Source organism: Mya arenaria, chromosome 9 (assembly GCF_026914265.1).
Source record: "Mya arenaria isolate MELC-2E11 chromosome 9, ASM2691426v1".
In the NCBI taxonomy this organism is placed as follows: Eukaryota; Metazoa; Mollusca; class Bivalvia; order Myida; family Myidae; genus Mya; species Mya arenaria.
Genome location: NC_069130.1, coordinates 56,173,677 through 56,301,176, shown reverse-complemented (window position 1 = coordinate 56,301,176; position 127,500 = coordinate 56,173,677). Strand labels below are relative to the sequence as shown.

The window sequence follows — 127,500 nt, the reverse complement described above, 5'->3', positions numbered from 1 at the left end:
ACCAAAATGGAAGGATCAATAAGCACTTTGTCAAAGTACTTATTGTTGCTGTTCTGATTTCGTGATCAAGTCGCACCGTTTGTCAAAAAACAAAAACAACAGTTTACACCATGTTTCAGCTGCAAGACATACTTTTTTCTTGGTGCGTCTTATTTTGAATTAAATGTTAAACATAATGAAGCAATTGATTGACGGAAATAATCAGCCTCGTAGCATGAATAATAGATAGTATAGTTCTCGAAACAGTATGATGAAGCCATTCCGTTCTAAAGACGGCATTTGTTTCTTCTTCAGCCTGGCCCAAATAGCGTGGATATAGAGGATATGGAGGATATGGAGGTGGTTGGGGATTAGGAGGTCTATATGGAGGCGGCTGGGGCTGGGGCGGTTACGGAGGTGGTTATGGAGGTGGCTGGGGATTAGGAGGTGGCTGGGGATTAGAAGAAGGCTGGGGATGGGGCGGATATGGCGGTGGATATGGAGGTGGCTGGGGTGGATACGGACGTGGATACGGTAAGAAACATGACTTTAAGTATCAAACCAAACGCCGAATGTTTTGATATAACTATGTTATTTTAACTGAAACACATGCATGCATTAAGACAATTTACCGATGGTTTCTTGTTGGAATTATTAAGAAATAAGAAGACACACAAAATTGGCTTTATCTGATCACAGTTTCGATCGGTTTTTACTATGTACGGATTTACAATCGACAACATTAAACTTAATCGTGGTAACGATGTCCATTTGTTCAATTTACTATAACCATCTCTGTAGTATAATGTGGAAAAGAGCCCGATCAGTATCAAACTGGCTGGCCGGTTTTCTGATCTGACCATTTTGAAGAAAACGCCTCCTCATAGCTTTCTGTACAGAACGTTTGTACTTTTTCTATCAACATCAGTATTTCGATATGATGAACCGACCATCTGGTAAAGGAAGGAACCTTTATGAATTGAAATATTCCCGTCCCCTTGCAGGGTGGGGAAAGAAGGGCGGTTATGGTGGTTACGGTTATGGCGGAGGGTACGGTTATCTCGGAGGGTACGGCGGTTATGGCGGCGGCTATGGATGGGGCAAGAAATATTAAACCATCTCGGCATAAGTAAGTAAATGACAAAAAAGTGTGATCTATGTTTTCCTGAAAGCCAATGCTGCTATGGTAACAAAGCTATTATGCGATCTATATAGAATAAGGGTATTCTAGAACATGGGAACCTCTGTTCAAATGTAAGTGAATATAACATCGACTGTGTAATATAAGCATTCCTTAATATCTACAGGTGGTTTGTTAACGAAACTCATGCGAGTTGTTTAAGTAAGGGTAAGGAGGCTATGTTTATGAAGATGCTTTTAAACGTGAACGCCTTAAAGTGGTGAAACTTTATCACCACATACTTTGAAAAGCTCAATTGTCATTTAAAAGTACTTCAGAAAGTACATATGTTTTATATATAAACAAGGATTTCGAATACTGATGTACTAGCGCTGTTAAATTGATTGTGCTGAGGTCATCTTTTAATTTAATGATAATGTTTCTTAGTTATTCTGTTGTTTTTTATTATTCATGCTTGTAGTTTGATGTAAACTGTAATTTATTCCATCTATTCCAGACTGCAATTTCGGACCTTTTACTGGAACGTTTTAACGGACAGAGAATCTTTGCTCAATTTACTTTTCTGTTATCTCAGTAAAAATAAATATATCTAAACTCGCATATTTATATATTGTTTTCATTCTCAATATATTGTTCGATAATACTTCTAGGGTACAGTACTCGTATTGTTTATGACGCCATGCAGCAATCTCTAAGTTTCCTTATCAGTCATTTCGGGACGTGTTCTCTGTACTGGGGACCTCTTGACCAAGATGAACACGTTTTGATTTCCCGTGGGGATATATTACCAAAATAGGAACGTTTGTATTAGGGACGTTTTGACATTGGAATATTTGACCTCCTACTTAACATAACACTTTGTTATAGCCAGTGACTGTAACATCTGCTGAAATGTCGGATTTGGACAATATTACCAGCAATGAAAATGATTTTAACATAATACCGACTCAAACGATAACGTTATTACGTTGTATACTTTTGATTCTACCAAGCGTAAAAACCAGGTAATCACTGGCAAGCTCCGAGATAGACCTCGTAAATATAAGTAGGGATACTCGAAAATGTGACACAAGATTACACATACAACATACACGAGGAAGCACTTATAACTAGCACAAAATGGCAAATATAGTTCACAAAACGTAACACACAAGTTAGCATAATATGACACGCATAATTATTATTAAATACGTGTGTAACTTTGTGTTAACACAAGTTTTATTTTCATTCAGGAAGATAATTAGCATCATTAAAAACACCATCAAATCATATTCGTTTAAATTGAAACCGTTTCGAAAACATAATGGCAGCACTTTTTCGGTTGTAATCAATTAATATGACCGGTTTTTACTGTTGTCCCTGCATACAAATGGCTGATGACATCAACAAAAACGGCACTTGTACCTTTCAATGATTAAATCACAATTGCTTAATACATAAACTTTACATAGACATTAGTTTCAAAATCACAGATAGGGCGCAGTTTTGCTTATTGATAACTTGTCTAGCTTTAAGATAAAAGAGCGGCAACAAAAAAAATAAGAGGGTTGCAATAAATTAAAATGGGAAGAGACAAAGAGTACGGTCTTATATCCATTGTATCATATGTAGCACTCTCATACTTTTCGGCAGGCCGGAAGTTAGTTCGACTTAATCGCGATGCGCCTGTATGTAAGCCGCAAAGTAACAACAGAAGAAACCTTCGGAAACCTTGCGACACCCTACCTTTCATACCGATTTTTAAACATCGGATGCTCAAAGGGGCGGTTCCATGTTTTGTTTTGTCGTAAGAGGGGGAGTGACTTAAGGGCGTAACCTGTTGACTTACGCCTCACTTCAGAACCGAAATTTATTTAGTTTAAAGCGTTGGCAGAGTGATTTGGGGGGTACTACGGGGTACTCCCCGAAGACACTTTTTTAACAAGTTATAGTCCTAAATGTGGCACTCAAGGCATAATTGATTACTTGAACTTCTCCTTTTGAAAATAAAAAAGTAAACTTAGACAATTTAAAGATCGGCTAGTGACTCTAGGGAACATGGTGGGTGTATGGCCAGAAAAAGTGGGAAATGTTATAAGAGACGATAAATCACATACATGTTATGGAAGGCGACACCGTCCCGTTTCTCAGTTGAATGTTCAATGGCCTTTCCAGCGCTCTTATGCCACCATTTCTTACTAACGGTACTGTAGTGTTAAAGGGACCAGACACCAGATAGACCCAAAATCAGCAAATACAGTATTTCCCCAAAACAAGCCAAGAAAGTTAATATGAGCTAGTATGAGACCGATAATACAACACTTAACTTCAAATAATTCAAATAATAGTAGGTCGCTGTCTCAGCTGAGTTTATCTGTTTAAAAAAAGCGCATAATGGTTTACCAGTTAAAAATTCGTACATTTAGCATGTGAAAGTCACGTGATTAGTACAGATACATATACCGAACCAATTTAAGATTTACAGGTATTAAAGATGTAGACAAACCCAGTAAATTTCGAATTGGAAAAATGTGCCAAAACGGCGAAAGATACATGTGCCGTAAGCGATGTGATACATCATTAAGTAAAATGGAATGCGTTGTACACATCAATTTTATGTAAGTTTTTGAAAATTTTCTTTTTTTAATGCAATTATATCATCTGGTGTCTATTCCTTTAATGTAAGATGTTTTGTGACGTTGTTTGTACCTCGCTTTATGTAAATGTTTGCTATATATTTGGTATTCTTGAGAAGCCTTAATCTCCAAATGTAATACTTAAGAGAGTCAGGATCAGACTGGTGTACATTCCATAATAAAACCTTTTGTTTATGCATACAGAATAGGTTCTAATAAGTGATTGAAATAAGCGACAATTTAGGAAAAATGTGAAAAATATACCACCATATATAAGGTCGATGTTCAGGTACGTACTCGGCTTATTTGTGTCCGTTTCAAAACATTTATCATTGCCCTGTTATGCAGAAATATGCAGTGTATATGATAACAAAGGGAGTAACTATACAAATGCATATAAGAATGGCTTACTAGAGTTGTCTAAACTATAACTAACGCTTAGCGCGATACTTATACTCTGTGGTTCTTATCGTTTAAACTTACAACAGGTATACGCGAGGATATGTAGCGATTTTCTCGCAGAGTCATTTGACTTTTTAACGGGATTAACCACTGCGTCAGACCGGCGACCGGTCAAACTGAAAATGGAGTGATTAATTGTTATGATGCCTTTCTAAGATTTGACCTTTTGCCCCATGTGATCCATTGTTACAAGCAGTTTGAGACTTGATCAAAGGCATATTCTGACCAAGTTTGAACGTTATCTAACCAATCCCTACGAATATTTATTTTTCACTGTATAAATAGAGGATCTGACATGAGTTGTCATTTAATACCAATTTTTATTATACGAGTTCAGGAAAACTGTTAGTTAGCGAGCCTTTGGCGAGCTTACTAACAGTTTTTCTGGACGAGTTTAATAAAAATTGGTATTAAATGACAACGAGTGTCAGATTCTTTTTATCACATGCTTTTTCCGGTATAAAATGGCAAAAAAAACCTACCTGTTTCACCTGCGAGGCTGATGAGCCGAATATCACCAAGTGTTGTCATTTCCCGCGCTACATGCATTGCAGGAATGTAGTACCAGGATTTATTTAAAACAGCATATATATATACCCGATCGTTTTAATTCCGTTTATTTAAGAATGCATTCTCAGATGATATCCAGTAAAAATTACACTGTAAACACTTTAATTTTAACGAAATCTTTCTTTCTGTTATACCGGAAGTGAACATAAACATCATGACGTCATCTAGTAGATGTGACGTCATAATGTTTATGTTCATTTTCGGTTAAAATAAACTAAATTTTGGACGCTTTTAAATTTGCTTTTTCAAGATATCAAGACGACATACTTTGTTATCCTCTTAATATTTAGAAAGAAATTCAACTACTCTAACAAAACAAATATTTATTATAGAAATAAAATAAGAATTGAAGGTTTCGTATACAGGAATATTACCAATTAGCAGTTCCTTTTTGCCAATTAACTTTTTATAGAAATGCGGAGCGATATATTTTCTGACCAATAGATGAAGATCAATGTTATATTACACATGTGTAATATAAAAAAATACGTGATGGTTATATTAAACCGGAAACAAGGTGTAGCATGTGATAAATATATATTCCAGGGACGCCCGTATGAGACCCTCGCCCATTGTGTTTGCGGAAAGGTAAATTACCTTTTCTCACCTCGGTAAAAATGAAGTTAAAATGTATTTTTTCGTTTGTTCGCGAATAGATAAAAATAACGTGATAATTTGTGGTTGTCAAAGATATGCGCGCAGTGATTCAAAATATTTAAAAAGTCAAATCGTCCTTTAAATAGTTCTAAAGAGAGTGAGGCATAATTTCTTGAATTAAGCGTATACATTTTTTGAAGCCATTTGAGCGAGATTTTTTTATATTTATTTTAAATATTTCAACAACACAAGGTTTCCATGGTGCTACAGACGACGGTCATCAACAAGAAAGGCAATTGCATGATGACAAAAAAAACAGTAGTTCTATGCGGGTACTTTTTATCTTTGCCCGTGGGCACGAAAAGGACTTCCAGCATTGCTAAGCATTTGATTCTACTTATATTGGGTGAAATAGTTCGTCCACGCCAACGAGATAATAAAGTCCACGTTCTTTATCGAACAGAGTTCGTATATCACACTTAGAACTAAGAATACGAAGAACTTTAAGGACAATGCATAACTCCCCAAGTTTAAGCATGCGGAGTGTCACGGGCGCTGCCTTTTGGTCCAGACAGGTAAATTAGACGTTAATATCACGTTCATCGTTGTAATAAATGGTTGATCGTAAATCGAATGGCGTTTTGATGGCGCTCAACTTCGTTTTGAAATCCGTGCTGCTGCGCGTTTTTGAAATGTATTTTGGTTTTCTTATTAAAAAATTAAATATGTTTGATATGGATTTTTCGAAGGGTTTGAAAATGACTGCAAGAAGCGAGAATGGTCTTAAACTCGATGGATCGATTTGTTTTTCGCCTTTCTCATGATACAATACGCACAGTCCATCGGAATAATCTAAACAGTTGGGTAATTTCATCTTGTGACTATATTCATAAAAACGTAGCCAGAACTGTCTATTAACTCATAATTATATAATAAAAACGATCACTGCTTAGAATGCATGATGAATTACTATTATAATCTGTGGCGATAACAAGACTTAGTATATATACTCGAAGTGATGATTTATTTTTATAATTATGCAAATAAAAATATCTATCCTTGTTTTTATTTCTCTCATTGTTCAAATTGCCTTTTTACTTAACATAGCTAGACCATACATAAAGATACGTATCTTACATTATTGAAACAACATCATTTTTTCCCACTTACAATTTACTTTTAAAGGTTCGAAAATTGAATATGGCAGAGCCTGACTCTATTGAAGAAGCAACCTCTGTTGCTTGTTTTTGTTTTTCCTTACGCCTTTTTTACAGGTGCGCACTGCTATATCCAAGCATCATTGAATTAAATAAAATGTGTGTGTTTTACAGCTCTCAACACCAAAACCGAAATAAGGAAAGTTTAGATTCTCCCATTTTCTGAACCTTATTTTTTTCTCAGAATTATATATATATTAATCATAAACCAAATGAGCACCTCGAATAACTGGTATAGTTGCTTGTCATTTTCTTAATAAGTGCGATTTAACAAAACTATTTTACTTATCTTCTTTGCTGCTTTCAGATGTATTTTTCAATAGTTGTATATATGTTTATTCCTACAATTGTTAAATCACTTTCGGGTGGAAATAAAGAGTATAATAGCATTGACGTAAGTACCCATTCCGCTGATATGATGAACTCATTAAGAACTTCGTAAAACGATAATTCGGATGTTACGTATTAAGATCTCAGATTAAATGTTCATTTCAAAAAGGTGTATTTACCCAAATCCTCACCAGATCCCACTGCAACGTTGGTCGTCAACGTACGGCGTCTGGTATCATACGTGCGGCGGATCTATCATCGCCGACACCTGGATTAATACTGCCGCTTACTACGTCGACACTGCAACGTTACAAATATTCTACTGAACCATTAAAGCGATAGTCAATCGTTGTAACCGAGGGTAACTGAAACCTTTGTAATTTGGAATTTTAAAATACTGCTTTATCATTTATTTAAAGGCTTGTATAACTTAATCAACAATTAACTACAATGTTTGCCACCGAAATTCTTCAATTAGATTGTATAACAACTGCAAAAAATAAAATGTAGTGATACGTTTTCAGATCAAGCAAATTTCAGTAGACTATGTGAAAAAGAAAACACAAATTCACGTTTGTCATCATCAAAGAAAAATACCAAAACCGGTTCATGAAAGATCGTTGTCAAGTACTTCTTGACCTTTGTACTTAAAGACATTGCGCCTATCATAACGTATTATTACCATCTTAAAGTACTTATTAACAGGTTGTTCTCAATGACAGACGACTTAATGATTCCAGTGCAAAGGCCTATGGAGTCGGCAAAATTGTCTTGGTAAAAGTTTCTTAATATAAAGACGATTTTCTGTTAAATATATAATAATGTTAAAATCGCTAATAGTTATAAAATGTTCAAATCTGTAACGCTTTGCAAGTCTCGTTAATAGTTGAATTTAAACAGAATGTTACGTGGGAATATACAGCTGTTTGAATTATTCGGAGTATGATGTGTAGTTCCTTCAATACCGCTTCTACCATTTTCAGCTAACATTTCGTTTTTAGCAAACAGCTGAATTCGAATACAGCAAAATAGCTTACAACTGAAATATTTCATGTACCACTACACGAGTAACACCATCAAATAACCTTTCAGCACCCCAACTACAACAAAGGTTCCTCTGCCTACCCTAACGACATCGCCTTGCTCCAGCTGAGTAACACCATCAAATAACCTTTCAGCACCCCTACTACAACAAAGGTTCCTCTGCCTACCCTAACGACATCGCCTTGCTCCAGCTGAGTAATACCATCAAATAACCTTTCAGCACCCCTACTACAACAAAGGTTCCTCTGCCTACCCTAACGACATCGCCTTGCTCCAGCTGAGTAACACCATCAAATAACCTTTCAGCACCCCAACTACAACAAAGGTTCCTCTGCCTACCCTAACGACATCACCTTGCTCCAGCTGAGTAATACCATCAAATAACCTTTCAGCACCCCAACTACAACAAAGGTTCCTCTGCCTACCCTAACGACATCGCCTTGCTCCAGCTGAGTAATACCATCAAATAACCTTTCAACACCCCAACTACAACAAAGGTCCCTCTGCCTACCCTAACGACATGGGATCATCTCTCTGGCCAACAACGGAGAAAATTTGACGGACAGACGTGTAAGCCCAGCGGATGGGGACATATCGAGACAGGCAAGTGAATAACTGCATTTATTTTTAAATTGTTTACAGCCTTACGCATAAAAAGAGAACGAAAATGGTTAATTTTGGGAATAATAAGGAAAAATAAATTGACATGTTAATTAATAAACAGAAGAAACGTGTTATATAATGTCTTTGTAAAGTTAATATTTATGAAAATCAATATTGAAATATCATAATTATGCTTACAAAGTGTCTGATAAAAGAAATAAAAAAGTATTGCGTCATGGTGCGTGACTCATCTAGCATGGGGGTGCCAGCTACAGTTTTCCAGCACGACTAAATTCACCAGAACTACCTATCCGGTTCAACTCCCGTTCTTGCTGGAGTGACCTCCTGGGGTGCGTCAGGATGCGGCACCAACTATCTTTGCGTGTACGCACGGGTGTCGACCTACAGAGCCTGGCTGGACGAGGAGATGACAGCGCTGTGAATGATCGTGCTAAAACGGAACGCCTTTCACAAGATAATCCACTCAACAACATCGGATTTGGATTATGTGACCTGCTTTGTATTATTTTGAAAAAGTAAAAGTACATGTATACGAAAAAACTTTTTTTTCATTTTTTTGATTATCCATTACAATCTAAAACAATCATTAGCTATTTCACTTTACGTTGTGTTGCAAAAACACACCCCTTCACGTCAACAGTGTAGTGTACGTTTTCTTCTCAACTTTTCGAACATGATCATGCAACTTAAACATATTATACACAACTCAAAATACACTGCAACGATATCAACAAGTATGCAATATTTATTGTATACAGGGGCGGATCCAGGACTTTCTAAATGGGGGGGGGCACAACTAATAATAAACATATCAAACTTTTTTTGAATGCATTATCTTAATCATATAATGACATGGAATTAACATTTGTCTTCACTGTCAATAATGTTTGGCAAATAATTTGAATGAAAAGGGATATTATTTACTAAGATAACCCTTTCAAAAAACAACAAAGATAACTAGCCGTTTTGGGGAATCGAACTAGGGTCGACGGATTAACATTCCAAGTCGTTAATCGCTCGTCCACCTCAAACACACATGTGCTTTTAAATTAGTGCTATATAAAGCTACACTACAGTATATTGATTGCACTCAACGATACTGTACGTACTTCGGATGTCATTGTTATAAATTTAAGTTAACTGAAGTAAAAACAACTTGACAACAAATTCCAAAAAGGGTTTCAAATAAATTATTATGTATTAATTGGGGGGTAGTGTCGTATACATATGTATGTTACATGTTCAAAACGGCTTATGACAGTTTCATTTCTCAAAAAACAATATTTTTAAAAAAGTTAACTTCAAAACATAGTCCAACCGTTGATTCGCACATACTAGCCCGTGAAAGTATTTAAACCCATTAACAATATATATAACAATTACGACAGTATGACATAATCAACCTTCTTATTTACAAAAAAATGGACTGTGATCTTCGTAAAAAGAGATACGTTGTCCATTTTATTGGTTAACACAGGAAATACATCAAAATGAAAAAAAAACAAAAACCTTTTGTGGATTTAGCTGTTTTTGGCTTTATTCCAATACTCAATCAAAACAAACCACATATTCAGATAACTCAATTGAGCCTTTGAGCAGTAATGCCAAGTTGACACAAAGTTGACTAAAGGTGGCCTTGTTGATGAGTACATGGATCATTTGAAGTTACTCGACCCTCCCTAGAAAGGAACGCCGTGGCGAACGAGTTCCATTAAAATGTAATGGTTCGAAGAAAGTACATTTGCTATCCATTTTTAAAAACCTCCTTTAGGACAGTGCTTATTTACAACGATTAAATATCCACACAATAATACTAAATATATTACAGATATAGACACGTGCACGTTCACGGGTATGTGTACACTAATCATAATGGGTACGAAACGTTTTCTATTTGAGCGCACAGTAAATTTATACAATAATGATTGTGAGTGCGAAACGTTTTACTTGCAACCCACAGCAATTTTGTACATAAATAATTGTTGTACGAAAAGTTCTCTTGCAGGTCACAGTAATTTTGTATATTTATAGTTGTGGGCACGAAATAACGACAGAATGACAATTTCATCCTTCTAATTTACAAAACCTGGACTGTTATCTTCGTAAGAAGAGATGCCTGCAGTATTTTAATAAATTATGGCAGGCAATCCTTTAAAGTTAAACATAATATCTTATCACATTACAATATCTTATATGAGAATTTAGCTTACGTTTCTGGCTTCAGTCCAATTATCAATTCGAAACTAAAAATGTTTTCATTACTTCCTCAAAGAAGTAACAACGGCATAGTGTTAGCTTAGAGATGTTAGGAGAAGTCATCAAATTATCGAGGTAAACACTTGATTGATTTTATACCATTGTATTTTGTGTAAGGGAAAAATATTTAATTCTGGAAGAACTTGTCAGATAATCTGTACCAGAAATGTTTTGTAAGTGAAAGCTGGTTTTTAGAATAATATTTTAACGAATGTAAATCATGACATACATATATATATGTATATATAAGTGACGTCAATAGGTAACATGCGAAATCCCGTTTTACACCCTTAAAGCATACCATTAGCTATAGCATGACCTATTACCACAGTGCTAATTATTAATTAACGAGCAATGAGTCAGTTTCAATGTGCACTTCTGCATGAGGAATTCATCATTCCGAATGTAGAACAGTTATTGAAAAAGAAATTAGATAAAGATTGGGTGAGTAATTTACAACCGAATTTTTGAAATATATATAAGCGTATTTTACATCCTATTTAGGACTCATTTTTACTAAAGCCCGTAGAAGTTTGGTTAACGTATATATGTCAGGGCACTTTTCAGTGTTCTAATTCTAAGAAAAGAACAATGAGTTTTATTGCGAACGTTTCCTCAGAAATCCTACCGACCGCAACATTATTTCCGTATATAAAATTCAAGGGTTTTAAACAATGCTCATTTTTAAATCAGAACCGGATGAGACATTCAGCTGTGAATGAAACTACTACTCTATAAATATAAATTCTATATCAACAGTATTAGGGTGTCAAAGACACATTTTTGTGATTATACTTTCGTTTTCGTCCTCTGATCTTAAAAGGACACAATATGGCATGCAAAACAATAGCTTTTATTTAAATGCATAGCTTTGTTTAACTCATTTGACTTTAATGATCAAACTGACAAAAAACAACAACATATGCATCGTGTAAAGATGAAAAAAATATTTTGGCGATTTTTTAACTGGAGGATTTATAGTCCAAATCCTGTGTAACAAAACTATCTTCAGAACCTGCATATCGAATGGTGATTTTTGTTTCAAATGTCTATGCACAGCGTACCATTCTCATGAGTCACATAAAGGAGACAAAGTCGACCTTCCTTCCCTTTTCACTATTCGTAAGTGTAAGTAATAATTGTGTACCTCTTAAAGCTCAAGTGTCTGCAATTTGACGATGTTGTATCGTGGCATTGTTGAACATTAACAATAAAATAAATGGATTTAATGATATGTCAAGTCAGGGCATTGTCTATTTACTGTCGGGTTCAGTTCACATGTATGTATAGCTATTCAAACAATCAAGTACGTGTAATGATTTTGCTCGTAGTGAATATATTCTAAACACAGCAGTGGCGTAGCTAGACCTTTGTAACGAATAAGCAAGCATGCAAAAACAAATTAGATATAAAGTAAAGTAATATTTATGTGTTTACATGTACATATTTCAACCAAAAACAAAAGGTCTGTACTGTGCGGTTTCAGAGAAGATTTTCATTTTTAATGTACTTGGGAATACATATGTATTCATTTTTGCTTTGTTATTATATAAATTAGGTTAAAAATTGCATAAGAATATATCACATACATTAAAGCAATAAGGTTTTTAGATAAAAAATCAACATAATTTAAGTGTATCTTCATATTAAAATTAACTCAGAAAAAGACTCGTTTTTAATGCTTTTCATATCTTATGAAGATGTTGAATTGTTTATAACTGATTATATGCGACAAAGAAATAATTAAAGCAAATGATTGAAAACATCCGACGGAGATCAACATGTTTTTATCACCCATAATGTAAGGCTTATCAATGATTTATTGATTTTATAGCAAAATATAAACAGACTTGATCGAAATAAAATTTATACATGTAAAATAACTTGTTAAAACATTTTTGTGAATACAACGGTAAACGAAGTGTTTCATTCTCTGTATGTTAAATAAAACAAAAACATGCGGGACAAACTTAGGGGCAGTGTTATTTAACGCTCATAGACCTTTTGGACTGCGCTGTGGGCACTTAATGTATAGCTAAACTTAAAACAGGGTTGTTCGCGGTACCTTTTCAACTGCCCCCAAATGCACACAGACCGCACCGCACAAGAAAATATTAGTCTAAAGACCAAACAGCTTTTTACGCTACAATATTATTAAACAAATTGACAGTATATTTCTAGATTTATACATTTTTAAATGAAATAGTTGGTATTCACTTTATTTAAAAGTCTCTTCGTAACCTCTTCGTTACTGAGACAAAGCACCGTATAAAGAGCCTTTCTATTCACTTCTAAACATGTAACTATAAAACGACCGTTTTCATTTGATTTTGGTTTCCAATTACGAGTGATATGATTTATTAAAACAATATGTGCATTTGTCTTCTAAAATAATACCTACCTTAAGGGTTTGCATTAATGTTCAACCAGAGAATCGTCTTTTATAGACAAACTATGGCAGCCTTATGTGCATTCTCTAATGTCAAAGTTTGTATTCGAGTTGTGTTGGTTAACCCGTATGTCGGCAGGCTATAAAATAATAAGTATTAGAGGCGTAAGAGTTCAGACAAGTTTAGACAACATATATTTTTCTGTAAACATGTCTTTCAAGCAATTTATTTACGAAAACATCACACAAGTGAACTTGAACAAAGACCAGTATGCCAACAGTTGGATGGCCCCTATGTGTCCATTGTATGAACACAAAATGCATTTTACAAAGGTACATTCAGACTCAGACATTCAGAGAATTTTTTATTAATATTGAATTTACATATCTAGAAAGCCCTTCTGAAATAATGGATGTGTCTGTTAGCCATGATTTATTGCAATACATTAAAAGACACTGACCATAAATGTACATGCCCACGCCACGTTTGTTATTGATTTGTTTGTAAAAAAATGACTAACTGTTTCGTGTACACGTAAACATTAGTGGAGAAAATTCGCTTCCCCGGGAACATTCTTTGGATATGATACTATTGAGTTTTTATGTTCTACCGTAGAAATACGATTTCTGTTTATCTTTCTATCTTTGTTTATCTTAATTCACAATATAAGTCCTGCAAGTGATGCGTAAACTATGAATTTGTGATATCAATTGTCAGCGTCATCCTTTATAATAAAAGTGTTATTGAGCATGCTCTACTTCTTCTCGAACAGTTATATGTGCATCTAGGTATTTTCTAATGCTGTCGCAAAAGTACGTGTAGTAAAACTCCTTAAATTTTCTTGTGTGGCGTTTTTAAAATGTTAGTCTTTAGATTGACAATATTGTTTAAGAAAACCTATTTTAAAACACCGACCTACAAGTATCTGTTTGATACTGTCAAAGCCTTACTGCATGTATAATAAAAATAATATTTTATATGTACATAATACTTCTGACATCACGAGTTAATACTGAAATTCACTTCCTCGTTCATATATGAGTAACTACCAGTTTCATGTATACAAAAGAAGATTCCCAAACCGTAGTGGCGGGGATCTTCACATGAATGAAGCAGAATGTTTTTTTATAAATAAAACTAATGTTTCAAATATAAGACCACCAAACGTCTTTTTCTGAGTTGTGTGTTTTCCTGATTAAGCTAGATATTTTATTGTCAGATAAGTTGACACTTGAAAGCACTTGTATGGCCACTTCAAATACTCTAGTGTAAATCTGGAATATTTTTGGTCAAATGATTTGCATAATTATACTTTTGTTATAATATCGGTCTTAATTTGACTTGCCTTTTATTGTGGTTTTATTCAATATCGCAAACAATAAAAGCGTATCGTTATGAATAAGTGTTAGTTGGAAGACTACGTTTCGTGCCCACAACTATTAATATACATATTTACTGTCAGCTGCAAGATAACTTTTACTACCAGCAATAAATTTTGGACAAAACTACTGTGGGTTGCAAGTAAAACGTTTTGTACCCACAATCATTATTGTACAAATTTACTGTGAGCTCAATAGAAAACGTTTCGTACCCAATTGGATTAGTGTCCACATACCTGTGTACGTGCACGTGTCTATGTCTGTAACCGTCCTAAAACAGGTTTTAAAAAATGGATAGCAAATGTACTTTCTTCCAACCATTACATTTTAAGGGAACTCGTTCGCCTCGGCGTCCCTTTCTAGAGTAACTTTAAATGATCCATGTACCTGCAGTGTGAACGGAATTTTTAACATTGTTGCAATGAGACTAAAACAACCCAATGAATTACACTACAACATACTCAAACATATCAGATATAATACACATTGTGTTTATTATAAAGTATATACAAGTAATAGTCGCCGCGTGCTTTGTGTGTGTTTGGGTTTCATCAACGAACATTGCCGTCTGTGCAGATCATTTTGTCGAGCACTTTTATTTCCCTGTAGGGCCATCTTAAGTAAATATTGCCGTACGTTTCATACAGATTTTTTTCTATGATATAGTCTGTATTGGTAAAGTTCGGTTATGCTTAACCGTGGCAGTCAAACTATAGATAATACTTCTGAACGAGTAAATGACAATTTTTAACTTCTAGCTTAAGGGGCAATCTCATGATTAAAACGCAGCTTTAAAGATCATGTGACAATGGTGAAGAATTGTCCTGTCCTTTGGTATTTCAAAACGCCTCCACACCAATTCGGCCTGCAGTTGACGATGTTTCCGCCCATGTGTCAGATCATGAGGGGTGAGTTTGACAACTTGGCATTACTGCTCATAGGCTCAATAGAGCTATCGGAATTTGTAAGTGGCTCGTCCCTTTTTGTTTCTGCGCACGATCGTCTTAAAACAAGGCAAAACACTGTAGAGATAAAAAGTCCAGACGGTCGAAAAATGGACTGATGCGTTTATTATTTTCATTTCCGTTTAGATGACCGAGGAGAAAAACAAGAGCAAAACGCAGGAACCGTTACAGTATGTGTGGAATGTTCGCGAAAGTGCCTTTCGTCAAGGCGGAACAGCGTGGCGTACTTACGACGAGCAATTTAGGCTTATGCAATCTATTGCTCCGTCATCATGGGTCACCATCGAAAACGATCTTTGATGGAGCTGCATTTAATTCAGACCCGTAGGTGACGGGCAACGAGCCCCGAACCATTCAATGCCTTCCTGCATTTTTTTTACAATACGGGATCATGCAATTGGACCAATTGTAAGTTTGCTCATGTTTGCTCGAAGTGTCGGCAAAACCATCCGGAGGTAAAAAGTAACTTTACTTTATTTTGATACTATTACCCAAATTTGAAATAAATTTGAATACCAACTTCAGATAAATTTATGATCAACACTAATTTGTCATTGCGCATATTCTGATAGTGTTTGTCATATACCGTACCTGGTAGGCTAGTTGAAATATATCAACCAAAGTGAATGAATTAATGCCGCACTCTTTTGTCATGCTTAAATCCTTTATAAAATATAAAAACAATCCAGAATGTGAGAATGTTAGGAGAGAAAATGATAATAACAGGGAGTGGGGGGGGGGGGTAGATGAGGCTTGTTGCATACCAGCAGTACATGTAAATTGATATTGTCATTCAAATGTTCCTTTATAACTCTTGAAATATAAAAAGTAAAATCATTTTGTTATCAGTTTTGAAAAACAGTAACTTATCCGTGTGCCCCGTTTTTGATCAACATTGTCTTTCAAAAGAAGCGTAATTCTTCTCCTCAACTTGAATCATGCGAACCCGCTTATTTATTTCCGCAAAAATATATAATGTTTCTATTATATTTTGTTTTTATTCAAAACGTATTTAAAGAGAATATTTGAGATAGGAGTTTATTAGAATAATGGAATTTCCTGCAATTTTTAATAAATTCTTTAATTGGATAGGCGTATCAGATTTAACTTAATCGTTTTGAATGCTTTTCACATGTTATGAAGATGTTGATTTATTTATAATTGACAAGAATATGCGACGAATAAATACTTAAAACAAATGAGCGAAAACATCTGAGCTCAGCATCTTTTTATTGCCCATACTCTAATAAAACTGTAAATGCAGTAAGGGGGAAATGTTAAGAAAATCATGAGCTTATTATTTGTATTAACTCATATTTCGAGTATTAAAAAATTGTTGTCGCAATATATATAATGATCGAAGACCCATAACTGTATATAAAGGTAGATACGCATATACAGACAGAGAATTATCAAATGTGTTAGCTTAAAAAGTGCGAGGAGTAGACATCAAATTATAGATGTAAAAACTTGATTACCTTGAACACCATTGTATTGTTATGGTTGTTAGAATTTACAATTATACAAATAAAACAATGGTAGCTACAGGAACAAGTCCTGGAGTAGCCTAAGTTCTAACCAAATATTATTTCAATATTTTGTAATGTGCAACTGAAATGCATTATTAGTTAAATATTTCCATTCGATTTAAATAGCACTTGGAATGTTCTTCCTAATTTTTGCATGTTTTTTTAACGCATTAAATGAACAAAAAAGCGCTGACGTAGACTCCCAGCTCAATAAGTGTCTCTTGTCTTTTAAAAGGAAAAATGTAGCATTTACAAGCAATCACGAAACCATTACTTCTTTCTTATTGTAAAATATAACAATTAAACATGCTTGACCATAGCTATAATGTATTATTATTATTATTTACAGTATACCAGTCTGTGCTTCATTCAGTTTAAAAGGTATACCTCAATGCATATTTATCAAATCGAAATAATGTACGTACAAGTGTACGGGAATTTGAATTAAATTTAGGTATACATACTTATATCAGAATAGAATACATCATAATCGGATAATAGATGTAACAGTGTGTATAGGTTTACCGAAACTAATGCTGATCTAACGTATTTCATTTTGTATAAGATAAATCGGGTAAACAATATACTGTCGACAGGCAAGTTTCATCTACAGCCATTCAACCAAAGATACGCTCGGTTACACGTTTTTAAATCAGGACAGTATTTCAGTTGTCTCAAAAAATTAACAATCAGACAGCGAAATTTAATTCTGTAAACACCAATAATTTACCGTAAAGCGGTAAGCTGTTTAGCTGTAAATTAGACATTAGTATTTGATAAATATATCAATATACCAATATCAATATATTGAATACATATAAGATCTATAAAACACGAATTTCAAGCCTCATGTGTGTATGCCGATAATTGAACGATTTGTAGTTCTCATGTATGACAGATCAAGTATATGTGAAACAACTAATAGTGCCCGTCAAGAACTCTTCACACATGGCAACCAGTGTGGTTAACACTCTTACCAGCAGCAAAGTCATGTATGGAGCTTCTGAAGTGTGGATGTGACAGGGACAAGGGCTGTCGTGGGCGATGCAAATGTGTGAAGGCTAATCTTCCATGTACAGCCTTGTGTAAATGCACTCGGCTTTGTGATAGACTGTAAATTTATTTTAAATGTGTAATTTCACAAGTAGAGTTTTACAGTAAACTATAGTGTAGCTATTGCATAACTTTGTGTATCATATTATGTCTTTATTGTGTAAGCTTGGTTTACCATACCCATAATTTTTAAAAACTTGTCCTCTGTAGTAAATGCAACCAGTGTGGCTGCTTTACACGATCTACTTATGGTATTGCTTATGATATTTATTAATAAAAGTTATATAAGTATATATATATAAATATTGATTGTATACATTGTTTACAGCAGAAACATAGTTTGTAATATATTATGCAAAACAAACTTATAGTACAAGATTATGACATTAACATACTTCGATTTATTATGTTATATTGTATATTTTTCAATTTTTTTATTGATTGACCTTAATATGACCTTGACCCTGACCTTGAATTGTCCTTAAGTGTTTTATTCTAAAGCCTACTTCTACTAACAACAGATTACTGTTTATTGGATTTGTGTATAGCTGATACTTACCTAGAAATAAGCTTATCTATCTAATTAACTATAAATGGCGGCCATCTTGGCGGCCATCTTGGATTTTGGGGGACCCCTTGATCTGTCGCTTGGGGTCTGGCTTGAAAAATATTCGCGATATCTCATAGCATCACCATGCAAAGCAGCTAAATTCTAGAATTAATAGTGCAATTATTTCCAAAAAGACCCTCACTATATATATTGCTGCTTAACTTTTATCATTCATACAGCATTGAACGTTTAGATTAACTGTACAGATACCACATTCTATAATATGCTTTTCAAAACTCTATTTATCCGATGTCAAAACCCGTTGCTAAAAAGGTTTAATGGAGTGGTAAATGCTACCTGACTGTTCGCATCAAGTAGACAATGAATTAGGTACACTGTCACTTCAACAGGAAATCTAACGCGACTGAACATGTCGCTGAATGCTTCGGCAACTACTCATGGCAATTTAAATGACCTCTCAATGCAAAGGGAATAACCATTAGTATTGATCTCTTTGGCTTGTCTGGCAATAGAATATCAGTCGGAAAAAGTCAACTAAAACTCTCTGAAAAAGTATGTCCGTTATCGATATCTCTCCTGATTTACAGTTTTGAAAACGTTGTCTTCAAAGAGTACAGTCCTGAAATCATTGCTTTCACACAGCTCATCCCTAAATACAGGAGAACCGATTTCCCATTGGGCAGCTTCAAATGTTCTCTTCAAATGAGACATACACAAGTGTGACAGGGAACTTCTCATCCCTATTCGGGTGAAAAGTGCTATTCTCCTTGTTGCCGCTTGCTTTGCTATCCCGAGCTAAAACTTTTCCTACGCTGGTGTCCTCTTGTGGAAATGACGAAGACTATAGTCTTTATTTAAATAGTTTGCTGGCGTGTACGTAAACTCATCAGGCTCACGCCTTGGAACTTCTGCGAGTTGTATCAGGACAGCTTTCCACAAGACTGTAAAGTCAATAGCGTGTTTTAATGGCATTCTTGTATACAACTGAAAGTCCTATTCTAGTCAGCAGCAAACTAATGCTAAGAGCTCAGGTGTCGTCTCGCTACTTTTTAAATTAGACTTCTAGCACAATCGAACCATTCGATGTAGGTGCCCATGATGAAAAGTCATAGTATTTGCCGTAACATCTTTGGTTACATGATTTTACTTCAAGTTTCTTTTTGGAATTGCATGTGATCAAACTCCAACTCGTGTTTCAGCTTGGCCTATTTAGCCTCTGTACGCCGTAGATGAGCATTTTCAAGTCGAAAGTTTGCCTTTTTCTATAGCTCTTCAATCACGCATTGACGACTACCCCTTTGTCCCTTTGTTGCCATGCCCACACGCCTGTTTACTAATTATCTATTTTGTAAACACGCTGTGAAAGCTCAGCAGTCCCATACGTTCTTATATCGCAACTCATTACTAGTAGGAGATGTCTCTATTCTACTGATGGAGACACGATGGTAAGGTATCGGACACCACGAACGTCTTCTATCCTACCGCTGAAATCTTCCTACTGAAAGTTTGTATTTGGCCGAAAGCTGTTTTTGAATTTGCTGTGTAACTGTTACTTCTCTGAATATAGACTCTTCTCGTCTGCCTTTCTCTCCCCTAGTCCGCACCCTTCACCAGCCCTAACCCTCGACACCTTTGATATGATACATGCTGCTTAAGCCTTAACGTGGTATCAAATGCCTCTACCTTAGTTTTAGTCTAAACACACGATTGCACGTTTCGCAATAACCTGAAATCATCTACAGCTAGCAGTTCGAAAGCTGAGGTTAGAGGTTTCAATGGGTTGCAACATTGCGTTCATAAGAGATATTTATCTATATATCTATTAAATTAGAATTAAAATAAGGTATTTAAAATATTTACTTATATTTGATACAACTACACCAAAAAAGGAGAATGGGAAGTAACTTTAAGTCGTAAAATTCGTATCAGTGATTGGCAATCGGCATTCTGAGACAACCCTTATATGTATTTCAGATACGGACAAGACTTGAACGTGACTACAGTATGGGAAACACCTGTAGTACGACTGAAGGTACGCAACCTCCATAAATTGTAGCGACTGTTACTTTCTTGAGTTATATAACTCAAACATAATTCAGTTCTATAATGAAGCTGTATCTGTATGGTTAACCTATAAACGTGTACATTAAGTTATTGTAGTTCTACACCTGCTGGTAGAAAATTACATTAATAAATCTAACAAAACTATGATAACTATGATATTGATTATTAAACGTGAAAGATTTTGTTCAATTTCTTTTTAATAATACAGGTTTGATAATTTCTATTCCTTTCATTTGCTTTGCTGCCATCATGTGAAACTATAGAATAATAAATGGCAAAAACTCATATACATATATGCATACGTATATCGTATTGTGATATTTTGGAAATAAAAAAAATGCTAGTGTAGCATGATGTGACGAATTTCCCGTTATAAGCTATGATAACTGAAATATTCCGAGATTTAATCTATGTCAGTGGAGTAACCTTTAATTTCATTGCATTGATCATCACAAGACTTCGACAATTTGTGCATGGGCGTAGTATATCGGCCAAGTTCACTATTCAGCCATGTCGCCCCAGTTACTTTCGAGTCATGGCCCTTAAATATGTGTGATCCGCTGTATCTTGAAACGTTTGACCACCGAACTTGGACGATAATTGAAGGGGCAGGATATCTCAACAAAAATTCGATAACCTGTTTAGAGTCAGTCAGATTTATTATGGCCAATAAATTTCTAGAATAACAAAAAATATATGCTGTACGTGCTGTAACTCGAGGAAATTTTGACCAATCTTTACCAAACTTTGACAAGGTGTGTTTGTGCAGAATATACCAATTAAGATAACACTCAATATAGCCTAGGTCACTTAAGAGCAATGGCCATTGACTTGCTTAATTTACACCAACCTAAAGGTACGAACTGAAAAAGAACACAATCTAAAAAATCAATACTCAGTGGTAAGATCGCTTGCATTTTTTGTTTCAGTTGGCTTTGGCGTGTCTGGATTTTCTTCTCGCTTTCATGAGCCGTTACAAAATAGAAAATGTTTATCAAAAACTGTTGTTTTTTTATTTCAGTTTTGGGTAGTTATGAACTCGATGTATGCATATAAATACATTAGTTAAATGTCTACAAATTCGCTTATCATTTCTTTCCTTCTCTTTCGGCAGTGACAAGTTAACCTTTCTTTCATGTTTCAGACCAATGTGCAATCAAAAATAAAGATTCTTTCAGCGGGAACGATTTGGGTACGTACAATTTGCTTGTTAAAATCATATACCAGTCGATGAAAACATACTAGGTAACTTAATCGTACGTTTAAGTGAAACTGTTACAAATGGACTTGGAAAATACTCACGAAAGTCAAAAATTGGAAAACCTGTGTAAATGTTGTATTCCATGTATACATGTTTTTAGTAAAAACAAATTTAAATAACAGGAAAAGAAACTTTGTTTTTATATTGTTTAGAAAAGTCGCTTTTGATCCCTTCAAGTCACTTTTAATGACATCGGAAGTTGTCTATATAAATTTCATTATTATGAAGAATAAACTTCTATAATAATGTACTTCAATAACAAGTGTTAAATAATCTACATCTTTTTACGAATATGATCTTATAATCAGTAGCAGCAATTCATATTGGCCGAGGAGCAGCTGCTCCGATATTCAATGGCAGAAATTAATATCGGCCGAGGAGCATCTGCTCCGATATTCAATGGCAGAAATGCATATTAGCCGAGGAGCAGCTGCTCCGATATTCAATGGCAGAAATTCATATTAGCCGAGGAGCAGCTGCTCCGATATTCAATGGCAGAAATGCATATTAGCCGAGGAGCAGCTGCTCCGATATTCAATGGCAGAAATGCATATTAGCCGAGGAGCAGCTGCTCCGATATTCAATGGCAGAAATTCATATTAGCCGAGGAGTAGCTGCTCCGATATTCAATGGCAGAAATTCATATTAGCCGAGGAGCAGCTGCTCCGATATTCAATGGCAGAAATGCATATTAGCCGAGGAGCAGCTGCTCCGATATTCAATGGCAGAAATTCATATTAGCCGAGGAGCAGCTGCTCCGATATTCAATGGCAGAAATTCATATTAGCCGAGGAGCAGCTGCTCCGATTTTTAATGGCAGAAATCAATATTTGCCGAGGAGCAACAATGATTTCGGTATCATTGCTTAACGGAATCAGAAGTTGCGCATTCTCCTTCTTAATTGATCTTTGTTACCACTTTTGAACCTATATTGTCTTTCTATACAGAGACATATAAGATCATACATGTTACCAGGTTGATATTTAATGAATGTCTTGTGTTTATAATAGGATACATGATGAATTTTTATAGACACAAAATGACTCAAGACAGCAGATATGCTAAATTTTGATAAAACTATCATTTATCATACATTTGCTTTGTGTAGGATCTGTCACAATACACAATTCTCGTCCAGGCACCCGTTGAACAAAATTGTGTATCAAAAATAAATCATGTCTTTTTATATATAACAAGAGTAAGAACAAAATACACACTACTTTATAGTTTAAAGTTCTAATATTAAAGGTCAATGCCACATTTTGCAAGATTTATATTAGTAGCTTTTTATTTTAAATTATAAACCTGTTTAATAGGTTTTAGGCATATTGCTCAGTTGAAATACACCGATAAACTTGCCATGCTAAATAACGGTTTTGTTCACAATCAAACTTGAATTAGTTTTTCACATAACTATTGAGTATACTTTTAACATAATATACTATATCCAAACAATCCACTCAAACATTTATTATGTAAAATGTATTATCAAAATGGCTTTATGTTTATATTCACAGCTGGAAGTTGTAGGTCAGAGTCACCTGGTGGGATTTTTTTATGTTACTTTTGTAGCATGGCAGATATATGACGATCACGTTGTCCGGCGTCGTCTGATCTTTAAGTGGAATATTTATTATTAAATATTTATCAAACTATGTAAAACAATGTTTATTTTTATGTTTATCAGCATTTAATCTTGACTGAATCCGATCAACAGTCAATATCGTTTTATTGCCTACAGAGTTATTGCCCTTAAATGGTTTGACCATATTCAATTAGCCTGCTCTCTAACTGCATCTTTTTTTATCCAACTTTTACCAATCTTCGTCATACTGTTTAGAGCCTACTAACTCAGTTGAATCTGATATACAGCCCGATCACGCACTTACCTCGGAAGTTAAGGAAACTGTGCAAATTTAGCGTATTCACTTATCGAATTTTTATTAAATTAACTAAATTTAATAAAAAAAAATTGTAATGACATTTTCCGAACTGACCAGTAAATCTTATTCAAAAGACTACATGTATTGTGCAATCTAAATATTGAACCTAAACTTTTTTTGCCTTTCAAACCCAGTTTTGCAAGCGACCGCTTATTTAGGTTTATCACTTGTATTGTAGTCTTTATATAAGTATGTATTGAAGCCATTTATTGGTCAACTGGTTGACATAAGTTGCGTTATGAAGGCTTGAGGTGTTGTAGACTTTATAATTGACTATACCTGGTACTGAAGCAGTATTCTATAGAAAATAAAAGTCGTTCCAATATTTGTCACTGTTTATTTATAAATAAATAAAATAAGGTATTTTCAATCTGTTTTTATTTTATCTATTATTCGTTTGTTACCTGGGTAATATTGAATTAATTGTTTACGGGGATCATTTATGTTGATATACATTGTGTTGATATTTAATCTGCTAGCATGTATATTTTACGACAATAAATGAAAGGTAGGAAATTTGAGAATAAATGTACTCCCAAATCTGTACTAATAACACAAACAATCTATGCATAATTACGTTTTTGATACTTGCTTTCAGGTTTTATTGCAATATCGTTGACCATAACATCCCGAGGTACGTAACATTTATGAGTTATATTTTCATAGAAAACATACTTAACGAAATAGTATTGCATAAAAATGAGGTTAACCATTAAAGCAATTAAGTGCATTCGTAAGTTAGTTAATTCGAAACAATATGCCATATACTTGTACAGAAAAACAATAAAGGAGCTTCAAAGCAAAAAAGTGCATTCGTAAGTTAGTAGGCTAGAAAAAATAACCATATAATTGTACAGAAATTATAAGAGGATAATAGAAAGTAGATTGTTGTTCAATTGACATTGCTGCCCCAACATACATACATACATGCGCATATCACATGAGTGCCGCTCTGACAGTATTTTCTGACCCACAACATGTTTTCACTATGCTCACATTTACTGATAAAAGAAAAAAACAACACAAAGTCATAACTCCGGTCGCAGCACAACATCTTTCATTGCTTGTCATCTGTACATGTTGCCTTATCAGCTGGAAAAGTTTGAAGGTGCTGAAAGCGTGAAAAGTCTGATGTTACTTTGTTTACAATTTCAAATAGTTGAGCGTACCATTCCTGATTTCGATTTGTGGTATTTAAGTATGTAAAGGTCTTCGGATTTTGCCTCAAAATTCAAAAGGGTCATAACACTTGTCAAAATGTACGTAGCTTTATGATACAAACCATAACTAATACAAATGTGATCGGCATGAGAATATAAATTATATGATTCAACACATAGGAAAAAGTATCGTGGAAGTACGCTTGCTTAAAAGTAAATATAATATTGAATTATTTCCAGAATGTTTGGCGTCTTCAGCCTCCAGCTCCTCTACAGGAAGTTTTGTGTCTGTCGAAAGTATGTATTTGTAGATATACCATGAATTTATTACTCACATTATAAGTAAATGAGAACTCCCTCAATCATGTATACTTGTATCGTCAGTATAATCTCTACATTAACAATCTTACGGTGACGCTAACGATGTGAATGCTTTAGTCATTAATTCACAGCATTATATCCAGTTTGATAATATTAAATGAAGACAATGTCCATTACCTGTCTAATAGACAATGTGATTCAGAAATCCGTTCAGTTATTGAAGGAAAACCTTCGGCCAGTCTGTTGTTTACAAATGTGGAAGGCGAGATTTTGATACTTTGTAAGACGATGGTTGAACTATTTTCAGCACACATTTAGGTGGTTAAACCAAAATAAAATTACCATGAAGGCTCTTGAACAGCAAAGGAACTGTCAGGAAATTAAAATACCACATTTAAATAATGTTAAAGCAGAAACCATTGCAAAAATATGTGTTTTTGGAACTTAAACGTCATAAAGAGTATCAAATTCTAGCTTCCCACATTTGTAAACAACAGACTGGCCGAAGGTTTTTATTCAATATCTTTTTTATTCCGTAACCTAGACGCATGAAATAAAAAGCCGAGTGAGGCATGGTAATTGTAGAGCCGAATGCGCGTCATGATATTTTGAAATATATACTTTATACCACTAACCAGGCGAAAACAGGTTCCAAAAATCCTATTTCGTCATGGTTTTGCCGCCATTTTGCATATCAAGCTCCAAAACCTCACTTAAACCCTTGCAGATTCGGAATACGTGTACCCCTCTAATATTGCCTTTTTCTGTCATCGTCAATATACCAATGGTACCAATTCCGTCAACGCTTCAAATGATTAAACATTCAGCGTTAAAGATTTTCGGGATATGGTAAGATTTGTTATATACTTTATACGGCATCGTTTGTTTTATAGTTGGACACGAAGAAATTGGATGTATCACACCTCTCGTTAGAAAAGAAGAGCAAATGCACCCAGAGCAACAACCGCACATTTGCAATCACGTATCGGCAATAAAGCAGAACTTTATTTTTCTGCTTGAGGAATTGTCAAATGAAGAAATTAAAAATATTCTTGACATTTTGTATCAAGAGCATGAGATTACAGAAGATTTCATGGAAAGGGTCAACATATTAAGCACGAGAAGAGAAAAAGCGAGAATGCTTCTTCGGCAATTGTTGCGTTTAAAAGAATCTGCGTATGATGTATTTTTGGATGGCCTAGCAACATCCGATGATTGCAACGACTACGTCATGAAAACACTGCGTGAATCAACGCATTCAATTGGTGAGTAGTTAATTGTTTTTTTTAATAAATACTTAAAAACGACAATACGTTCGTAATTGTATGCTCTGATGTCATCCCTATTAAAATGACTATACCAAGTTTTCACATTATGGCAAGACAATATAAAAATATATGCAAAATACATCTATTTAAAATATTCTGTTGACTGAAGGTTTCATGCTTTTCGGCGTCATTTTTTATATTCATCGAATCTTATTTTAGCTGTATGTGCCTGTGCGTTATCAAAAGAGCAAATGGTAGACCTTTTGGAAAAGAACAGAAAAGTCCTAATGGGAGCAATTGACGAACCAGAAATGATCAGTGATTACTTCACTGTTTTTGATGATAAATCCGAAACTCTTCAGGAAGATATTGCTTCCGAGAAACGCAAAAGAGACAAGGTGAAAGAAATAATCAAATTTGTAAAGAAAAGACTTCCAGAAAGATTTTGCATTTTTCTAACAGCTTTAAAGGAAATGGACTACGATGACGTCTTTGAGATTATGAACAAGCCTTGCACAAACCGTCAACAAGGAAGAGGTATTTTTGTCAGACTGAAATGTTGATGTACACCAAGTCTGATATATATATATATATATATATATATATATATATATATATATATATATATATATATATATATATATATATATTAGTTCTATTTCAATAAAATGTTTTATCTATACGTGAACTATTTTCACTACGCACAAAAGAGTTCCAGCGATAAAAAACCTTTAAACTTAATTTTGTTTTACTGAGTTTGGAGAAAAAGCATCTACAATGGCCGCTCGTGTAAAATAGGTTCATTCAAACCCTCGCGTAGGGTGTTCTGCGGAAACTTGCCAAAACACCCTCTGCTCGGGTTTGGATGAACCTATCTTACACGAGCGGCCATTGAAGATACTTATAATGTTACAGACTACTTGTGTTTCTACCAGTTGAATAGCTCGATTATCTTTCCATCAGAAATAAAATCTTAATCTTTCGTGAAATGCCCAGTTTATTCATACACACTTTGTTCATATTTCCTTTTTCAACTAGAACGTGCGGATACAGTTGAACAACTCAATCGGCCAAGCGTTGTCTGCAGTTCGCGTGGGATAGACCCGTGCCAGTTAACCAACGTACTTAAAGGTAGTTGATTCCCGTGTTGTTAAATCTCAAAAGCTATCATATCGTTTACTGTAATACTCAAACATTGAATCACTGTCATGCTTAGGCAAGATAAAACTAGTGTTAACCTTGTGCTTTATTTAAGAGTTAAAAGAAGATGTTTCAAATATCCACGTACTATCTTTCACCCCTTGTTGGTAGGAAAATCGAGCATAAAAAAGATCTTAGACCAATTGACCATACCAAACCATATCTACTTTAACAGTGATAAGCTTTATTATTCCATGATTTCATTGCAATTGTGTATATTTTTTCCTAGAGCAAGCATGACGCTTCATTCTATGTGTACTACAGGCGATGAGTTTATCTGATTAATGCTTGGAACGATTATGTTAAGTTCTTAGTTATAGAAATTGGGTTATTATACCTACTATATTGTTTTCATCCTACCATTGTTAAAAAGGTTCAGAAGCAACGGACGTACACATCACGTTTGCGAACGAAAGACTACACAAAATTATCGTGCAAAACCAACAGAAAAACAAATGTGCCATTAACGTAAAGCTAATGGAGAAAGGTGTTTTACTGTTGGACATCAAAGAAGGGTCAATCATTTTACGCTTAAAGCGGACCGGTCAACTACCTAGTTCCATATATCAGCATATAACAGGCTGGTTACAAACTGTTCTTTGCGACGAAGCACTGCACCCAGAATATTGTTCTTCAGGCGAGAGATTTGATGCAAAGATAATTCCGGTTGAAATTAGAGGTAAACAATTGTATCCAATTAGTCGGTATGGAAATGATAATTAATTGTAAATCAATGTTTATGTTTTGATTGACGTATTTTGACAAATCTATTTTATCCAGGTTTTTTATTTGATGTATATATTATCTCGTTTTAAGGGATATTAGAACAAAACAAAAAATGAAAGTTTGTTGCAAACAATTTCAACTGTGTATTTGTTAGGATAGATATATGCAACGAGAGACGGGTTCGCCACAACGTTTAATGTACAAGGGTTGGTTTTACATTAATAAGTTTCTCAATAAATTTGAAACGTAGCCTAAAAACTAAATTTTTGACAAAAGTCTGTTCTGGAATCCTTATTTAAAACAATGAATAGGTGGTTCCTGTTTGGCAAGTCATGACAGACAACAGTCCCCGAAATTGATATATACATGTTAAAAAAAGTTAGACTATGAATAATTATATCACATTTATTCTTTAACTGATATGTGATTGAACTTAGGCATATGCCTATCATTATCGAAGATACGCTGTGCGACGCTTCTGTTTCAAATGATCAAATAAATTGAGATAAAAATATGACAAAGATGCATATGTTTTGCAGATTCATTATCGGATACGCATGATGCTAATGATATAATTAGATACAACAAGAGTTTCCTGGCGGAAGAACTAGATGCAAATGTGTATATCGAATATCTCTACAAGAAAGGACATATCTCAGATGAAGAAAAGATGAGCATTGTGCGTGTCGAAAACAGGAAAGGAAAAATGATGCAATTACTGACTGTCATGCTACGCAAGCCTCTAATTGTAGCAGAGGATTTTCTATGTGAAGTTGAACGTAGCTCCGACAACTGTGTTAGACGTCGTCTAAGGCCAGATAAAATAGCAAGTACGATCCATTGAATACCACATTGTTTGCAATCAATTTCTTTTTACATTATCTCTAAACATGATTACTAGTACATAACAACTACTCAAATTATTATATGATATAAACGAAGTTGAACATAGCTCTGACAACTATGTAAGACGTCGTCTAAGACCAGATAAAATAGCAAGTAGGATTCTTTGAATACCACATTGCTTGCAATTTGATTTTTAAATTATCTATGAACATGTTTTAGAAGTAAATAACAACCACTTTCATTATTATATAATACCTAAAATATGTAATGATTTTTAGCAATTACTCAATACATTACAATTTTTGTTTTCTGTTTAGGTACAATATATATTGCGAATAACCTGATGGATGTCTTTCCTGGGGTCATCGAAATTCTCCCCCTTCGTGTTATGACTCATGAGTTGAAAGACTGGCCAATGCCAGATGATGTTCAACAGGTTTTGCAAATGGAAGTACCAAGACGAACAAAGGCTATGGCCATTGTTCAGTATGTTTTGGCATCGGATGAGACCATTCGATGCCGATTTGTCCAGATATTGCGAGAAAAAGATCTTGTACCAAACAAAGCCCTTCAACACGCAGAAAACCCTTTACCGAGAGGTTTGTACATTAAAGTCCCTTTAACAATTTCTGATACTATTGTGTAACCTACAAGCATTTAGCGGAGGCAACTTTGCATTGTATAAAGAAGAACAATTTGTGTTTTGTGCAAAGACAGCCTCTTCATTTTAACGTTCTTTTAAATGATTTCTGTCATTGCTTTTTAATTTTTAATACAATTCTTTGCGAATAACACCAGTATTGCGCTACTTTATACAGATTATACTTTACCTGGGAAATATCGAGTCATCGAACAAAACTGCTTTTCACTCGGTGAATTTCACGTACACCGTTCCTTGAGCCATTCCAAAACACGACGTAAGACATTACTTGTATACTAGCTTAATCTGTATTTCTATTACAGTTGTAACTTTCACTTTTGTTGCAATGCAGTTATATATAGCACATGTATATTAGATTTATACTGAATCAAGTAGTATATGTTGGTGAATAGGAGAAGAGGAAATGAAAATATCCAATTGAAAAACTTATCCTAAAGCTCATCAAATATTTAAAACGTACCTAGAAGTTCATACAAACACATTGTTTCATTCCTATATAAGGAAAAGACATTATCACGACAACCCTAAACACCACCAACAATAAAACTTGCATAAATCGGCAAACAAACCTACGTTTTATACGGTTTATGACTTTCCTAATAACTTGACAAATAATAATAATAATAATAATAATAATAATAATAATAATAATAATAATAATAATAATAATAATAAAATCTTTACTTTTTTTATTATTTTGATACAGTATGACATAACTACAGATAACACTGTAAAAACATGCTATTTTCAATATGGCCGTCTGCTAACAAAAACATTCCTGTATTTTAATAGCTGTTAAACACCTCTGTACTATGCAATCACATTAATATACAGAAGAATTATACATTGTTATTCTCACTACAGAATACCAATTCAATTCAATTTATTTCATGTATTCACAGGCAGACATTCAATAAATTACTATTAATTGTGTTTATATATTTGATAGAAGTTAGAATGTTGTTAAACTCTTCGTTATCCGAAATTTTATTCAATTATTTCATACAGTTATAAGAAAATGAATTTTCAAATTAAATAGTTCGCGTTTTTTTCTTTAAACAAAATTCGTCTTTTGAAGCCGACCGAAGTAAAAGTGTTCATTGTTTGCCAACTAAGTAACTTTATCATATACAATATTACCTTTTATCGTTCTGTATACAAGAGCAGCGCATTGTTATATACATCTGTCGGTAAAAGCGACCTTTTCTCAATTGGACAAATATCAGGGAATCGAACATTATACTTTTTTCTGTTGAAAGTGCTTGGAGCAACGTCAAAAGATCGTTATCTTATATTGACGTAGATAATTCGACAGATATATTGATATAAAGTTCTGATAAAAGTGCTGGTGACAGAGACGTCAGCTTTAAATTTATGACAATATAATTGCATTACATAATTGTGTCCAATGTTTACCTAGCATATTTGTTCAATGGGACACTGTTGCTGTACAATACATCTTTTTGTTCAAAATTAACATTGTCAATTTTACTACGTCCGTGTCAACATGCATTTTCAAAAAGTCATTAAAATTATTCCAAGCAAACAAATTGGTGTGGATTTGACATATGATATGAGCCGCATCGCGCGATTTTGGGCCTTCGGACATTAATATTACAAATGAAATAATCATTAATAAAAATGCCAAAAATAATGTTTTTTTTCTATGTAAATCAATTTCTACCAAACTTCTTTCTTTTTAAAGTTTGTTATTGGTGCATCATTTTCTCGACAATTTATGACCATTGGTTTATTCATGTTTCCATAGCAACCATGGATTTCGTCCCGTCATATTTTGACTGGATTAATAGTCTGTGTTTAAAATGGCCAAATGTATTAAAAATACAAAAATGATTCATCATTTTTATCTTAGTTTATGGTCCTTGAAGATTATGTGATAAGATAAATTATAGGCTAGTTGATATATTGATAAGTTAATTTTTACGTCGTTTAAATAATGTGCTTTCGTAACGACGTTATTTGAATGTCATCAAATTTAGTAATCAAAATGCGCAATACATGGTCTTACTTGTAAACACGCATCTTAAATATTTTCCTGAAATATCATTTCATTCAAATACCTTAAAACATTGTAATATCAATTATATGTCCGAAGGCCCAAAATCGCGCTACGCGGCTCATATGTAAGACTTGGAAATCTTGTGTGAGAAAATTAATACGATACGTCCAAGACATGATTAACGAATGTTTTGGTAATATTGGCTTAAGAGTGTTCCGATTTAAGCTTCATGTTTACATACATGAGATTAATTTGTGCAACAATCTACTTCAGGCACACTACAAGAAAACATTGAAAACGATTCTGACGCCGTACAAGGTCGATGGTTCGAGTGTTTGACAACATTTTTCAAAAGATTTTTTTCGAAAAACCAGCATGAAGTCCATCAAATGAAGAAATCGTTGATCCAAGAAAGCACATTAAGTGTTAATTCAGGATACAAATCGTTTCCAAATCATCCAATGCTATAACTGGATAGAAATACAAGCGCTTCTGGTGGCGCATCCAACTTTTCAGAAAGACGCACAGACACTCATATGATGTCAGGAATAAGAAAGTTAAATTGCGATTCAGATGATTGATAATGGTGGTGTATAGATGGTGTATACCCACTGAGTATGTTTTGTTGATAAAGCTATTCGGATGCATATGTAGTCTGTTTGTGTTGTTTGAAATTTATGTGTCTCTCGCACAGTGGCCCTTGCCTTCTGCCTATGAACCGGGTTTATACTAAATTGTACGTATACTATTTGGTGTATCCCTGAAATTTAATATTGTTAAAAATAAGAAGTCTTAGGTCGGAGACCAATAACAAGTTAATTAATTTAATTGAATGGAAGTAAATAATAACCACTGTAATTTTGAATAAAACATAATTTAGTAAATTAGTACACAATTTTAATATGGGGTTAACATTAACAAATTATATTTTTTGAAACCAGGTTTGTAATTCGTTCATGATCATCTAAGGACATGATGTTTAAACCAATTTTTGCTGTCAAATAGCTCTATATACCTCACTTTTTTGGTTTATAACCAAACATAGAAAATTTAAACCACTATAACCCCACCTATAATTCCAATGGAACACGATGTCAACCGTATATATGCAAATAATTGTTTCTTGTTTTGCGTAATTGTTTCTAAAATCATTTTCATCAATGCCCAGATACCCAAGTCAACTTTATTTGAGAATCATTTTCGTGCAGTGCCCAGATACCCAAGTCAAATTTATTTTATGATCATGTTCGTCCAATGTCCAGATACACAAGTCAACTTTATTTTATAATCATGTTCGTCCAATGTCCAGATACACATGTCAACTTTATTTGAGAATCATGTTCGTCCAATGCACAGATTCCCAAGTCAAATTTATTTTATAATAATGTTCGTCCAAAGTACAGATGCCCAAGTCAATTGTATTTGAGAACCATGTTCGTCTAATGGCTAGACACCCATGTCCAATTTATTTGAGAATTATGTTTATCTTTTGTCCACATACCTAAATCGCTTTTTACTAAACATCTTTATCACATATAGTTGTGTAAATGTATATAAGGTATTGTTCTAACTGTTTTGTATCTAGCGTAGGTAAAGCTTTGTAATGACAATCAGAAAAAGTTATTGTATTTAAATTAAAGATGGTTTTAATATTTATTATCTAAAAGGTATGTATACAGACCATCGATCTATAAGTGTTGGCTTTTGTCTCTCACCAATCCAGTTAGTTGAAAGTTTCATCCAGTATTCTAATTTATTTTTAATTTCCAATTCGTATAATGACACCACCAATGAAGACTGATGTTTATTTATTTTCTTTTTTATGCTTATGGTCGAAATACCATGCTATTTTCACTGTTGAATTTTTCACTGAAGTGAAATTCTGATATGTTTACTATTCTTCAACGGTCTTATATATTTTGGTTTCCGTGTTGCTCAATAAAAGTAACATACCGTTTACTTTGCCGAGTGGACATGTTAGAAACTAACTTACCAAAATGACGTCACGACGGTTATGTTTTTCAAGCGATTTTCAACGCCAATTCAATAAATATTGTGCTATTGTTTTGCAAAATAAACAGAGAAAATATGTTTGTTTTATTTCCGTGTAAGATCGAAATTTATTTCACAATTAGCAATTGTTTAACGAGAGGCTGAACCACAAATGATTATAGACCTTATTGTTATAACTCGGTAAAAATAAATTCCAATCTAACACGGAAATAAAGTATTTACCCTACTTCTAAAATTTAAGCATTTTTGATCATGATATGTTTCCCAAACTTGTTATAAACCTGTTTTTGTTGTTGTTTTTATGTGCTGTTTTGTAAGTTTGTGTTAAATATTTAATTTGGATATACATGTTTTGTTTTGAGTACATACAAAAAATAAGTTAACATCACTAAAACATAATGGGACTTAAAGGTTCAAATAACTCTACTGTTATACACGTAAAAAAACTAGTTATTTCGTTGGATTTGGAGCCATTTAAAACTACCGTTTTAACTATGCTGATTTGTGTTTTATTTCATGAACTTAAAATGGACAAGACATGTTTAAAAAATCAAAAGGCGATTTCATTTGAAACCCTTTTAAAATACTAGTCTGAAACAGTGGGATGATATTAAACAAAAAAATAAATATGGTTATCTAAATATGAATATAAACGGATACATAACATGCATAACAGTTAATTTAACTAAAATTTTATATATTTCAGCTTGCCTTTTTGAATAGTGTACACTGATAAAAATGCACATTCAAACAGCTAATGACCTATCTGTGCATTGTTTAAAAAAATGTACAGAAATTTTATCTTTATGACAACTTTTATGATATTGCCATTCGTAACCACTTCTTTAATACTAAAATATTGAATCGAAGAAAGTGTTTCTTGCCCGGCCTTAATGTAAAATCTCTATTCCGACTGTCTTAAAATGTATTTATTGTTTCAAATGAGTTCTAAATGGGATACTGTGCTTAAATGGAGGTATTCTGTGATTGTATCGCAAACCGTCGATGTCAGATAGAAACTTTGAAAAGTATACTAAGTGTTTGGACAAATGCTGATAACTTTTGAACATTTCATCTGCATAGGAGATTTAAATAATGACTTACTGAAAAGAAAAAATGTAAACTTCTCATTTACATATGTGATAACTTTCGGTTGGATGATATTATCTCTGAACCTACATGTTTTTTTGAAAACAAACATATTGATGTCATCCTCGTCAATGCAAATTATTTTATGTGTAAAACTGTCAACTTAATTGCGGCCTTAGCGACTGTCACAACCTCATAGCAACTAATTTAAGAGAACAGTGTGAGCCATATATGAATAGAACATCATACAAAAACTTTAACAAGAACTCTTTTAATGAACATCTTTTCCATGTACCGTCGCCCATATCTTTGAGGACATGGATGATATAAATTGGGCTTACGAACACCTTCTGAAACAAGTCATTGACGAACATGCCCCAGTTAAACAGAACACCCCCCCCCCAAAAAAAAAAATGCACCACCTTTCATGAACTCTTGGTATCGTAAACTTAACTACAAGACTCGTCAAGCAAGAAACACCTATTACAGAACATGGCAAACTGGTTAAGCTACACGAAGCACAGAAATCATAAAACCAAGAACTAAAGGTCTATAGATGTTTATTTTCAAGAACGGTGTAGTGGAGGACCCGAATCTAGACTTCTGACCGACAATTAAACCTTTTATCTCACAGAAACCTAGAAATAAATCGGATAACCCAATAATACTCAATGACAGCATAGGACATTTTGTTTCTGACCAAAAGTTGGTAAATCGGATTACACAATAATACTCAAAGACAACAGAACATTTGGTTTCTGACGAAAAGCTTGTGGCGAATAAATTGAACTCATTTTACATGAATATAGCCAACACTATTTGAAAACCTGGAACTCAGCTTAGAGATAAAGACCCTAGTCTTGGCAAAATACAGGACAATTGCCAAATGTCACCTGATTTTTATTTCAACCCGGTTACCGATTAAAATATTGGAAAATATATTGATAGGTTAAATCCAAAAAAAGCAACTGGAATAGCGGGCCTTTTGAATATGAATAAAAATAAAAAATAAAATCAAATTAAATAACAAGGGCGAACTAATATCTATATTTAGGATTGTTTCAAATTTATATATCAATAACGTCTGTCGAACACATGCACCTTCTTGTGCTGTTTTTTTCGGCAAGTATGTGTTTAGTTGTTATGAGTTGGCACTTTCAATTAACATTTTTACACAGTAGTAGGTGCTGATAGTGTCAGGACATGGCCTGGCAGAGATTTGGATGGTTAACTGTAGGTAGAGATTGACCCAATCTAAGGAACAACCATGCCTTTGTACGCTCTGTTTCTGATAATATCAGGAAAAGGTAGTAGTATTTAAATTACATGATAAATTAAATACCTCCTCTTAGCAATACTTTCCAATATATTTTTTTCTCGCAAGCTAACTCATGTGTATTGTTCATGTTGGAAAAAAAGCTAATTGAGCCAATGTTTCTTGTTATCATAAACCTGCCTTAAATAAAGATTGTTGTATCTCGTATATTGTAACTAGTTATGCAGTCAAATTATTTAAGGAATGAATTGCGGGCTTGATATCATTATCGGGGTATGAACGCAATCGGGCTGGTCAAAGTGTGTGGAGTCCGAAGGACTTGTATTACTTATATTTACATCAATAGTTCATTATTCCATTCAAGAGTTGTTAAAAAAAACTTAATTTCATTTAAAAAAACTTTTCAGGAACCCATTCCTACCCATTCTGTTAATAGAACGACCCGGAGCATTTTTTTCAAATGATGTCACAATATCGCGGGAAAAGATCAACCACTTGAAATCACTTTTAAACGTAAAATTCAAACAGCTATGGCAACTACACATTTAAAATTTAAAAAACTTACACTTTCTAAAATGTTGATTTATATTTTACGGGACCTTCTGACACAATACAAACAATAACAAGATAACTATTTTTCATGTATATTGTTATGCAATGAATTGCGATCCGAACATATCCGAAGATGTTGCGTTCATCGATTGATGAACGCAATTGCCGAAATGACGTTCATTTAAGGAATGGAAGTTGAGGTGTAAATATATACACTTGAACATCTGACATAAGCGCGTTAAACGGACGGTCAGATCAATGAGTGCCGCGGAACGAACGACAAGTTTTTTTCCTAATGCCCAAGTTTGAATGCCCAAAATTAGGTGAGAAGCCTATGAGCTTCTCAACTCTAACAGCTTTTGACATTTAAAAAACCCAGACCAGGTTCCCATAATTACAGTCATGTACGAGGTTTGAGAGTATATTTTATTTTAAAAGAGGGTACGGTAATCATTGAAAATATAATTTAATGTAGCCAGGTGAAGTTTAGTCCGATTAATAGAGTTAGTTGGTTTATCAGGTTAAACCTCCCTTCTTCATGATTGTTATACACCATTGATATTTGCGGGAATAAGTCATGTGATCGCAGGTTTATTGTGGTTTTAGACCACTAACAAATAGTGTCGTTCATTTCGGTAGTAAATTGACGGATTTGCACGCTACAAAACAATGATTTCTGGTGTTTCACGATCCCCTAGATATGGAACTGAAAGTTCTAATTGTGTACTAAACATTGAACAAAATTAGGAGGAAGTTTTGTTCCTTAAAAGAAAAAAGAAAATCGACTGAATATAACCGCTATACATTTGATTATCGAGATACCGTGTACAAACAATGTGATGGTATATTAACATTCAAAGAAGATCAAGTAGATCCAGCATGTTCAGCAAGATTTTCAAATCACAGATTGAAAATAAGCCAAAGTTCGTGCTTGGGCAACAGCGTGTTGCGAATTATAACGGTTATAACACGACGACGGTTGGCCGAATGTCCTGGTACTGACGTCATCAAGTCATCTATCACATATCTCACTCTATCGCCGATGACTGGTATTTTATTCATTATAGATATGAGCCTGTCTCAGGTCATAAACGGTCAGTAAACGACGCCAGCAAGCCATCCGCACCATCACTGCAACGGTGTGTTCACATGAAGTAGAATGTTTGATAGATACTGATGTAAGTGGAATATTACCGAATACCCTGTTTAACCCCTTCTTTATTGGATGTTATTATTTCAACAACAATGAACTACAGTTCTTCATACAGAACTTCTTTAACTGAAAATACACACCATTATATTCTCATTGAGATTATTTGTCAACATTTGGGTAGAAAGCCTACTATATTAGTTTCACAACACTTCGTGATGAAGACCCCGACACTTTATGATCATCACTATCGGGAAAACAATACCAAAACCTTTTATAGCAAAGTATTTCTTATTTATGATATACACCAACCGGTTGAAGGATTTCTCAAATACATGCTCGAAATTAATGAAATCGGTTGTAATGTTATTGAATGCTATAATCATTACAAATAAAACAATACATGTATCAATGTATCATCCCCAAATACGTGGAATATCACGTCCAATGTTTCTTCATTGGGATACAAACCCAAACATGTCTTCTCCCGCATTTTGTAAGCACGACCACAAACAAGACTTCCAACCAGCTGAATATGACGGACATTATGATATACATGGACGGTCATGCGGAACCAACTATTCCAGAGTGTACGCTCGGGTGTTCACCACAGAGCCTGGCTGGACAAGGAGATGACCGCACTGTAGAGCGTCAAACTGTAGCAGACCGCTTTGTAGATAAGTATTAACTTGCAATCATGGAATTTGGATTAAAGGACGATGTTTGTTTTTGTTTGGTTTTAAATTTATAAAGAGCAGTATAAAGTTGAGTTACTACATAGTTTAATCCGGTAAAATCATCAATACACAACAGTGTGGGCATTAGGCGAACAAATACGGACGTTTAGTTAATTCATCATACACAGAAAATTAAATTCTTAAATGGTCGGAATTAACATCTGCATAAGTCATGAAAAGCGAGATCACGTTTTACACATTTTAGACCATTGTCTGATTGTTTTGAACTCAAATGAATCTAATAACGTTGTTAACGTCATTGTTTTTAACTTTAGAATCTTAATTGCTCGAGAAGGATAATCGATACACGTGTGATCAGCATTTTATATAACAGTATTTTAGTGTTTTTGCTGTATTTGTTATATTTAAATATAGGAGCGCATCGTAAATTACTTGACGTTTAAAAGTTAAGACTGATCGTATTAATCATATTGTTCACTTAAATGACAATGTGAACAATAGGCCCATTGTTGAGACCATTTAAATGTAAAGCATAATTCTTTACACGAAAAGTCTTGACTCTACAATATAAAATACCCTCATTAAAAACAATAGCTTCCCCAGAAAGGGTAATGGTTATACATGTATAGTATAAACGTATGAATTTTGATTGTCTTGGCTTATTCAGAACTTAAACTGAAATAAGCTACTGTATTTGGATCGAAAGTAGTGTGTTTTTTCTTTCAAAGTATTGCATGTTTTTACACCAATCGAAATATGAAACAGAGCATCGCGTAGGCATCCTATAGAAATCTGCCTTGTGGCTTATGTTTCCTTTTATTATTTCCATGCCTAAACGTACTACATTAAGTCAAAACTAATAAAACTGCATTGCATTTTGTTGAACTGCACTGCATTAAGTAAAAACTAACGAACCTGCACTATGGAATACATTTCCAGGAATTTCCATTTATATATCAATTGCATTTTTTTCAATATAAACACAGATCAGCAGTTGGATGCATTCGATATATTTCTTTTAATTTGACGTTTCTTTAAAAGATATAAGCAAAAAGTGAGTTAACATAGTAAGATGTAAGTATTAAAAGGAAGCACCCTTCATATGCTACTAGGCACGAAAAATCAAGAGCGAACGTATGAAAGCCTTTTCGGAAATGACGTCGTTAAAGTTATGTCTATGCTCTATGAGCGGTGACATGTATTACTTTTTTACTGTTTGAAACAATAAAATGTCATTTTTAATTAACTAATAAAACTCTATAAAACACTGGAAAAGTATTAACACCAAGAACAATTGCGAAACGTTTATTATACAGATTGTTAAACACACAACCAGTGAGTTAACAATGTAATAATATTTTATTTGACATGGCTTTAGCTTTGACAGATGACTGATAAGTCTGTTGAATTGACTGTTGTTCAGAGGATATAATATACTGGGTTCGGTCCAGGGCTGTAAATGCAATCGCTGGTCGAGATGGGAAACTCAGGCTGGTCTCTTCGATTGGACAATTTAATGGTGTAAACATTTGGGCTTTTGGAAACACTTAAATACTTGACTATTCAAATACCTTGAGATAATGAAAATCGGTGCGCATGATGACACACTTCAATTCACTCAGTTGCCTCATCGTATGGTTATTTACAGTTTTATCAAAAGTTATGGGAGTCTTATCCGTTATGGATAAATAAATATGATGCACAGCTAGAAATTACTCCTTAAACACAGAATATCATATACTTGGAGGCATGAATTTTAATTATGTACCAAAAAAACGTTACTGGTAAATTTAGCAATACCAAATGGACAGAAATAACCATAAAATATGGTCTTAAACAATTAACAAAATGTCCAACAAGAATATCTAAAGGTAGCTCCACTATTATAGATCATGTTTATACAAACAGTGTGAATTTTATAAGTGACTGTTATGTATCACCGCTATCACTTAGTGATCATTTTCCTATCTGTTTCACACACTCAACTACTAAAGAAACAATTAAAAGAGATTCTTGCAAGCATACAGAATAGATCGTTTAAAACGTTTGATGAACAAACGTTTAAAAGAGATATATACTGCTTTCTGGACTGGAACAAATAGATATGATTTCAAATCCGAATGATGCTTTAAATATGTTTTATCAATTCCTTAACAATACATTATCCAAACGCGCTCCTGTAACAGAAAACACGTATAAAACGTGAGCATCAACCAATATGGTTCACAAATGAAATCAAAACACCCTTACATGATCGTAATAGATGCCACAAATAAGGACACATAATTCAGTATAAAATTCTAAGAAATAAACTTTATATCCATGACAAAAAGAAGTGAGAATGATTTATTTAACGATGCAATTTGAAATAACAAAATCAGACTTTGGAGAAACTTAGGGAGTATATTAAACTTGAATCAAACCAATAATATTACATTGCCCCAAAGTCATACAATAAATAATACATTTGTTGACGGTCTTTTAAATATTACAAATGAATTAAACAAATATTTTGTAAACATATTAAATATTTTAGATAAAAAACAGTTCTCAAACGAAAGTTATTTGTCTTTGAAAGTCATGCTTGGCAAAAAGCTGGTTACAGATCTGTTTGCAACACAAGTACAGTCATATTTTAACCCCCCCCCCTGATATTATACATAAAACGCAATCCGGATTTAGACAACAACACTCTTGTTATACTGCCCTTCAATAATTAATAGATGCATGGTTAAAGGATATTGATAGTGGTAAATTGGTGGGAACAATATTTTTAGATTTAAGAAAGGCCTTTGATATTGTAGATCACGAAATACTTCTCCACAAATTAAAGTTATACCATTTTAAAGTTGTACATTAAAGTTGTATATTTACACATCAACTGCGATTCCTTAAATAAACTGCCTTTCGGCATTTGCGTTTATCAATCGATGAACGCAACATCTTCGGATATGTTCGGATCGCAATTCATCGCATAACAATATACATGCTTTTTTTTATCTTGTTATTGTTTTTTTTCTGTCAGCAGGTGCCGCAAAATATAAGTAAACATTTTAGAAAGTGTTAATTTTTTTTATGTTAAATGTATCGTTGTCATTAGTGTTTCAATTTTACGTTTACGTTAACGATCTTTTCCCGAGTTATTGTGACGTCATCTGATAAAATATTTCCGGTTACAGTCGGGTCGTTCCATTTACAGAAAGTGTAAGAAAGGATTACTGAAAGGTATTCTTAAATGAAATGAAGAATTGTTTACCAATTCTTGAATGAAATAATGAACTATTGGGTTTGATGTCATTATCGGGGATATGAACGCAATTGGGCTGGTCAAAGTACGGTTAAATAAAATGAAGTATTGTTTACCAATTCTTGAATGAAATAATGAACTATTGGTGTACATATAAGTAATGAATTGCGGGTTTGATGTCATTATATGGGATATGAACGCATTTGGGCTGGTCAAAGTGAGTGGAGTCTTGTAGGGTATAGCGTACCCTAAATGGCAAAATTGGTCCCAATCTGGTCAGGTACAGGGATGCTGTGATATCTTCGAGATTGCCTACTCCATTTTAAAGCATTTTTTGCGGCATTTTAGCGTATAAAATAGCCTTTTAGGCGAATGGAAACGGTGACGCAATGACGTCAGAAATGCGCCGACGGTGGCGTAACGTAGCAAATCGAGAGACCTAAACTTCAATACCAGTACCAACCTCCTTTCATTTTAGGTTCCGGAGATATCTCTGAGATAACTGCCTCTTGCGAGCTATATGGGAACGCGTTAAAAGTACGAAATGTCGCGAATTTCGGCATACCTTGACGCGCTAGAAACCGGTGACCAAATATCATCCCAGACACCTTGACGAGTGCATCTTGTTGGGTATAGCATCCCCTAAATGGAAACGTTCGTCTGCAGCCTGGTAAGGTGCAGGGATGCTGTGATATTTTTGATATTGCCCCATGAGTGCAACTTGTAGGGTATAGCGTGACCTTAATGGCAAAGTTGGTCACAGCCTGGTAAGGTGCAGGGATGCTGAGATGTCTTCGAGATTGCCTACCCCATTTTAAAGCATTTATTGCGGCATTTTAGCGTATAAAATAGCCTTGTAGGCGAATGGAAACGGTGACGAAATGACGTCAGAGATGCGCCGACGGTGGCGTCACTTCGGGAATAGAGAGACCTAAATTTCAATACCTGTTCAAACCTCCTATCGTTTTTGGTTCCGGATATATCTTTGAGATTAGCTTCCCCTTACGAGCTATATGGGAGCGCGTTAAAAGTACGAAATATCGCGAATTTCGGCATACTTTGACGCGCTAGAAACCGGTGACCAAATATCATCCCAGACACCTTGACGAGTGCATCTTGTTGGGTATAGCATCCCCTAAATGGCATGTTGGTCCCAGCCTGGTCAGTTGCAGGGATGCTGAGATATCTTCGATATTGCCTATCCTATTTTAAGGCATTTTTTTTGCGGCACTTTAGCGTATAAAATATCCTTGTAGGCAAATAGAAACGGTGGCGCAATGACGTCAGAGATGCGCCAACGGTGGCGTAACGTAAGGAATCGAGAGACCTAAATTTCAATACCCGTAATAACCTCCTATCATTTTTGGTTCCAGAGATATCTTCGAGATTAGCTCCCCCTTACGAGCTATATGGGAGCGCGTTAAACGTACGAAATGTCGCGAATTTCGGCATACTTTGACGCGCTAGAAACCGGTGACCAAATATCATCCCAGACACCCCGATGAGTGCATCTTGTAGGGTATAGCGTCCCCTAAATGGCAAAGTTGGTCCCAGCCTGGTCAGGTCCTGGTATGCTGAGATATCTTCGAGATTGCCCTCCCCATTTTAATGCAATTCTTAAATGGTGTGAACAAACAACTTATCTGAACAAGTCATATGATCACGTTTTACACAATCTAATAATGTTGTCAGATTGAATTAAACTTCTCTAAAGATAACAACGTTGTGAACGTTGTTAGAGTGATTGTACTTTATATGATGAAATAGCGAAAAAAAAAGAAACTTGTCGAAAACTGACATAAACTTGGTATCGATGTATACAATGCGTTGAAACTTACTTACTGAAGTACCACATAGTTTACTTTTGAATAATTTTTCCACTAAAAAAGATTAGTAGATATGTCTACATAGAAGAATTCATTCCTCATGCGTAATTGGCTAAACGATGTTATCTCGTGATATTACCAAGTTAGGTATATAACTTAAATATTCCAACTGTTTAGGGTAGGTCTTCGTAGCACAGTCTAGTCTGCATTTTAGGCGACAGGGGTTCGAACCCGGTCTCCGACTTAATTTTTTTTTAATATTTTGGAAATATTTTTTACATTTATGATATCAAAGAGTAAAACATTTTATAAAATAATTGTCCTGAGATTCGTTTCAGAAAAAATATTTTTGGTGCCCATCTGGTGTACAATCCCTTTAACTTTAGAATCTTAATTGCTCAGAAAGGATAATCAATACCCTTGTGATCAGCATAAAGTTAACATTGATCATGATCTCGTAAATAGAGTCCTGAACAATCACCTCTTTTTTGAGAACATTTGAATGAAAAGCAAAATTGTTCTATGTTTCAATAGCTTCCCGAAAAACGAAATGGTATTATGTCTAGTATAAATGTTTCAATTTTAATTGTCTAGTGTTATTCAGAACTTTAACTGAAAAAGCTACTTCATTTTGAGTGAACGAAGAGGGTTTTTTTTATCTCAAAATTATACATTTTTACACTGAAAGAATCATGCAATAGAGCATCAGATAGGCGTCCTACAGAAATATTTGTGGCGTAAGTCTCCTTTGATAATTTCCATCCTTAACGTACTGTATTAAGTAAAATAAATAAAAACCAACATAACTGCACTGCCATAAGTAAAAATGGACTGAATAAAGTACAAACTGCACTGAATTAAGTAAAAACAAACGGAACTGCACTGCACAGATGAAAAAACCCAATGAAATGCACCGTTCACTACATTTCCAGGAGTTCATATTTAGATAAAGGGCATTTTCTTGAAAATAAACAGAACAGCAATTCGATACGTACGCGATATTTATTTGAATAAGATAGTACGTTCCTGAAAAAATATGTGATCGAATAGAAAGCTAACCTGGTAAAACGTCGTTTACTGACCGTTTATGATCTCCGATAGGCTACTACGTATAATGAATTAAGGACCAGTGACTGGCGATTGCGTGAGATATATTATAGATTACTAGATGTCGTCAGTTCCAGCACATTCGGTCAGCCGTCATCGTGTTCTCACTGTTCATAATTCGCAACATGCTGTAGCCCGTGCCTAAGCGTTGACCTACTGAGTCATTCATATACTGTTAAACAAAGGTTTGTCTTATGTCTCCTTTAATATGAACTGTTTTGTTCAAGGAAATGAAATTATTAATGTATTTTTCAATCTGTGATTTGAAAGATGTGCTAAACATGCTGGATCTACTTAATCTACTCTTGAATGTTTATATATCCTCAAATGGTTTGTACTCGGTATTGCGTTAATCTAAAATATAGTGGTTATGTTTAACCAATTTTGTCTTTCTTATAAGGAAAAAATGTCTTTTCTAATTTTGTTCAATGTTTAGTACACAAATAGAACTTTCAGTTCCATATATGGTGTAGGGGATCGTGAAACACTAGAAATCAGTAGCGTGAAAATAAGTAAATTTACTATAGAATATATTGGACATTTATTCAGAACTCTATTACCAAAATAACACCGGTGACCACATGGCAAATTCCCGCAAATATCATTGGTGTATAACCATCATGAACAAGAAAGGTTTAGCCTGATAAACCAACTGACTCTGTCAATCGGATTAAACTGCGCCAGGCTACATAAAATTTAACTTTCATTGATTACCGTTTCCTCTTTTTAAAACAAAATAAACCCAAGCCGTGACATGACTGTAATTCTGTTGTTTTAAATGTCAAAAGTTGGTAGAGTTGAGAAACTCATAGGCTTGTCACCTAATTTATGGCATTTAAACTTGGGCATTTGGAAAACAGCAACACACTTGACGGGTAATACCAACGTTTTCAAATGAAACTTGGTACCTGTTGCTGGAGACAATACGCGAAAGTCAATCAATGCCTATAATTCTAGATTCAAATATTCCAGAGTTATACTTCTTTTTGACTGTAAACATGAGAGTTGTCGTTCGCTCCGCGACACTCAACGATCTCTTAAAGCAATGTGTCCAAGGATGCGTATTTAGGTATAAGTATTTTTAACGCGCCTATGTCAGTTGTTTAAGCGTATATAGTTTGACTGCTTAACCAGTTACAATATTCCAGAAACAATATTCTCCCACCTCAGATAAATAGATCCAATAATTTAGCCATGATAGAAATTCTTATCTTGCCCACGGGCGAAGATAAAATGCACGTATGGAACTCCTTTTTAATGGTCACCACATTGTAATTACCTCCCTTGTTGAAGACTAGCGTTTGCAGCATCATGGAAACCTTGTCTTGTGGCAATATTTAGAATGCTTATTAATTATTTCTCGCTTCAAATGTCACCATAAAACAGTTTTCATGCACCTTTCCAGTAAAAATGCTTCCCTCTCCTTAGAACAATTTAAAGACCGATTTGACTATTAACATAATCTGAATCAATGCGCGAATGTCCATGACAACCACGAATAATCGCATATCCATACGCACATAAGCATCACTAAGCATAAATGACATTTTACTTGTTTTTGTTTAACTAAGGCTGGAGAAAAACCATCTACCATAGCCGCTCGTGTAAGGTTCATCCCGACCCTCATGCAGGGTGTCTTGGGAAACTCGGTTAACCTCGGGCATGGAAGATACCTATATTCATTATTCAATTTCGGGTATATAATAACAAGAGACATTAACTCAAAGAGCTTTTTTTCATACATGAATAACAAACATACGTAATATATCAAAACATGACAATGAGCTGGTGACCTGTAAATAAAAGTACATAGTTTTAAATGGGTACAATATTGGAACAAGATTTTTAAAAGCCGTTTCTTATTATATTCATGCATACAATTACAAAAATTAAGATAGATTAGAGCACTGAATACAATGATAACATCAACTAGTGTCACAACTGTACGGCCAGTCCACACGCGCACTGTTCCTCTAGTTGATATACACCGCTGTAGATTGATAAGCTTTTACAAGAGTACAGCTTAAGAATAATCGTTTGCACTTTAAACAGCAAAATTTTAAGTAGCATTATGTACATGAGAATTACAGCATGATACAATAATGTGTAGTTAGTAAAAATGTTATTATTAATTCATTTTGTTAGAAAAAAGAACATGGTAAAGTTTTGCTAAGAGGAGGTATTTAATTTATCATGTAATTTAAATACTACTACATTTTGCTGATAATATCAGAAACAGTAGCGTACAAACGCATAGTTGTTCCTTAGATTGGGTGAATCTTTACCTACTGTTAATCATCCTAATCTCCGCCAGGTCACTGTCCTGACACTATCTGAACCTACTTCTGTGTAAGAATGTTTATTGAAAGTGTCAACGTGTAACGACCAAACAAATACTAGCCGAAGAAAAACGGCACAAGTAGTTGTGTGTTCGACAGATGTTATTGATATATAAATTTGAAACAATCATAAAAATATATTAGTTGCCCCTTATTGTTTTATTTCATAGTTTTTATTCATTTTCAAATGTTTTTTGGATTTAACATATCAATTTATTTTCCGTTACTTAATCGGTGACCGTGTTGTAATGAAAAATAGGTGACATGGCAATTTTCCTGTTTTTTGTCTTTATCTCTAAGCTGAGTTCCAGATATTCCAATATGTTTGACTTTATTCATTTCATGTAAAATGAGTTCATTTTTTCGCCACAAGCTTTTGGTCAGATACGGATTTCCCATGTTGTCTTTGAGTATTATTGGGTTATCAGATTTATTTGTAGTTTTTTGTGAGATAAATGTTAAATTGTCGGCCAAAAGACTTTACATTTGGGTCCTCAACTTCACCGTTCTTGGAAATAAACAGCTAAGGACTCCCTTTTGACCTTGGTTTTTAATATTTCTGTCTTCGTGCATCTTGCTATAAACCAGTTTGACATGCTCTGATTTTTGTTATAGGTGTTACTTGCTTGACGAGCCTTGTAAATAAGTTCACGGTACCTAGATTTTATGAAAGTTGGTGCTTTTTTTCGGGGGGGGGGTTGTTTTGTTTTTAACTGGGGCATGCTCGTCAATGATTTGTTTTAGTAGGTTTTCGTGAGCCCAATTTATATAATCCATAATTAATTTAAAGGGTCGTTGTCAAAGTTGATGTATGACCTTCTATTCATTATTGGCTTACATTGTACTCTTAAACTAGTTGCTATGGGGTTGTGACAGTCGCTATGGCCGAAATTAAAGTTGACAGTGTTACACATAAATACGTTGCATTAGTGAGGATGACATAAATAAATGTAGGTCTGCAGTTTTTCATAAAACATGTAGGTTCAGAGATAACATCCCCCAACCGAAAGTTATCACAAATGTAAGGGAGATGTTTACATTTATGTCTTTTCAGTAAGTCATAATTAAAATCTCTTATGCAGATGAAATGTTCAAAAGTTATCAACATTTTTCCAAACAATTAGAGGAATACTTTTTAAAGTCTTTATCTGACATCGACGGTTTGCGATACAAGCACAGAATACCCCATTTAAGCACAGAATATCCCATTTAGAAACCATTTGAAAAAATGAATACATTTCAAAACAGTCGGCAGAGATTTGTGATATTAAGGCCGGGCAAAAAACACTTTCTTTGCTTCAATACTTAAGTATTAAATAACGAATGACACTATCTTAAAAAATGCCAAAAAAACAAAATAAAATGCCTCGATCACTAGCTGTAAGAATCTGATTTTTTATCTGTGTACACCTTTCAAATAGGCAAGCATCAGATACATCAAATTTTAGTTAAATTTACTTGTATGCATGTTCTGTTTACATACACGTTTTTAGAAACCATATTAAATTTTAAATGTTTATGTTTCATATCATCTCATTGTTTCATACTAGTATTTTGAAAGGACCGGTTTAAACTGTAATAGCCATTAAATTTAATAAAGCTTTCTAGTCCATTTAAAAATTCATGAAATAAAATAAATCAGCACCATTAAAATAGACTCCTTTAAATGGCACAAAATCCAACGAAATAACTAGATTTTCTACGTGTATAACAGTAAAGTTGTGTTTATTATGGACTTTTAAGTCCCATTATGATTAAGTGATGTAAACTAAAAAAAAATTGTATGTTTATCCAAATTAAATATTTAAAATGACCTTGCAAAACATCACAGAAAAGCAACAACAAAAACAAGTTTATCACAAGTTTGGAAAACATACCAAGATCAAAAATGAATAAATGTTAGAAATAGAGTAAATACTTTATTTTCCGTGTAAGATCGGAATATATTTCACCGAGTATTAACAATAAACTCTATTATCACTTGTGGTTCAGCCACTCGTTAAAAAAATCAATTGCTAATTGTGATGACTCAATGAAATAAATTTCGATCTTTCACATAAATAAAACACATTTTCTGTTTACATTACGCGAAATAGCACAATATATATTGAATTGGTGTTGAAAAATTGCTATAAAACACTATTTTCGTGACGTCATTTTGTAAAGTTAATTTCAAACATGTTCACTCGTCAAGGTAAACTGTACGTTTCTTTTATTAAGCAACATGAAAACCAAAATATAAAAGAGCGGTGAAGTGTAGTGAACATATCAGAATTTCACTTCAGTGAAAATAACAGCGGTAAAAATAACATGAAAAAAAAAAACAAAAAACAACAGACTTCATTCATCGTTTCATTAAAAATAAATTAGCATAGTGGATTAACCTTTCAATCAATTTGGAGATAATTGCATATTTTTTCATATGAACGTCGACTCGATGAAATCACTGATGAAATACACACATAAATTTTCAAAATTTTATAAACGCGTGTTCCCTATTTGGATTCAATTAAAACAGCGCTTCCTGTTAACCAGACTGACGTTATTAGACACTATGGTAAAAGAGAGAGAATAATACGGGGTAATAAATTTATCAAATGCAACAAAAACATTCTTATCTTCAAAAACTGGATCGATTCTTATATAGTTTTCGTTAACGACATTCTTTCTAACTCAGGCAAAATAGACACAAATATCATATTAAGTAATAAACATAACTGGATTGCAGAAATAAATATTCTAAGAAAAGCCGTTCCAAATCGCTTGACAAACACGCCAACAACTGACACATCAATGAATACAAAAGTAAACATAAAAATATTACTAACATGCAAAATCATACCTCTTAATGACATGACGAATAGACACCTACCAGATCTACATAAAACACAATTTTGAAAAGCCCTTTATGCACACTTAGAATCAGCGCATACATGAGAATATTAATTGCAAAAATTGGTATCATATAACACGAAATCAGTCGTTGACAGAGAACAATAATTTAATATAGAATTACTTCATAATCTCGTTCCGATCAACTTTAATTTGTTTACTTGTTAATTTTGTTAAGATAAAAGATTCCTCTCTGTGTATCAGTTGTAATGGATTAGAAGATTACGAACATTTGTTTCATACATTCGCCCTACTTTTCTGTTTTTTGGAACTGACGTGTTCAAAAAAGGTGGTTTTAACAGAACTTTAATACACATTATATTTTCAATAAATATGAAAAAGACCAAAAAGAGTATAATGCTGTAAATGTTGTCCTTCGGCTTAGCCAAATACGTACTGTATTTATAAGACATATTTTGTAAGCGAACGAATATTATTCTATGTTAATGTCTTTAATTATTTGTACTACGATCTAATAGTCTTCAAAGTCATTATTCAAACAAAATGTGTCATCTCGTTTTTTGAATGATTTTGTGAAATATACAAAAGATACTTTTCATTATTATGTAATTTCTTGATACGACATGAAAACTATGTATATTCATAATATTTTGTCTATGTGATTATTTGGAATGAATAAACGGATTGTCATGCTTGCCAATTCCAAAGAAAAAAAATTTGGATGAAACTTTCATCTAACTGTATTCATGAGAGACAAAAATCAACACTAATAGATCGATTGTATGTAAACATACCCTTTAGATAATAAATCATAAAAGCCTCTTTAATTTAAATACAATACCTTTTTCTGATTCTAATTACAATGCTTTATCTAGGTACTAAACAGTAAGAACAATAAGTTATATACATTTACACAACTTTATGTGAAATAGATGTTTAGTAAAAATAACGATTTAGGTATCTTAACACTGGACAAACATGATTCTCAAAAATATTTGACATGAATATCTAGACATTTGACGAACATGATTCTCAAAATAAAATTGACTTGGGTATCTGGACATTGGACGAACATTATTATAAATAAATTTGACTATGTCATCTGGACACTAGACGAACATGATTCTCAAATAAAATTGACTTTGGTATCTGGACTTTTGAAAAAAAATAATAGAAAATCTTGTTCATCCAATTTATAGATACCCAATTATGCACAACAGAAAATACATATATGCATGTAAACGGTAGCATACAGTTGACTTCGTGTTCCTTTGGACTTATAGGTTGGGTTAATTTTTTCTTTGTTAGGTTATAAACCAATAAAAGTGAGTATCTTTGTGAGTGATATTGATCTATTTGACAGCAAAACTTGTTTTAAATGTCATATTCTTAATTTATAAAAAAAAATACAAACCATCTTTCGGGAATTGGATTTTGTTAATGTGTAACCCATGTTAAAATTGTGTATATATTGATGTGATAAATTATGTTTTATTTAAAATTACACCGGTCATTGTTCTATTCAATTAAGTTTAATACATTTACTTGTTTTAGGTATCGGACCCAAGAAAACTCGTTTTTAACAATAATAAAAACAGGGACACACTCAACAGTATAGGTACAATTATGTATACATCCGGTTCATAGGCAGACCCTTTACATCACAGAAGACCCTGGTAGTAAAAATAATCAAACCTCTGAATCCCAATTAAACTCTCTTATTCTTGGCATCGTAGAGGAGTCTATGCGTCTCTCTGAAAATGTGGATGACATACCAGAAGCGAATCTATCTCTATCCAGTGATTTCATAGAACTAGCGTGATAGGATCCAGTGTATCCGGAATCAGCACTGAATGATCTTTTTCGGGTCGTCAACGTTTTCTCCATTTGATGCATTTCATATTGGCTCGTCGAAAACAATCGAATGAAAAATGCCAAACAGTTAAACCATCGACAGTGTACGGTGTCAGAGTCTTTTTCAAGGTGTTTTTGTAGTGTCACTGAAGAAGATTGTTAGACAAATTAATCTTTTGTATGTAAACATAAAGCTAAAAGTGTAATCAGAAGAAAAAAAAAACTCAGTCAAGTTTTCCTTTCTTAAGTATTATTTGGACGTATCGTACACGTATTTTATTTTCATACACAGATTACCAAGTCTTACTTATTTGATGAAAACCGTCTAATCCACACCAAATGTTTGCTTTTTCATTGAATTTTGAAATTGCATGTAAGGCATGGTCCTAGTGAAAATGAAAGTCTAATTTTCCAAAAATGTCGTGTTTGTACAGCAAAGGGTCTAATTCAATCTGCTAGGAACATATTTGTAATACACATATGATGAAAGACTATTGTCGAGAATTTGTAGTTGACGTTTCTGCTCAAAGCACTTTCACCAGTTAAAAGCGTTGGTAAAATTGATAACCTTATTTTTGTCCTACTACTTCTTCTACTACTACTACTACTACTACTACTACTACTACTACTACTACTACTACTACTACTACTACCACTACCACTACTACTACTACTACTACTACTACTAGTACTACTACTACTACTACTGCTACTACTACTATTACTACTAGACTACTAATACTACAACTACTTCTACTACTAATACTACCACTAATTCTACTACTACTTCTAGACTACTATGATAATTACTACTACTACTACTACTACTACTACTACTACTACTACTTATACTACCACTACTACTACTACTACTACTACTACTAATACTACTAGACTACTACTACTACTACTACTACTACTACTACTACTACTACTACTACTACTACTACTACTACTACTGCTACTACTACTACTACTATTACTACTAGACTACTAATACTAAAACTACTTCTACTACTAATACTACCACTAGTTCTACTACTACTTTTAGACTACTATGATAATTACTACTACTACTACTACTACTACTACTACTACTACTACTACTACTACTACTACTACACTACAAACTTTTACAACTACTACTATTATTGTTGTTATTGAAGGGCTACTTTGTGTGGTAAGTAAGTGTTGGCCCCACGCCTTTTTCACGCAAGTAATTAAGAAATTCATAAACCGTATAAAACCGATTTATGCAAGTTTTTGATGGTTATGGTGTTAATGGTGTCCCAGTTAACGACGGTTTCCTTTGTAGGAATATCACAATGATTTTGATTTAAAATCTAGTTGAGTGTTTAATATTTGACGATTTTAGGAAAAGTTTTCCTATTTGACATTCTCATTTCCCCTTTTTGTCAAATTATATTTATTGACGCAGTATAAATATATAATACGTGTGCTATAAATAACTGTATGACAATAAGATGTGAAATTCATTACTGTGATGGAAATACGTATTTAGCATAGCATACAAATAATGACTTACGTCGTGTTCTTGAATGGCTTGAGAAGCGGAGTACGTGAAATTCACCAATTGAAAAGCAGTTTCGTTCGATTTCTCCAGATTTTCGTGATAAAGTATTATCTGTATAAAGTATCACAATCCTATTGTTATTTCGCGGACATTTCTATTAAAAATTACAAAGCAATCACATTGGATTGACTGTTTAAATCAAAAGACTGCCCTTGCACAAAACACAAAATGTTTTTATTGACACAATGCAAAGTTACCCCCGCTTAATACTAGTAGTTAACAGCGTAAAATGTGAGATGAGTAAATTTAATGTACATACCTGTCAATGCATGTTTTTCTTCATGGTGAAGTACTTCGTTTGGAATAAGATCTTTATCGCGCAATATCTGGACAAATCTGCATCGAATGGTCTCATCCGATGCCAGAACATACTGAACAATGACCGTAGCCTTTGTTTTTCTTGGTACATCCATTTGCAAAAACTGTTGAACATCATCTGGCATTGGCCAGTCTTGCAACTCATGAGTCATAATACGAAGGGACAAGAGCAGCGCATTGTTATGTATACATCGTCGGTAAAAGCGACCTTTCTCAAATTGGACAATATCAGGGATCGAACATTATACTTTTTCGTTGAAAGTGCTTTGAGCACGTCAAAAGAACGTTATCTTAATTGACGTAGAATAATTGACAGATATATTGATATTAGAAGTTTCTGATAAAAGTGCTGGTGACAGAGACGTTCATCTTAAATTATGACATATAAATGCATCACTAATTTGTCCAATGTTTTTACCTAGCCTATTTGTTCATGGGACATGTTGTGTACAATACTTTTTGTTCAAATTACATTGTCAATTTTACTAGTCCTGTCAACATGCATTTTCAAAGTCATTAAAATTATTCCAAGCAAACAAATTGGTGTGGATTTGACATATGATATGAGCCGCATCGCGCGATTTTGGCCTTCGGACATTAATATTACAAAATGAAATAATCATAATAAAAATGCAAAATATGTTTTTTTCTATGTAAATCCAGAATTCTACCAAATCTTCTTCTTTAAAGTTTGTTATTGGGGCATCAATTTTCTCGACAAAATTTATGACCATTTGTTTAATTCGTGTTTCATAGCAACCATGGATTTCGTCCCGTCCATTTTGACCTGGATTAATAGCTGTGTTTAAAATGCAAATGTTTTTAAAAATACAAAAATGATATCATTTTATCTTAGTTTATGGCCTTGGAGATTATGTGTAAGCATAAATTATAGGCATAGGTTTGATATATGAAAGTTAATTTTGTACGGGTCGTTTAAACTAATGTGCTTTCGTAACGATCGTTATTTGAATTTCATCAAATTTAGTAATCAAAATGCGCATAACGGGTCTTACTTGTAAACACGCATCCTCTAAATATTTTCCTGAAATATCTTTCATTCACATACCTTAAAACATTGTATACAATTACATATTACGAAGGCCCAAAATCGCGCTACGCGGCCATAGTGAGACTTGAATCTGTGTGTAGAAATTAATACGATACTATCCAAGATATGATTAACGAATGTTTTGGTTAATATGGCTTAAGAGTGTCCGGAGTTAAGCTTCATGTTTTAACAACAGGAGATTTAATTTGTGCACAATACCTACTTCTGCACACTACAAGAAAACATTGAAAAACGATTCTACCGCGTACAAGTCCGATGTTCGAGTGTTTGACACATTTTCTAAAAGATTTTTTCGAAAAACCGCATGAAGTCCATCAATGAAGAATCGTGATCCAAGAAAGCACATTAAGTTTTAATCAGGATACAAATCGTTTCAAATCATCCAATGCTATAAAACTGGGATAGAAATACAGCGCTTATGGTGGCGCATCCACTTTCAAGAACGCACAGACACCATTGATGTCAGGAATAAGAAAGTTAAATTGCGATTCAGAGATGATATGGTGGTGTATAGATGGTGTATACCACTGAGTATGTTTTTTTGATAAAGCATTCGGATGCTATGTAGTCTGTTGTGTGTTTGAAATTTATGTGGCTCTCGGCACAGTGGCCCTTGCCTTCTCTGCCTATGAACCGGGTTATACTAAATTGTACGTATACTATTTGGTGTATCCTGAAATTTATAGTTGTTACAAAATAAGAAGTCTTAGGTCGGAGACCAATACAAGTTAATTAATTATGAATTCTGGAAGTAAAATAATAACCCCTTAATTTTGAATAAAACCATAATTTAGTAAATTAGTTCACACAATTTTAATATGGGGTTAACATTAACAAATTATCTTATTGAAACAGGTTTTAATTCGTTCAATGATCATCTAAGGACTGATGTGTTAAACCAATTTTGCTGTCCAATAGCTCTATATTACTCACTTTTTTTGGTTTATAACCAAACATAGAAAACTTTAAACCACTATAACCCCGACCTATAATTCCTAATGGAACACGATGTCAACCGTAATATATGCAAATAATTGTTTCTTGTTTTGCGTAAATTGTTTCTAAATCATTTTCATAATGCCCAGATTACCCAGTCAACTTTATTTGAGAATCTTTGCGGCAGTGCCCGATACCCAAGTTAAATTTATTTTATGATCATGTTCGTCCAATGTCCAGATACACAAGTCAACTTGTAGGTTTATAATCAGTTTGTTCGTCCAAGTCCAGATACACATGTCAACTTTATTTGAGAATCATGTCGTCCAATGCACAGATTCCAAGTCAAAATTTATTGTATATAATAATGTTCGTCCAAGTACAGATGCCAAGTCAATTGTATGTTGAGCACCATGTTCGTCTAATGGCTAGACACCCATGCCAATTATTTGAGAAATTAATGTTATGCTTTTGTCCACATACCTAAATCGCTTTTTTACTAAACATCTTTATCACCTATGAGTTTATGTGTAAATGTATATAAGGTATTGTCTAACTGTTTTGTATCTAGCGTAGGTAAGCTTTTGTAATGACAATCAGAAAAAGTTGTTGTATTAAATAAAAGATGGTTTTAATATTTATTTATAAAGGGGTATGTACTACAGACCATCGATCTATACAGTGTTGGCTTTTGTCCTCTCACCAATCAGTATTGAAAGTTTCATCCAGCTTTCTAATTTATTTTTTAATTTCCAATTCGTATAATGACACACCAGAGTGAAGACTGAGTTTATTTTATTTTCTTTTATTATGCTTATGGTCGAATAGCCATGCTATTCTACTGTTGAATTTTTCATGAAGTGAAATTCTGATAGTTTTACTATTCTTCAACGGTCTTATATATTTTGGTTTTCCGTGTTGCTCAATAAAAGACATACCGTTTACTTTGCAGTGATTTTTGTTTGAGACATGTTGAGAAACTAACTTACCGAAAATGACGTCACGAACGCGTTTATGTTTTTCAAGCGATTTTCAACGGCCATTCAATAAATATTGTGTATTGTTTGCCAAAATAAACAAGAGAAAATATGTTGTTTTTTCGTGTAAGATCGAAAATTTATTCACAATTAAAGTGGTTACGCAGAGGCGTGAACCACAAATGAATTATAGACCTTATTGTGTATAACTCGTAAAAATAAATTACAATCTAACACGGAAGAAGTATTACCACTACTTTAAAATTTAAGCATTTTGCCATCATGATAGTTTCCCAAACTTGTTAATAACTGTTTTTGTTGTTGTTTTTTATGTGCTTTTTGTAAGTTGTGTTAAATATTTAATTTGGGAGATATCATGTTTTGTTTGAGTACATACAAAAAAGTAAGATAACATCACTAAAAACATAATGGGACTTTAAGGTTCAAATACTCTACTGTTATACACGTAAAAAAACTAGCTTATTTCGTTGGATTTGAGCCATTTAAAACTACCGTTTTAACTTGCTGATTGTGTTTCTATATTAATTGAACTTAAAATGGACAAAGACCATGTTTTTAAAATCAAAAGGCGATTTCATTTGAACCCTTTTAAATACTAGTCTGAAACAGGATTGAATATTAAACAAAAAAATAATATGGTTTCTACATATGAATATAAACGGATACATAACATGCATAAATTATTACTAAAATTTTTATATTATTTCAGCTGACTTTTTGAATAGTGTAACACTGATAAAAATGCACATTCAAACAGCTAATGACCTATCTGTGCAGTTAAAAAATGTACAGAAATTTTATGGGCTTTATGACAACTTTTATGATATTGCCATTTCGTAAACCACTTCTTATTACTAAAATATGAATCGAAGAAGTGTTTCTTGCCCGGCACCTTATGTAAAATCTCTAGTCCGACTTGTCTTAAAATGTATTTATTGTTTCAAATGATTCTAAATGGATACTGTGCTTAAATGGAGGTATTGCTGTGGATTGTATCGCAAACCGTCCGATGTCAGATAGAAACTTTGAAAAGTATACTAAGTGTTTGACAAATGCTGATAAATTTTTGAAACATTTATCTGCATAGGAAGATTTAAATATGACTTATGAAAAGAAAAAATGTAAACTTCTCATTTACATATGTGATAACTTTCGGTTGGATGCTATTATCTCTGAACATACATGTTTTTTTGAAACAAACATATTGATGTCAGTCTCGGTCAATGCAAAATTATTTATATGGTAAACTGTCAAACATTAATTGGGCTTAGCGGCCTGTCACAACCTCATAGCAACTAATTTAAGAGAACATTGTGAGCTCCATATATGAATAGAACATCATACAAAAAACTTTAACAAGAACTCGTTAAGTGAACATACTTTTTCATGTACCGTCGCCCAATAATCTTTGAGACATGGAGATATAATTGGGCTACGAACAACCTTCTGAAACAAGTCATTGACGAACGCCCCAGTTAAACAGAAACACCCCACCCCCCAAAGAAAAAAAATGCACCACCTTTCATGAACTTTGTGTATCGTAACTTAACTACAAGATGTCAAGCAAGAACACCTATTACGACATGGCAAATGGGTAAGCTAACACAAGCCCAGAAACATAAAAACCAAGAACTAAGGTCTAAGATGTTTATTTTCAGGAACGTGTTATGGAGGACCCGTAATCTCAGACGTTCTGACCGACAATAAACCTTTTATCTCACAGAAAACCTAGAAAATAAAAATCGCTATACCAATAAATACTCAATGACAAGCATAGACATTTGTTTCTGACCAAAAGTTGGTAAATCGGATACACAATAATACTCAAGGACAACAGAAACATTTGTTTCTGACGAAAAGCTTGTGGCGAATAAATTGAACTCATTTTACTATGATCTAGCCAAACAATATTTGAAAACCTGGAACTCAGCTTAAGATATAAAGACCCTAGTCTTGGCCAAATCGGACAATTGGCAAATGTCACCTGATTTTATATTTCAAACCCGTTACGATTAAAATATGCGAAATGATATTGATAGGTTAAATCAAAAAGCAACTGGAATAGCGGGCCTTTTGGAATATACAAAAATAAAAATAAAAATCAAATTAAATAAACAAGGCGAAATAATATTATATTTAGACTTGTTTCAAATTAAATAAATAACGTCTGTCGAACACATGCACCTTCTTGTGTGTTGTTTTTCGGCAAGTATGTGTTAGTTGTTATGAGTTGGCACTTGTCAATGTAAACATTTTTACACAGTAGTAGGTGCTGATATGGCAGGACATGGCCTGGCAGAGATTTGGATGGTTACTGTAGGTAGAGGATTGACGCAATCTAAGGAACAACCATGCCTCTTGTACGCTCTGTTTTCTGATAATATCAGGAAAGTTAGTAGTATTTAAAATTACATGATAAATAAATACCTCCTCTTAGCAATACTTTCCAATATATTTTTTTCTCGCAAGTAACTCATTGTATTGTTCATGTTGGAAAAAAGCTAATTGAGACCAATGTTTCCTTGTTATCATAACTGCTTAAACTAAAGATTGTTGTAATCTGCGTATATTGTAACCTAGTTATGCAGTCAAATTATTTAGGAATGTGCGGGCTTGATATCATTATCGGGGTATGAACACAATCGGGCTGGTCAAGGTGTGGAGTCCGAAGGGACTGTGTAATTACTTATATTTACAGCAATAGTTCATTATATCCATTTCAGATTTTAAAAAAAACTTATTTCATTTAAAAAAAACTTTCAGGAAACCCATCGACCCATATCTGTTAATAGAACACCCGAGCATTTTTTCCAAATGAGTCACCCAATTCGCGGGAAAGTAACCAACTTGAAATCACTTTTAACGAAAATTCAAAACAGCTATGGCAACTACACATTTAAAATTTAAAAAACTTACACTTTCTAAATGTTGATTATATTTTACGGGACCTTCTGAACACAATACAAACAATAACAAGATAACATTGTTGATATGTATATTGTTATGCAATGAATTGCGATCCGAACATATCGAAGATAGTGTGCGTTCATCATTGATGAACGCCAATTCCGAAATGGACGTTCATTTAAGGGAGGAAGTTTGAGGTGAAATATAATACTACTTGAAACATCTGACATAAGGCGCGTTAAACGGACGGTCAGATCAATGGAGTGCCGCGAACGAGACAAGTTTTTTTCCTATGCCCAAGTTTTGATGCTCAAAATTAGTGTGAGAAGCCTATGAGCTTCTCAACTTAACAGCTTTTGACATTTAAAAAAACACAGACCAGGTTCCATAATTACAGTCATGTACGAGGTTGGAGATATATTTTATTTTAAAAGACGGTACGGGTTATCATTGAAAATTAATTAATGTAGGCCAGGTGAATTTAGTCCGATTAATAGGAGTTAGCTGGTTTATCAGGTTAAACCTACCTCTGCGTCATGATTGTTATACACCATTGATCTTTGCGGGAATAGCATGTGATCGCAGGTTTATTGTGTTTTAGACACTAACAAATAGTGTCGTTCATTTCGGTAAGTAAAATTTGACGGATTTTGCACGCACAAAACAATGATTTCTGTGTTTCACGATCCCTGATATGGAACTGAAGTTCTAATTGTGTACTAAACATTGAACAAAATTAGGAGAAAGTTTTTGTTCTTAAAAGAAAAAGAAAATCGAACTGAATATAACCGCTATACATTTATTATCGCAGATACCGTGTAGCAAACAATTGATGGTATATTAACCATTCAAAAGAAGAATCAAGGAGATCCAGCATGTTCAGCAAGAGTTTTCAAATCACAGATTGAAAATAAGCCAAATTCGTGCTTGGGCAAACGCGTGTTGCGAATTATAACGGTTTATAAACAAAACGGTACGGTTGGCCGAATGTCCGGTATGGACGTCATACAGTCATCTATCACTATCTCACTCTATCCGATGACTGTATTTTTCATTATAGATATGAGTCCTGTCTCAGGTCATAAACGTCAGAAACGACGCCAGCAAGCCATCGCACCATCACTGCAACGGTGTGTTCACCTATGAGTAGAAATGGTTGATAGATTACTGTGTAAGTGGAATATTATCCGATACCCTGTTTAGAACCCCTTCTTTATCGGATGTTATTATTTCAACACAATGACTACAGATTCTTCATACGAACTTCTTTATTACTTGAAAATACACACCATTATATTCTCATGAGATATTTGTCAACATTTGAGGTAGAAAGCCTACTATATTAGTTTCACAACACTTCGTGTATAAGACCCCGACACTTATGATCATCACATATCGGAAACAATACACAAAACTTTTAGCAAAAGTTATTTTCTATTTATGATATACAAACCAACAGCGTTGAAGATTTCTCAAATACAGCTCGACATTAATGAAATCGTTGTAAGTTATGATGCTTAATCATGTACAAATAAAAACATACATGTATCAATGTATCATCCCCAAATACGTGAATATCCACGTCCAATGTTTCTTCATTGGGATACAAACCACAACATGTCTTCTCCGCATTTTGTAAGCACGACCACAACAAGACTTCCAACCAGCTGTAATATGACGGACATTATGATATACATGGCGGTCATGCGGAACCAAAACTATTCCAGAGTGTACCGCTCGGGTGTTCCCCACAGAGCCTGGGCTGGAAAGGAGATGACGCGCACTGTAAGAGCGTCAACTGTAGCCAGACCGCTTTGTAGATAAGTATTAACTTGCAATCATGGCAATTGGATGAAAGGACGATGTTTGTTTTTGTTTGGTGTTAAATTTATAAAGAGCAGTATGAAAGTTGAGTTACTACATAGTTTAAATCCGTAAATATCATCAATACACAACAGTGTGGGCATTAGGGCGAAACAAATACGGACGTTAGTTAAATTCATCATACCAGAAAATTAAATTCTTAAATGGTCGGAATAACATCTGCATAAAGTCATGAAAAGCGAGATCACTTGTTACCACATTTTAGACCATTCTGATTGTTTTTGAAATCAATGAATCTAATAAGTTGTTAAAGTCATTGTTTTACTTTAGAATCTTAATGCTGAGAAGGATAAATCGAACTACGTGTGATCAGCAGTTTTATACTAACAGTATTTTAGTGTTTTTGCTAGTATTTGTAGTATTTTACATATAGGAGCGCATCGTAACATTACTTGACGTTACAAATTAAGACTGGATCGTATTAATCATATTGTTCATTAAATGACAATGTGAACATAGGCCCATGGTTGAGACATTTAAGTAAAAGCATAATCTTTACACGAAACGTCTTGACTCTACAATATAAAATACCCTCATAAAAAACAATAGCTTCCCAGAAAGGGTAATGGTTATACATGTAGTAGTATAAACGTATGAATTTTGATTGTCTTGGCTTATTTCAGAACGTAAAACTGAAATAGCTACTGTATTTGGACGAAAGTAGTGTTTTTTTCTTCAAAGTATTGCATGGTTTTATCACCAATCGAAATAGGAAACAGAGCATCGAGTGGAATCCTATGAAATCTGCTTGTGGCTTATGTTCCTTTTATTATTTCCATGCTAAACGTACTACATAAACGTCAAACTATAAAACTGCATTGCATTTTGTTGAACGCACTGCATTAAGTAACAAACTAACGAACCTGCACTATGGAATACATTTCCAGGAATTTCCATTATATATAACTTGCATTTTTTTCACTATAACACAGATCGCAGTGGATGCCATTCGATATATTCTTTTAATTTGACGTTTCTTAAAAGATATAAGAAAAGTGAGTTAAACATAGTAAGATGTAGTGAATTAAAAGGAAGCACCTCATATTCTACTAGCCCGAAAAATAAGAGCGGACGTATGAAAGCCTTTTCGGAAATGACGTCGGTTAACGTTATGTTCTCATGCTCTATGACGCGGTGACATGTATTACTTTTTACTGTTGAAACAATAAAATGTCATATTTAATTAACTAATAAAAACTCTATAAAACACGTGCAAACGTATTAACACCAAGACAATTGCGAAACGTTATATTACACAGATGTGTAAAACACACAACCAGTGAGAGTTTAAGCAATGTAATAAATTTTATTTGACATGGCTTTAGCTTTTACAGTATGACTGATAATGTCTGTAATTGACTGGTTGTTCAGAGGATATATATACTGGTTCGTGCGGGGCTTGTAAATGCAATCGCTGGTCGACTGAGGAAACTCAGGCTGTCTCTTCGATTGGACCATTATGGTGTAAACATTGTGGCTTTTGGAAACACTTAAACTTGACTATTCAAATACTTGAGATTAATAAATCGTGCGCATGATGACACACTTCAATCACTCAGTTGCCATCATTCGTATGTTATTACATTTTATCAAAAGTTATGGGAGTCATATCCGTTATGGGATAATAAATATGATGCACAGCTAGAATTACTCCTGAAACACAGAATATCATATACTTGGAGGCATGATTTATTTGTACCAAAAAAACGTGTACATGGTAAATTAGCAATACCAAATGGACAGAATAACCATAAAAAATTATGGTCTTAAACAATAACACAAATGTCCAAGCAAGAATATCTAAAGGTAGCTCCACTATATAGATCATGTTTATTACCAAACAGTGTGAATTTTATAGAGTGGACTAGTTATGTATCACCGCTATCACTAGTGATCATTTTCCTATTCTGTTTCACACACTCAACTACTAAAGAGCAACATTAAAGAGATTCTTGCTAGCATACAGAATAGAGTCGTTTAAACGTTTGATGAACAACGTTTAAAAGAGATATATACTGGCTTTCTGGAGGAAAAAAGATATGATTTCAAATCGAATGATGCTTTCAAGATTTTATCATTCCTTAAACAATACATTATCCAAACGCGCTCCTGTAACAAAAACACGTATAAAACGTGAGCATCAACCACTATGGTTCACAAATGAAATCAAAAACACCTTAGAATGATCGTTAAGATGCCACAAATAGGACACATAATTCAGTATAAATTCTAAGAAAATAAATTTATATTCCATGACAAAAGAAGTGAGAATGATTTATTTAACAGATGCAATTTGAAATAACAAAATCAGACTTTGGAGCAACTTAGGGAGTATATTAAACTTGAATCAACACATAATATTACATTGCCCAAAGTCATACAATAAATAATAAATTTGTTTGACGGTCTTTTAAATTGATACAAATGAATTAAACAAATATTTTGTAAAACATATTAAATATTTAGATAAAAAACAGTTCTCAACGAAAGTTATTGCTTTGAAGTCAGCTTGGCAAAAAGCCTGGTTACAGTCTGTTTGCAACACAAGTACCGTCATTTTTAACCCCCCCCCCTGATATTATACATAAACGGCAATCCGGATTTAGACAACAACATCTTGTTATACTGCCCTTACATATAAATAGAGCTGGTTAAAGGATATTGATAGTGTAAATTGGTGGGAACAATTTTTAGATTTAAGAAAGGCCTTTTGATATTGTGATCACGAAATACTTCTCCCAAAATTAAAGTTTAACCATTTAAAGTTGTACATTAAAGGTGTATATTAGCACTGCAACTGCGATTCTTAAATAAACTGCCTTTTCGGCATTTGCGTTTATCACATCGTGAAACCAACCATCTATCGGATATGTTGCGATCGCAATTCATGCATACAATGATACATGTCTTTTTTTTTATCTTGTTATTGTTTTTTTTCTCTGTCAGCAGGGTCGCCGCAAAATATAAGTAAACATTTTGAGCCAGTGTTAATTTATTTTATGTTATAATGTTCGTTGTCATTAGTGTTTCAATTTTACGTTACGTTAAACATCTTTTCCCGAGTTATTGTGACGTCATCTGATAAAATATTCACGGTTACAGTCGGGTCGTTCCATTTACAGAAAGTTGTAGAAAGGATTACTGAAAGTATTCTAAAATGAAATGAAGAATTGTTACAATTCTTGAATGAAATAAAGTGAACTATTGGAGTTTGATGTCATTATCGGGAATGAACGCATTTGGCCGTGTCAAAGTTAAGGTTAAAAAAATGAAGTAATTGTTTACCATTCTTGAATGAAATAAGAACTATGTGTACATATAAGTAATGACATTGGCGGGTTGAGTCATTTATGGGATATGAACGCATGGGTGGTCAAAGTGATTGGAGTCTGTAGGTATAAGAGTACCTAAATGGCAAAAGTGGGTCCCCAATCTGGTCAGGTACAGGGTGCTGTGATATCATTCGCGATTGCCTACTCCATTTTAAAGCATTTTTTTGCGCATTTTAGCGTATAAAATAGACTTTTAGGCGAATGGAAACGGTGACGCAATGACGTCAGAATGCGCCGACGTGGACGTAACGTAGCAAACGAGGACCTACACTTCAATACCTACCAACCTCCTTTCATTTTAGGTTCCGGGCTATCTTCTGAGATAACTGCTCTTCGGAGCTATAATGGGAATTACGCGTGTTAAAAGACAAAATGTCGCGAATTTCGGCATACCTTGACGCGCTAGAAACCGGTGACAATATCATCCAGACACCTTGACGAGTGCATCTGTTGGGTTATAGCTACCCCTAAATGGAAACGTTCGTCTGCAGCCTGTAATGGCAGGGAATGCTGCTGATATTTTGAGATATTGCCCCATGAGTGCAACTTGTAGGGTATAGCGTGACCTTAATGGCAAAGTTGGTCACGAGCCGATAGGTGCAGGGATGCTGAGATTCTTCGAGATGTGCCGTACACCCATTTAAAGATTTAATTCGCATTTAGCGTATAAAATAGCTTGTAGGCGAATGGAAACGGTACGAAATGACTCAGAGATGCGCCGCGCGGTGGCGTACACTTCGGAAAGAGAGACTAAATTGTCATACTGTTCAAACACCCTATCGTTTTGGTTTCTTCGATATATCTTTGAGATTAGTCTGCCCTTCGAGCTAATGGAGCGCGTTAAAAGTACGAAATATATCGCGAATTTCGGCATACTTTGGAAGCGCTAGAAACCGGTGACCAAATACATCCACGACAACCTTGAACGAGTCATTTGTTGGTTATAGCATCCCTAAATGGCATGTTGGTCCAGCCTGGTCATTGCAGGGAATGCTGAGATATCTTCGATATTGCCATATCTATTTAAGGTCATTTTTTTCGGCACTTAGCGTATAAAATATCCTTGTAGGCAAATAGAAACGGTGGCGCAATGCCGTCAGAGATGCGCCAACGGTGCGTAACGTAAGGAATCCGAGAGACCTAATTTAATACCCGTAAATAACCTCCTATCATTTTTGGTTCAGAGATATCTTCGAGATTAGCTCCCCCTACGAGCTATTGGAGCGCTGGTTAACGTACGAAATGTTCGCCCGAATTAACGGCCATTACTTTGAACGCGCTAGAAACCGCGTGACCAAATATCACCCAGGACCCCCCGATGAGTGCATCTTGTAGGGTATAGCGTCCCCTAAATGGCAAAGTGTGGGTTTGTGCATGCCTGGTCAGGTCCTAGTATGTCCTGAGTATAGCTTCAGATTGCCCTCCCCATTTTATGCAATTCTTAAATGTGTGAACAAAAACTATCTGAACAAGTCATAGATCACGTTTTACACAATCTAATAAGTTGTCAGATTGAATTAAACTCATCGAAAGATAACAAACGTTGTGAACTTGTAGAGTTATTGTGACATTATATGATGAAATAGCGAAAAAAAAGAAAACTTGTCGAAAATGACATAAACTTTGTTCGGATGTATACAATGCGTGAACTTACTACTGAAGTACCACACATAGTTTTTACTTTTGAATAATTATTCCACTAAAAACAGACTTGTAGATATGGTCTCAGCATAGAAGATTATTCATTCCTCATGCCGTAATTGCTAAACGTGTTATCTCGTGATATACAAGTAGTATTAAACTTAAAGATATTCCAACTGTTTAGGTAGGTCTTCGTAGCACCAGTCTATCTGCATTTAGGCGACAGGGGGTTCGAACCCGGTCTCCGACTAATTTTTTTTTAATATTTTGGAAATATTTTTTACATTTACTGATATCAAAGAGTAAACACCATTTTAAATAATTGTCCTGAGATTCGTTTCGAAAACAATATTTTTTGGTGCCCATCTGGTGTACAATCCCTTTAACTTTAGAAATTCTTAATTTGCTCAGAAAGGATAATCAATACCCTTGTGATCAGCATAAAAGTAACATGACAGTGATCTCGTAAATAGAGTCCTGAACAATCACCTCTTTTTGAGGAACATTTTGAATGAAAAGCAAAATTGTTCTATGTTTCAATAGCTTCCCGCAAAACGAAATTGTATTATGTCTAGTTAATGTTTCATTTTAATTGTCAGTGTGATCGAACTTTAAACTGAAAAGCTACTTCATTTTGAGTGAACGAAAAGGGTTTTTTATATCTCAAAATTATACATTTTTTACACTGAAAGCAATCATGCATAGAGCATCAGATGGCGTCCTACAGAAAATATTTGTGGCGTAAGTCTCCTTTGATAATTTCCATCCTTAACGTAATGTATTAAGTAAAATAAATAAAAACCAACATAACTGCACTGCATAGTAAAAATTGGATGAATAAAGTACAAACTGCACTGATCATTAAAGTAAAACAAACCACCGGAACTGCATGCACTCAGATAAAAAAGCCAATGAATGCACACGTTCACTACATTCATGAGTTCATATTTAGATTAACGTGACATTTTCTTGAAAATAAACACAGACAGCAATTCGTAACGTACGCGATATTTATTTAATAAAGATAGTACGTTCCTGAAAAAATATGTGATCGATAGAAAGCTAACCTGGTAAAACGTCGTTTACTGACCGTTTTATGATCTCCGATAGGCTACAACCGTATAATAATTAGGACCAGTGTACTGGCGATGCGTGAGATATATTTAAGATTACTAGAGTCGTCAGTTTCCAGCACTTCGTCAGCCGTATCGTGTTCTCACTGTTCATAATTCGCTCAACATGCTGTAGCCCGGCTAACGTTTGAACCTACTGAGTCATTCATATATGTTAAACCAAAGGTTTGTCTTATGTCTCCTTTAATTGGAATTGTTTTGTTCAAGGAAATGAAATTATTAATGTATTTTTCAATCTGTGATTTGACAAATGTCGTCTAAACTGATGGATCTACTTAATCCTACTCTTGAATGTTTTATCATTCCTCAAATGGTTTTGTCTCGTGTATTGCGTTAATCTAAAATTAGGTTATGTTTAACAATTTTGCTTTCTTATAAGGAAAAATGTCTTTCTAATTTTGTCAATGTTTGTACACAAATGAAACTTCAGTTTCCATATTGGTGTAGGGGAGCGAGACACCTAGAAATCGTTTTTATTACGTGAAAATAGTAAAATTTACTATAGATATATGGGACATTTATTCAGAACTCTATTACCAAAATAAACACGGTGACCACATGGGCAAATTCCCGCAATATCATTTGGTGTTAACCATTCATGAACAAGAAAGGTTTAGCCTGATAAAACCAACTAGACTGTGCAATCGGTTAACTGCGCCAGGCTACTAAATGTTAACTTTCAGTGATTACCGTTTCCTCTTTTAAAACAAAATAAACCCAAGCCGTTCGAATGATGTAATTCTGTTGTTTTTAAATTGTCAAAGTTTAGAGTTCGAGGAACTCATCAGGACTTGTCAACTAATTTATGGCATTTAAACTTGCATTTGGAAAACAGCACACACTTGACGGTAATTACCAACGTTTTTCAAATGAAACTTGGACTGTGCTGGAGACAATACGCGAAAAGGTCAATCAATGCCTATATTACTAGATTCAATATTCCAGAGTTATACTTCTTTTGGACTGTAAACATGAGAGTTGCGTTCGCTCCGCGAACACTCTACTACGATCTCTTAAAGCAATGTGTCCAAGGATGCGTATTTAGGTATAAAGTATTTTTAACGCGCCTATGTCAGTTGTTTTAAGCGTATATATGTTGCTGCTTCCCGTTTACAATATTCCAGAAACAATATTCTACACCTCAGATAAATAGATCCAATATTTAGCCATGATAGAAATTCTTATCTTGCCGCCGGCGAAGATAAATGGCATCTATGGAACCCTTTTTAATGTCACCCACATTGTAAATTACCTCCCTTGTTCTGAAGAACTAGCGTTGCAGCATCATGGAAACCTGTCTTGTGGCAATAGTTAGAATGCTTTATTATTATTTCTCGCTTCAAATGTCACCATAAAACAGTTTTATGACCTTTCCAGTAAAATATGCTATCCCTCTCCTAGAACCATTTAAAGACCGATTGACTATTAACATAATCTGAATCAATGCGCGAATGTCCCATGACAACACGAATAATCGCAATATCCATACGCCATAAGCATCACTAAGCATAAATGACATTTTACTTGTTTTTTGTTTTAACGTAAAGTGGAGAAAAAACCATCTACCAAGCCGCTCGTGTAAGTTCATCCCGAACCCTCATCAGGTGTCTTGGGAACTACGGTTCAACCTCGGGCATGGAAGATACCTATATTCATATCAATTTCGTATATAATACAAGTAGCATTATCAAAAGAGCTTTTTTCATACATGAATAACAAGACATACGTAATATATCAAAACCATGACAATGAGCTGTGACCTGTAAATAACGTACATAGTTTTAAATGGGTACAATATTGGAACAAGATTTTAAAACAGCGTTTTATTAGTATTCATGCATACAATTACAAAAATTAGATAGATTAGAGCCTGAATACAAGAACATCAACTAGTGTCACAACTGTACGTCAGTCCACACGCGCACTGTTCCTCTAGTTGATATACACCGCTGTAGATTGAAAGCTTTTACAAGGTACAGCTAGAATTCGTTTGCACTTTTTAAACAGCAAAATTTTAAGTAGCATTAGTACATGAGAATCAGCATGTATACAATAAGTGTGTAGTTAGTAAAAATGTATATTTAATTTCATTTTGTTAGAAAAAAGAGACCATGGTAAAGTTTTGCTAAGAGGAGTATTTAATTTATCAGTAATTTAAATACTAACTACATTTGCTGATAATTCAGAAACAGTAGACGTACAAACGCATTAGTGGTGTCCTAATTGGGTGAAAATCTTTACCTACTGTTAATCATCCTAATCTCCGCCAGGTCACTGTCCTGACACTATCTGGAACCTACTTCTTGTGAAGAATGTTTATTGAAAGTGTCAACGTGTACGCGACCAAACAAAATACTAGGCCGAGAAAAAACGGCACAAGTATGTTGTGTGTTCGACAGATATTATTGATATATAAATTTGAAACAATCATAAAAAAATATATTAGTTGCCCTTATGTGTTATTCACTATTTTTATTCATTTTCAAATGTTTTTTGGATGTTAACATATCAATTTATTTTCCGTTACTTTTATCGGTGACCGTGTTGTAATGAAAAATAGTGTGACATGGGCAATTTCTCTGTTTTTGTCTTATCTCTAAGCTGAGTTCCAGCCGATCTTACCAAATATGTTTGACTTTATTCAGTTCATGTAAATATTCAATTTTTCGCCACAGCTTGGTCAGATACGGATTTCTCATGTTGTCTTGAGTATTATTGGGTTAGATTTTATTTGTAGTTTTTTGTGAGAATACATGTTAAATTGTCGGCCAAAGACTTTACATTTGGTCCTCAACTTCACCGTTCTTGGAAATAAACAGCTAAGGACTCCCTTTTGACCTTGGTTTCTTAATATTTCCTGTTCTTCGTGCAGCTTAACCGTTGACAGCTCTGATTTTTGTTATAGGTGTTACTTGCTGACGAGCCTTGTACAATAAGTTCACGGGTACCTAGATTTTATGAAAGTTGGTGCTTTTTTCTGGGGGGGGGGGTTGTTTTGGGTTTTGAATCTGGGCATGCTCCGTCATGATATTGTTTTAGTAGGTTTTCGTGAGCCCAATTTTATATAATCCAAGATAATTTAAATGTCGTTGTACAAAGTTGATGTATGACCTTGCTATTCATTATGGCTTACATTGTACTCTTCAAACTAGTTGCATGGGGTTGTGAGTCGCTATGGCCGAAATTAAGTTGACAGTGTTACACATAAATAATTTGCATTAGTGAGGGATGACCTAAATAAATGTAGGTCTGCAGGTTTCATAAACATGTAGGTTTCAGAGATAACATCCCCAACCGAAGTTACACAATATGTAAGGAGATGGTTACATTTAAGTTTTTCAGTAGAGTTAACTTAAAATCTCTTATGCAGATGAAATGTTCCAAAGTTATCAAACATTTTTCCAACAGATTAGAGGATATACTTTTTAAAGTCTTTATCTGGACATCGACGGTTTGCGATACAAGCACAGAATACCCATTTAGCACGAACATATCCCTTTAGAAACCATTTGAAAAATGAATACATTTCAACACGTTCGGCAGAGATTTGTGATATTAAGGCCGGGCAACAAAACACGTCTTTGCTCAATACTTAATGTATTAATACGAATGACACTATCTTAAAAAATGCAAAAAAAACAAAATAAAATGCCTCGATCACTAGCGTAGAATCGATTATTTACTGTGTCAACCTTTCAAATAGGCAAGGCATCAGATACATCAATGTTTTAGTTAATTATTGTATGCATGTCTGTTTACATACCACGTTTTAGAAACATATTAATTTAAATGTTTTATGTTTCATATCATATCCATTGTTTCATACTAGTATTTTGAAAGACCGGTTTAAACTGTAATAGCCATTAAATTTTAATAAGCTTTCTAGTCCATTTAAAATTCATGAAATAAAATAAATCGCACCATTAAATAGACTCCTTTAAATGGCACAAAATCCCACGAAATACTAGATTTTTCGTACGTGGTATAACAGTAGTTGTGTTTATTATGGACTTTAAGTCCCCATTAGATTAAGTGATGTAAAACTACAAAAAAATTGGGTATGTTATGCCAAATTAAATATTAATGACATTGCACAAACCTCACAGAAAGCAACAACAAAATCAAGTTTATCACAATGTTTGGCAAACAGGGTCCAAGATCAAAAAATGATATAATGTTAGAATAGAGTAACTACTTTATTTCCCCCCGTTTTGTAAGATCGGAATATATTCACGAGTATTAACAGTAAACTCTATTATCACGTGTTCAGCCACTCGTTAAAAAAATCAATTGCTAATTGGTAGATGACTCATGACATAATTTCGATCTTCACTAAATAAAACACATTTTCTGGTTTACATTACCTAATAGCACAATATATATTGAATTGGTGTTGAAAAATTGCTATAAACACTATTCGTGACGTCTTTTGAAAGTAATTTCAAACATGTTCACTCGTCAAGGTAAACTGTACGTTTCTTTATTAAGCAACATGAAACAAAATATAAAGAGCGGTAAGGTAGTGACCATATCAGAATTTCCACACTTCAGTGAAAATAACAGGGTAAAAAAAACATGAAAAAAACAAAGAACAAAAAAACTCAACAGACTTCATTCAGCGTTTCAATTTAAAAAAAAAAAAAATAATAGCATAGTGGATTAACTTTCAATTCAATTTGCAGATAATTGCATATTCTTGTCATATGACACGTCGACTCGATGAAATCACTGCTGAAATACACACTAATATTTTCAAAATTTTATAAACGCGTGTTCACTATTTGGATTCAATTAAACAGCGCTTCCTGTTTAACCAGACTGACGTTAATAGACACTATGTAAAAGAGAGAGAATAATAACGGGGTAATAATTTATCAAATGCAACAAAACATTCTTATTTCAAAAACTGGATCGATTCTATATAGTTTTCGTTAACGACATTCTTTCTAATACTCAGGCAAAATAGACACAAATATATATTAATTAATAACATAACTGGATTGCAGAATCAAATATTCTAAGAAGCCGTTCCAAATCGCTTGACAGAACACGCCAACCACTGACACTCATGAATAACAAAATAAAACATAAAAATATTACTAACATGCAAAAATCATACCTCTTAATGACATGCGAATGCACCTTACCAGATACTACCATAAACCCATTTTGAAAAGCCTTTAGCACACTTAGAATCAGCGCATACATGAGAAATATATATTGTCAAAAATGGTATCAATAACACGGAAATCAGTCCCGTATGACAGAGAACAATAATTTAATATAGAATACTTCATAATCTCGTTCCGATCAACTTTAATTGTTTACTTGTTAACTTTTTGTTAAGTATAAACAGATTCCTCTCGTTCATCAGATGTAATGGATTGAAGATACGAACATTTGTTTATACATTCGCCCTACTTTTCTGTTTTTGGAACTGACGTGTTCAAGAAAAGTGTTTTAACAGAACTTTAATACACATTAATTTTCAATCAATATGAAAAAGACCAAAAAGAGTATAAGCTGTAAATGTTGTCCATTCGGCTTAGCCAAATACGTACTGTATTTATAAGACATATTTTGTAAGCGAACGAATATTATTCTATGTGAATGTCTTTAATTATTTGTACTACGTCTAATAGTCTCTCAAGTCATTATTCAAACAAAATGTGTCATCTCGTTGTTTGAATGATTTTTAAATATACAAAATATCTTTTTCATTATTATGTAATTTCTTGATACGACATTAAAACTGATGGTATATTCAAATATTTTGTCTATGTGATATTTTGGAATGAATAAACGGATTGTCATGCTTTGCCAATCAAGGAAAAAAAATAATTTGGATGAACTTCATCAACTCGTATTCATGAGAGACACAAAATCAACACTAATCAATCGATTGTATGTAAATACCCTTTATGATAATAAATCCTAAAGCCTCTTTAATTAATACATACCGTTTATCTGATTCTAATACAACTGCTTATCTAGGTACTAACAGTAAGAAACAATAAGTTATATACATTTACCACAACTTTATGTGAAATAGAATGTTTAGTAAAAAAACGATTTAGGTATCTTAACACTGGACAAACATGATTCTCAAAAGAATTTTGACATGATATCTAGACATTTGACAAACAGTTCTCAAATAAATTGACTTGGTATCCTGGACATTGGACGAACATTATATAATAAATTTGACTATGTCATCTTGACACTAGACGAACATGATCTCTCAAATAAATTGACTTTGGTATCTGGACTTTTGAAAAAAATAATAGAAAATCTTGTTCATACCAATTTATAGATACCCACTATGAACAACAGAAAATACTATATGCATGTAAACGGTAGCATACAGTTTGACTTCGTGTTCCTTTGACTTATAGGTTGGTTAATTTTTCTTGTTAGGTTATAACGCAATAAAAGTGAGTATCTTTGTGAGTGATATTGATCTTATTTGCAAGCAAAACTTGTTTTAAATTGTCATATTCTTAATTAAAAAAAATACAAACCATCTTTCGGGAATTATATGCAACGAGAGACGGGTTCGCCACAACGTTTAATGTACAAGGGTTGGTTTTACATTAATAAGTTTCTCAATAAATTTGAAACGTAGCCTAAAAACTAAATTTTTGACAAAAGTCTGTTCTGGAATCCTTATTTAAAACAATGAATAGGTGGTTCCTGTTTGGCAAGTCATGACAGACAACAGTCCCCGAAATTGATATATACATGTTAAAAAAAGTTAGACTATGAATAATTATATCACATTTATTCTTTAACTGATATGTGATTGAACTTAGGCATATGCCTATCATTATCGAAGATACGCTGTGCGACGCTTCTGTTTCAAATGATCAAATAAATTGAGATAAAAATATGACAAAGATGCATATGTTTTGCAGATTCATTATCGGATACGCATGATGCTAATGATATTATTAGCTACAACAAGAGTTTCCTGGCGGAAGAACTAGATGCAAATGTGTATATCGAATATCTCTACAAGAAAGGACATATCTCAGATGAAGAAAAGATGAGCATTGTGCGTGTCGAAAACAGGAAAGGAAAAATGATGCAATTACTGACTGTCATGCTACGCAAGCCTCTAATTGTAGCAGAGGATTTTCTATGTGAAGTTGAACGTAGCTCCGACAACTGTGTTAGACGTCGTCTAAGGCCAGATAAAATAGCAAGTACGATCCATTGAATACCACATTGTTTGCAATCAATTTCTTTTTACATTATCTCTAAACATGATTACTAGTACATAACAACTACTCAAATTATTATATGATATAAACGAAGTTGAACATAGCTCTGACAACTATGTAAGACGTCGTCTAAGACCAGATAAAATAGCAAGTAGGATTCTTTGAATACCACATTGCTTGCAATTTGATTTTTAAATTATCTATGAACATGTTTTAGAAGTAAATAACAACCACTTTCATTATTATATAATACCTAAAATATGTAATGATTTTTAGCAATTACTCAATACATTACAATTTTTGTTTTCTGTTTAGGTACAATATATATTGCGAATAACCTGATGGATGTCTTTCCTGGGGTCATCGAAATTCTCCCCCTTCGTGTTATGACTCATGAGTTGAAAGACTGGCCAATGCCAGATGATGTTCAACAGGTTTTGCAAATGGAAGTACCAAGACGAACAAAGGCTATGGCCATTGTTCAGTATGTTTTGGCATCGGATGAGACCATTCGATGCCGATTTGTCCAGATATTGCGAGAAAAAGATCTTGTACCAAACAAAGCCCTTCAACACGCAGAAAACCCTTTACCGAGAGGTTTGTACATTAAAGTCCCTTTAACAATTTCTGATACTATTGTGTAACCTACAAGCATTTAGCGGAGGCAACTTTGCATTGTATAAAGAAGAACAATTTGTGTTTTGTGCAAAGACAGCCTCTTCATTTTAACGTTCTTTTAAATGATTTCTGTCATTGCTTTTTAATTTTTAATACAATTCTTTGCGAATAACACCAGTATTGCGCTACTTTATACAGATTATACTTTACCTGGGAAATATCGAGTCATCGAACAAAACTGCTTTTCACTCGGTGAATTTCACGTACACCGTTCCTTGAGCCATTCCAAAACACGACGTAAGACATTACTTGTATACTAGCTTAATCTGTATTTCTATTACAGTTGTAACTTTCACTTTTGTTGCAATGCAGTTATATATAGCACATGTATATTAGATTTATACTGAATCAAGTAGTATATGTTGGTGAATAGGAGAAGAGGAAATGAAAATATCCAATTGAAAAACTTATCCTAAAGCTCATCAAATATTTAAAACGTACCTAGAAGTTCATACAAACACATTGTTTCATTCCTATATAAGGAAAAGACATTATCACGACAACCCTAAACACCACCAACAATAAAACTTGCATAAATCGGCAAACAAACCTACGTTTTATACGGTTTATGACTTTCCTAATAACTTGACAAATAATAATAATAATAATAATAATAATAATATAATAATAATAATAATAATAATAATAATAAAATCTTTACTTTTTTTATTATTTTGATACAGTATGACATAACTACAGATAACACTGTAAAAACATGCTATTTTCAATATGGCCGTCTGCTAACAAAAACATTCCTGTATTTTAATAGCTGTTAAACACCTCTGTACTATGCAATCACATTAATATACAGAAGAATTATACATTGTTATTCTCACTACAGAATACCAATTCAATTCAATTTATTTCATGTATTCACAGGCAGACATTCAATAAATTACTATTAATTGTGTTTATATATTTGATAGAAGTTAGAATGTTGTTAAACTCTTCGTTATCCGAAATTTTATTCAATTATTTCATACAGTTATAAGAAAATGAATTTTCAAATTAAATAGTTCGCGTTTTTTTCTTTAAACAAAAATTCGTCTTTTGAAGCCGACCGAAGTAAAAGTGTTCATTGTTTGCCAACTAAGTAACTTTATCATATACAATATTACCTTTTATCGTTCTGTATACAAGAGCAGCGCATTGTTATATACATCTGTCGGTAAAAGCGACCTTTTCTCAATTGGACAAATATCAGGGAATCGAACATTATACTTTTTTCTGTTGAAAGTGCTTGGAGCAACGTCAAAAGATCGTTATCTTATATTGACGTAGATAATTCGACAGATATATTGATATAAAGTTCTGATAAAAGTGCTGGTGACAGAGACGTCAGCTTTAAATTTATGACAATATAATTGCATTACATAATTGTGTCCAATGTTTACCTAGCATATTTGTTCAATGGGACACTGTTGCTGTACAATACATCTTTTTGTTCAAAATTAACATTGTCAATTTTACTACGTCCGTGTCAACATGCATTTTCAAAAAGTCATTAAAATTATTCCAAGCAAACAAATTGGTGTGGATTTGACATATGATATGAGCCGCATCGCGCGATTTTGGGCCTTCGGACATTAATATTACAAATGAAATAATCATTAATAAAAATGCCAAAAATAATGTTTTTTTCTATGTAAATCAATTTCTACCAAACTTCTTTCTTTTTAAAGTTTGTTATTGGTGCATCATTTTCTCGACAATTTATGACCATTGGTTTATTCATGTTTCCATAGCAACCATGGATTTCGTCCCGTCATATTTTGACTGGATTAATAGTCTGTGTTTAAAATGGCCAAATGTATTAAAAATACAAAAATGATTCATCATTTTTATCTTAGTTTATGGTCCTTGAAGATTATGTGATAAGATAAATTATAGGCTAGTTGATATATTGATAAGTTAATTTTTTACGTCGTTTAAATAATGTGCTTTCGTAACGACGTTATTTGAATGTCATCAAATTTAGTAATCAAAATGCGCAATACATGGTCTTACTTGTAAACACGCATCTTAAATATTTTCCTGAAATATCATTTCATTCAAATACCTTAAAACATTGTAATATCAATTATATGTCCGAAGGCCCAAAATCGCGCTACGCGGCTCATATGTAAGACTTGGAAATCTTGTGTGAGAAAATTAATACGATACGTCCAAGACATGATTAACGAATGTTTTGGTAATATTGGCTTAAGAGTGTTCCGATTTAAGCTTCATGTTTACATACATGAGATTAATTTGTGCAACAATCTACTTCAGGCACACTACAAGAAAACATTGAAAACGATTCTGACGCCGTACAAGGTCGATGGTTCGAGTGTTTGACAACATTTTTCAAAAGATTTTTTTCGAAAAACCAGCATGAAGTCCATCAAATGAAGAAATCGTTGATCCAAGAAAGCACATTAAGTGTTAATTCAGGATACAAATCGTTTCCAAATCATCCAATGCTATAACTGGATAGAAATACAAGCGCTTCTGGTGGCGCATCCAACTTTTCAGAAAGACGCACAGACACTCATATGATGTCAGGAATAAGAAAGTTAAATTGCGATTCAGATGATTGATAATGGTGGTGTATAGATGGTGTATACCCACTGAGTATGTTTTGTTGATAAAGCTATTCGGATGCATATGTAGTCTGTTTGTGTTGTTTGAAATTTATGTGTCTCTCGCACAGTGGCCCTTGCCTTCTGCCTATGAACCGGGTTTATACTAAATTGTACGTATACTATTTGGTGTATCCCTGAAATTTAATATTGTTAAAAATAAGAAGTCTTAGGTCGGAGACCAATAACAAGTTAATTAATTTAATTGAATGGAAGTAAATAATAACCACTGTAATTTTGAATAAAACATAATTTAGTAAATTAGTACACAATTTTAATATGGGGTTAACATTAACAAATTATATTTTTTGAAACCAGGTTTGTAATTCGTTCATGATCATCTAAGGACATGATGTTTAAACCAATTTTTGCTGTCAAATAGCTCTATATACCTCACTTTTTTGGTTTATAACCAAACATAGAAAATTTAAACCACTATAACCCCACCTATAATTCCAATGGAACACGATGTCAACCGTATATATGCAAATAATTGTTTCTTGTTTTGCGTAATTGTTTCTAAAATCATTTTCATCAATGCCCAGATACCCAAGTCAACTTTATTTGAGAATCATTTTCGTGCAGTGCCCAGATACCCAAGTCAAATTTATTTTATGATCATGTTCGTCCAATGTCCAGATACACAAGTCAACTTTATTTTATAATCATGTTCGTCCAATGTCCAGATACACATGTCAACTTTATTTGAGAATCATGTTCGTCCAATGCACAGATTCCCAAGTCAAATTTATTTTATAATAATGTTCGTCCAAAGTACAGATGCCCAAGTCAATTGTATTTGAGAACCATGTTCGTCTAATGGCTAGACACCCATGTCCAATTTATTTGAGAATTATGTTTATCTTTTGTCCACATACCTAAATCGCTTTTTACTAAACATCTTTATCACATATAGTTGTGTAAATGTATATAAGGTATTGTTCTAACTGTTTTGTATCTAGCGTAGGTAAAGCTTTGTAATGACAATCAGAAAAAGTTATTGTATTTAAATTAAAGATGGTTTTAATATTTATTATCTAAAAGGTATGTATACAGACCATCGATCTATAAGTGTTGGCTTTTGTCTCTCACCAATCCAGTTAGTTGAAAGTTTCATCCAGTATTCTAATTTATTTTTAATTTCCAATTCGTATAATGACACCACCAATGAAGACTGATGTTTATTTATTTTCTTTTTTATGCTTATGGTCGAAATACCATGCTATTTTCACTGTTGAATTTTTCACTGAAGTGAAATTCTGATATGTTTACTATTCTTCAACGGTCTTATATATTTTGGTTTCCGTGTTGCTCAATAAAAGTAACATACCGTTTACTTTGCCGAGTGGACATGTTAGAAACTAACTTACCAAAATGACGTCACGACGGTTATGTTTTTCAAGCGATTTTCAACGCCAATTCAATAAATATTGTGCTATTGTTTTGCAAAATAAACAGAGAAAATATGTTTGTTTTATTTCCGTGTAAGATCGAAATTTATTTCACAATTAGCAATTGTTTAACGAGAGGCTGAACCACAAATGATTATAGACCTTATTGTTATAACTCGGTAAAAATAAATTCCAATCTAACACGGAAATAAAGTATTTACCCTACTTCTAAAATTTAAGCATTTTTGATCATGATATGTTTCCCAAACTTGTTATAAACCTGTTTTTGTTGTTGTTTTTATGTGCTGTTTTGTAAGTTTGTTTAAATATTTAATTTGGATATACATGTTTTGTTTTGAGTACATACAAAAAATAAGTTAACATCACTAAAACATAATGGGACTTAAAGGTTCAAATAACTCTACTGTTATACACGTAAAAAAACTAGTTATTTCGTTGGATTTGGAGCCATTTAAAACTACCGTTTTAACTATGCTGATTTGTGTTTTATTTCATGAACTTAAAATGGACAAGACATGTTTAAAAAATCAAAAGGCGATTTCATTTGAAACCCTTTTAAAATACTAGTCTGAAACAGTGGGATGATATTAAACAAAAAAATAAATATGGTTATCTAAATATGAATATAAACGGATACATAACATGCATAACAGTTAATTTAACTAAAATTTTATATATTTCAGCTTGCCTTTTTGAATAGTGTACACTGATAAAAATGCACATTCAAACAGCTAATGACCTATCTGTGCATTGTTTAAAAAAATGTACAGAAATTTTATCTTTATGACAACTTTTATGATATTGCCATTCGTAACCACTTCTTTAATACTAAAATATTGAATCGAAGAAAGTGTTTCTTGCCCGGCCTTAATGTAAAATCTCTATTCCGACTGTCTTAAAATGTATTTATTGTTTCAAATGAGTTCTAAATGGGATACTGTGCTTAAATGGAGGTATTCTGTGATTGTATCGCAAACCGTCGATGTCAGATAGAAACTTTGAAAAGTATACTAAGTGTTTGGACAAATGCTGATAACTTTTGAACATTTCATCTGCATAGGAGATTTAAATAATGACTTACTGAAAAGAAAAAATGTAAACTTCTCATTTACATATGTGATAACTTTCGGTTGGATGATATTATCTCTGAACCTACATGTTTTTTTGAAAACAAACATATTGATGTCATCCTCGTCAATGCAAATTATTTTATGTGTAAAACTGTCAACTTAATTGCGGCCTTAGCGACTGTCACAACCTCATAGCAACTAATTTAAGAGAACAGTGTGAGCCATATATGAATAGAACATCATACAAAAACTTTAACAAGAACTCTTTTAATGAACATCTTTTCCATGTACCGTCGCCCATATCTTTGAGGACATGGATGATATAAATTGGGCTTACGAACACCTTCTGAAACAAGTCATTGACGAACATGCCCCAGTTAAACAGAACACCCCCCCCCCCAAAAAAAAAAAATGCACCACCTTTCATGAACTCTTGGTATCGTAAACTTAACTACAAGACTCGTCAAGCAAGAAACACCTATTACAGAACATGGCAAACTGGTTAAGCTACACGAAGCACAGAAATCATAAAACCAAGAACTAAAGGTCTATAGATGTTTATTTTCAAGAACGGTGTAGTGGAGGACCCGAATCTAGACTTCTGACCGACAATTAAACCTTTTATCTCACAGAAACCTAGAAATAAATCGGATAACCCAATAATACTCAATGACAGCATAGGACATTTTGTTTCTGACCAAAAGTTGGTAAATCGGATTACACAATAATACTCAAAGACAACAGAACATTTGGTTTCTGACGAAAAGCTTGTGGCGAATAAATTGAACTCATTTTACATGAATATAGCCAACACTATTTGAAAACCTGGAACTCAGCTTAGAGATAAAGACCCTAGTCTTGGCAAAATACAGGACAATTGCCAAATGTCACCTGATTTTTATTTCAACCCGGTTACCGATTAAAATATTGGAAAATATATTGATAGGTTAAATCCAAAAAAAGCAACTGGAATAGCGGGCCTTTTGAATATGAATAAAAATAAAAAATAAAATCAAATTAAATAACAAGGGCGAACTAATATCTATATTTAGGATTGTTTCAAATTTATATATCAATAACGTCTGTCGAACACATGCACCTTCTTGTGCTGTTTTTTTCGGCAAGTATGTGTTTAGTTGTTATGAGTTGGCACTTTCAATTAACATTTTTACACAGTAGTAGGTGCTGATAGTGTCAGGACATGGCCTGGCAGAGATTTGGATGGTTAACTGTAGGTAGAGATTGACCCAATCTAAGGAACAACCATGCCTTTGTACGCTCTGTTTCTGATAATATCAGGAAAAGGTAGTAGTATTTAAATTACATGATAAATTAAATACCTCCTCTTAGCAATACTTTCCAATATATTTTTTTCTCGCAAGCTAACTCATGTGTATTGTTCATGTTGGAAAAAAAGCTAATTGAGCCAATGTTTCTTGTTATCATAAACCTGCCTTAAATAAAGATTGTTGTATCTCGTATATTGTAACTAGTTATGCAGTCAAATTATTTAAGGAATGAATTGCGGGCTTGATATCATTATCGGGGTATGAACGCAATCGGGCTGGTCAAAGTGTGTGGAGTCCGAAGGACTTGTATTACTTATATTTACATCAATAGTTCATTATTCCATTCAAGAGTTGTTAAAAAAAACTTAATTTCATTTAAAAAAAACTTTTCAGGAACCCATTCCTACCCATTCTGTTAATAGAACGACCCGGAGCATTTTTTTCAAATGATGTCACAATATCGCGGGAAAAGATCAACCACTTGAAATCACTTTTAAACGTAAAATTCAAACAGCTATGGCAACTACACATTTAAAATTTAAAAAACTTACACTTTCTAAAATGTTGATTTATATTTTACGGGACCTTCTGACACAATACAAACAATAACAAGATAACTATTTTTCATGTATATTGTTATGCAATGAATTGCGATCCGAACATATCCGAAGATGTTGCGTTCATCGATTGATGAACGCAATTGCCGAAATGACGTTCATTTAAGGAATGGAAGTTGAGGTGTAAATATATACACTTGAACATCTGACATAAGCGCGTTAAACGGACGGTCAGATCAATGAGTGCCGCGGAACGAACGACAAGTTTTTTTCCTAATGCCCAAGTTTGAATGCCCAAAATTAGGTGAGAAGCCTATGAGCTTCTCAACTCTAACAGCTTTTGACATTTAAAAAACCCAGACCAGGTTCCCATAATTACAGTCATGTACGAGGTTTGAGAGTATATTTTATTTTAAAAGAGGGTACGGTAATCATTGAAAATATAATTTAATGTAGCCAGGTGAAGTTTAGTCCGATTAATAGAGTTAGTTGGTTTATCAGGTTAAACCTCCCTTCTTCATGATTGTTATACACCATTGATATTTGCGGGAATAAGTCATGTGATCGCAGGTTTATTGTGGTTTTAGACCACTAACAAATAGTGTCGTTCATTTCGGTAGTAAATTGACGGATTTGCACGCTACAAAACAATGATTTCTGGTGTTTCACGATCCCCTAGATATGGAACTGAAAGTTCTAATTGTGTACTAAACATTGAACAAAATTAGGAGGAAGTTTTGTTCCTTAAAAGAAAAAAGAAAATCGACTGAATATAACCGCTATACATTTGATTATCGAGATACCGTGTACAAACAATGTGATGGTATATTAACATTCAAAAGAAGATCAAGTAGATCCAGCATGTTCAGCAAGATTTTCAAATCACAGATTGAAAATAAGCCAAAGTTCGTGCTTGGGCAACAGCGTGTTGCGAATTATAACGGTTATAACACGACGACGGTTGGCCGAATGTCCTGGTACTGACGTCATCAAGTCATCTATCACATATCTCACTCTATCGCCGATGACTGGTATTTTATTCATTATAGATATGAGCCTGTCTCAGGTCATAAACGGTCAGTAAACGACGCCAGCAAGCCATCCGCACCATCACTGCAACGGTGTGTTCACATGAAGTAGAATGTTTGATAGATACTGATGTAAGTGGAATATTACCGAATACCCTGTTTAACCCCTTCTTTATTGGATGTTATTATTTCAACAACAATGAACTACAGTTCTTCATACAGAACTTCTTTAACTGAAAATACACACCATTATATTCTCATTGAGATTATTTGTCAACATTTGGGTAGAAAGCCTACTATATTAGTTTCACAACACTTCGTGATGAAGACCCCGACACTTTATGATCATCACTATCGGGAAAACAATACCAAAACCTTTTATAGCAAAGTATTTCTTATTTATGATATACACCAACCGGTTGAAGGATTTCTCAAATACATGCTCGAAATTAATGAAATCGGTTGTAATGTTATTGAATGCTATAATCATTACAAATAAAACAATACATGTATCAATGTATCATCCCCAAATACGTGGAATATCACGTCCAATGTTTCTTCATTGGGATACAAACCCAAACATGTCTTCTCCCGCATTTTGTAAGCACGACCACAAACAAGACTTCCAACCAGCTGAATATGACGGACATTATGATATACATGGACGGTCATGCGGAACCAACTATTCCAGAGTGTACGCTCGGGTGTTCACCACAGAGCCTGGCTGGACAAGGAGATGACCGCACTGTAGAGCGTCAAACTGTAGCAGACCGCTTTGTAGATAAGTATTAACTTGCAATCATGGAATTTGGATTAAAGGACGATGTTTGTTTTTGTTTGGTTTTAAATTTATAAAGAGCAGTATAAAGTTGAGTTACTACATAGTTTAATCCGGTAAATATCATCAATACACAACAGTGTGGGCATTAGGCGAACAAATACGGACGTTTAGTTAATTCATCATACACAGAAAATTAAATTCTTAAATGGTCGGAATTAACATCTGCATAAGTCATGAAAAGCGAGATCACGTTTTACACATTTTAGACCATTGTCTGATTGTTTTGAACTCAAATGAATCTAATAACGTTGTTAACGTCATTGTTTTTAACTTTAGAATCTTAATTGCTCGAGAAGGATAATCGATACACGTGTGATCAGCATTTTATATAACAGTATTTTAGTGTTTTTGCTGTATTTGTTATATTTAAATATAGGAGCGCATCGTAAATTACTTGACGTTTAAAAGTTAAGACTGATCGTATTAATCATATTGTTCACTTAAATGACAATGTGAACAATAGGCCCATTGTTGAGACCATTTAAATGTAAAGCATAATTCTTTACACGAAAAGTCTTGACTCTACAATATAAAATACCCTCATTAAAAACAATAGCTTCCCCAGAAAGGGTAATGGTTATACATGTATAGTATAAACGTATGAATTTTGATTGTCTTGGCTTATTCAGAACTTAAACTGAAATAAGCTACTGTATTTGGATCGAAAGTAGTGTGTTTTTTCTTTCAAAGTATTGCATGTTTTTACACCAATCGAAATATGAAACAGAGCATCGCGTAGGCATCCTATAGAAATCTGCCTTGTGGCTTATGTTTCCTTTTATTATTTCCATGCCTAAACGTACTACATTAAGTCAAAACTAATAAAACTGCATTGCATTTTGTTGAACTGCACTGCATTAAGTAAAAACTAACGAACCTGCACTATGGAATACATTTCCAGGAATTTCCATTTATATATCAATTGCATTTTTTTCAATATAAACACAGATCAGCAGTTGGATGCATTCGATATATTTCTTTTAATTTGACGTTTCTTTAAAAGATATAAGCAAAAAGTGAGTTAACATAGTAAGATGTAAGTATTAAAAGGAAGCACCCTTCATATGCTACTAGGCACGAAAAATCAAGAGCGAACGTATGAAAGCCTTTTCGGAAATGACGTCGTTAAAGTTATGTCTATGCTCTATGAGCGGTGACATGTATTACTTTTTTACTGTTTGAAACAATAAAATGTCATTTTTAATTAACTAATAAAACTCTATAAAACACTGGAAAAGTATTAACACCAAGAACAATTGCGAAACGTTTATTATACAGATTGTTAAACACACAACCAGTGAGTTAACAATGTAATAATATTTTATTTGACATGGCTTTAGCTTTGACAGATGACTGATAAGTCTGTTGAATTGACTGTTGTTCAGAGGATATAATATACTGGGTTCGGTCCAGGGCTGTAAATGCAATCGCTGGTCGAGATGGGAAACTCAGGCTGGTCTCTTCGATTGGACAATTTAATGGTGTAAACATTTGGGCTTTTGGAAACACTTAAATACTTGACTATTCAAATACCTTGAGATAATGAAAATCGGTGCGCATGATGACACACTTCAATTCACTCAGTTGCCTCATCGTATGGTTATTTACAGTTTTATCAAAAGTTATGGGAGTCTTATCCGTTATGGATAAATAAATATGATGCACAGCTAGAAATTACTCCTTAAACACAGAATATCATATACTTGGAGGCATGAATTTTAATTATGTACCAAAAAAACGTTACTGGTAAATTTAGCAATACCAAATGGACAGAAATAACCATAAAATATGGTCTTAAACAATTAACAAAATGTCCAACAAGAATATCTAAAGGTAGCTCCACTATTATAGATCATGTTTATACAAACAGTGTGAATTTTATAAGTGACTGTTATGTATCACCGCTATCACTTAGTGATCATTTTCCTATCTGTTTCACACACTCAACTACTAAAGAAACAATTAAAAGAGATTCTTGCAAGCATACAGAATAGATCGTTTAAAACGTTTGATGAACAAACGTTTAAAAGAGATATATACTGCTTTCTGGACTGGAACAAATAGATATGATTTCAAATCCGAATGATGCTTTAAATATGTTTTATCAATTCCTTAACAATACATTATCCAAACGCGCTCCTGTAACAGAAAACACGTATAAAACGTGAGCATCAACCAATATGGTTCACAAATGAAATCAAAACACCCTTACATGATCGTAATAGATGCCACAAATAAGGACACATAATTCAGTATAAAATTCTAAGAAATAAACTTTATATCCATGACAAAAAGAAGTGAGAATGATTTATTTAACGATGCAATTTGAAATAACAAAATCAGACTTTGGAGAAACTTAGGGAGTATATTAAACTTGAATCAAACCAATAATATTACATTGCCCCAAAGTCATACAATAAATAATACATTTGTTGACGGTCTTTTAAATATTACAAATGAATTAAACAAATATTTTGTAAACATATTAAATATTTTAGATAAAAAACAGTTCTCAAACGAAAGTTATTTGTCTTTGAAAGTCATGCTTGGCAAAAAGCTGGTTACAGATCTGTTTGCAACACAAGTACAGTCATATTTTAACCCCCCCCCCTGATATTATACATAAAACGCAATCCGGATTTAGACAACAACACTCTTGTTATACTGCCCTTCAATAATTAATAGATGCATGGTTAAAGGATATTGATAGTGGTAAATTGGTGGGAACAATATTTTTAGATTTAAGAAAGGCCTTTGATATTGTAGATCACGAAATACTTCTCCACAAATTAAAGTTATACCATTTTAAAGTTGTACATTAAAGTTGTATATTTACACATCAACTGCGATTCCTTAAATAAACTGCCTTTCGGCATTTGCGTTTATCAATCGATGAACGCAACATCTTCGGATATGTTCGGATCGCAATTCATCGCATAACAATATACATGCTTTTTTTTATCTTGTTATTGTTTTTTTTCTGTCAGCAGGTGCCGCAAAATATAAGTAAACATTTTAGAAAGTGTTAATTTATTTTATGTTAAATGTATCGTTGTCATTAGTGTTTCAATTTTACGTTTACGTTAACGATCTTTTCCCGAGTTATTGTGACGTCATCTGATAAAATATTTCCGGTTACAGTCGGGTCGTTCCATTTACAGAAAGTGTAAGAAAGGATTACTGAAAGGTATTCTTAAATGAAATGAAGAATTGTTTACCAATTCTTGAATGAAATAATGAACTATTGGGTTTGATGTCATTATCGGGGATATGAACGCAATTGGGCTGGTCAAAGTACGGTTAAATAAAATGAAGTATTGTTTACCAATTCTTGAATGAAATAATGAACTATTGGTGTACATATAAGTAATGAATTGCGGGTTTGATGTCATTATATGGGATATGAACGCATTTGGGCTGGTCAAAGTGAGTGGAGTCTTGTAGGGTATAGCGTACCCTAAATGGCAAAATTGGTCCCAATCTGGTCAGGTACAGGGATGCTGTGATATCTTCGAGATTGCCTACTCCATTTTAAAGCATTTTTTGCGGCATTTTAGCGTATAAAATAGCCTTTTAGGCGAATGGAAACGGTGACGCAATGACGTCAGAAATGCGCCGACGGTGGCGTAACGTAGCAAATCGAGAGACCTAAACTTCAATACCAGTACCAACCTCCTTTCATTTTAGGTTCCGGAGATATCTCTGAGATAACTGCCTCTTGCGAGCTATATGGGAACGCGTTAAAAGTACGAAATGTCGCGAATTTCGGCATACCTTGACGCGCTAGAAACCGGTGACCAAATATCATCCCAGACACCTTGACGAGTGCATCTTGTTGGGTATAGCATCCCCTAAATGGAAACGTTCGTCTGCAGCCTGGTAAGGTGCAGGGATGCTGTGATATTTTTGATATTGCCCCATGAGTGCAACTTGTAGGGTATAGCGTGACCTTAATGGCAAAGTTGGTCACAGCCTGGTAAGGTGCAGGGATGCTGAGATGTCTTCGAGATTGCCTACCCCATTTTAAAGCATTTATTGCGGCATTTTAGCGTATAAAATAGCCTTGTAGGCGAATGGAAACGGTGACGAAATGACGTCAGAGATGCGCCGACGGTGGCGTCACTTCGGGAATAGAGAGACCTAAATTTCAATACCTGTTCAAACCTCCTATCGTTTTTGGTTCCGGATATATCTTTGAGATTAGCTTCCCCTTACGAGCTATATGGGAGCGCGTTAAAAGTACGAAATATCGCGAATTTCGGCATACTTTGACGCGCTAGAAACCGGTGACCAAATATCATCCCAGACACCTTGACGAGTGCATCTTGTTGGGTATAGCATCCCCTAAATGGCATGTTGGTCCCAGCCTGGTCAGTTGCAGGGATGCTGAGATATCTTCGATATTGCCTATCCTATTTTAAGGCATTTTTTTTGCGGCACTTTAGCGTATAAAATATCCTTGTAGGCAAATAGAAACGGTGGCGCAATGACGTCAGAGATGCGCCAACGGTGGCGTAACGTAAGGAATCGAGAGACCTAAATTTCAATACCCGTAATAACCTCCTATCATTTTTGGTTCCAGAGATATCTTCGAGATTAGCTCCCCCTTACGAGCTATATGGGAGCGCGTTAAACGTACGAAATGTCGCGAATTACGGCATACTTTGACGCGCTAGAAACCGGTGACCAAATATCATCCCAGACCCCCCGATGAGTGCATCTTGTAGGGTATAGCGTCCCCTAAATGGCAAAGTTGGTCCCAGCCTGGTCAGGTCCTGGTATGCTGAGATATCTTCGAGATTGCCCTCCCCATTTTAATGCAATTCTTAAATGGTGTGAACAAACAACTTATCTGAACAAGTCATATGATCACGTTTTACACAATCTAATAATGTTGTCAGATTGAATTAAACTTCTCTAAAGATAACAACGTTGTGAACGTTGTTAGAGTGATTGTACTTTATATGATGAAATAGCGAAAAAAAAAGAAACTTGTCGAAAACTGACATAAACTTGGTATCGATGTATACAATGCGTTGAAACTTACTTACTGAAGTACCACATAGTTTACTTTTGAATAATTTTTCCACTAAAAAAGATTAGTAGATATGTCTACATAGAAGAATTCATTCCTCATGCGTAATTGGCTAAACGATGTTATCTCGTGATATTACCAAGTTAGGTATATAACTTAAATATTCCAACTGTTTAGGGTAGGTCTTCGTAGCACAGTCTAGTCTGCATTTTAGGCGACAGGGGTTCGAACCCGGTCTCCGACTTAATTTTTTTTTAATATTTTGGAAATATTTTTTACATTTATGATATCAAAGAGTAAAACATTTTATAAAATAATTGTCCTGAGATTCGTTTCAGAAAAAATATTTTTGGTGCCCATCTGGTGTACAATCCCTTTAACTTTAGAATCTTAATTGCTCAGAAAGGATAATCAATACCCTTGTGATCAGCATAAAGTTAACATTGATCATGATCTCGTAAATAGAGTCCTGAACAATCACCTCTTTTTTGAGAACATTTGAATGAAAAGCAAAATTGTTCTATGTTTCAATAGCTTCCCGAAAAACGAAATGGTATTATGTCTAGTATAAATGTTTCAATTTTAATTGTCTAGTGTTATTCAGAACTTTAACTGAAAAAGCTACTTCATTTTGAGTGAACGAAGAGGGTTTTTTTTATCTCAAAATTATACATTTTTACACTGAAAGAATCATGCAATAGAGCATCAGATAGGCGTCCTACAGAAATATTTGTGGCGTAAGTCTCCTTTGATAATTTCCATCCTTAACGTACTGTATTAAGTAAAATAAATAAAAACCAACATAACTGCACTGCCATAAGTAAAAATGGACTGAATAAAGTACAAACTGCACTGAATTAAGTAAAAACAAACGGAACTGCACTGCACAGATGAAAAAACCCAATGAAATGCACCGTTCACTACATTTCCAGGAGTTCATATTTAGATAAAGGGCATTTTCTTGAAAATAAACACAGAACAGCAATTCGATACGTACGCGATATTTATTTGAATAAGATAGTACGTTCCTGAAAAAATATGTGATCGAATAGAAAGCTAACCTGGTAAAACGTCGTTTACTGACCGTTTATGATCTCCGATAGGCTACTACGTATAATGAATTAAGGACCAGTGACTGGCGATTGCGTGAGATATATTATAGATTACTAGATGTCGTCAGTTCCAGCACATTCGGTCAGCCGTCATCGTGTTCTCACTGTTCATAATTCGCAACATGCTGTAGCCCGTGCCTAAGCGTTGACCTACTGAGTCATTCATATACTGTTAAACAAAGGTTTGTCTTATGTCTCCTTTAATATGAACTGTTTTGTTCAAGGAAATGAAATTATTAATGTATTTTTCAATCTGTGATTTGAAAGATGTGCTAAACATGCTGGATCTACTTAATCTACTCTTGAATGTTTATATATCCTCAAATGGTTTGTACTCGGTATTGCGTTAATCTAAAATATAGTGGTTATGTTTAACCAATTTTGTCTTTCTTATAAGGAAAAAATGTCTTTTCTAATTTTGTTCAATGTTTAGTACACAAATAGAACTTTCAGTTCCATATATGGTGTAGGGGATCGTGAAACACTAGAAATCAGTAGCGTGAAAATAAGTAAATTTACTATAGAATATATTGGACATTTATTCAGAACTCTATTACCAAAATAACACCGGTGACCACATGGCAAATTCCCGCAAATATCATTGGTGTATAACCATCATGAACAAGAAAGGTTTAGCCTGATAAACCAACTGACTCTGTCAATCGGATTAAACTGCGCCAGGCTACATAAAATTTAACTTTCATTGATTACCGTTTCCTCTTTTTAAAACAAAATAAACCCAAGCCGTGACATGACTGTAATTCTGTTGTTTTAAATGTCAAAAGTTGGTAGAGTTGAGAAACTCATAGGCTTGTCACCTAATTTATGGCATTTAAACTTGGGCATTTGGAAAACAGCAACACACTTGACGGGTAATACCAACGTTTTCAAATGAAACTTGGTACCTGTTGCTGGAGACAATACGCGAAAGTCAATCAATGCCTATAATTCTAGATTCAAATATTCCAGAGTTATACTTCTTTTTGACTGTAAACATGAGAGTTGTCGTTCGCTCCGCGACACTCAACGATCTCTTAAAGCAATGTGTCCAAGGATGCGTATTTAGGTATAAGTATTTTTAACGCGCCTATGTCAGTTGTTTAAGCGTATATAGTTTGACTGCTTAACCAGTTACAATATTCCAGAAACAATATTCTCCCACCTCAGATAAATAGATCCAATAATTTAGCCATGATAGAAATTCTTATCTTGCCCACGGGCGAAGATAAAATGCACGTATGGAACTCCTTTTTAATGGTCACCACATTGTAATTACCTCCCTTGTTGAAGACTAGCGTTTGCAGCATCATGGAAACCTTGTCTTGTGGCAATATTTAGAATGCTTATTAATTATTTCTCGCTTCAAATGTCACCATAAAACAGTTTTCATGCACCTTTCCAGTAAAAATGCTTCCCTCTCCTTAGAACAATTTAAAGACCGATTTGACTATTAACATAATCTGAATCAATGCGCGAATGTCCATGACAACCACGAATAATCGCATATCCATACGCACATAAGCATCACTAAGCATAAATGACATTTTACTTGTTTTTGTTTAACTAAGGCTGGAGAAAAACCATCTACCATAGCCGCTCGTGTAAGGTTCATCCCGACCCTCATGCAGGGTGTCTTGGGAAACTCGGTTAACCTCGGGCATGGAAGATACCTATATTCATTATTCAATTTCGGGTATATAATAACAAGAGACATTAACTCAAAGAGCTTTTTTTCATACATGAATAACAAACATACGTAATATATCAAAACATGACAATGAGCTGGTGACCTGTAAATAAAAGTACATAGTTTTAAATGGGTACAATATTGGAACAAGATTTTTAAAAGCCGTTTCTTATTATATTCATGCATACAATTACAAAAATTAAGATAGATTAGAGCACTGAATACAATGATAACATCAACTAGTGTCACAACTGTACGGCCAGTCCACACGCGCACTGTTCCTCTAGTTGATATACACCGCTGTAGATTGATAAGCTTTTACAAGAGTACAGCTTAAGAATAATCGTTTGCACTTTAAACAGCAAAATTTTAAGTAGCATTATGTACATGAGAATTACAGCATGATACAATAATGTGTAGTTAGTAAAAATGTTATTATTAATTCATTTTGTTAGAAAAAAGAACATGGTAAAGTTTTGCTAAGAGGAGGTATTTAATTTATCATGTAATTTAAATACTACTACATTTTGCTGATAATATCAGAAACAGTAGCGTACAAACGCATAGTTGTTCCTTAGATTGGGTGAATCTTTACCTACTGTTAATCATCCTAATCTCCGCCAGGTCACTGTCCTGACACTATCTGAACCTACTTCTGTGTAAGAATGTTTATTGAAAGTGTCAACGTGTAACGACCAAACAAATACTAGCCGAAGAAAAACGGCACAAGTAGTTGTGTGTTCGACAGATGTTATTGATATATAAATTTGAAACAATCATAAAAATATATTAGTTGCCCCTTATTGTTTTATTTCATAGTTTTTATTCATTTTCAAATGTTTTTTGGATTTAACATATCAATTTATTTTCCGTTACTTAATCGGTGACCGTGTTGTAATGAAAAATAGGTGACATGGCAATTTTCCTGTTTTTTGTCTTTATCTCTAAGCTGAGTTCCAGATATTCCAATATGTTTGACTTTATTCATTTCATGTAAAATGAGTTCATTTTTTCGCCACAAGCTTTTGGTCAGATACGGATTTCCCATGTTGTCTTTGAGTATTATTGGGTTATCAGATTTATTTGTAGTTTTTTGTGAGATAAATGTTAAATTGTCGGCCAAAAGACTTTACATTTGGGTCCTCAACTTCACCGTTCTTGGAAATAAACAGCTAAGGACTCCCTTTTGACCTTGGTTTTAATATTTCTGTTCTTCGTGCAGCTTAACCAGTTTGACATGCTCTGATTTTTGTTATAGGTGTTACTTGCTTGACGAGCCTTGTAAATAAGTTCACGGTACCTAGATTTTATGAAAGTTGGTGCTTTTTTTCGGGGGGGGGGTTGTTTTGTTTTTAACTGGGGCATGCTCGTCAATGATTTGTTTTAGTAGGTTTTCGTGAGCCCAATTTATATAATCCATAATTAATTTAAAGGGTCGTTGTCAAAGTTGATGTATGACCTTCTATTCATTATTGGCTTACATTGTACTCTTAAACTAGTTGCTATGGGGTTGTGACAGTCGCTATGGCCGAAATTAAAGTTGACAGTGTTACACATAAATACGTTGCATTAGTGAGGATGACATAAATAAATGTAGGTCTGCAGTTTTTCATAAAACATGTAGGTTCAGAGATAACATCCCCCAACCGAAAGTTATCACAAATGTAAGGGAGATGTTTACATTTATGTCTTTTCAGTAAGTCATAATTAAAATCTCTTATGCAGATGAAATGTTCAAAAGTTATCAACATTTTTCCAAACAATTAGAGGAATACTTTTTAAAGTCTTTATCTGACATCGACGGTTTGCGATACAAGCACAGAATACCCCATTTAAGCACAGAATATCCCATTTAGAAACCATTTGAAAAAATGAATACATTTCAAAACAGTCGGCAGAGATTTGTGATATTAAGGCCGGGCAAAAAACACTTTCTTTGCTTCAATACTTAAGTATTAAATAACGAATGACACTATCTTAAAAAATGCCAAAAAAACAAAATAAAATGCCTCGATCACTAGCTGTAAGAATCTGATTTTTTATCTGTGTACACCTTTCAAATAGGCAAGCATCAGATACATCAAATTTTAGTTAAATTTACTTGTATGCATGTTCTGTTTACATACACGTTTTTAGAAACCATATTAAATTTTAAATGTTTATGTTTCATATCATCTCATTGTTTCATACTAGTATTTTGAAAGGACCGGTTTAAACTGTAATAGCCATTAAATTTAATAAAGCTTTCTAGTCCATTTAAAAATTCATGAAATAAAATAAATCAGCACCATTAAAATAGACTCCTTTAAATGGCACAAAATCCAACGAAATAACTAGATTTTCTACGTGTATAACAGTAAAGTTGTGTTTATTATGGACTTTTAAGTCCCATTATGATTAAGTGATGTAAACTAAAAAAAAATTGTATGTTTATCCAAATTAAATATTTAAAATGACCTTGCAAAACATCACAGAAAAGCAACAACAAAAACAAGTTTATCACAAGTTTGGAAAACATACCAAGATCAAAAATGAATAAATGTTAGAAATAGAGTAAATACTTTATTTCCGTGTAAGATCGGAATATATTTCACCGAGTATTAACAATAAACTCTATTATCACTTGTGGTTCAGCCACTCGTTAAAAAAATCAATTGCTAATTGTGATGACTCAATGAAATAAATTTCGATCTTTCACATAAATAAAACACATTTTCTGTTTACATTACGCGAAATAGCACAATATATATTGAATTGGTGTTGAAAAATTGCTATAAAACACTATTTTCGTGACGTCATTTTGTAAAGTTAATTTCAAACATGTTCACTCGTCAAGGTAAACTGTACGTTTCTTTTATTAAGCAACATGAAAACCAAAATATAAAAGAGCGGTGAAGTGTAGTGAACATATCAGAATTTCACTTCAGTGAAAATAACAGCGGTAAAAATAACATGAAAAAAAACAAAAACAAAAAACAACAGACTTCATTCATCGTTTCATTAAAAATAAATTAGCATAGTGGATTAACCTTTCAATCAATTTGGAGATAATTGCATATTTTTTCATATGAACGTCGACTCGATGAAATCACTGATGAAATACACACATAAATTTTCAAAATTTTATAAACGCGTGTTCCCTATTTGGATTCAATTAAAACAGCGCTTCCTGTTAACCAGACTGACGTTATTAGACACTATGGTAAAAGAGAGAGAATAATACGGGGTAATAAATTTATCAAATGCAACAAAAACATTCTTATCTTCAAAAACTGGATCGATTCTTATATAGTTTTCGTTAACGACATTCTTTCTAACTCAGGCAAAATAGACACAAATATCATATTAAGTAATAAACATAACTGGATTGCAGAAATAAATATTCTAAGAAAAGCCGTTCCAAATCGCTTGACAAACACGCCAACAACTGACACATCAATGAATACAAAAGTAAACATAAAAATATTACTAACATGCAAAATCATACCTCTTAATGACATGACGAATAGACACCTACCAGATCTACATAAAACACAATTTTGAAAAGCCCTTTATGCACACTTAGAATCAGCGCATACATGAGAATATTAATTGCAAAAATTGGTATCATATAACACGAAATCAGTCGTTGACAGAGAACAATAATTTAATATAGAATTACTTCATAATCTCGTTCCGATCAACTTTAATTTGTTTACTTGTTAATTTTGTTAAGATAAAAGATTCCTCTCTGTGTATCAGTTGTAATGGATTAGAAGATTACGAACATTTGTTTCATACATTCGCCCTACTTTTCTGTTTTTTGGAACTGACGTGTTCAAAAAAGGTGGTTTTAACAGAACTTTAATACACATTATATTTTCAATAAATATGAAAAAGACCAAAAAGAGTATAATGCTGTAAATGTTGTCCTTCGGCTTAGCCAAATACGTACTGTATTTATAAGACATATTTTGTAAGCGAACGAATATTATTCTATGTTAATGTCTTTAATTATTTGTACTACGATCTAATAGTCTTCAAAGTCATTATTCAAACAAAATGTGTCATCTCGTTTTTTGAATGATTTTGTGAAATATACAAAAGATACTTTTCATTATTATGTAATTTCTTGATACGACATGAAAACTATGTATATTCATAATATTTTGTCTATGTGATTATTTGGAATGAATAAACGGATTGTCATGCTTGCCAATTCCAAAGAAAAAAATAATTTGGATGAAACTTTCATCTAACTGTATTCATGAGAGACAAAAATCAACACTAATAGATCGATTGTATGTAAACATACCCTTTAGATAATAAATCATAAAAGCCTCTTTAATTTAAATACAATACCTTTTTCTGATTCTAATTACAATGCTTTATCTAGGTACTAAACAGTAAGAACAATAAGTTATATACATTTACACAACTTTATGTGAAATAGATGTTTAGTAAAAATAACGATTTAGGTATCTTAACACTGGACAAACATGATTCTCAAAAATATTTGACATGAATATCTAGACATTTGACGAACATGATTCTCAAAATAAAATTGACTTGGGTATCTGGACATTGGACGAACATTATTATAAATAAATTTGACTATGTCATCTGGACACTAGACGAACATGATTCTCAAATAAAATTGACTTTGGTATCTGGACTTTTGAAAAAAAATAATAGAAAATCTTGTTCATCCAATTTATAGATACCCAATTATGCACAACAGAAAATACATATATGCATGTAAACGGTAGCATACAGTTGACTTCGTGTTCCTTTGGACTTATAGGTTGGGTTAATTTTTTCTTTGTTAGGTTATAAACCAATAAAAGTGAGTATCTTTGTGAGTGATATTGATCTATTTGACAGCAAAACTTGTTTTAAATGTCATATTCTTAATTTATAAAAAAAAATACAAACCATCTTTCGGGAATTGGATTTTGTTAATGTGTAACCCATGTTAAAATTGTGTATATATTGATGTGATAAATTATGTTTTATTTAAAATTACACCGGTCATTGTTCTATTCAATTAAGTTTAATACATTTACTTGTTTTAGGTATCGGACCCAAGAAAACTCGTTTTTAACAATAATAAAAACAGGGACACACTCAACAGTATAGGTACAATTATGTATACATCCGGTTCATAGGCAGACCCTTTACATCACAGAAGACCCTGGTAGTAAAAATAATCAAACCTCTGAATCCCAATTAAACTCTCTTATTCTTGGCATCGTAGAGGAGTCTATGCGTCTCTCTGAAAATGTGGATGACATACCAGAAGCGAATCTATCTCTATCCAGTGATTTCATAGAACTAGCGTGATAGGATCCAGTGTATCCGGAATCAGCACTGAATGATCTTTTTCGGGTCGTCAACGTTTTCTCCATTTGATGCATTTCATATTGGCTCGTCGAAAACAATCGAATGAAAAATGCCAAACAGTTAAACCATCGACAGTGTACGGTGTCAGAGTCTTTTTCAAGGTGTTTTTGTAGTGTCACTGAAGAAGATTGTTAGACAAATTAATCTTTTGTATGTAAACATAAAGCTAAAAGTGTAATCAGAAGAAAAAAAAAACTCAGTCAAGTTTTCCTTTCTTAAGTATTATTTGGACGTATCGTACACGTATTTTATTTTCATACACAGATTACCAAGTCTTACTTATTTGATGAAAACCGTCTAATCCACACCAAATGTTTGCTTTTTCATTGAATTTTGAAATTGCATGTAAGGCATGGTCCTAGTGAAAATGAAAGTCTAATTTTCCAAAAATGTCGTGTTTGTACAGCAAAGGGTCTAATTCAATCTGCTAGGAACATATTTGTAATACACATATGATGAAAGACTATTGTCGAGAATTTGTAGTTGACGTTTCTGCTCAAAGCACTTTCACCAGTTAAAAGCGTTGGTAAAATTGATAACCTTATTTTTGTCCTACTACTTCTTCTACTACTACTACTACTACTACTACTACTACTACTACTACTACTACTACTACTACTACTACCACTACCACTACTACTACTACTACTACTACTACTACTACTACTTCTACTACTACTGCTACTACTACTATTACTACTAGACTACTAATACTACAACTACTTCTACTACTAATACTACCACTAATTCTACTACTACTTCTAGACTACTATGATAATTACTACTACTACTACTACTACTACTACTACTACTACTACTTATACTACCACTACTACTACTACTACTACTACTACTAATACTACTAGACTACTACTACTACTACTACTACTACTACTACTACTACTACTACTACTACTACTACTACTACTACTACTACTACTACTACTACTATTACTACTAGACTACTAATACTAAAACTACTTCTACTACTAATACTACCACTAGTTCTACTACTACTTTTAGACTACTATGATAATTACTACTACTACTACTACTACTACTACTACTACTACTACTACTACTACTACTACTACTACTACAAACTTTTACAACTACTACTATTATTGTTGTTATTGAAGGGCTACTTTGTGTGGTAAGTAAGTGTTGGCCCCACGCCTTTTTCACGCAAGTAATTAAGAAATTCATAAACCGTATAAAACCGATTTATGCAAGTTTTTGATGGTTATGGTGTTAATGGTGTCCCAGTTAACGACGGTTTCCTTTGTAGGAATATCACAATGATTTTGATTTAAAATCTAGTTGAGTGTTTAATATTTGACGATTTTAGGAAAAGTTTTCCTATTTGACATTCTCATTTCCCCTTTTTGTCAAATTATATTTATTGACGCAGTATAAATATATAATACGTGTGCTATAAATAACTGTATGACAATAAGATGTGAAATTCATTACTGTGATGGAAATACGTATTTAGCATAGCATACAAATAATGACTTACGTCGTGTTCTTGAATGGCTTGAGAAGCGGAGTACGTGAAATTCACCAATTGAAAAGCAGTTTCGTTCGATTTCTCCAGATTTTCGTGATAAAGTATTATCTGTATAAAGTATCACAATCCTATTGTTATTTCGCGGACATTTCTATTAAAAATTACAAAGCAATCACATTGGATTGACTGTTTAAATCAAAAGACTGCCCTTGCACAAAACACAAAATGTTTTTATTGACACAATGCAAAGTTACCCCCGCTTAATACTAGTAGTTAACAGCGTAAAATGTGAGATGAGTAAATTTAATGTACATACCTGTCAATGCATGTTTTTCTTCATGGTGAAGTACTTCGTTTGGAATAAGATCTTTATCGCGCAATATCTGGACAAATCTGCATCGAATGGTCTCATCCGATGCCAGAACATACTGAACAATGACCGTAGCCTTTGTTTTTCTTGGTACATCCATTTGCAAAAACTGTTGAACATCATCTGGCATTGGCCAGTCTTGCAACTCATGAGTCATAATACGAAGGGGAAGAATTTCAATAACCCCAGGAAAAACATCCATCAGGTTATTCGCAATATATAATGTGCCTAAACAGAACAAAAAATGGCATGAAAAATTGCGAAAAATCATTACATACTTCAGGTGTTATAGATAAATGTAAGTAGTTATAATTTGCTTCTAAAACATGTTTAGAGAAAATTTAAAATCAAATTACAATCAATGTTGTATCCAATGAATCGTACTTGCTATTTTATCTGGCCTTAGACGACGTCTAAGACAGTTGTCTGAGCTATTTTCAACTTCGTTTAGAAAATCCTCTGCTACAATTGGAGGATTGTTTAGTATGACAGTCAGCAACGTCATCATTTTTCCTCTCCTGTTTTCGACACGCACAATGCATTTCTTATCTTTATCTGAGATATGTCCTTTCCTGTAGAGATATTCGATATACACATTCGCGTCTAGTTCTTCCGCCAGGAAACTCTTGTTGTAGCGAATAATATCATAAGCATCATGCGCATCCGATAATGAATCTGTAAAACATATGCATCGTCGACATATGTCTAAATTCAATCACAAATCCTTTACACATACGTGAGTAAATGTGATATAATAATTCATAGTTTACTGTTTTGTAAACAACATTCTCCCGGACTGTTGTCTGTCATGACTGGTCAAACAGGAACCAACTCTTCATTGTTTTGAATAAGCATTCCAGAAAAATATGTTGTCAAAAATGTAGTTTTTAGGCTACGTTTAATTTTATTGAAATATCGCTTAATGGCTACACAGCCCTTGTACATTTAATGATGTAACGTACCCGTCTCTCCTTGTATATATCCATCCTAACGAGAGCACAGTGGAAACTGTTTCCAACAAACATTCTTTTTTATTTGTTTTTTACTTAAAACAATATGACATAAAAATATCAAAGGAAATTCCTAGATAAAGTAGTTTTGTCAAATTACGTCAATCAAAACATAAACATTGATTTACAATTAATAATCATTATCAAAAAGACTAATAATTGATACATTTGTTACCTCTAATTTCAACCGGAGTAATTTTTGCATCAAATCTCTCGCATGAAGTACGATATTCTGGGAGCAGTGCTTCGTTGCAAAGAACAGTTTGTAACCAGCCTATAACATGCTGATATATGTCGAGAGGTAATCGACCGGTCCGCTTTAAGCGTAAAATTATTGATCCTTCTTTCATGTCCAACAGTAAAACACCTTTCTCCATTAGCTTTACGTTAATAGCACATCTGTTTTTGCGATAGTTTTGCAGGATAATTTTGTGTAGTCTTTGATTCTCAAACGTGATTTGTACGTCCGTTGCTTCTGAAACTGTTGAACAGTGGAATGATGAAAATCAAGTAAGTAATATAGAGAATACTGATGCTGAATTCATGATACAACTTAATATATATATTAAACTCTAATAATTTATTTTCTATCAAATCCCGGCAATCACTTCCTATTTTTAAAAATCGTTCAGTCCTTTGAGTTTTGCTATTTCAGCACATGAACATTACTAGCACACAGCACATAACACAAGTCTTTTAGAAAAAAAATCAGTACTTATCCACTTAATAAATTATAAATTCTTCAACAAGTGTAGTTATTGTTTTTACAAATATTGATAGTCGGTATTAGATACACATCAACAACATACCGTGTGTGACGTCAGATATCGTGACGTTTGATAAACAATTAAAGAAATGTCTACCGCATTGTCAGGAACCTAACTGCTACACTTTGAAATTTGTTAGATTATCTTTTTTGTGGAAATACGAAAGGAAGTAGTTTAATGAATATTAACAAGCATGTACGCGGTGGAAGCATCTTTCAAAATTCCAATATACTTATTAATGAAAGTAATTAATTCTTTAAAACAAATTGTTTGCTCAGTCATTCGGTTATATTGACGCAATTCAGTATACTAACTTACAATACCGATACGATATATTTTTTATGAACTTTTTTTGCGCTTATAGACTGCAATGTTTGGATAAAAGCGTCCCTGAAGAATATATTTGCTTATAGCATATATTGATCACATAATTAAATATTTAACAATCATATTGAAAGCAAAAGAGTGAAAATGCTTGTTGACAACTAAACCCTTTTGTACATACAGCTAAAACATTAGTTTAAACGGAATCTATCTTAAAATAATACGACGAATCAATGTCTACAACTAAGTTATATTTATGAAATTATTATGTGCATTACCTAATGTAGAATGCACTCAGCCTTAGGTTAATTTTAAATCAAAAACAATTTGGAAGTTTTTACTGCAATTAGATTAACTTCGTCTCAAATTCAATGCAATAATAATCTGCTCTCACGGGTCTTTTTCGAAAGATATATTATCCCGTATAATTGTAATCTGTCCAAAATGAGCAAGACAAAACTGACAAAAAGGAGTTTATCTAAACTTTAAAGTTTATATGAAAAGCACGTACAAATCTTTTGTTTTAAATTAACACGTTCACTTTTTTAAAGAGTCAAAATCAAACAAATACATTTCGTGTAAATTGTAAACAAAATGCTTTTAACAATTATCAATTATCATCAACGCTCTTGTAAAAAAATGTTTAAACATGTGAGAGTAAATGCTCTAATTAGCCGAAAAGTGTTGTTAACGCCAATGTTAATTGAACTTTTTTATGCTCGGATTTACAACGTTTGCTCAAATGAGTGTTTGCAAGTTGTTGTTTGGTGCTTGTTCATATGGCAGGTATAATAACCCAATTCTATTACTAAAAAGTTGAAATATAATCGTTCCCAGCATTAATAAGATAAAATTATTGCCTATAGTATTGGTGTGGACAATTGGTCTAGAACCTTTTTATGGTCGATTGTACTATCAACAAGGGGTAGTAAATAGTACGTGAACAATATAGACATTTTCTTTTAACTCTTAAATAAAGTACAACGTTTTCACTAAGTTTGTTTTGCCAGTCATTTATTGTTTTGATACTAGTATCACAGTAAAATATATGATAGCTTTTTAGATTTGACTACACGGCATTCAACTACCTTTAAGTACGTTGGTTAACTGGCCCGGGTCTATCCCACACGAACTGCATACAACGCTTGGCCAATTGTGTTGTTCAACTGTATCCGCATATTCTAGTTGAAAAACGAAATATAAATAAAATGTGGATGACGTAACTGGACTTTTTCACGTAACATTTAGATTTAATTTCCGAAAGAAAGACACTCGAGTTATTCAACTGCTAGTTACACAAGTAGTCTGTAACCTTAGAAGTATCTTAAATGGTCGCTCGTGTTAGAAAGGTTCCTACCAACCCGAGCAGAGGAAACCTGCGCGAGGGTTTTGAACTCTTTTGTGCGTAGTTTAAATATTTCGTGTATAGATTTGTGATAATTTGTGGTTATCATAGATATGGGTGCATTGATTCAAAATATGTCAAAAGACGAATTGTTCTTTAAATAGTTCTGATGAGAGCGCCGCATTATTTTTTGAGTGCAAATGAAAACATGTTTTGGTGCAATTTAAATTGAAAAAGGATTAAATACTGCCATAAGACAAGGATTCCATGGTGCTACAGATGACGGTCTTCCACAAGGAAGATAATTGCGTGATGACAATAAAAAAACTAGTTCCATACGGGTACTTTGCCATATTTTCCCGAAAGCAAGATAAGGAGTTCATGCATGGCCAAAAATTTAGATCTACTTTTCCGTGGTTGGAAGGAACCGTTATTTCGCTGGGGTCCATTTCAATAAAAACTTAATTGTTGGTGCCAAAATTTTATTACATGTACTTTGCTACTCAATTTTGTGAATTAAACTTAAGCCAACAATTTCACCTACGACGTTTGCACAAATTACATACCAAAATCGTTTATTGAAACGGCCTTAGAACTAATTTATATATATGAGACTTAGTGAACATCAACATTTGAGTTGGACAAAAATACCTATTCCTTGTTGACGGTTTGTGCACGGCTTGTTCATTATCTCAAAGACCTCGTCGTAATGCATTTCCTTTAAAGCTGTTTGAAAAATACAAAATCTTTCTGGAAGTCTTTTCTTTACAAATTTTATGATTTCTTTCACCTTGTCTCTTTGGCGTTTCTCGGAAGCAATATTTTCCTGCAGAGTTTCGAATTTGTCATCAAAAACAGTGAAGTAATCACCGATCATTTCTGGTTCGTCAATTGCTCCCTTTAGGACATTTCTGTTATATGATAACAGGTCTACCATTTGCTCTTTTGATAACGCACAGTTACACAAAGCTGAAAAAGAGTATTTAAGAATATGACTCCAAATCTGCATGAAACCTTCAGTCAACATAATATTTTAAATAAATGCATTTTTGCATATGTTTTCATATTGTTCTGCTTTAATGCGCAAACTTTCTTCTGAGTAAACGTATGTGCTTGATGTGGTTACTATAAAAGAGATAACGTCGTATTACACAATTACGTAGGTATTGTCGTTTTAAAATCTTCAATGAATAACCGTTTTACTACTTACCAATAGAAAGCGTGGATTCATGCAGTTTATTTATGACGTAGTCCTTGCAATGATCGGAATTAACTAAGCCCGCCAAAAATGCTTCATACGCTGTTGCTTTTAAACGCAACAATTTTTGAAGAAGCATTCTCGCCTTTTCTCTTCTCGTGCTTAATATGTTGACCTTTTCCATGAAGTCTTCTGTAATCTCATGCTCTTGATACAAAATGTCAAGTACGTTTCGAATGTCTTCTTTTGACAATTCCTCCAACAGAAAAATAAAGTTCTGCCTTATTGACGATACGTGATTGCAAAATTGCGGTTGTTGCTCTTGGTTACTTTGCTCTTCTTTTATATCAAGAGGTGTGATAAATCCATTGTCTACGTGTCCAACTATAAAAATAAACGGATGCAGAATATATTTTCTTTGAACATTATAAAAAAAAAATCATATAATTTAAAAAGATTAAATTATTTTACCAATATTAACAATGTCTTTGAAGATTCGAAAATTGTATAGGGTTAACAGGCAGCAACATTTAGCTATATAGTTAATAGAGCTTTAAGTAAACTAGCTTATTATAGGTCGGATTTCTTAATCACATGGTCTAAGACAGGTAAGGGATTTTGTATTCATTTGGTATTATCAAACAATGCTGTTAACTAATGATTTAAGCATTAACATATTAATCGGCCATGTGATTTTTAACATACAGTATATACTGACGATACAAATATTCGTGATTGAAGGAGTTCCATTTACTCATACTGTGAGTAATAAACACATCGTTTGTCTACAAATACATACTTCCCACAGACACGAAACTTCCTGTTGACTTGCTTGTGGTCGAAGACGCAAAATTTTCTGGAAGTAATTCAAGATTTGATTAATGTTTAAAAAAACATAATTCTACGATTGTAGGTTGTTAATCATATTATTTACATTCTCATTCCAATCACATTTGTTTAAGCTATGCATTTCATCATAGAGCTGCGTATATTATGATTAGAATAATGACTCTTCTGTATTTTATAGGATGTTGTGCTTGGACCATTTCGACCAGAATTATGACTTCATGTTTATCTTCTTTCAGTAAAAGTGAGCATAGTGAAAACATGATGTGTGTCGAATGCCCGTTTAACCGAGGCCGGTCTAAACTTAAACGTTAAAAGAGGCGTTCAAGCGCTAAAATCATGCATTTTGGGGCAGAATGTCAATTGAACAAGATTCTACTTTCTATTATCATTTTTTTTTATTTCTGTACAATATATGGTATTTTGTTTCTAATCTACTATTTATGCTTTGAATGTTAAACTCAAATCGAACCAAAATTCTTTCAATAAACATGTTCTTTATTTAAGTTTATTTTATAAATTTTACGTACCTCGGGAAGTTATGCTTGACAATACTTCAATGAAGCCTGAAAGCAAGAATCAAAAACGTTATTTTGCACATCTTGTTCATATTATCAGTACACAAATGTGCATAGTTATGAATTGCTCTCAAATGTCCGAACTATCATTTATTTGATGTAAAATATATAAGATAGCAGATTGAATATCAACACAATATTACTATATCAAAACAAATGAACCCCGTTCACAAAGGATGCAATATTACCAAAGTAACAAACGAATAAAAGATAAATTTAATCCAACAAAGATAGAAAAATATCTCGAAAAAGGTGTATAGAAAGTAAAATTTCATTTTATTCCAAATGAACATTGATAAATATTGGAACGTCTACTATTTGTCATAGAATACTGCTTCAGTATCAGGTACAGTCAATTCAAAGTCATCAACACCTTAGATCTTGTTACGCAACTTAAATAAACTCATTAAAAACCCGTTGTACTCAGAACGTTTTCAAGGAAAGGCATATTGTTTAAGAATTTAAAAAATAACACTAAGTAATTATTATCTATTGTCTATTAACTATAACCAAAGTTTAGAAGATATGATTCAGCAACATAATGTCGCCTGCCTGGTGCGCCATTATTTGAATGAAAAATGATATACAAATTATCATGTTTGAGCAGGCCTTATGTAATTAGAGTAATATGTTCCACATTAAACTATGAATGAGCAGTGTGATCTCGATTGTTCGAGATAGTGTGCCTTTGAATAGCGAATATTGTCAAATTTGAACCATTCAAGTGCAATAACTCTGGAGTTAATAAAACGATCTTTGCTGTTAATCAAGTTCAGTCCCGATAGTATACTAATACACATTTAAATAAACACTGTAACCAGGTTTTGTATACTAGTATATTATAAATCTTCCAGTTATTTGCCGGACAACCTGATCGTTATATATCTGCCATGCTACAAAAGTGACATAAAAAGGTCTCACCTGGTGACTCAGACATACGACCTCCAGCTGTGAATATAAACATTAGGTCATTTTGATAAAACATATCATCAGCAAATTTATATAATAACATAATACGACTAAAATTAATCTTGCAAAATGTATAATTGACCTTTGAGATAAGAACTTTTACCTTCAATAAGTGGACAGTGTAACTCTAGCTATATGAGGTCAAGATAATTTTCAAGGCTTAATTCTAAAACCAGTGTCAGTAGTTAAAGGAGGGCTGTACTTGGTATTTACAATTTTGATTCAGCCTATCCCAATCGAGGATTTTTTTTAAATTTTCTGTTTTTGTAAGTCCAACACTAACATTTTATATGATTCATTAATAAGAAACTAATGACGTTAGCGTCTTTTGAAATACAGTTTTGTATGCCTGTCTAATAATATTTCATTTCTGTTGAGAATTATTCATTATGCTATAATTAGCTTTAATATATAGAAATTATCCCAAACTAATAAATAAATATACAGTTATATGACTATTCAGGCAATTCCTACATTCAATAAGTCTGTTAATGGTGATGTTAATTGGATTGTCCATGCATTTTGTTACCTAGGAATCAGTTAAAACATATTTATTAAGTTCAATATACACAAAAAAATCAGTGCACCATGTACACATTTAAAGTGTATAGAATCTTTCTGAATGGATTGGAAGACAAGTTTCTTTCCATGTTTGAGTTTACCTGTTCTAGTTTACAATGACGTTGGGTAATAAGCCTGAAAATATATGGACTAGATTTTGTCGCAAATTTACTTGAGCGTACTTAGAAGCAAAACATAGTGAAGAATGAAAACTTGTTTAATGTGAGTGTTCATACTTAGTGAGATGATTAAGTATGCTTAACTGTAAAACAAACTTACTGTGAAATATGTTCGTTGCCATACAGCAGGTTGTTAGCAGTATTCGCACATTTCTTAATATCTTGGACACTGGATAAGGTATTGAGTGGCGGTTTCAGTTGCCCCGCAGATAGTGGTGTTCCTGATAGATTTTGGCAATGCAATTCAAAATGCAGAAAACTATATCTAAGTCGAAGGCGCGTGCAATATATCTGCATTCTTCTAGTGCCGAACTTATAAAGATGTGCTGATTATGGTAGCGTCTGCTTTGAAGTTGTTTTTTGAATGCCGGAAGTGTGGGTGCTGATCGTATGCTGAGAGGAAGTGCGTTTCATACCCGGATTGTGTGGGCAAGAAGGAAGAATTGTAGGATTGTGTTCGTGTGTGTTTTGTTGAAACGTCCTTCGCAGAGCGAAGCAAATACACTTAGTTGTTGTTAGCAGGCATGCGGTCTGATAAATTTGATGGGCCGAGATTGTTTTTTATCTTGTAGAAAAGTATGGGCCTTTGTGGGCGAAAATCCAGATTAGCCGATTGATGTAACAAAATATGAAAGCTCATATGATTATTCTTGCAGCCTCGTTTTGAACGGATTCGAAGTCAATTCAGGTTATTAGAACAATTATCCCAGACCATATCGGCCTATTGATGGATATGTACATGCGTTCGAGGCTTTGTCGAGATAAATGTTGTTTAAGAGATCTAAGGATACAATTCGCTGCCAAGCTTTGTTTAATGTATACGATATGTTTCATGTCCTTTTGGCGTTGTTCGACAGGGCAAGACCAATATGTGTGAGTTTCGATATCATTTACTGCCATTTGATCCATAACAATTTCGGGATACGCTTGCTTGTTGCATTTGCGTAAAAACAAAATAAATTCTGTTTTCGCAGTTTTCAAAGATACCAACCAGGACTGAGACAATTTTATGATTTTGGACTAGTCGTTTTTAACAACGAAACTGGCTTCAATGGGGTAGTCAACGATAATGTAATAGCTGGCGTCGACAGAGAAGTGGCGAATATTGGCTTGAATGTCGGCGACAATGTCGTTTTTAAAGACAAAATGAGGGCCAAGGATGAAACCTTGTGGCACGTCGGCGTTAATAGATTTCCAAAATGAAAGCGAAATTAAAATAACAACTTGTTGTTTGCAGTTCGGCAGCTAAGAAGAAAATCAATCGTGTAATCAAGTAGTGAACCTTCTTTACCAAATAAAGAGGGTTGTAGAAAACAACAACATCGGTGGCATAATCTGTCGAAGGTTTTCGATGTATATTGCAAAAGACAGTACTTCTTTACCTCGGACTTGGACTGACTGCATCTGGTCCGCTGCCCTTGGAAGGATCAATTGGAGTAACAGCGTCCTTCAATCTTGTGTCGAAACAGTAATTGATGGTAGTGATAAGTCGGTTGTTGGTAATTCTGGAGGTTCATGATTGGTACTGTCAAAATTGGACTGTGAAGAAGGTGTTAAGAAGGAAAACTTTAGCTTCGTCACTGCTTCCTTCCATGCCGTTTTTAATCAGTGATTAATACATTGATGATTTATGTTTGTTTGTGATCTGTTTCGCCAGTTTGAACCACCTCTTCTTCTAAGCTGTCTGTGTTGATTTGCCTAATTATTTTATTCTAGAGTCAGCCTTTGATTTTCAAATTAAAGATGTCGTTTCGTTTCGGATTTTTCAAATGTATACCATGTTTCTTTATCTCTTGTTACTTTAGCCCGGTTATTCATCTGATTTCTTTTTCAAATTTCATTGTTCCTAGGAATTAAGTTCCATTTAACTGGTAACTTGTCACGGGTACCAAATAGTTTAATTGATCAAGCTTTGAAAGCATATAACCATTTTTTATCTTTGAAATTACATTCAATCAAATACTTAACAAAGATATTGCTTGCATTAAGACGTAACACATATAGTAATTGCAAGGTTATTCAACACATACAACTGTTTTTCAAAATTGGAACGAATTGGTTATTGTATATTTTTTTTTCATCAAGTTGTGGAGTTTTTTTTAAATAAGAAAATGTACTGTAATTGATTTAAGTTGAGACACTTATTTAAGATCAATGCATACTCATGCATAACAAACATACATTTGGAGTAATAAAGCTTTAACTACTTACTTAATAATGCATTTATGGGAAATATTAATTACTGATAACAAGACTGTCACCGTGTATTTAATAGCTGAAAACGCATACATATTAAATGATTGGTGAGTGCTAAAATATTTAGTGTTATCTACTTTCGTCTCATAAGCGTGTTTTCTGTACCTTTCTTTCAAATTAAACTCGTTATCCTTCATAAGAACCAATGTTTTTGACATTAATTCATCCTTTGAGTATATTAAAATAATTGTATTAATTGCGGTAAATCTTTTTTTGGAGTAAGAGTGCATCGTAAAATAATTTAGAATTAGCCTTGTGAAGGAACTGATTATAAAAAGCAGACTCACTGGCAATTTTTTGTTATTGTTTTAATTTGCTATATAAAATAATCATGTTAACGTCTCTGACCGTTTTACCAGTCCTCGTATCTATTAATAGTTATTGTCAAGGAGCTCTACTCTACCTTTTCATACTCACCTGCAGATACAGACGTTTGTTGTCTCTCCATTTCCAAAGCACGGCCATCCACCGGCGTCCCGTCTTAAATAAAGTTATTTCAATCATATAGTTATGCATTATTTTAGCGTGTAAAATCTATCACTTTTGTTTTAACTGATGCTATAAAGTAGTCCTGAATTATGGTCTTTAGCCTACGTCATTTACTCGAATCAATCATCTTAGCAGCTTCTGTTGTCACCTTATACTACCTAAGTTTTAACGATAAATTAAAAGTCAATTATAATGGATGTATTGCTAAAAGCCCGGACGGTTATGTATAATGCTGCAGCTGCATTATAAGAGATAATGACTTTGTAAACTGTTCTTATGTTTTATGATATAATGATCACATATATGTACATAATGTTAAGTATAACAATCGTGTGTCTCATGAAAAGCAAATGTTTGTTTAATGTAACTGATTGTACCTTTAAATTTAAATGAGTACAATTCTAAAAAACTTTGAAGGCTAAATCATGTTAAGAAATGATTAGTTAGAATAATTTTTGAAAGCTTATATTATGCTATAAATATAAATATAAATAATGCACAAAATTCGCAGATTATTTATCCTGATATTGGATCTATAAAGAAGTGTGTACTATGTTCTTGTTTTTGTATTATTTGTTTTATATATATTTAACAGTTTTATTCACTGAGTACCTGGACGATTAGACAGATCATATATTTTTATATATAACAAATGCATGATTAACGGTAACTTTATCAAAAAGTAGCATATATATTGTTTTGAGGGGTCCTTCGTTTTTCAGATAATACATTTAACATTTATCCGATTGTAAACACCAGACAACCATGTAACATGAAGCAAAGCAATAAATATCAGCCTGGTCACACATAATTTATGTTGGTTTTGAATATTATAAATTATTGGCTGCATTTACCTATTTGAAAAAGTTATAACAATGGGGCAACTTGGATCTAGAAAATCTTTGTATAGAAAGACGATAATAGTTCAACAGTAGTTACAAAAAAATGTTCATAGATTTATCAAGAAAGAAAATGCACATCTTCTGATTCCGTTATGCGTTATGTAATAATACATCATTACATGATCATTGCTGCACCTCGGTCAACATGAATTTCTGCTACTGATTATCAGATCACATTCAATTGCTCCCTAGTCAATAATTGTGTATCATTATGCACCTGTTATACATAATTCATATTAACAACTGTCGAGGTCAATAAAATTGATTTAAAGGGATCGAAACAAATAATAGAAAAAAACGTACCCAAGTCGTTCTGGTTGATAGAATCATGATCTTGGATTGCACATTGGTCTGAAACATGAAAGAAAGATTTTTTTTTTCTTTTAAAAGAGTACGAAAGAAATGATAGGCGAAGTTGTAGACTTAAAACTTATCTTTTTTTATATACATACATCGAGTTCAATGGTATTTGATACAAATAATCTAGTTTATAACTGCTCGTGAAAGCGAAATGAAAGTCGAGAAAATCCAAGGACAACTGAAACAAAAAATGAAAGCGATATGAACACTGAATATTGATTTCAATTTTGTTCTTTTACAGTTCGTGACTGATGATATGGTGTACACCTCTTTAAAGGTCCATAAAAAGTGATATTTAGCAAGGCAAAATCGAAGTCAGTTATCAGATGATCTAAAAATAAACTTCTTCCGATTGGTCGAGACGCCATATGTTGAACTAAAATCAACTTATTGAACACAAAGTAAACGTGTTTTTTCAATCTTCAAATACTGTTCAGGTTTTGTTATGAGCAGATGAAAGCTTACAGAGATACAGCTCGAACAAAATAATGTTTGTGCAATTAAACTAATTCAAGGGACCAAACTGTGTGACTGAGGCGACTAGGCTGGTTATCGACCTTGAACGATACATTCTGCATATACACACATTCTTCTAGTTTGGTGACGATCTTTCAGAAGCAGCTAGAGTTACAGCCTGGACTCCATTGTTATCGAATTATGCGAGATATTCTGCTAAAACTAATATTATAGTAAAGTTTGATGATGATCGGTCAAAGGCTCCTGAAGTTACAGCGCATATAACATTCAGATTTTATACATGATGTTCATTAAGCAATTCATAGGTCTGGAGATGACTCTTAAGTGACTGGACTGACACGGTTGTTCCTCTAACTTGTAGTTTAATTAATTCAATTGCCAGAACTCTGAAGTGAATAGGGCGACGTGGCAGGTTATCGAACTTCTGCCCATATATGGTCTAGATTTTGTAATGATAGACCATAACATATACAGCGCAGACAACATAATATCTAAGTTATTTCAGCAATTCATGAGCCATAACTCTGAATGACTTCGGCGACAAGGCTGGTTACCGAACTTGGCTTACATATTTTGCCCATTCAAATATTGTCCAAGTTCGTTGATAATTGGAGACGAGATCCTCGAAAAAAGTTTTGTGAAATTTAAGTTATTTAAAGGCCATTACTTTAAAGCAACTGGTTTGACATGGCTAGATATTGGACTTTGCTGATTCACTCTGCCCATGCACATATTGTCAAAGTCTTGTGATGATCAATGAAATGCAATCAATGGTGACGGAACTGACATTAAATAATTTTCCGAATATTCCAATCAATGTTTATAACGGGAAATTCATCAGATCATGCAAAACACTTGATATCAAAACCATAGTTTCACATGAAGGCAGCTAAGAAAATGAAAGGATAGGACATGTATTATTCAAGAAAAATATGTTTGGACAATAATTTAAGTTTAATAATCAGTATCATAGTTATATTATATATATCAATGTATGTTACAGACAGAAGCTGAAGTACTACAATAACTAAATATATACAGTTTGAACCATACAGATACAACATCAGATTAGAACTGAACTATGTTTGAATTATATAACTCATGAAAGTAAAAGACGATACAATACATAGAGGTTGCGAACCTTCAGTCTTACTCCCTGTGTTTCCCATACTGTAGTCACATAGGTTTAATTCTTGCCAATACCTGAAATAAATATGATGGATGACTCAGGCAGCCGATGGCCGATCATTGCTGGTAATAAAGTAGGATCCAGCAACTAAATGTACTATTTTCTCTTTCACTTTATGCCGCAACATATATACATGTATTCCATTGAAGTTCCGGAAAATATAATAATTATTATCTTTATTGAAGTAAATGACACAAGGTTGAGATGAAACCACAGTTTGAAAAACTCTAAGCTACTTACTCTGCTTTTGGTATTGAATTTGTATCAAATACGAGTTTAAGTGGACATTGTTTTAATACCTGGTATTCAAAGTTCTAATTTAATAGATACTTTTATTGACAGCTTTATGTGATTGTTGTATATTCTATATTGATGGTCATTTTTCTTTATTCTTATTTTGTTTCATTTTTACTTGTTTAGCAAAAAAGTTGGCATTCTAAATAATTGCTTCTATGCAATCCATTGTATGGATTTGGTTTAGAGTGTTATCGGCGAGTAAGTACCTGAATGCATGTTGGATTTCCCTTTAATAACGTTAATGAACGATGATGATTGAAGTGTGTACTGACTTTGATAACAAATGCAATACAAGGGTAAATAGGTTGTTTTTATTTCGATATGTTAGTAAGCTTCATATATAAGTAACGAAAGCTTGTTTGGCAGGAAAAATACAAAAGTGTACTAAAGGTCTGATTTTATGACTTACATGTCTTTAACTGGTGTATAACCAATCATTTAGATATTTGCCAAATAAATCTAACAGAGAAGGCAATGCATGTGATTTGGACAATAAAAATAAATATTTAGTTTATGTTGATTATTGGCATGTTGTAGAAGTAACGCAATGGTTTGATATGAAATACACTTGAAGTTACATTTATTCTTAATAAATGTCTTTAACAAGAGAAATGATTAAATACTTACATATTATTTGAAATAAATCTGTATTTTATCACCTAAATTGGTATAAACATTTTCTGGAAATATTGGTTTGAGATATTTCGAAAGAAAATTCTTAAAGTCCATTTTACAACATAAAACTTTAATTGATACTTGATTTACTAGTATGCATATATATGACCGATAGCGCAACTCATTGAAACATGTAATGGTGCTTTTGCTTGGCACATATCATGATGGACTATCATATAATGGGGATAAGCAGCTTTCAAACTAAGTTAGCTGGCTTTAGATGATTACGGATTATTTCAAAACGAGCTATTATTAGATAATTATATTGAAGTTAAGGTAAAGGCTATTGGTACCACGTTAAGGCATAAACGGCAAATATCAAAGGTGTCGAGGGTAAGTGTTGGTGAAAGAGCGGACTAGGGGGGAGAGAAGCATATGAGAAGGGTTTATATTCAGAGAAGTAACAGTTACACAGCAACATAAAAGACAAAAGTAGGAAGATTTCAACGGTACACTACCAACCACGCGTTTCGCATATTTCGCACATCGCCGCGTGTTTTCCTTTTCGCGGACGTTATCCTTTTAATCTAACTTTCACTATACGTCGTGATTGAAGCAAAGTGGCCAACGCGCTCATACCTATAATTTCCCCTGCGTTACACTGCGTCGAGTCACCACGATACGCGGTGTTGCGAAGGGTTAATTAAAGGTTTTTAAGGTAGCTATCATTTATCTGAATACTTTTTCTTTGTTCCCGTCGTATACATATAATTCTAGTAAGTTTTATTAAACTCATACAAACACGACCCGTAATCTACAAATCTTGTTTCGTACCCAAAACGTTTGATTAATGAACATTATTCTTTGCAACTGTGGAAGTATTCAGACGCTCTTCTTGTTTCAAAAAATCTAAATTTCGAAATTAAACATCGTTAAACTTGTGTGATTGTGAATAAATACTATATTCAGTCAATTCGCAATTTAACAAACACTCAATATACCAGTGACATAGTTATCAAGTTTGGGGGATAAGATTGTTTACGCTCGTAATCGGGTAAAAACAATTTTGCGACCACGGCTCAATTAACATATTCTTCTATTTGTACCACTTTTACCTGTTATATACCTGTATCGCGGTAAGTGTCATCGCGGCGTAACGCCGCGTGCCTGTTTTCGGAAGTATTATGCGATAGCAGCAGATGAACGCGGAGATGACACGCACCACCGCATTGGCTACAACGGAATATATAACCGCAATTTCCGCGATTACGCAATCGCTGCATTTCTTTTGCAAATACGAGTTTAAGTGGATACTGCGCGGTTGGTAGTGTACGGTCGTGATGTCCATTAACGTAGGATGATGTCTCCATCGGATGAAAAGAACATCTTCTACTAGAATTCTTTTGCGATCGAAGACCATATGGGACTACTGAACTGTCATAGTATGTTTACAGAACCGAAGAATAGTAAACAGAGCGTACGGGCACGGCATCAAAGGGAAATAGACAGAAGTCTATAGACATTGGTCATTTGAAGCCGGCCAATGGGGAATTGGTCACCTTGGTATCAGGGACAGGCTCTGGGAATTTAGGACTGTAGTCTGTGAAGACAACGTTTTCAGAAATGTCAATCAGAAGATATATCGTTAAAGTGACACTCTTATTAAAAATCGATACATACTCATGTATAACAAACATAAATTTTGAGAGATAAATCTTTAACTACTTACTAAATTATGCATTTATTAAAAGTATTAATTACTGATAACAAGATTGTAACCGTGTATATAATAGCTGAAAACACCTAAATATTAAATGATTGGTGAATGCTAAAATATTGCGATCTTCTATTGTCTCATTAGGTAGAAATACCGTGTTTGCTGCAACTCTCTTTCAAATTAAACACTGTATGCTTCATAAGAACAATTGTGTTTTTTTTTTCTTCTTGGTATATTAAAAGAAATGTATTAATTGTGGTTAATCTTAGTTGTACGTAAGAGTGCATCTTTCATGAACAAACTATTTCAGAGAGTTCAAGTAGATCATTTCCGTGACAGATTAGCGTAACAGATATATATTTACTGAATTCGCATGTGCAAAGAGAGTTTTTTTAATTGCCAAAACAGTCATCAACATATTAAGTCGCGATGGATTTTAGTCGTGAAGTTTAGAGTAATAAGGTACCTAATTCACCTCCGACTTGATGCGCGTAGTCAGGTAGCATTCACGTATACATAAAACCTTATGGAAGATAAGAGGGGTATCTGTGCAGTCCTTTCAAACATTCAATGTTGTATGCATGTATACTCTAATACGTACAGTATAGTTTTATACAAATGTGTATCTTACGAACTGATAATTTCGAGTGGACTGTATGTATTTGTCTCTCGAATGATTAAAAGTTTAGCAGCAATATTGAACTCTGAGATCGTTTAGCACATTGTCGACAGAAAACGACGAAATTTTGTATTCGTTAAAATGTATTAATCTTGAGCGCTTTTGCAACTCTTTTTACTAGTTAAACGTTGAACAATGAGGCTTGAAATTTGTGTTTTACTGTTCTATATTTGAATATAATCAATTAATATTACAATTTGATATATTTATTCAACATTGATGTCTTATTTACGAACAGCTAACGGCTTTATGGAATATTATTAATGTATGTATATATTTACAGATTTTGTTTAACCTGTCTGTTAATCCTTAGTCGATAACCATAAGACAGTCCTTATTTAAAAGCGCTTAGGCTTATCTATGCTTGAAAGGCTGTAGTTTAAATTTGCCTATCGATATTATTTGTTTACTTGATTTATCGAATACATAATAATATACTTTGGATCAGCAATAGAAATATCTTTTTTGGAAACCCAAATTATACAGACAAAAGTACAATATCATAACAATGATCTGTTTTGTTATATAACACAGAACAAAACAAATATGTATATCATTATACAATAAGAAATATTGTACTATATTAAAGCGCATTTATGCTTAAGGATAATATATATTGTCCATTTTCCTATACACAATATTACAAAACGTTTACATCTATTAACCGAATATGATATTTTTCAATTTATTATAATCTAGTATTAATATCTACATTTAATTAAAATTTTCCGACACGTGTACATACGTCTTTTTCGATTTTATAAATTATATTATATGCATGGAGGTATTCATTTTAAACTGTATGAAAACACAAACTGCATTCGCATCCATTATAGCTACTGTCAAATTATATTCATTTGTAATAACTTACAAGAAGAAAGAAGTTATGATTTCACGATTGTTTATAAAAGTTTCATTTTTCATTTTAATAGAAAAGATACACCGATTGAATAGAACATCTACGTCCGCGTTTTTATATTCACTTAATGCACATATTAGTAAGAACATTTTAAGTGCTACTTTTTAATTTAAATCTTAAGGAAAAATTCAATTGATCATAAATATAGGTCGCACATAACAAAATAATGCGATAGTATTAGATTGGAACTTAGGCTACTCAAAGGGCTTGTCTTTGTAGTATCCATTGTTTAATTTGTATATTTGTATATGGTATGATAATGATACATTGTATATATATATACATTCATTAAAATGTTGTTCCAACAACCACTTTTAACTACAAAACATTTCTGGAATTGAATATCTGACAAGTTCTTTCAAAATAAACTCTTCTAACTCTTAAACTTATACAATGGTTTTATTGTAAGACGATTTTTACCTCGTTAATTCCTTGACTATTCCTCACATATTGTAAGCTAACACTTTGACTTTGCTACTCATATGAGGAAGTAATGAAGCTCTTTATTATCGATTGATAATTGGGCTTAAGCCAAAAAATGGCTAAATTCTCATATCAGATATTTTTTTCACTTTACAGTTTTGGCTGTCACACACCAATGAAATAGACAGCGTATATCTTCATGTGAAAATCGCAGTCCACTTGTTTGTAAATTAAAATGTTGATACTGTCAAATTGTCGTTAAAATGCTATATTGTTAATGATTCTTTTAAATACTTCCACGGGCTAATAAGTGCAAATCAATGATTGGACTGTGTTTTGAGGCGATTTAAAAACTATTGTTTTTTTAATAAATAACAAAGCATATATTCCAAAATGCACCAAATAGATTTGCATACATTTTTCTAGTTACTTTAGTTACGATCATGCAATCTATTGCATACAACTTTTATGACTGTTGATGTGTTTCTAAGATAATATGACGAATTCATTACAGTTTTAATTGTCTGACAAAGTTGCATTTTTGTATGATATATCTGGTTGTAGTACAGAATTTGAGTCCGAGTTATTTAAAAATGCACGCATATTCCCCAAAATGATGTAACACAATTGTTATAATTTACAGAAAAGGAACAATGGTTCTTATAAAAGATACCGTGTTTATTTTGAGAGGAAGATGCAGATCACACAGTATTTCTACCTTATGAGACGATAGTTGATCACTCTCTAACTTCAAACTTTAATGACCTACCAATTATTTTTCATATTTGTTCGTCTAGGCTATTTAATACACGGTTACAATCTTGTAGCCAGTAGTTAATATTTTCCATTAATGCATTAATTAGAAAATAGTTGAAAGTAAATCACTTAAAATACATGTTTGTTATACATGTGTATGTATTGATTTTAAACACGTGTGTCAGTTTAAATTTAATGATGAGGCCCAAGGGGGGGGGGGGAGGAGGGTTGCGTGCATCGATATACCTAGAAGAAGAAGATTTATTCAAGGAAATATAACACACTATATATATATATTTGAAATTGGCCAACCTGACCCGTGATCAAATTTATAGAACACAATAGCTTACATATTCAAATACAAATAGCGAACATGTAAACTATAAACAAGTATGTTTGTATCAAATAAATAAATAAATAAATAAAAAGCAACTGCATCTAATAGTTTAATACACATATCATAAATATTAAATAAATGAATTAACCCTAAAATAGTATATTATATCGTATTATTAACAACAGTATTTATAGAATTTGATAAACATTCGAAATACGTCCCATTCACTATAGTCTAAGTTTGAAATCGAAAGCGAAAGTTCTTTAGACTATTACAGTACTCGATAAAATAGCTTATTTTGTCGGCATGAAAGTTTTGCCTTACTGAACTATAAACATGTTTTCCAAATATTCTTTTCCATAAAATAAATAGTTGTAGTATTTGAGTTATTCTTTCATATAAATTTCTGGTTAACAATCAGTTGCGATTCTTCAGAATTGAAGTATATGGTAGTCAGAGGTAAATGACCTAAACTAATTGGATAATTTAAACGTTTAAGTCATTACTAATAATTGATTACCAGTCTTTATTAAATGTTATCTGGGAAGCGATCTAGTATAATCTCATGACGAATCCCATGAAAGCGAATTATAACGCCCGCATACCAATCGTTACGAAGGGTAACTACGCATACGAATCAACGGTAATCATAAGGCATCTACCTTTCTTGAATAGTTTTGAGTAGCTCAACAGTTTTGTGTAATTCATGAATTTCATATACAAGGAGGAGGCTAAATATCAAGATCATAGGTTACTTCTTCGTCAAAAGTGAGGATATACAACGCAACAGTATGTGGCTACTATGACCAACCAACAAGTCTTCCAGCAACAACTTACATCCATCAGTTCATTAGAGGCCAATTAAGGGGGAGAGGAGGAGCGAGAGAACGTCGCAACTGAAGAAGATCATGGGTGCATCCCGAGGGCCGTCGCCTATTTGGCATCTATGATAAGCTCATAGTTGAGGTCAGAAGAGAAAATCACGGAATCCTCACAAAATTCCTCTGCATACCAACTGAAATGTATGATGAAGGGTTAGTCATCGCCTCCGGAATCAACACACCTGGTACATGTAGCCATTGGGTCCAGGCCTCAAGTAAGCTTCCTCTCTACGCCACCTTGTTTATGGTGCAGATATACAGTACTCCTGGCGGGTCTCTGAGAATACCCACTCTGTAGTGGCCAGAGAAGTCTGTCATGCTATATGTGAGTAATATGTTGATGAGATTATAACCGCCGGAGGGTTTGGACGACACCTGAATAATGGAAACAACTGGCTTTTCTCAAGAAGTGGAACTTCCCTAATTGTGTTGCATAGCCATCCGAAAGCCTGCCAGTTCTATTTCCTTACATTATAATTATAAGGATGTATTCAGCATCATCTCACTAGGCGTTGTTTCTCTGGCTCTATAGACTATTTTCTCTTCCCCAGAGCATTTTGCACTTACAAACCTTCAAAAAGGTAAAGATCAGCAGCCAAACAGTAATAAAACGTGGTGTTGGATAAAGTAAGAAGGGAAATTGACCCCAACTGTTTTTCGCCAGTGTTTAAGGGTTTCGGGTATCGGCCGGATGCGGAAATACCCTTTCGAAAAGCTTCGGACAGCTTCGAGAGCATACACTAAGTTGCACGTTGGTGTGCATGTTGTTTGCGTTCCTGTCTGCCGCAAGACAAAATTGTTTTTCTTCAAGACGCGAAAATTTGATTTTTTTTTCGGGGTTTTAATAAAATTTTTGTACGTTTAGGGTCATTTCCCGATGTTAAAATTTTAATTTATTTTTATCTTGATACCAGGTTACACTCGGCCGAATTTTGCCCCATGGATGGCATTGCCTACCTTCAGTCATATTTTGGTTTTTCGGTTTAAGCCCGTTACAAGTTTTCAAACTGATAAAAAAAATCGTACAAATGTTACTTGTCATACAAGAAATGTAGCGAGTTATATTAATATTTATTGACGGGTTAAAAAAATATGACATTTTTCATTTTTTTGTTTTACCTGTCTGACAGCGTCTGTTAGCCAGACAGGTTCAGGCAACGCCTGTACCTTTCAAATTTTGTTTTTTTTAATTTTCTTTGTTAAATCATTTTTGTTTGTTAAGCAATTTTGCATGATTGTTCAGTTATATATTGACAATTTTCAAGCAAATTTTCAGTGAAATTGGAATACAGGTTTAAAAGATATTCGATATTGAAAATATTTCAAAATCTTTGCAGACGCAAACAGACGCCAGACGGATTTTGAGAGATAATTTTTCGTAATTAACTCTACAAAAAGGCATCATTTTTAACAGTTTTTACATTAAATATCATAGTTTATTGTTTCTTTTTACATTTATGATTAAAATACAAAATAATATTAACATTTTTCAAATCGTTTTCCCGATATTTCAGACATTTGCTTCCAGACGCATGCGTCTGCCGTATGATTTTGCGGTACTTAAAACGCAATATCTACAACATTTTTTAACGTATTGGCATGATTTATTTACCAAAATGTAGGGTATATTATACGCTTTAAATTAAGGTGCTATTTGCTTTATTGCTATACGAAACAACTGTAGCGTTAGACGTCCCATATGCCTACCCCACCCTAGTTTTTCCCTTATTGATCGTGGTTTCGCATACATTTTACACCATTTTCAGTTTGTAAATCATTCAAATATTAAGTTATAGTTTTAAATTTGCTACAAACTTATAGGTGAATGATAAATTATTGAAAATGTAAATAAATGAATGATATCGTGCTGATTAGTTCTAGCACGTTGAGCGGAAAAAATGCTTGTAATAGCACGCTGTGTTAAGCTTGTTTTTCGCGCTATACGCAGCTCCTGACCCCCAAATATGGCATGTATTTATATTTATGTACAGCTAGGAGTCTTAGCTACACTTTGAAAACATAATTACATGTGTCTGCCGACGGATTCCGCCAGGATGACCGAAACACGGATGTATCATGGCCATTTCCAGAGTCAATTGTACCATATTTGGAGCGGCTTTTTTTATCCTCCTGTACCTACACTACTACACTACTACATACTACACTACTACACTACTACACTACTACATACTACTACATACTACTATATACTACTACTACATACTACACTACTACTATTACTACTACTACTACACTACTACTACTACTACTACTACTACTACTACTACTACTACTACTACTACTACTACTACTACTACTACTACTACTACTACTACTACTACTACTACTACTACTACTACTACTACTACTACTACTACTACTACTACTACTACTACTACTACTACTACTACTACTACTACTACTACTACTACTACTACTACTACTACTACTACTACTACTACATACTACTACTACTACTACTACTACTACTACTACTACTACTACTACTACTACTACTACTACTACTACTACTACTACTACTACTACTACATACTACTTCATACTACTACTACATAATACACTACTACTACTACTACTACTACTACTACTACTACTACTACTACTACTACTACTACTACTACTACTACTACTACTACTACTACTACTACTACTACTACTACTACTACTACTACTACTACTACTACTACTACTACTACTACTACTACTACTACTACTACTACTACTACTACTACTACTATAACTACTACTACACTACTACTACTACTACTACTACTACTACTACTACTACTACTACTACTACTACTACTACTACTACTACTACTACTACTACTACTACTACTACTACTACTACTACTACTACTACTACTACTACTACTACTACTACTACTACTACTACTACTACTACTACTACTACTACTACTACTACTACTACTACTACACTACTACTACACTACTACTACTACATACTACACTACTACTACTACTACATACTACACTACTACATACTACACTACTACTACTACTACTACTACTACTACTACTACTACTACTACATACTACTACTACACTACAACATACTACACTACTACATACTACTACTATTACACACTACTACATACTACTACTACACTACAACATACTACACTACTACATACTACTACTACTACACTACTACATACAACACTACTACATACTACTACTACTACACTACTACATACTACACTATTATACTACTACTACACTACTACATACTACACTACTACTACTACTACTACTACATACTACACTACTACATACTACTACTACATACTACACTACTATATACTTCACTACTACTACTACTACTACTACTACTACTACTACTACTACTACTACTACTACTACTACTACTACTACTACTACTACTACTACTACTACTACTACTACTACTACTACTACTACTACTACTACTACTACTACTACTACTACTACTTCTACTACTACAACACTACTACATACTACATACTACACTTCTACTACATACTACACTACTACACCACTACTACATACTACACTACTACACTACTACACTACTACATACTACACTACTACATACTACACTACTACATACTACACTACTACATACTACACTACTACTACATACTACACTACTACATACTGCACTACTACTACATACTACACTACTACACTACTACACTACTACACTACTACATTACTACACTACTACACTACTTCATACTACACTACTACACTACTACACTACTACACTACTACATACTACACTACTACACTACTACATACTACACTACTACATACTACACTACTACACTACTACTACTACTACACTGGTACACTACTACACTACTACATACTACTACTAGACTACTACTACTACACTACTACACTTCTACATACTACACTACTACACTACTACATACTACATAATACTACTACTAATGCATACTACTACTACACTACTACATACTACTACTACTACTACTACTACTACACTACTACACTACTACATCACTACACTAATACATACTACTAATACTACATCACTACACTACTACATACTACTACTATTACTACTACTACTACTACATACTACATACTACAACTAATACTACTACATACTACACTTCTACACTACTACATACTACTACTACACTACTACATACTACTACTACTACTACACTACTATACTACTACACTACTACTACTACTACTACTACTACTACTACTACTACTACTACTACTACTACTACTACTACTACTACTACTACTACTACTACTACTACTACTACTACTACTACTACTACTACTACTACTACTACTACTACTACTACTACTACTACTACTACTACTACTACTACTACTACTACTACTACTACACTACTACATACTACTACTACACTACTACTACATACTACTAATACACTACTACATACTACACTACTACTACTACACTACTACACTACTACTACATACTACTAATACACTACTACATACTACACTACTACTACTACACTACTACACTACTACATACTACTAATACACTACTACACTACTACTACATACTACTAATACACTACTACATACTACACTACAACATACTACTAATACACTACTACACTACTACTACATACTACTACTATACTACTACATACTACACTACTACATACTTTCAATACACTACTACACTACTACTACATACTACTACTACACTACTACACTACTACTACATACTACTACTACACTACTACACTACTACTACATACTACTACTACATACTACTACTACACTACTACACTACTACTACATACTACACTACTACTACATACTACTACTACACTACTACACTACTACTACATACTACTACTACTACACTACTACACTACTACTACATACTACTACTACACTACTACACTACTACTACATACTACTAATACACTACTACATACTACACTACAACATACTACTAATACACTACTACACTACTACTACATACTACACTACTACTACATACTACTACTACACTACAACTACATACTACTACTACTACTACTACTACTACTACTACTACTACTACTACTACTACTACTACTACTACTACTACTACTACTACTACTACTACTACTACTACTACTACTACTACTACTACTACTACTACTACTACTACTACTACTACTACTACTACACTACTACTACACTACTACTACTACATACTACACTACTACTACTACTACATACTACACTACTACATACTACACTACTACTACTACTACTACTACTACTACTACTACTACTACTACTACTACTACTACTACATACTACTACTACACTACAACATACTACACTACTACATACTACTACTACTACACACTACTACATACTACTACTACACTACAACATACTACACTACTACATACTACTACTACTACACTACTACATACAACACTACTACATACTACTACTACTACACTACTACATACTACACTATTATACTACTACTACACTACTACATACTACACTACTACTACTACTACTACTACATACTACACTACTATATACTACTACTACATACTACACTACTATATACTTCACTACTACTACTACTACTACTACTACTACTACTACTACTACTACTACTACTACTACTACTACTACTACTACTACTACTACTACTACTACTACTACTACTACTACTACTACTACTACTACTACTACTACTACTACTACTACTACTACTACTACTACTACTACTACTACTACTACTTCTACTACTACAACACTACTACATACTACATACTACACTTCTACTACATACTACACTACTACACCACTACTACATACTACACTACTACACTACTACACTACTACATACTACACTACTACATATTACACTACTACATACTACACTACTACATACTACACTACTACTACATACTACACTACTACATACTGCACTACTACTACATACTACACTACTACACTACTACACTACTACACTACTACATTACTACACTACTACACTACTTCATACTACACTACTACACTACTACACTACTACACTACTACACTACTACATACTACACTACTTCACTACTACATACTACACTACTACATACTACACTACTACACTACTACTACTACTACACTGGTACACTACTACACTACTACATACTACTACTAGACTACTACTACTACACTACTACACTTCTACATACTACACTACTACACTACTACATACTACATAATACTACTACTAATGCATACTACTACTACACTACTACATACTACTACTACTACTACTACTACACTACTACACTACTACATCACTACACTAATACATACTACTAATACTACATCACTACACTACTACATACTACTACTACTACTACTACTACTACTACATACTACATACTACAACTAATACTACTACATACTACACTTCTACACTACTACATACTACTACTACACTACTACATACTACACTACTACTACTACACTACTATACTACTACACTACTACTACTACTACTACTACTACTACTACTACTACTACTACTACTACTACTACTACTACTACTACTACTACTACTACTACTACTACTACTACTACTACTACTACACTACTACATACTACTACTACACTACTACTACATACTACTAATACACTACTACATACTACACTACTACTACTACACTACTACACTACTACTACATACTACTAATACACTACTACATACTACACTACTACTACTACACTACTACACTACTACATACTACTAATACACTACTACACTACTACTACATACTACTAATACACTACTACATACTACACTACTACATACTACTAATACACTACTACACTACTACTACATACTACTACTATACTACTACATACTACACTACTACATACTTTCAATACACTACTACACTACTACTACATACTACTACTACACTACTACACTACTACTACATACTACTACTACACTACTACACTACTACTATATACTACTACTACATACTACTACTACACTACTACACTACTACTACATACTACACTACTACTACATACTACTACTACACTACTACACTACTACTACATACTACTACTACTACACTACTACACTACTACTACATACTACTACTACACTACTACACTACTACTACATACTACTACTACATACTACTACTACACTACTACACTACTACTACATACTACACTACTACTACATACTACTACTACACTACAACTACATACTACTACTACACTACTACACTACTACTACATACTACTACTACACTACTACACTACTACTACATACTACTACTACACTACTACACTACTACTGCATACTACTACTACACTACTACATACTACACTACTACTACTACACTACTACACTACTACATACTACTAATACACTACTACACTACTACTACATACTACTAATACACTACTACATACTACAACTACACTACTACTACATACTACTACTATACTACTACATACTACACTACTACATACTTTCAATACACTACTACACTACTACTACATACTACTACTTCAC

The 127,500-nt window shown here is 33.5% G+C and overlaps 3 protein-coding genes across 7 annotated transcripts; 1 reads left to right on the top strand and 2 right to left on the bottom strand.

Moving 5' to 3' along the window:
* The first annotated feature begins 10,793 nt into the window (after positions 1 to 10,793).
* On the top strand, positions 10,794 to 80,224 carry LOC128246827 (uncharacterized). 3 transcript variants are annotated; one of them, XM_052965294.1, is made up of 13 exons: positions 10,794 to 10,910; positions 20,697 to 20,754; positions 21,931 to 21,978; positions 24,589 to 24,624; positions 25,391 to 25,447; positions 26,365 to 26,736; positions 26,959 to 27,276; positions 27,778 to 27,870; positions 28,313 to 28,618; positions 74,926 to 75,216; positions 75,550 to 75,831; positions 76,051 to 76,149; positions 78,184 to 80,224. In XM_052965294.1, exons 2-13 carry the CDS (start codon positions 20,727 to 20,729, stop codon positions 78,378 to 78,380), a joined length of 2,127 nt encoding a protein of 708 aa, XP_052821254.1. In that variant the 5' UTR covers positions 10,794 to 10,910; positions 20,697 to 20,726; the 3' UTR covers positions 78,381 to 80,224. The 3 variants fall into 3 exon arrangements, with proteins under 3 accessions (XP_052821254.1, XP_052821253.1, XP_052821255.1); XM_052965293.1 differs by lacking the exons at positions 74,926 to 75,216; positions 75,550 to 75,831; positions 76,051 to 76,149; positions 78,184 to 80,224 and adding exons at positions 29,205 to 29,495; positions 29,829 to 30,110; positions 30,330 to 30,428; positions 32,466 to 34,547; XM_052965295.1 differs by lacking the exons at positions 10,794 to 10,910; positions 74,926 to 75,216; positions 75,550 to 75,831; positions 76,051 to 76,149; positions 78,184 to 80,224 and adding exons at positions 10,921 to 11,008; positions 29,205 to 29,495; positions 29,829 to 30,110; positions 30,330 to 30,428; positions 32,466 to 34,547.
* LOC128246828 (uncharacterized) lies at positions 48,115 to 54,240 on the bottom strand. Its single transcript, XM_052965296.1, has 3 exons — positions 54,050 to 54,240; positions 53,743 to 53,841; positions 48,115 to 52,342 (listed from the first exon to the last, which is right to left on the bottom strand). Exons 1-3 carry the CDS (start codon positions 54,231 to 54,233, stop codon positions 52,032 to 52,034), a joined length of 594 nt encoding a protein of 197 aa, XP_052821256.1. The 5' UTR covers positions 54,234 to 54,240; the 3' UTR covers positions 48,115 to 52,031.
* Positions 80,225 to 92,596: 12,372 nt separating the features above from the next.
* On the bottom strand, positions 92,597 to 118,050 carry LOC128246826 (uncharacterized). Of its 3 annotated transcripts, none has more exons than XM_052965290.1 (16): positions 117,924 to 118,050; positions 113,229 to 113,290; positions 111,554 to 111,601; positions 110,277 to 110,339; positions 107,704 to 107,772; positions 106,816 to 106,842; positions 105,847 to 105,882; positions 105,270 to 105,326; positions 104,483 to 104,854; positions 103,924 to 104,241; positions 103,016 to 103,108; positions 101,012 to 101,317; positions 100,211 to 100,501; positions 99,773 to 100,054; positions 99,466 to 99,564; positions 92,597 to 98,064 (listed from the first exon to the last, which is right to left on the bottom strand). In XM_052965290.1, exons 2-16 carry the CDS (start codon positions 113,254 to 113,256, stop codon positions 97,754 to 97,756), a joined length of 2,400 nt encoding a protein of 799 aa, XP_052821250.1. In that variant the 5' UTR covers positions 113,257 to 113,290; positions 117,924 to 118,050; the 3' UTR covers positions 92,597 to 97,753. The 3 variants fall into 3 exon arrangements, with proteins under 3 accessions (XP_052821250.1, XP_052821251.1, XP_052821252.1); XM_052965291.1 differs by lacking the exon at positions 117,924 to 118,050 and adding an exon at positions 116,381 to 116,428; XM_052965292.1 differs by lacking the exon at positions 107,704 to 107,772.
* Positions 118,051 to 127,500: the final 9,450 nt, after the last annotated feature.

Bases quoted from the DNA above. Each gene is read 5' to 3' on its own strand.
- LOC128246827 (XM_052965294.1), top strand. From the start codon at position 20,727: ATGGGAAACACCTGTAGTACGACTGAAG. The intron at 75,832-76,050 runs GTTTGTACATTA...TACTTTATACAG, and splicing joins AGAAAACCCTTTACCGAGAG to ATTATACTTTACCTGGGAAA. The intron at 76,150-78,183 runs GTAAGACATTAC...AATCTACTTCAG, and splicing joins GAGCCATTCCAAAACACGAC to GCACACTACAAGAAAACATT.
- LOC128246826 (XM_052965290.1), bottom strand. From the start codon at position 113,256: ATGGGAAACACAGGGAGTAAGACTGAAG. The intron at 104,855-105,269 runs GTATGTATTTGT...TTATTTTTATAG, and splicing joins AAGTTTCGTGTCTGTGGGAA to TTGGACACGTAGACAATGGA. The intron at 98,065-99,465 runs GTAAGTCATTAT...AATCTTCTTCAG, and splicing joins AAGCCATTCAAGAACACGAC to TGACACTACAAAAACACCTT.
- LOC128246828 (XM_052965296.1), bottom strand. From the start codon at position 54,233: ATGCCAGATGATGTTCAACAGTTTTTGCAAATGGATGTACCAAGAAAA. The intron at 53,842-54,049 runs GTATGTACATTA...TACTTTATACAG, and splicing joins AGAAAAACATGCATTGACAG to ATAATACTTTATCACGAAAA. The intron at 52,343-53,742 runs GTAAGTCATTAT...AATCTTCTTCAG, and splicing joins AAGCCATTCAAGAACACGAC to TGACACTACAAAAACACCTT.